The sequence below is a fragment of the Podarcis pityusensis genome (genome assembly GCF_964106645.2).
Source record: "Podarcis pityusensis genome assembly, chromosome: 1".
Lineage (NCBI taxonomy): Eukaryota > Metazoa > Chordata > Lepidosauria > Squamata > Lacertidae > Podarcis > Podarcis pityusensis.
In genome coordinates, this window is record NC_138028.1 from 16,505,755 (window position 1) to 16,649,933 (window position 144,179).

The following is a 144,179-nucleotide window of genomic DNA, read 5'->3' on the forward strand; positions in this document are numbered from 1 at the left end:
CTAAGCTTGTCCCACCACAAGCTGCATGTTCCTTGTGTTCACCCATGTACCCCTATGTCTGCAGGCAAACATGATCTGGAAGAAAGATAGGGACAAAGAAAGGTAGATAGCAGGAAGTCTGGCAAGCAAGTGGACACAGCAGGTTGGCCTTTCCAATGGAGGCAAGTTGGTCAGGTTAAGTAGCCTAGAGCGGGGGTGGGGAAGAGAGTTTGCTGAGTAGGCTGCCATAGAAGAAACAGCCATGATTATAGAACATAACGCGTATTGTTTAGGATACACAATTGTGGTTGCATTTCACATCTTTCCTCTTCAGCCCAAATGTGTCCCTTTGGTTTCAATAGAATGCAAGGTCTAAAAACCTACATCCCACAAACATCTCTGCTGTAAGCATCCATTTTGACATTCTCTGGGTGACAAGGGTAAGGGGCAAAAGAATATTGTGAGGACTTGATTCCTGGCTTAAGCGCAGAAGAGACAACAATATTATCTGTAAAAGAGTTAAGGAAATCATGGGTTATAAATATAATGGGAAATTCAAAGAGATTAAAAGATTTCCTATTATGCAAAGAGCTCACACAGTTAAATCAGCATCCTTTTCTCCACTGCCCTCACCTAACAAATAAATGTTTGGGAGGTTTTTTTAGATCTGGAGAGAAGTTTTAAGGGATTTGCTTTTATTAAAATGTTTAATTTTAGGTGGCTAGGAATAGAATGCCCTGTTGACAGAAATAGCAAGGTTGCAGGAGGTCAAATACTACTTACCTGTTGAATAAAGACAAGCATGTGAAGGTTTTCTGCCAAGAATCCCCTCTAGTTTCTAATGCTTTAGAAAGCTAATCCACAGATCCTTTGTTTTTCTAGTGGGGCCACAGAATGTTAAGATTCTATTACAGGAAAGTTCCAGACCATTGAAGGAAGGCCTTTCATAAAGCTTTTCCTTTGTGTCCTTCTATTTTGGGGTGGGTACTTGCCCCCCCCCCCCAAGTTGGGAATTATATTTCCCAAATGGTTGATAATTAGCTGGAGTCAGAAATAACCTCTCCATTTGTGTTTTGTAGCAATGGCTCAAGTGGTTGAACAGCCTTGGGAAAAGAACAGTCTGCTCACCTCAGTGGAAACAGACAACATTCCCTCATGTTTTACTTCTCTTCGTAGGTACTGTAGCAACCAGGGTCAGTCAACAGAGCTTCGGTGCATGATACTAATGGCCACTCTCCTTAGTGCATATTGGCAGAGTCAGTATGTGAGGGGTTCAGACTTGGTAGCTCTCCAGATGTTGCTGGATGACAGCTTGTTATGTACTGAGTTGAATAGGATTCAGAATGCAGCAGTCTGATTGGTCCTAGAACAATAGGATCCAGAATGCAGCAGTCTGATTGGTCCACAGGAGCCACCCAATCCAGCTCCAGGTGGAAGTGAATCCGCCGTCTGATTGGCCTACAGGTGAATCCCAGAATTAGCTAATCACGTGGGGCCCATTGTGTAAATAATGTATATAAAGCAGACATTCTGGGGGAACTTCCATTCCTCCTCACCACTACGAGCATGAAATCCACTCTCGACTCCAAGTATATTTCACAGCTCCTATCATTTCATACCACTGGACATTCTGAGAAGGTGATGGGAATTGGGATAACATCTGGAGGACCACAGGTTCTCAACCACATCAGTAGACAATCTGTTCACCAAGCAGCAGCCCGTGATTTCTAATGGCTAACTCAAGAGGCAGTGAACCTAGGCAGATGGAATACATATATTATAATTTCCTTTATGTGGGTTTGGGGGCGCATACATATTGATAGAATTCAGCTCTCAGAAAGTCAGACCTCAGACTTGGGAATCAGTCAGATCATGCACTAATAAAATGCAAACTATTATTCCAACTACAACCCAGCGGTGACTTGAGCCTGGTATTCCAGACGTGGTGAGCTCAGCCTGTGAAGCCTACTCCTCTTTGCACTGGCACTTCTTGCATTCTGCGTCTTAGTTACATTACGGCCAAGGTGGGAAGCTATGGATGTTGTTTAATTAAGCTATAACGTCCATCATTACTGACCATTGAGAACCGCAGTGGTGATTTTGGAAGCCATCCAAAATCTGATATAAGCCTAAAGCCTGCAGACAAATACAGTACACAGGTTAAGTTCCCTACCCCATAAGGCCCCTGCTAAGGTAAAGGGACCCCTGACCATTAGGTCCAGTCGTGGCCGACTCTGGGGTTGTGGCGCTCATCTCGCTGTATTGGCCGAGGGAGCCGGCGTACAGCTTCCGGGTCATGTGGCCAGCATGACTAAGCCACTTCTGGCGAACCAGAGCAGTGCACAGAAACGCTGTTTACCTTCCCGCTATTTATCTACTTGTACTCTGACGTGCTACGGATGCCTTTAAAATTGTATGGTGTTTCTAGACCTCTTGGTTAGAGAGCAAGATGGACAGGGTTAATACATTCCTTGACAGCAGCTGGGTGAATGATGCAGTGCTGTCCATCTCTGACTGGTGCTGATCCATGTGAGATAGAGTCAAAAGGTTCGTGCAACATCTCCAGGCTGTTTATCCAAAGTCAGGAGGCCCTATAGCTTAAATGTTTCCAACGTCTAAAGCTGCATCAGTGCCAATCTCTGGTGAAATTTCACTGGAATCTCACAAGATCTTGTGGAGAAATTGGTGCCGTTGTTTCATCACCAGTTGTGGCAGCAGGACAGGCAGAGGGGCAGCAGTGGAAGGGTGGGGCAGCAGCAACTGGGTGGGTTGGATGCAGCAGCCCTGCAAAACAGGCAGAATTGCCCATACCTTCTCTTAGGTAAGTGTGCCTAGGATTGCAGCATGAGTGGACTTCTAGGAGTCTCTGCAAATAATTACCAGTGTTTTTGTCCAGGGGTAAGTAGCAACTCAACACAGGTCTTTCGAATGAGCTAATTTGGGAGATGGGAGTGTGGACAGTTCTCTCCCTCTCTCTCTTTCTTTAAAAAATACATTATCTGTCCATTTAGATCTGCTTGCTTATGAAACTCCTATGGGGCTGGTGAAAGTTCAGCCTGGCTTTGATGCAACTCACATTGGCCTCATTCACAGGTATGAATGCCGGATTGGCTGAGTTCCTTTGCTTTCAGCTCCTAAGTACATAATAAGCTAGTTCACCTCATGACCTTATGTTGAGTTGAGAGTCTTTTTCATTAGCCACAAAGGAGAAACCACTCACAGCTTCACTCTCAACCATGAGAGGAGCTATATTTATTGCTCTCAAGGCTTACAGCCATAATCTGGAGTCTCTTATGTCACTGGGACAATGGGCAGAGAGCTTGCAGAAGACTCAGAGAAAGAGTACTATGCCCTTTCTCTGAACCCACAACTGAAAAACCTTGTGATGCCACCACCCATTGCTTGCAGAGCTGGTGTACAGTCATGGTTACACATAGAATAATAGAATTTCAGAGATGGAAGGGACCCTGAGAGACCTGCAATGCAGGAATATGCAGTTGGCCGATACGGGGATCGAACCAGCAACCTTGGTGTTATCAGCACCACACACTAACCAAGTGAGCTATCGTTCCTTCTGTGATCATGGTGAGTAAATAGAGATTCCCAAGGCCTCACAACAGGGCCCTCCATCACCCAATGTGAACACAGCATCCCAATTCAAGGCCCCTCCACAATGTCAGCCCTTCCTCAAATTGGGGTTTGCGCCTCCAGAAATAAAACCCAGCCCAAAATATCTGGGAGCAGAGAGGGGCTCTTTCTAAATAGCTTTGTCTTCCTTCATTTGAAGCCTGAGGGAGATCAAAAGAATGTTTTGCTAGGCAGATGTCTGCAATGTCAAATATCGAAGCATTGATGGGGAGACATGTTTACATTGGCTTGGATTTCTGCACAACCGGATTACCCAATAGGAACACTAAGCACAGGAAGGATGCATAGGAAGCTGCCTTATACCAGGTCACACTGTTGGTCCATCTATCTCAGTTGTATCTATACTCACTGTCAGCAGCTCTCCAAGATCCCAGGCAGGAATCTGTCCCATTCCTACCTGGAGATGCTAGGGACTGAAACTGGGTGGAGGAGTGGTGTGTGTCTCACCAGACCACTTTTGCCACATGGTCATGTGCCCCACAGAAGAAGAGGAGGAGGAGGACTAGTAGTAGTTTGGATTTGATATCCCACTTTATCACTACCCTAAGGAGTCTCAAAGCGGCTAACATTCTCCTTTCCCTTCCTCCCCCACAGCAAACACACTGTGAGGTGAGTGAGGCTGAGAGACTTCAGAGAAGTGTGACTAGCCCAAGGTCACCCAGCAGCTGCATGTGGAGGAGCGGGGAAGCGAACCCAGTTCACCAGATTACGAGTCTACCACTCTTAACCACTATACCACACTGGCTCAAGGTTGTCCATGAGGGAATGTGGCCGTCTTGTTGAAAAAGTGCCCCCTCCAGCCCTAATGTGTAGGGTTACATTTCTCTCTCTCTCTCTCTCTCTCTCTCTCTCTCTCTCTCTTAGCTTTTCACCGGAATGCATCACCTCTCATTAAGACTCAAAGCCTTGTTTATCAGGTCAGGTTTTTTTTGCAATCTAAATCACTAATCCTTGCCTTTATACCCTTCACCCCTTAGTTTCACTCGCAATTTTATCAATGTGTGGCAAAATTCTAGAACGTGATTCAGATGCTTGCAAAGCACCTGTTTTGGTATACTAACCAAAGGCTGAAAACATGTCACTTCAATTTGTGGGTGTTAGGCACTTGGATGCAGAAGGTGCTCTTTCACTAGAAGAGTATTTATTTATTTACTTCTCCCAAGCTGGGATGCAAGGCAGCTTAAAACATCACTATGGAATACAAAGCAATAAAAACAAAAGCTAGTTTAGAGCAACAAGGGATCTCTCTCTCTCTCGTGTTGCCACCAGCTGTGCTTCTCATGCTGATGGGACTGAGAGACGATGGTCAGTGAAGGACCTTTGCATCCATGCAGGTTTGTACAGGGAGGTACAATCTTTCAGGTATCCTGGGCCTGAGCCAAAAAGGGCTTCATTGGTCATAAGCAGCACTTTGTTTATAGAAGAGTCTTTGAACCAGAGGAGGCTGGAAGAAGAGGAGAAAATTGTAGAATCAGAATTGTAGAGTTGGTCGGGATCGCAAGGGTCAACTAGTTTAACCCCCTTCCTGTAGGAATCTCAACTAAAGCACCCATGTACAATGATTCTGTGTGGTTCCCCCTTCCCTCTGGGAGTCCAGTGCCTCCTCTCCACTGTCCTGTAATGTCCACCAACCTTCTCAAATGTGTTTTTTTGGGGGGAAGAAGCCACAAGGTTGCAGTCAGAGGAGGACAGTCTCTCAATCAGGTCTCCCCAACTGATTTCGACATACTATAAATGGAATTTCCTTTCCCCCTTTCTTCCAGTGGGAGCATCTGGTGAGAACTCCACTCAAGCAATCTCAGGATCCATACCAGTTTACCTGGGTCCAAACCAAATATTTAAAACCTGATACGTTACATTGTTCTGACATTCTCAAAATATCTATGCGCCGGATTCGACTAATGTGTTCTGCCAGTGGAAGCTCACAGAAGGACTTTTGCTAGGGCAACAGGGCTTTCTTCCCTTTCTCCTTACCCCATGTGTTCTTGTGGAACTCCCCCCCCCCCACACCAGGAATTTGAATCAGAGGGATGTCATGAGAACCCCCAGAACAGCACATGGGAAGAGGAGAGGGCAGATAACGCCATCTGGCAAGCCGGAATGCTTGCACTGATGCAGCAATCTCCTTAGCACTATGTTGAATCCCTCCCTATGGCTCTAACCCCAAGGACACTAGGGAGTCAGTCCCATTAAATTCAAGGGGTCGCCCCACTGAATAAACCTGCTTAATATCACATTACACCGGCTGATTTGCTGGCGCTGATTGTGAAAGTATCCTCAGCCTTCTGGTTTCTCTCTTGGCAATGTTAAAACTGCAAATCATCTTACCCATGTGCAGTTTTATTCATAATTGTCAAGAACGCACATGCTAGGGAGTAGAAAACCTTGCTAAGAAATGTAATGACATCGATAAACCATTCAAGAGAGGTAAATGGGAGGCCAAACCGTTTGGGGGAAGTAAGTCATTATAGAGTCCAGATGTAGCATGGGTGAAGGAATGTCCCAGAAGTCATAAACATTGATGCTTAGCACACCCTTGAACCTTATATTCACCATCTGTAGGATTGTGACATAATGGCTGTGGGTCCCTGGTTGAGAGACATGATAAGGTGACAAATGCCTAGCACAGCTCAATATTCTCCTGTGGATATCTGCCGGGAAAAGAGAGAGCCACTTTTACAGAATTGCAAGTGATATGTCTGTCTATTTTCAGCTATGTCAATGTTTACTTTGACTACAGCCTCATGTAGCAGAAAAAGTCCATTAAAATACCAAACTCCATCACTGGAGGCAGAGAAATTCTGCATCTCCTGTGGGTTCTGAAACAGAAGAAAGTGTTACAAGGCACTCCAGATTTCCAGTGCAAGTCGGAAATCCTCAGGGGGATCACAAACAGAGTATCAAGGAATAAGAGCTTACATAATCTATTAAGTGCTTGGATAAAACGGCAGAGTGGGAACGGGGGAGAAGTTTCAACCCCTGTGGGCCATTACAAGATACTCTTGAGGGAGATAAAACAACTCTGTTTTCCTATCCTGTCCCCTGTATTAAATAATGTGCAGTCTGATCCTAAACATGCACATTTGGAATCAGAAGGAAGACTCATTGTTTTCAGTGGGAGTTGCTCCCGAGTATGACCATGCAGGATCACAGCCTTAGTAAAAACCATTAGCTCTTGAGATACCTAACTGAATTTCTCAGCTGCCAATAGGATTTGTTGCAAGTATTTACAGTAATTGGAGGTCAGGTGCTGTCAGAGAGAGTGCAGATTCAAGAAATCCGATATTTGCGAAGTGTACAGGGGTTGTGTTAGGCCATAATCTCCCGACATCTGTGGAACCCAGTGTTTCTCAAATTTGGGCCCCCAGGCTGTTGTCGGACTACAACTCCCACCATCCCTAGTTAGCAAGACCAGTAGTCAGGGATGATGGGAGCTGTAGTCCAACAACAGCTGGAGACCTACGTTTCTCTGTACATTGGTAAGCTGTACAGGCCAATACAGCAACTGCAGCTCCAATGCCACCTCCAGTTCTCAGTACTTCTTTCTTGAAATGTGTCAGGGAGGGACAGCTCAACAGCTCATAGCACAGTAATGAAGTCCCAAATTCAGTTCCTGGCATCTTCAGCTTGATGGAGCAGGGAGCAAGCAACATCAGAATAGAAAAGAGCCTGCTGGATCAGGCCAATGGCCCACTGAGTCCAGCATCCTGCTCTCACAGTGGCCATCCTGTGGGAAACCAACAAACTGGTATTCAGAAGCGTTACAGCCTTACAACCGTAGAGGCAGCACAAAACCATCATGGCTAGTAGCCACTTAGACCTTGGATAGCACTTGCTAGAACATCACAGCCTTCATTTCTGATTCCGTCATGCCTTTTCCCAAGCCAAATCATAGCTGAGGAAGAACGCAGAAAGGCATCCGTAGGCAACCATAACAGGTTCTTCTCTTTCATAGCCTCAACTAGGAAGGGCATTTGAAGTGCAAAGGGTGACTTCCACCATGATGGCCAAGGTAACATCTCAAGGAAGGACAGGGGTCTATGAATCACAGAATCATAGAATTGCATGGTTGGAAGGATTCCCAATGGTCATTTGGTCCAACCTCCTTCAGTGTTGCGGGAGGTTGTGTGCAGGTTTCTCCAAACTCTCTTCTCATTTCAGCTGCGAAAAAGAAAAAGGAAAAGGAATACACACTGGGCTTGGCCAGGGACCCAGCTCTTATTTTGCAAAGGTCCCCCACACTCTGATCAAGATGGGAGCATGAGGAGCAGGGAGTGTGTATCTCTCATCAGCAAAGCAGTGCAATGGTGGCCGTTGACACCCATTTCCAGGAATTGACCAAAGCTTCATTTTCATTTTGTTTTTTGTAGTGAACAGAAGATAAAAAAGCTTTTTTAAAAAATGAAAACAAGTGACATTTCACTAGACACGTCAAAATGGAAAGTGTTTTGAGAATTGCAGAGGTGTTATAGTGCTGCAAAAGTTACATAATTTTCAAAACATCCCCAAGAAGAAACTCTGGGCATGAGAAAGAAGCTCTCCCCCACCCCCGTTTCTGTGTTGTGTAGCAAAAAAGATACAAGAAGGTCCAAGCTTGATGTTTTCCATTAGTTTGGAGGGGGGAGGGGGGAAACAGTGAAAGCTGAAAGATGCCAGATGGCATGAAGAGCTTAAAAATTCTCAAACACATTTGTTGGCCTTTAAAATTTATGGCAGAAGATTTGTGATCTGTAGAAAAGTGCAGTCTTGGTACCTGGGTTGAAGGAAGAGGGAGAATTGGATATTATTTATGGGCATTCTAGACATAGATTTTGACTCTGGAATGGCAGAATGTATGTGGCTGGTTCTGCAGGAATTATCTGCTTTGCCATGACAATAAAAGACTGGATATTGATCAAGTTCACCTTGAGTTAAATAACCCTTAAGCAGCTGGGATCCACCTATCCCCATAGCTTAGGACAGGCATAGGCAAACTCGGCCCTCCATAGGGATGATGGGAATTGTAGTTTCAAAACATATGGAGGGCCGAGTTTGCCTATGCCTGGCTTAGGATCTTACAAGACAGATTCTATATGTATGATCTAGTTGAGATTCCTGCATTGCAGAGGTTGAACAAGATGACCCTCAGGGTCCCTTCCAATTCTACAATTCTTATGATTCTATGTGCTCCTCTGCGGCATTGAAAGGATGGCTGCTCAGCACGCAGCTAACATTTCATAGATCTCGGGACATCACCTTCTCCTCGAGGTTCACAGCACAATATGCCTATCTATCTGCATGAAGCTGGGAGAAGCTGAGAAACATTTCTTCGAAATCGGATAATTATTTCAGCACTTCTTGAGATTAGCTGAGGAGAGAAGCATTCATTCCCAGAGGACGTATCACATGTGGGGAGAGCATTGTTGCACTCAGGTTCTGCTCATAGGCTGCCAATAGGCATCTAGTTGGCCTCTGTGAGGACAGGATGTTGGACAAGATAGGCCTTTGGTTGGATCCAGAAAGGCTCTTTGCAAGTTCTTACGTTCTCGTGCCAACTCAGCAGTGCCATAAAGATCTGGAACAGCACAATAGAACAAGACAGATCCCAGTGATAAGCCAAAGTCATGGAGTTAACCAGGAATCTCTTCTAATACCTGTCAGGGACTGGGCAGGGGAGGAATGGTGGAGACCGCCTCCCCAGCTTGACCCTTCCAGAGAAGAAGACAGTTCAGAATTACAACAGGGGTTTGAGGGACATCATAGCTCAGAGGCAGATGAGGGGGAAAGCTGGGAAATAATGGGAGAGGAGGAGGAAGAAGAAGCACCAGGGGAGATACGCCTGACAAACTTGGTGTCTTTAGAAAGCATTCCAGACCACCACCACCACCCAGAACCCAGCAAGCATTGAAAGTAGGAGAGCAAAGAGCTCAAAGGCAGAGGGCATTTTTCAACACCCATAGCGATGACGCATGAGGAAGTAGGAGAGACAGAGGGGGTGGAGACTCACTCAGGGCAACGCCATTATTCCAAGAGGCTGCATTTACTCTTTGTGAATATTGAATAAAAAGCAGACGGTGAGACTTTTCCTTGTCTTGTCCATTCCTGTCAACCTGCCGTGGGAGTTGGTTCCTCTGTCGAATACCACCTTTTGGAATCTCCCCTTCAGCAAAGACCAGAATTACCAGGAAATTTCAGGTAGGCATTCCAGAAGGTCGCCATGTTCAATGCATCCAGACTAAGGTCCACTGGTGGGAAACTTGTAGGTGTAGCAATGGTCTCAATGACAGAAGGGGGTTAAATTCTCCTTTTCCCTCTTTGTCCCTTCAACAGCTGGTCTAGAGGCTTCAGCAGAGCAGCCAGAGAGTTGACACAAGCGGCTGCCCAGGTAAGGGGAGATTGACCAAAGAACAACAAAAGCCACCCTACCCTTGCCCTCAAGTGGGAGGAGTCTCCTCCCCTGGATCCCAACTCCATTTGTGGATGGCTAATTAGGCTTTAAGTGTTTAGGGTGCAAGAGGAGGGGTAGTACCTCTGATGGATAATGCATTGTCCTCCTTCTGGGGCAGTTTTTCCACCTTTGGTTCCCACCCTGCACTCAGCTCTCAATTGTAGTTACCAGAAGCTGTCAGCATGCAACAGTGGCCACAGCCAGGAAACAGCTTTGACTGGCCAGTGAAACCAGGTGAGAGGAGCTGATGGTTCTCAAAACCTCAGCAAGTTAGGGAATTCCCCTGTATGTGAAGACAGGCTCTGGCGAATTGGGCAGATAAGACTAATACAGGGAAGCAATTGTCAAGAATGCGGTTTCTGTCCATGTTCTAGTGCTATGATAAAGGGTCAAAAATTTCCTTCATCCACTTTCTCCAACTTTATAAACTTCTTTCATGTCATTTTCTCTACGGTCACTGCTTCCGTGTTACCTTTTACTCTCCTTTTCTCCTAACTAAGAAGCACCAAATGCTGCAACCTTTCCACACTGGGGAATCATTCCCCCCTTGATCATGTTGGTTGCCCCAGAGCAGTAAAAAGGTAAAGGACCCTGGATGGTTAAGTCCAGTCAAAGGTGACTATGGGGTTGTGGTGCTCATCTTGCTTTCAGGCTAAGGGAGCCAGCATTTGTCCACAGAAAGCTTTCCGGGTCACGTGGCCAGCATGACTAAACCGCTTTTGAAGCAACAGAACACCATGATGGAAACCAGAGTGCATGGAAACACCATTTACCTTCCGACTGCAGCAGTACCTATTTGTCTACTTGCACTGGCATGCTTTCGAACTGCTAGGTTGGCAGGAGCTGGGACAGAGCAATGGGAGCTCACCCTGTTGCGAGGAGTCGAACCGCCACCTTCTGATTGGCAAGCCCAAGAGGCTCAGTGGTTTAGACCACAGCGCCACCAGAACATTGGGGGCTCATAACCACTGGATCTGTTGGGTAGCCAAGGCAGTCACTGGAGGAGGGGCCCAGGGACACAATCAGTTTATTCCAGTTTGCCCCACCCCAGTCCTCCTCCCTTGCAAAGATACTGTGTGTACCCAAGCAATGCAGTAGTACAGTTACTTAGCATCAAAATGAACTCAGCCCCAGAGTCTACTACATGGACTGGACTGGCAAGAGTGTGCAGAGGTCAACCAAAACATCTATAGCCCAGGCTGTTTTTAAAGCCATGAGTAAAACCAGTATGGATCTGTTAGCTCGTGGGCCTTATTTGTTTCTAACAGAGGTGCTGCAGGGAAAGCAGGTTACCATGGTTTTTAAAACAAAAATAACATACAGACTTTTTAAAAGGTTCTTGCTCTGCAATATTCAAGTCATCGTGAACATACATCATTTTTATTGCAGTGCCTTTCCTGTTGAACACACTTAACTTCATCCACAATAGGAAGGATGCCTTATCCAGAGAGAGAGAGAGAGAGAGAGAGAGAGAGAGAGAGAGAGAGAGAGTGCCAAGGCACTGTTTTGTTTCATTAGAAAATGAGAGAACTCACTCTGCTGGAGGGCAGCCAATTCCAATGCAATTTTATGCTAAATGAAACAGGAGAAAGTTCAGATGAGTTTTGTTTGGAAATCTTGCTGCGGAGATAGGTTGTTGCTATGGTGGCTGCAATACTCCCAAGCTCCCAACTCAGCAGGGGAAATGAGGGTGCAAAGGGGGTGCTGGCCTTGCACTTCTGGAGGCTGAAAAGTCAAATGCACAAGGCAGCTTTGCATGAACAGCCCCATCTCAATCATGCATTTATTTGACCAAGAGCTGAAGCAGCCAGAAACTTTTATTCAAATTAAATTAACAAAGGGGTTCAACTTATATGTCCTGTCAGTGGAAGCCGTGTGCAAGGATTTCCACTTGTGCAACAGGATTTTCTCCCCTTCTCTTTGACCACTCCTCAAAAATTGGCTTGGAAGAATTTGGGAGAACCCCTGGGACAGCAGGCAGGGATAGGAAGGGGGCGTCTGGCAAGACAAAATGGTTGCCGAGACAGAACAATCCTCTTAGCTTTCTCCCAAGGCTATAACCCTTGCAAATGTCTGGCTTTGCACCATCTTCAAGGAGCACAGAAGACTGAGAGCTAATATAATAGCCATCTTCAAATATCTTAAGGGCTGCCACATGGAAGATGGAGCAAGCTTGTTTTTTGCTGCTCTGGAGGGTAGGACCCGAACCAATGGATTCAAATGATGAAAGCGAGACCTTGCTGGGGATGCAAGGTAATTTTGCTGCGGTTTGCTACTTTTTCAGGTCTGTCCCCATCCCAAAGCTTCTCTCTTAAAAAATAAGCAGAACATCTGTTTGGCATGCAGAAGGTCCCAGCTTCCATCTCCAGAGTTTCCCGTTAGGACTTGAAGAGACCCCAACCTGAAAGCCACCATCATTGTAGACTGACTTACCTCAGTTTGAAGTAAGTGAAGCAAGTCCATTGACATCTAGCCCCCACCCCCCCAAAACCCTGGGACCTTCTGCATGCAAAGGAAGTGCTCTGCCACTGTGACTGAACAAAGAACTCTTTTTTTGCATAGACTCCAGCAATATAAGCAAAATAAAATTCCATATAGGCATTTTGACTTTTAGAACTGATATTATCAAAGGGAAGAATCAATTTTCTCAGGAACAAAATACTGCCATTTTGAGTCCTGAGGGGAAATGCAATATAATTTAGTATTTGTAGTGTTGAAAATGCCATGTCTTCACTTCAAAAACTAAACTAAACAACTAAACTATACTAAACTTATCAAAATATGGAAAGGCTCTGTGTTTCTTTATTAATATGGCAGAAATGATGGAGTTGATTTTAGCTGTGAGATGCTTTGATAGGCTACTCATAAATTACATGTTCAAATGCTGCCATCCAGTGGGCATTAGTGGTTAAGAGTTGGCATGAAAAGGCAATTCTCTATAGGTTGAATGTTAACCAATGGACTTCTTTTCACAGAAGTGAAAACAAGGCTGAAGAGTCAGCAGCGGAATGGCAGTTCTAATATAATAGGTGTGCTTGTTGTAGGATGGACCGATAGCTTATCTGCTTGTTCCACTCTTAACTTAAAGCACCTGTTAAATTTCCCCATGGATCATCCCATTCATAGCACCCGGAAGAACTTGCTGAGCGAGTCATCTCTACCATCGCATCGCAAGGCCCCATCTGCACTATACCTTGAAAGCTGCTTCAGACCACTTTAGGCATTCATGGCTCCCCCCATAGAATCCTGGGGGCTGCAGTTTGGTGAGGATGCTGAGAGATGTTAGGAGACCCTTGATCCCCTCACAGAACTACAATTCACAGAGTGGTTTAACAATCAAAAATCCCAGGGAAGTCTGGGAACTGTAGCTCTTTGAGGGGAAGAGGGGTCTCCTAATAACTCCACTTCTCAGGCTTTCCTTCATAATGCATGGATGGAAGGCTTGCTGGGCCAGCAGAAGACCAGAGGCCAGATCTGAGATTGCAGCCCTTCTCTCGCACTCAGGCAACTGGAACGGCATGAGGCATAAAAGAACAGGGTTTGCCCATGTGGTGTTCTCCTGATTTTGGACAATAGTAGCAGAAGATTGGAACCTGGAGGTTCACCATGTTGGCCAACCCTGCTGTGCAATCAAACTTGGCACTCCATATTCAAATCTCACTAAGCAGCGAATTGGATAGGTTCTGGTCCTTGGAGTTCAGCTGTTCATGGCTCTGTTGCTAGCTATGAAGGCTATACTCTGCCTTCATGGTTGGAGGTTTCTTAATACCAGTTGCCAGGCACCTCAGGAGAGCTCCTCTTGCATTCAGATCCTGCCTGGCGATTTCCCACAGGTTTCTAGGTTAAGGTTACCAGGTATCCCTGTTTCCCGGGGACAGTCTCCGGATTTACAAATCAGTCCCCTGACAAAATCCATCTGTTTAGTAGAAAGCTGAAAAGTGTCCCCACATTCATTGAAGAAGAAGAAGAAGAAGAAGAAGAAGAGTTTGGATTTGATATCCCGCTTTATCACTACCCGAAGGAGTCTCAAAGTGGCTAACATTCTTCTTTCCCTTCCTCCCCCACAACAAACACTCTGTGAGGTGAGTGAGGCTGAGAGACTTCAGAGAAGTGTGACTAGCCCAAGGTCACCCAGCAGCTGCATGTGGAGGAGCGGAGAGGCAAACCCGGTTCACCAGATTAGGAGTCTACCACTCTTAACCACTACACCACACTGGCTGAAAAAAATCTGGTAACCTTATTCTACGTGGCCACTGTGAGAACAGGATTCTGGATGAGATAGGTCATTGGCCCAAGCCAGCAGGCTCTTCTTACGTTCCTCTTATGTCTTAACAGGCCAATGCTCCAATATAAGGTCAAGGTAGAAGAAGAAGAAGAGAAGAGTTAGGATTTGATATTCCGCCTTTCACTCCCCTTCAGGAGTCTCAAAGCGGCTAACATTCTCCTTTCCCTTCCTCCCCCACAACAAACACTCTGTGAGGTGAGTGGGGCTGAGCGATATCAAAGAAGTGTGACTGGCCCAGGGCACCCAGCAGCTGCATGTGGAGGAGCGGGGATGCGAACCCGGTTCCCCAGATTACGAGACCACCGCTGTTAACCACTACACCACACTGGTGTAGGCAAAAGGTAAAGGACCCCTGGACAGTTAAGTCCAGTGAAAGGCAACTATGGGGTGCAGCGCTCATCTCGCTTCAGGCCAAGGGAGCCGGCGTTTGTCCACAGACAGCTTCCCAGGTCATGTGGTCAGCAGACTAAACCACTTCTGGTGCAACAGAACACTGTGATGCATGCCAGAGCGTGTGGAAACACAGACTTCCGGGGGCGGCGCGAACGGCAATGGCGGTCCTCTTCTGAACGGGAGAGGAGGCTCCGCAGACAACGGGTCGTCCGCTACGGCGAAGCGGAGACCCACTTTGGAAAACCCCAGGCAGCAAGAGCCTGGGGTCTTGAGGCTCGGTGGGCGCCTTGAGCGACCCTCCAAACGCGAAAGGAACCCCGTAAGGGGCTCCGGAGCGTGGAGGGGGGTTGCGGCGCTGAGAGCTGCTTCACAGTCTGTGGAGCGAAGCCGCGCTGCTGCTGCCGGTGAGCGCTGATCCCTTTTCCTGTCAAATTACGGATTCGGATGAAAAGCAACTTATTCGTGAGTAAAAGACTGAATCACTTGAAATTAGAGATTTTAAACGAAAAATCTTAATTGGCTTGAACTTGGCTGAAAGCGGAGAGACGTGGAAACAGGAAGTCCGTCTTCTGCAGCCATTGAACTTGAAAAAAGCAACTAGCTGGAGGAGTGGAGGCTGAAAGAAAGAGATTTTAAACTTTACAGATCTAAGCATCTACTGAACTTGCAATTTAAAGTAAAGACTTTAAGTTAAAGACTTGGAATTATTACTTGCACTTGACTTTCCTCCTTTTATTGGATTACAAATTAGAAGGTGAAACCCAGAGTCAGGAGCTGCCTGAGCATTGAGAGATTGAGCTGTCAGTACTGCAGATTTGGATACTGTATATTGGAACTTGCAACAATCTGAGGGTATTGAGACCTTTTAAATTTGAAACATTCTTTTTGGAGACAAATAAGCACTGTCTGTAACAAAGTGACCATTTATAAACTCTGCTAAACATTTGTATCTGAAGGTTCTTGGATATTAAATTAGACTCTGAAAGACATTTTAAGCTCCCTCTAGAGGATTGGATTAAAACAGTGACTTTACATGTACATTTACTTTCGATTCCCTTGTTGTTTGCTTGCTCTGGGCCTTTCCATTCCCATGGGAATAACTCAGTGTGACCTTGACTGATAGATAACGTTGGAATGAGTGGCACAAGAAAAAGAGGGAGAGTTAGACAAACAACTTTAACAACTCTAACCTCAGCCTCGCAGACACGTAGATCATCTGTACCTACTTTGCCCTCAGAAGTAGAAGTTGAAGAAGTTGCCTTGTCACAGGCAAAAGAGGGAGAGGGTGAAGCAGAGCAGTTACAATTGGAAGATATGGCCTCAGGAGTATCTGTTTCTGTTCTAGACAAAATCTTTGAAAAATTGGAAGCTTTGGACAAGAAAGTAGATGTGCAATCAGCAAAAATTGACAAAAATACAGAATGTCTAAATAAATTAACCATACAAGTGGTACAGAATACACAAGCAATTGGACAGTTAACGGAGGCCTCAGCAGAAAATCGGAAATTGGCTGAGGACACCAGACAAAAATTGGAAAATTTAGAGCAAGAGGTAAGACCACTCACTAAACAAGTTGGGGAACATCAGATTTATCTTTCTATGATAGAACTGCGAAATCGTGAGAATAATTTGAGGATTAGATCATTACAAGAGGCAGAAGAAGGAAATCTAACTGAGTTTTTGACCAAAGAATTCTCCAAGTTCTGGAATTTGGAAGAAAAGGACTTTAAAATTGTGTCAGCTTTCAGACTTGGAAGATTCATAAAGAAGGAGAGGCCCAGAGACTGTTTGATAACATTGAGATCAAAGGAGGAAAGGGATAAGATTTTGGGCCTACATTACGGAAAGTCACTGGAGGTTTTGGATAGAAGAATTGAAATTTATAAAGATATTCCAAGACAACTGCTGGATCTTAGAGCCGCCTATTCTGAACTTGCTAAACTACTAAGGAGCAACGCAATTCCATTCAGGTGGGAATTTCCCCAAGGAATATCTTTTACCTTTAGAGGGAGAAAGGTCAAAGTTAGAACATTGGAAGAGAGAGACAAATTTTTGGCTACATACGGAGAGGACCTTCAAAAAGGAATTGAATTACCCTCTGGGCCTGGGGCAACGCCAGCATCAACACCAGCACCTGGGGAACCTGAAGATTCAGAGAAGATACCACCCCTGGAGAAATAACCAGATTGATCCAGGATGTCTCTGCAATTGCTGAGTTGGAATATTAATGGTTGTAACATTCCGGAAAAAAGGAAGAAAATATTTCACATATTAAAAAAAGAACAATTGGACATTATCTGTTTACAAGAAACACATGTGACGAGGCTCCACAGAAAAGTGTTAATAAATAAAAGATTGGGCCAGGAATTTGTATCGTCGGACAAAGTTAAGAAGAGAGGCGTGGTGATATATGCAAAAGAGAGCCTGTCACCTAAATTCTTATTTAAAGATGAACATGGAAGAATTTTGGCTATTGAGATACAATATCAAGGAGAGAAACTGTTGATATTAGGAATCTATGCACCTAATGAAGGGAAATCGGAATTTTACAAGAAGCTGCAGGAGACAATGCTGGACTATCTGGATTACAACAACATCATAATGATGGGAGATATGAATGGGGTCGTATCAACTAACATGGACAAGTCACAAAGTCAAAATGTTACAAAAGACGGCAGACTACCTAAAACCTTTTTTGAAATGACTGACAATATGGATTTGATTGACATTTGGAGGACAAAGAACCCACTAGGAAGAGAGGGAACATTCTTTTCTGAAGCCCAACTGACCTGGACAAGAATCGACCAAATATGGATTTCTAGAGGCCTGGCACCTAAGGTTAGAAAAGTGGAAATCTGCCCAAAGACCTGTTCCGACCATAATGCAGTAAAGATGGATATGACACTACTACCAACTGGATCCTTTAGATGGAAGATGAATGACAATTTGTTCAGAGATCAGGAAATTACCAAGAAGGCCCAAAAAGTTTTGAAGGATTACTTTGAGATAAATATGAATACTACGGTGGAAAAAAGAATCGTCTGGGACGCAAGTAAAGCTGTAATGAGGGGATTCTTGATACAACAGAATGCAGTAAAGAAAAGAACACAAAATGAGAAAAAAGATAAGATCTTGGATAAAATAAAAGAATTAGAGAAGAAATTAAGAGTGAATCCGAAGTCACAGCCAACTCTGAGAGAAATTAAACTTTATCAAACACAATATTCTAAATTGATAAATCAGGAAATTGAATGGAAGGTTAAATTAATGAAACAAAAAACGTTTGAGTCGGCGAATAAATGTGGAAAACTGCTAGCTTGGCAGTTGAAGAGAAGACAAAGATTAAATACGGTTACAAACTTAGAGGTTGATGGAAAAAACATTCAGAATCCAGTGGACATTAGAAAGTGTTTCCAGAGATATTTCAAAAAACTAGGACCCAAGGGCCGCAAGACGATGTTGAGATTAAACAATTTTTGGCAAAAAATGGACTATCTAAATTGTCACAAGAAAATAGGACAATCCTGAATTCTAAAATAACACGACAGGAGATTGAACAAGCCATCCAGAACATGCAACTCGGCAAATCTCCAGGGCCAGATGGGCTGACCTCCAAGTACTATAAGACATTAAAAGACTATTTGATACAACCTTTGATGGAGGTCAGCAATGAAATTATGGAGGGGAAGAGGGCACCGGAGTCGTGGAAGGAAGCGTTCATCACATTAATACCAAAGTCGGAAGCTGAAAAGACACAACTTAAGAACTACCGTCCCATCTCCCTTTTAAATGTGGATTACAAAATATTTGCAGACATTTTGGCAAGTAGATTTAAAAAAGTTTTAAATGAAGTAATTCATAAGGACCAGGCCGGCTTTCTCCCAGGTAGACATCTGTTTGCTAATACAAGGAACATTATTGACATTTTGGAACTTTTGCAAACAGATATAAATACAAAAGCAGTTTTAATTTTTATAGACGCGGAGAAGGCCTTTGACAATATCTCCTGGAAATTTATGATGGGAAATTTAAAAGAGATGGGAGTGGGACGGGGTTTTGAGAATGGGATTGAGGCGATATATTCAGAACAGAAAGCTAAATTGATAGTTAATAATGTGGTTACAGAAGAGTTCAAAATTGAAAAAGGGACACGACAAGGTTGCCCTATCTCCCCTTTGTTATTCATTTCGGTTCTGGAAGTGCTATTGAACATGATTAGAGGGGATCGGTTGGTGGAAGGAATTCAGGTCGGTCAGAAACAATATAAATTAAAAGCTTTCGCAGATGACCTGGTTTTGACCCTGCAGAAGCCAGAGCCCAGTACGAAAAGAGTATTACAACTGATTAATGATTTTGGTCGGGTGGCTGGATTTAAATTAAATAAACAGAAAACTAAGGTTTTGGGGAAAAATTTGACTGATACAGAGTCAGAACGGTTTCAGAATGAGACGGAACTTAATGTGGTTAAAAAAGTAAAATACCTAGGGGTAAACATAACAGCAAAAAATCTAAGTCTATTTAAGGACAACTATGAAAAATGCTGGACAGAAATTAAGAGAGACTTAGATAGTTGGTCAAAATTGAAACTTTCTTTGTTAGGCCGAATTGCTGCTATTAAGATGAATGTATTGCCAAGGATGTTGTTTTTATTTCAAACACTTCAGGTTCTGGACAAAACGGAGTGCTTTCAGAAGTGGCAGAGAGACATTTCTAAGTTTGTCTGGCAGGGCAAAAAGCCCAGAATTAAGTTTAAGATATTAACTGATGCAAAACAAAGAGGGGGCTTTGCCCTGCCAGACTTAAGGTTGTATTATGAAGCCGCAGCGTTCTGCTGGCTAAAAGACTGGCTACTTCTTGAAGACACTGATGTGTTAGATCTGGAAGGGTTTAACAATGCTTTTGGATGGCATGCATATTTATGGTATGACAAGGTTAAAGCAAATAAGGCCTTTAAGAACCATATTGTCAGAAAATCACTGTTTAATGTCTGGACAAAATATAAAGACTTGCTGGAAAATAAAACACCAAGGTGGCTTTCACCTCTGGAAGCTAAGGCCCGAAAAAGACCCAATATGGAGGCTAAATGGCCAAAATATTGGGAAATACTAGAAAAGGATGGAGACAATTGGAAATTGCAGAGTTTGGAGAAAATGAAAGACAAAGTGCGAGATTGGTTACATTACGCTCAGATTAAAGAAGTTTTTAAAAATGATAAGAAACTAGGGTTCCAGGTGGAGAAATCGAAACTAGAAACAGAATTGTTAGAACCAAAGATTAAGGTACTTTCAAGGATGTATAACTTGCTGTTGAAATGGAATACACAAGATGAAACGGTTAAATCGGCTATGATAAGGTGGGCACAGGACATTGGGTATAATATCATGTTTGAAGACTGGGAGAGGTTGTGGAGTAATGGATTGAAATTTACTGCATGTAACGCTCTGAAAGAAAATGTAATGAAAATGATTTATAGATGGTATATGACCCCAGTCAAACTTGCAAAAATTTACCACCTGTCTGATAATAAGTGTTGGAAATGTAAAGAGTGTGAGGGAACGTTCTTCCACCTCTGGTGGACTTGCCCTAAAGTGAAGGCGTTCTGGGAAATGATTTATAATGAATTGAAAAAGGTATTTAAATATACCTTCACCAAGAAACCAGAGGCTTTCCTTTTGGGTATTGTCGGCCAAGGGGTGGCAAGGAAGGACCAGACATTTTTTATGTATGCAACAACAGCAGCAAGGATACTTCTCGCAAAACACTGGAAAACTCAAGATCTACCCACACTGGAAGAATGGCAGATGCAACTGATAGACTACATGGAACTGGCTGAAATGACCGGCAGAATTCGTGACCTGGGAGAAGAGAGGACTGAGGAGGATTGGAAGAAATTTAAGAATTATTTACAAAAGCATTGTAATTTGAGTGAATGCTAAATAAGATGCTAGACTAAAATAACTGAGCACCACTAAATTTAGAAGTTTTTAAGAAAATAAGTAAGACTGTGAAAATTTAACTCCTTTCGAGAATTATAAGATTATGAAATATAGAAGGGATATAAGAATTTAAATAAGATGATAAATTGCTGACAAAATGTTATAACGATGAAAGTGGGAGCGGGAGATGTGAGGAAGTCCAAAGAAAATGTGAAACTATGTTAAGACAAATGTTATATTGTTTATTATGTTTACTTCTATTGTAAAACCCAATAAATTGCTATAAAAAAAAAAAAGAGCGTGTGGAAACACAATTTACCTTCCCATTGCACCGGTACCTACTCATCTACTTGCACTGCCATGCTTTCAAACTGCTAAGTTGGCAGGAGCTGGAACAGAGCAACAGGAGCTCACTCCATCGTGTGGATTCAAACCGCCGACCTTCTGATCAGCAAGCCCAAGAGGCCCAGTGGTTTAGACCACAGCACCACCTGCGTTGTCCTACCCCAAATACAACACAGGCACCCAACACAGCAGTGGCCTGTACGAACAGAAACCTGATTCCTGTGATCTTCCAGAAGAACTGTTTCCAAAAGAATCAGTTTGTTTCCAGAAGAATCAGCCGAAATAGGCTCTTGAGCACACCAGCTTGTTGAGTGCCTGTGTTGCATCCTGCGTGATGCACAGATTAGACATTTTCATGGAAGAAGCCGCCTTTTAACAGATGCTTATGAAGGTACTGTCCATGTGCACAACAACTGTTGTCTCATTTCCTGAAGGTTGAAGGCTGGTGCAGCCAAGGGAGTAGGCTATGAGTCATGACGATCCCCAGTTCAATCATCTCACTTCAGCTATAAAACTCACTAGGTACTCTTAGACAAGTCACTGCCTCTCAGCTTCAGTCTTCTCCCTCCCCACCACCCCATCTGCAATATGGGGGAATCATAATTCTGACATTTCACAGGGTTTTTGCATGTATTACAACTACTAAATGCACAAAAAGCTCTTTAAGCATGTGAAAGCATAAGAAGAGCATGCTAGATCAGGCCAATGTGTCAAGAGCCAGTCTGGTGTAGTGGTTAAGAGTGGTAGTCTTGTAATCTGGTGAACTGGGTTCGCTTCCCCGCTCCTCCACATGCGGTTGCTGGGTGACCTTGGGCTAGTCACACTTCTCTGAAGTCTCTCAGCCTCACTCACCTCACAGTGTTTGTTGTGGGGGAGGAAGGGAAAAGAGAATGTTAGCCGCTTGGAGACTTCTTAGGGTAGTTATAAAGCGGGATATCAAATCCAAACTACTCTTCTTCTTCTTCTTCTTCTTCTTCTTCTTCTTCTTCTTCTTCTTCTTCTTCAACGGCCCATCTTGTCCAGCATCCTGTTCTCCCAGGAGTCTAGACACAGGACCTCAGTGAAACACCACTTTCCCCATGTGTAATTCTCAGCAACTGGCATTCAGAGACATTATAGCTAGAAGGTGTTAATAGCTGTATCCTTCATGAATGTATCTAGGGGTTTGTCCATACTTTGATCAAATGTCTACCCCTTGTGTGCCTATTAGCTCCCGCTTGTCCAGACATCCTTCATCAGATACATCTGCTGTCCCACACTTTTTTGGGGGGGGGGGAAAGGTTAAATCCAGAGATACATGGTACTTAGAGAATCCTAAGAGAAATTTTATCTCCCTCTAAAACCACTTTTTGAACTGTTCTATCTCCAGATTTTCTGATGAGGGCTCGGGGCTCAGGAAGCAGAAAAATGACATGACAACATCTTGGGATCAAAATGGCCACAACTTTATTGATTACAGATGTAAGTAGGTTTTGGGTTAGGCACTGGGTATGCATCCTGAATCAACCAGCCTGTTTGCTGGCTGAGTACTACATCAAGGTCAATCTCAGATGCACATCAAATGGAGCGATCCCTCCAGGATGCCGTTTGGGGAGTTCTGTGACCTGTTAGCCCCTATCTGGGTATTCAGAGAGAAGCCTTCCCCTGGACCCCTTTCCAGGGGTACCACAATACTTAATCCTGAAAGGGAAAGGGAGGGTAGGACTTGCTCCCACCACCCTAGTTTAGACTAAGAATCCAAACCAGAGCCTTTTTCCTCCAGCAAGGTGTGACAGTTGCTATGAGGTAGGTAAAATGCCCTTTTGTTGAACCCAATTGAAATGTTCTGGAAGACCTGCAAGCACCATCTTTGTAGTCAAGATAAAGCCCCAAATAATTGGCCGTTGTTGCAAGGATGAACACATATATGTTTCCTTGCTTTGATATGTGCTAATTGGATTGCTTTGATGCTGCACTTATCTGTGGAACTTGGGATCCTGGGCTTTAGGCTTTGGATGGCTGCCACCTATGGCCTCACTGGCCAGGTGAGGTTCTGGGCAAACTGACATTTTCTGCTTTGTGCATGATGGCTATATCAACATTTGCTTGGGGGCGGACAAGCCATGGTGACCTCTTATTGTTGCAGTGTTCGTCCTGTGCCTGCAATGGCAGCGAGACCCAGCAGGCTCGTTTACTGTAAGCTTACACTTTCTTATAGTAAAACACTAGGACTAATCACTCTGGTATTTTTAACTTCCTTCTTTGGTATACCTGCACCAAACCACTCCCATGAGCCAACCTTTGGGCTGGTGGATCAGGACAACCACCTGCCCAGCCCAATTGGTCTGTGGGCAAATTGTTCCCGGGCCCCAAATACAGCTATTGATTAGTTTCATAGCAAGGTCATGCACAGGCGCTGCCCACTTAACTTCAGGTAGTGCCAAAACATGAAGAGGGCAGGTGAGACGTCTGATGGCAAACTGTGCTGCTGCTTCTGAGTGCAGTCAGCATGAATGGATTGTCAGCACACCTGAGTGAAGCCAGTCTTCCCCAGGTCTTCTCACCAGCTTTGCCTTCCAGGTTTGCCAGGGCTGGCATGTTAAAATTTTAATTTCCTGCCAAGTCCCCCATGACCGGCAGTCTCTGCACCATGAGTGATTTTATACACATCTAATCTGCCCTCAGAGATGCAGGTGGTGCTGTGGTCTAAACCACAGAGCCTACGGCTTGCCAAACAGAAGGTCAGAAGGACCCGGAAGCTGTCTGCGGACAAACGCCGGCTCCCTCGGCCTATAGAGTGAGATGAGTGCCACAACCCCAGAGTCATCCGCGACTGGACCTCATGGTCAGGGGTACCTTTACCTTTAATCTGCCCTCCTCTCACTCACCTTTTCTTTGAATGAGAAAGCAACAAACTTCTAATGCAGTCCCACCTTGTGGCAACCTGTCTGTTTTGGTCCTCTATCCTGCCCAGGCAGGGAGGTCATGTCCCCCTTTCAATACACAAACAGAGTAAGGGGTTCCACCTATTTGGGAAGCAGGGGGAGATCTTCAGCAGCAGTAGCTAACTGCAACGGCCCATCTCCTCACTTCAAAAATGTGTTACGCTCCCTTCCTGGACCGACGTGGCTGTGTAAGAGCTACCTGTCAGTCAGAGCCCACGTGTGCGTCAAGAGTCCTTAAAAGATGGATGGCCGCCAACCAACAGCCCTTGTTCCCTGACATCCGTCAGACCATCAGTGCTGCTACATTATGCATGAAGAAACCTGTTAAGTGACTGCAACAGGATAGACACGAAGCGCGATGTTCTTTTGTGGACCTTTCCCCTTCCTGTCTGCTTAAACATTCTTCCAAATAAAACAACTTAAAAATGGCAGGTGGGTTTTTGCATGCCTTCGTGCCAAACTCAAAGTGGTATTTCTCTTCCATGCGCCTGGCCTAGGTGTAGCCGTGGCACCTTCCAGTTTTTGTTGGGACTACAATTCCAAGCTCTGTTGGTTAGAGTGTGGTGCTGTTAATGCCAAAGTTGCAGGTTCGATTCCTGTATGGGACTGCTGAATATTCCTGCATTGCAGGGGGTTGAACTAGATGATCCTCAGGGTCCCTGAAATATGGCCTAGAAGAGCCCCAAGGGCCACATAAGAGAGGCCTGGGGGTCCTGTTAGACCCCAGCATCTGAAATTCTCTGCTACTGAAAGAGAGCACCAGCCTGAACCAGATCAAAGTTAAAAGCCTGCATCAGTGTCAATGAAGCACAGCAAAGACCCTTGAAAAGAGATAAATCAATATAGCCCTTAAATATCCTTTATTAGAAAATAAGCACTGGAAAATGATTTAGAAGTAGCACGATGGCCAGACATGCTATACACAGTACAATAACATCAGTTCTCTTATTTTCCACAAAGTATCACCTGCCTTTTGTTTATTTTTAAAGGAAATAAAGATTCATGGGTTCACCACATATGATTCTGTGTGTGCATGTAGGTGGGAAATCATACTATAATCGGAATGGGAAACTTCTTTAGGTGACAAAAACACAGTCAATTTCTTGTCTGTCAACCGGTCCCAAAGCCAGGAAAAAAGGAAAGAAAATGTAAAGCCAACCACTTGAAACGTCAAGAGCACACATTGCAAAATATAAGGCTTTGGGCACAGCCCAGACGACCATATCTTTTGTCCTTATTCATTAGTCAGTTTGATCTTCTCTGGGAAGATGATATTCACCGAAAGGTTCTCGCCTTCGTTGGCCTTGAGGAAGCAATCCCTCTCCTTGCGTACCAGGTGACTGTACCTGGCATTTGCTAGCCACATTTCAAATCTGGAGAAGAAGATGATCCCGGTTGTACCCAACACAACAAGACACGTCAGCAGGCCAAGGGCCAGGAAGCAGATCACCTGACTCTTACTGAGAAGCTGCTGCCTGTTTTCGATCGTCTCTTTTATGGTCAAGACGTCTGGCTCTTGGGGGTGAACAGGTTTGTGGTGAGCTTTCGGGTGCGGGTGGTGATTCGGCCTGTGTTTAGCCTCTGCACCGACGCTTGTGTTTCTGCTGGAAGAAGCACAGGTGACCCCTGCAAAGGGTGGTTTGCAAATGCATTCAAAGCTCCCGCCAGGGCGTTGGTGACACGTCCCACCATTTTTGCATGGGCCGCTCGTGCAGATCGTGATGGGACTGCTGCACAACACACCTCCGTAACCAGAGGGGCAGATGCAGCGGAAGCCCCTCCCAATATCGGTGCACGTCCCTCCATTTTCACAGGGGTTCGACTCGCAGTCGTCCGTATCTATTTCGCAAAAAATTCCAGTGAAGCCAGGAAGGCACAGGCAGGAGGCGTGAGAAGCAAATCCGTTGTTGTCCACGCAGGTCCCTCCATTCTGGCAGGGAGAACTGGAGTTCAAAACAACAAAGGCAGAAGGGGAAGTCCATGAAAAAACCAGAAATGGTATTTTCCCTCCTGTAGAATGAAATAGCTCTGCCCCCATTTATATATACCTGTTACCTGAAGGAGCATCTCCACCCCCATCATTCAGCGTGGACACTGAGGTCCAGCTCTGAGGGCCTTCTGGAGGTTCCTTGATTACAAGGAGTGAAATTACAGGGAACCAGGCAGAGGGCCTTCTTGGTAGTGGCACCCACCCTGTGGAACACCATCCCATCAGATGTCAAGGAAATAAACAACTACTTGACTTTTAGAAGGCATCTGAATGCAACCCTGTAAAGGGAAGCTTTTAATGTTTGATGTTGTTTCCTGTATTTTTGTTGGAAGCCACCCAGAGTGGCAGGGGCAACCCAGTCAGATGGGCAGGGTGTAAGAAATCATTATTATTATATCTCCAAAGCCAGGAATGAGCTGAGTTGGGGAGACATGTCCTAAGAGAGACGGACAGTGGGGAGGGAAGGTAACTTTGCCCTCCTTCACTCACATGCTCCTCTTGTTGCAGGAATTAGATGCTACCTGCTTGATGGGTGAATGGTAGAGGCATGTGAACGAACAAACCTGGCTGACACGATGATGCCCTGTGCCTGGACTCCTCAACATGGTGCATGTGGGCAACAACACACACTCCTAATCCTTCTTTATCTGAGAGCATTTCGGCACTTTTTTCTTTTGGTGGGGACTGTTGCTCTGCTTGTTTTGCGGTGTGTTTGCCTGCTTGCAAGGTGGTGGTCTGGGCATTGTCAGTTTCTCTTCTGAGAAATGGGCACTTTGTGGTGCCCAAGACAGTTTCCAAGTGTGCCCTGAAAGGTTGGGGACTCCTCCCCTGTATGCAGGGCCGGATTTAGGTTTGATGAGGCCCTAAGCTACTGAAGGTAATGGGGCCCTTTATATGTCCAGCTGTCCACTGTCAACAACAAATTGTCACTGTTTATTGTGTTGAATATATGCTATATAGTAAATTATGAACCTAATAGGTATCTAAAGCCATTTGCACATGCAGAATGTAGGCACCCTATACACTATATAGAAATGAGCAAAGCAGTGATATTTTAGGGAGCAGGCTAGCAGGTGGGGCCCTTTATTTACATCATAGGAGCCTACACAGCACAAAACACTGTTGCTGTATGTAGTTTTATTTTATTCTTTTTTTATCTTATATTTTGGAAATGTACATCCAGTTATTTTTGTTTCTTTAAATTTTGGGGGGGCTCCCAAGAGAGTAGGGCCCTAATCTATAGCTTGTTTAGCTTATACGTAAATCCGACACTGCCTGTATGCAAATGCATGTAGGTGTCAGCCTAATACAGTGGTGCCCCGCAAGACGAATGCCTCGCAAGACGGAAAACCCGCTAGACGAAAGGGTTTTCCGTTTTCAATGCACTTCGCAGGACGAATTTCCCTATGGGCTTGCTTCGCAAGACGAAAATGTCTTGCGAGTCTTGAGATTTTTTTTTCACTCCCCCCCCTTTTTCTAAGCCGCTAAGCCTTTAATAGCCTTTTAGCAGCTAATCCGCTAAGCCTTTAATAGCCGCTAAACCGCTAATAGCGCTAATCCGCTAAGCCGCTAATAGGGTTGCTTCGCAAGACGAAAAAACCGCTAGACGAAGATACTCGCGGAACGGATTAATTTCATCTTGCGAGGCACCACTGTAAAAGACAGCAGTAAGACATTCACAAGTTTTTATCCATATTTACCCGTTCACTATACAAGGGCCCTTTTTCACACGGCAGTTTTCCCCGATATATCCTTGAGCACACAAACAAATATATCCTCCATCGCCAGTTTCAATACAAGTGGTTGAGTTATTTGTACAAGGTTTTGAAGAGCAGGGATGAACATCTATATTAATAATACAAAAAAAATCAATTTAAAAATATCAACGTTATTTTTGTAGGATTACTGCAATCCTATACCCATTTACCTGGGAGTGAATCCCACTCAATGGGACTTATACCCAAGCAGACAGGTATATAATTGCACTGTATGTTTATGAACATATGAATCTTGGGGTGCATGCACACAAATCTGTTTGTAGCACAAAACAAGCAGTTTCCCCTCAATCTGGAATTCTTCATGGTCATCCTCAACATGCCATTTTCAATCTCAATTCATTCTGGATCCTGCCATCCAACAGAGCGGGTGTGGTCACTCAAGATACATGTGAAAACCTTCCCCTTAGTTATGTTATTCCCAACTTAATTATGTTATTCACAGGCACATGCGTCAGGTGAATGAAGAAAGACGTGACGAAGTCAGTGGGCAGATGTGGATGCACCCCCATTACGGAGACCACTTACATCTGTTTGCATCTGTTCTGAAATGGACACACTGTGGGATTTTCAGCTTTTTGAGAAGCAATGAGAAATTTAAATAACCTTAAATTTCCTGCTTTAGTTCTCTCCCAGTGTCAGGAGGACGTTGGTACTTCTAAGATTAAAACTATATACCAGTTTTCCCATTTGACATATAGTTTGGCCTTAAGTAGAACTTGGAGGGTTGCCATATTCTGAAGAGCAGAAAAGAGGATGCTATGATGACTTTCTTTTAAATACCCCTGCTATATGTGGGCTATAGGAGCTGTGATATATTGCTGAGGGGGGCAGGAGAAGAGAAGAGGAAAGCAAGTCTTCAGCCACCAGTTATGTCTATGTCTCATCCAGAAATTATGGCCAGAGACCTTTTGGCAAATTGAAAAAATCCACCCATACACAAATTTTACCCCTGAAAAAGAGGACGTGTCCTGGACAAAGAGGACACAAGGCAACCCTAAGGATCTGCTCATCTGAATAGCTGCAACTCCAAGGTGCCTTCATTGCAAAAATGAGAGAGAGAGAATGCTATTAAAGTAACTGTCTATCTGTAACACCAGGTGGTGCTGTAACCGTATGGATGGATCCATCTGGATCTTGGGCAGAGGAAGCAAAAGAGGTTTGCAAACCTGTGTCACAGAGGCTGCCGATCCATCCTTCTTCGCACATGCATTGCCACGGCTTGGCACAGGTCCCGTGCAAGCAGCCAGGGAAAGGGATGCACTGGTCACAGAGAGGACCCTGCCAACCAGGCTGACACCTAAAGAAAAGACAGTCAAACAAGCCTGGATAGCTCAGCTGGCTAGAGCATGGTGCTGATACCGCCCAAGGTTGCAGGTTTGATCCTCATATGGGACAGCTGCATATTCCTGCATTGCAGGGGGTTGGACATCAGGCATAGGCAAACTCGGCCCTCCGGATGTTTTGAGACTACAACTCCCATCATCCCTAGCTAACAGGACCAGTGGTCAGGGATGATGGGAGCTGTGGTCCCAAAACAGCTGGAGGGTCAAGTTTGTCTATGCCTGGACTTGATGATCCTCGTGGTCCCTTCTAACTCTTAATTCTAAGATATCAAGCCGGGATAAGACCTCCTTTGCAAATACAGTTAAGAGTTTGGAAAGCGTAACAGATAAGCTTCCAAAAATAAGATGGCTTGATTTTACCGATCATGGGCTATTCCTTTAATGGAATCCTATACTCATAGTGCAGCTACATGCACACCTACATGTATTTATGGGACTGCCTCTCCTGGTATGCCCTGCAGAGGAACTTAAGGTCTATGAATAATCATAGTTTAGAGGTCCCGGGCCCTAAGGAAGTCAGATTATCCTCCACCAGGGCCAGGGCCTTCTCAGTGATGGCTCCGACCTGGTGGAATGCTCTGTCCTATGAGACCAGAGCCCTGCAGGATTTAACTTACTTCTGCAGGGCCTGTAAGACAGAGCTATTCCACCTGGCATTCAATCTGAACTTAGCCTTTTATTCCCCTTCCTTCCTTCCCCCTCCCCTTTTTATTACCCTCTCCGGGATCCCACAGCTAATTCTCCCCTGGTCTCCTCACTGGCCCAAATAGGACTAATTTAGCCAGCTAGCCCTGGTGATCATCTAATGTTTATTGGATGGATTTCCCTCCCTAAAATGATTTTTGCATTCTGAATTTATTGTTATTCACATTTTATACTTATTTTATGCTGTTTTTTGTTGCATCAATTAAGTGTTTTAAATTTGTTGTTAGCCGCTCTGCGCCCGGTTTTCTGAACCGGGAAGGGTGGGGTATAAATAAAAATTTATTATTATTATTATTACAAGAGGGGACAAGTTTCAAAACACGTATGCTTGGAGATAATGGGATTTCAAAATCATTTGTGTCTCGCATCTGAGCACCACACATACAGACCCAATTTAAAATAACATGCTTTTTCTTTTCTCTGCAAAGAAAGTTTTTTTTTAGGACTGTTACTATCAATGGCTATTGGCGTTCATCCTTTATGGAGGCAATATGCCTCGGAAGAACAGTTGCTGCGAATCCTAGGCTGCTCTCAGCTTCTGTTTGTGGGCTTCCCATTGTGGCATCTGTTGATCACTGTGAGAACCGGATGCAGATCCAGCAGAGTTCTTCAGGATATCCTGCGATGCTTTAGAGAACTCTTTTCTGGGGACAAACACTTTTAGTGCTTCGTATCTGGATCGTTTAATTGATTATTTTTTTAATGCATTTCATATTTTGCATTGCATAATTGTAAAACACTTTCAGGTGCCTCTGAATGTGTGAAGTGTTATGCAAAGATAATAAATTAGCTAATTAAACAATTACTGTTGTTTCATTGTGCTGGGTAACCTTGTACCTCATAATTTGCATTGGTCTGCTTTTTAAGTGTTGCACAGGCCGTAATAAATATAAATCAGGGGTGGGTGAAATGATGGCACGGTTATTAATTAAAGCATTGGTTACTGAATTACATTTTGCACACAAATATGCTCCTGTTAGTTGAAAACAGAATAGAGTTCAAAAGCATGATTAACTGAAACAAGCGCTTTCTAGCTTGGGCATAAAAATCTTAATTTACCTGCATTCACTTGAAACTTCACAATATCCATTTACAGGATGACAACCAGGCTTACATTCGACACCTAAAATAGTAAGATTCACAACATAATATTGCAGAAGTGCTTCTAAAAAGAGCTCTTCATTCTGTTTTAGAGTGAAGACCCCACTTTGATGATAAGATAAGATAAACTTTATTCGCATTAGCCAATGGCCATAGCAACATAAAACAAGCAATATAAACAAATAAAATATATACAAATAAAAAAGACGGCAATGGGTAAAAAGGGCAATCAAATGGCCAAGATTATCATTCAGATAGTGGCCCTTAATCTCATTGCACCCTCGATAAACCCAGCAACCTTTGCTGTTGTCCGATCATTTTGATTTAAGACCCCACTTTAAAATGACAGTGTTACCCATGCAAATATTTCATTAGCAGCACAGCAGTTGACGAAAACATATGCATAGCTTTAGAACCTATATCTGTTTTCTAAGTTTGAAACTATTTCCTTCTAAATCAGACTCAGACCCTGAGTGTGGTTGCTTATATAGCCAAAACAGTACAATCCATGTGCAGGAGGGAGATGTCAGCAGGCCTGGGAAACCCCAAGGTTTGCAAAAACACAAGGCATCTTTAGGGGAGGGGGGCAGGGAGGAAAACACCTCAGCAGTGTAATGAGGTCTGAGCATGCTTAGTAGGACAGGAGGGGAGGGGCGGGAAACTGGAGATGGGATTTTGAGTGGTTGGAATCCAGAGAAGTAGTACTTCATACTGTAACATTTTGTTGCAACTACTACTTGTGACAAGCCTCAGAGCTGAAAACAAAACGTAATACAAACTTCTAAATAGTATTATAATTGCCACTGATACAATAATGTTTTTATTCATTAAATTTCTATCCTGAACTTCCTCCCCCAAAAGGCCAGGGTGACAAATAAGAAAACAGCAATAGCATAAAATTTGATGTATATTTTAAAAAAGAAAAACCGCAGCGCAGAATTTCCAACACAAGTGATGCCAGTTTCAAGTTGTGTAATAGAACCCATCTGTGACTACTAATCCATTCTCATTTCATATTCATGCCCTTGGATATATTATTCTCCTTGAAACTTTTGTTTCGAAAGAAGTCCCATGGACTTCAAGGGAGCCTAAAGAAGTGCATTTAGGAGCAAATGTTAATTAACAGCTACTCGTGCAAAAGCAGCTCCTGGCTCCAAGATGACATCCAAATATCCCACAACATAAACACTAAATGTGTCCAACAATGATGCTTGATTGGGAAAAACTAATTTGGTTAAACCGCAAAGAAATGCAAAGGTTAATTGAAGCTCATTACATTAATAGTGTTGTGAAATGTATCACCTAAGTAAGACAAAATAAAATCAGGCTTTGCTGCCAGAACCTGTGCGTGTTTACTTGGAACTAAAATCTACAATCCTGTGCACACTTGCTAGGATCATAGAATCATAGAATCATAGAGTTGGAAGAGACCACAAGGGCCATCGAGTCCAACCCCCTGCCAAGCAGGAAACACCATCAGAGCACTCCTGATATATGGTTGTCAAGCCTCTGCTTAAAGACCTCCAAAGAAGGAGACTCCAACACACTCCTTGGCAGCAAATTCCACTGTCAAACAGCTCTTACTGTCAGGAAGTTCTTCCTAATGTTTAGGTGGAATCTTCTTTCTTGTAGTTTGGATCCATTGCTCCGTGTCCGCTTCTCTGGAGCAGCAGAAAACAACCTTTCTCCCTCCTCTATGTGACATCCTTTTATATATTTGAACATGGCTATCATATCACCCCTTAACCTCCTCTTCTCCAGGCTAAACATGCCCAGCTCCCTTAGCCGTTCCTCATAAGGCATTGTTTCCAGGCCTTTGACCATTTTGGTTGCCCTCCTCTGGGCACGTTCCAGTTTGTCAGTGTCCTTCTTGAACTGTGGTGCCCAGAACTGGACACAGTACTCCAGGTGAGGTCTGACCAGAGCAGAATACAGTGGCACTATTACTTAAGGGATCAAGGCTTGCTGAACACAGTGGAGCTTGCATCTGGGTAAATATACACTAGACTGCACTCAAAGGCTACAGTCACATTATATACACTTATCTGGCATTAAATCTTGTTGAACTCAGTGGAACTCAATCCTACGAGCTATAAGACAGTGGAAAATACTATGCCAGATCTTGACACTGCAATATATTTTATAAATGTGATTGTAAAATCATACATAGATCTGGACCATGAACCAAGGTTTCTACTGAAAAATATATGATGCATTTAAGGACAAAGTTATATTTGAACTCATTCTTCTGCTTAGGAGAACAATGATCACATAGGCTGACCACAAACACAGTGAATTCGGAAGTTAACTGATACATGAAACATTTAATAGAACTGGGCATTGTACTACCCCATCTCCCCCCCCCCTTTCATCTTTTGCAAAAATGAACAGGCATACCAACATCAGAACACTGGCAGCACAATCCTATTCATGTCTACTCAGAAGTCCTATTATATCACCTTTGAAGCATTGAAAGTTTAGTTTTTAACTTTCACCGGCAGAATTAAGCATGCAGTTACAACTGCTCCGCTTAAATAAATGGAACTGGAGTTTATCTCCGAACGGATCATGCCCTTAAAACAAATACAATGTGTGAAATTTCTGTGCAACGTAGCTCACACTGAAACATGTTATTACACAAGCTGGATCTTATCAGGTGACACTTTCTCAAACACACTTAACCACCAATGACCTTAAACCAGGAGCAAATTGCATCAGATGGAGAATGCAAATAACTTTCTGTAGTGGTGCAGTAATAAAACTGCTAGCACATTTGCAAAGCGAAGCGGAGTTTCTATGATTCTGTAAACTGAGGGGCTGGGGGAGACGGGACGGGGCACAGAAACGACACTCCCCCTCCAATAGTTGGAAGATATTTACAACAGGAAAGCTTTACAGCGACATTAAAAGCTTTGTTTAAAAATAATACTGAGGATTGGGAGAAAGTTTGCAGTCTTTACAGCTGCTACCTATATAGGGGAGGCAACCTACCCCGCCCGCCCTCCGGCATTGAAGAAAACGGCAGATGGAAAAGTGGGCGTTCATTTTCAAATGAATTTGATAGAACTGTTTTACTAAATATTGAAAATGGGGTTATTAATAGAGATGGGTGCGAGAGAGATAGTACGCTAAACGGCGGCCAGTTTTTGGATCTACAAGCAATGGCATGGATACACAATTCGCTCTCTCGCTCCGCATCCCAATTGAGCGGAAGAGAGAACAAAACTCTTGAGAGCCACACGACCTGCTCCAAGGGAGACAGAAGCACGAGCAAAGAACAACAACAAAAGGACTCGCAAGGGACAGAGTGTGGACCCCACTTGATGCGCCCTGCCTTGGGCGTGCCACGCAAACACTAGAGGGATTCGTTTACTCGCGAGTAAGCATGCACAGCCTTGCGCCGGACGCCGAGGATCGACGCCGTGAGCATGGTAAAACATCCCGTTCCCACCGGGATCTCCTTACCTTGGGCAAGAGGGATGCTAGCAAGCGGCCAAAAGAAGTAACAAATGAATTTGGCAGCCTTGAACCCCATCTCCAAAAAACGCGCCTGGGGAAGGGGGTCATGCCCCACGCCACAGGGGAGGAGACGAAGGCAACGCGCGCCTCGGCTGGCTCGGCTCACGACAGCTGTCCCATCCGCAAACAGATGCGCAGCGTCTCCCGCTAGAGACTCCCTCCTTTCTTTCTTTTCCCAGGAAGGGAAACGAGGGAGGTCCACCCGCGCGTCTTCCGCAGCAGGAGGAGCGGGGAGGGCTCTTCTTGCGGATAAGGGACCCTTCCCACCCCCTCCCAAGCTTGGGCGAGCCTCTTACGTTCTGGGGAAGGAGGCGGAGGGAATGGGCGCATTCTCACGTGCACGCCGCCACCTCGCGGGGAATCCAATATTACCTGCACGTGAGGAAAGGAGAGAAATGGGGGACACCGAGGCGAAGGGGGCGCAATGGAATTAGACAAGCCACCTAGGGACGGGGCTCCGGGGGTTGGTGGGGATGGGTTTAGGGTGGGGTGTTTTTTGGGGGGTGAATCCCCTAATTTGACTCCGCACGACACGTGCACGCGCCCCTCTCCTTTGTTCTCCGCCTGTTGCTTCCAAGCTGGCCAATCGACACACACCGCCGGGGTTGGGGGCAGAAAGGATAGCTTGCGGGGAGTAGAGATAGCTCCGCTTCTTGGAGGCGCGCAGGGTGCGCAGGAAAGGGGCGCGCTCGCTTAACTTGGCCAGGAGGTGGCGCTAGCGAGAAAAGCCCACCTTCCTCTTCGCGAAGCTAAAGCGCTGCAGCGGCTGCGGCTGTCCGCACTGCCCGAGCCCCGGGGAGGTTCCAGCCCTTTGCACCCGCGAAGAGCGGGCAGAGGGAGTTTGCTCCAGCCTTATCGCGGATCTGCTCGCTTTGGCAGCGCGTGGCGGAGCTGCCTGGGGAGGGCGCGCTGCCTGCCCGGTGTTCACTTATCGGGGACCAGCAGAGCCTATGTGCCTTTTTTTTTAGTTTACTTGTGGGTCTACATTTTGATTGATGTTTATTTCAACTTAATATCCTTCCTAGGGTTGCCGCCTTTGTTCTGGCAAAATACAGGACAGAGCTGGGCGGTTGGGGGAGGGGAGGCGATCCTCATCCCCACACCAATCTGGTGCTGAAGTGACTTCAAAACAGTTCCATTACAATCTATTGCAGTTTAACAGGATGGCCCCTCTGGAATTGGTCACACAAATTTTTAAACCATGGACATCAATATGCCAGCCCATAACCCCTCTCCTCATTTAATCCAGTTGCCAATGGCTTGTTTGTAATATCTCCATGACCCATTTACAGTAGAGTGGTACCTCAGGTTACAGACGCTTCAGGTTACAGACTCCACTAACCCAGAAATAGTACCTTGGGTTAAGAACTTTGCTTCAGGATGAGAACAGAAATCACGCGGTGCCAGCAGTGGGAGGCCCCATTAGCTAAAGTGGTACCTCAGGTTAAGAAAAGACCTCCAGAACGAATTAAGTTCTTAAGCTGAAGTACCACTGTATTGAAGCCCCATCTGGTGGAAGCATCCTTTGCCAGGCCATATCATTTCATATTTATTTACAAACTTGCAGAAGACTTCTTCGTACTTGGAGGGTTCCACAAATAGGCAGAAGCCAGGCCCCAAACTGAAAGGCACTCAGTCACCTGAGTTTGCTATTGACGGTATCCCACTCCAGTATCCCTGCCAAGAAAACTGAAGACAGGAGTGCCTGGCGTGCTCTGGTCCATGGGGTCACGAAGAGTCGGACACGACTAAACGACTAAACGACACAAAGTACAGTGTATTGAGCTTTCTTGTATTTTTTTTTTTTAAAGGATGACTGAAATGACGTGTAGGAGATGCTTCTTTTATTTATCGCAGTGTCCAGCAAATAGTAACAGAAATGTGCATTCTCTCACTGGTGGTGCTTTCTGCCCCACACTGATTTAGTGACAACAGAAGAGACTGAGGTAGGGCTGACCCTAATTGTTTGGTTACTATAGCAATGCATTGCCAAGAGGGAGCAAACCGTTGGTTTGGAGCAGCTTTTTCTGTCATGCAATGGAGAGATCTTAACTAAAACAACAATTGAAACACTGCCATTGTAATGGGAGCTAAGCTGTCACTTCCCTCCGTGGTAGGTGTCTGACACCAACCGTGCTTCTAAAACAGCTTTGATATATTTGGCTATGAGTTCAGATGGAGTTGCAGATATATTTGTACGTCGACCATAACACCACAGGCAAACCATGTAGACAATGCAAAATGGAGATTCGGAAACAAAAGGCCTTTCCAGTTCAATATGAGAAAAAATAGTACCGGTAATATCACCGAAGAATTGATGCTTTTGAATTATGGTGCTGGAGGAGACTCTTGAAAGTCCCATGGACTGCAAGAAGATCAAACCTATCCATTCTTAAGGAAATCAGCCCTGAGTGCTCACTGGAAGGACAGATCCTGAAGCTGAGACTCCAATACTTTGGCCACCTCATGAGAAGAGAAGACTCTCTGGAAAAGACCCTGATGTTGTGAAAGATTGAGGGCACAAAGAGAAGGGGACGTCAGAGGACGAGATGGTTGGATACTGTTCTCGAAGCTACCAGCATGAGTTTGACTAAACTGCGGGAGGCAGCGGAAGACAGGAGTGCCTGGCGTGCTCTTGTCCATGGGGTCATGAAGAGTTGGACACGACTAAATGACTAAACAACAACAACAAAGCGGGCATTGAAGCAGATGAAAGATGTACGGTAGTTCAGAACCAGCTTGGAAATGTAGGTGAATATAAGCCTATGAATCATAGTTGATTTCTCCAAGGTTGCACCCCATCTGGTAGTTTTTCATACATGGTCTACAGGCAGGGATATTCAACCTGTGGCCCTCCAGACGTTGGACTTCAGCTCGCATCATCCCTGGCCATTGGCCATGCTTGCTTGGGGCTGATGAGAATTGGAGTTTAAGAGAAAAAAGACAAAATTTTGGAAAAAATAAAGGAAGGGGAGAAGAAATTGAGGGCGAAACCAAAGTCCCAGGAGATTTTTAAAGAGATAAAGTTATATCAAGTTCAATACATGGAAATGACCAATCAGGAAGTAGAATGGAAGATTAAACAGATGAGACAAAAGACATTTGAATTGGCAAATAAGTGTGGTAAATTGTTGGCTTGGCAAATGAAAAAAAGACAAAAACTTAATACTATTACGAATTTGGAAGTAGAAGGAAAGAACATACAAAATCCAGTGGAAATTAGAAAGTGCTTCCAGAGGTATTTTAAACAACTTTATACACAGGAGAAGCAGAAAGAAATGGACATTGACAAATTTTTGAAAATGAATGGACTACAAAAAATTTCTCAAGAAAAAAAATTAATGTTGAACTACAAAATAACGGAACAGGAAGTGGAAGGGGCCATTCAGAATATGCAATTAGGTAAATCTCCAGGACCGGATGGACTGACCTCAAGATATTACAGATCTTTGAAAGAATGGGTAATACAACCTTTAAAGGAAGTCTGTAATGAAATACTGGAAGGGAAAAAGGCACCAGAGTTGTGGAAGGAAGCTTACATCACACTTATACCGAAAACAGAGACTGAAAAGACACAACTTAAGAATTACCGCCCCATATCATTGCTTAATGTGGATTATAAAATTTTTGCAGATATTTTGGCTAAAAGATTAAAAAAGGTGTTAACGGAAGAAATTCATAAAGATCAAGCGGGCTTTCTCCCGGGCAGACACTTATCTGACAACACGAGGAATATAATTAATATTTTAGAAAAACTACAAGTGAAGATTAATACCAAAGCAGTTTTGATATTTGTGGATGCGGAGAAAGCTTTTGACAACATTTCTTGGAGTTTTATGAAGAAGAATTTATTGGGGATGGAGGTGGGTCAAGGTTTTGGAAACGGTATAAGTGCAATTTATTCAGAACAGAAGGCCAAATTAATTGTGAACAATGTAGTGACGGAAGAATTTAAGATTGAGAAAGGAACACGACAAGGTTGCCCAATCTCTCCATTGCTTTTTATATCGGTCTTGGAGGTTTTGCTAAATATGATTAGAAGGGACCAATTGGTAAAAGGTATACAAGTGGGAGCGAAACAGTACAAATTGAAGGCATTTGCTGATGATTTAGTATTGACTTTACAGGAGCCAGAATCTAGTACTAAAAGAGTATTATAATTAATCCAAGAATTTGGTCAGGTGGCAGGTTTTAAGCTGAATAAGATGAAAACTAAGGTATTAGAAAAGAACTTAACAGAGATTGAGAGAGAGAAGTTTCAGAAGGAGACAGGACTGACACTGGTCAAGAAAGTGAAATATTTAGGGGTTAATATGACTGCTAAGAATGGGAATTTATACAAGGATAATTATGAAAAATGTTGGACTGAAGTGAAAAAAGATTTAGAAATATGGTCAAATTTGAAGCTATCACTGTTAGGTCGAATTGCTGTGATAAAAATGAATGTATTGCCAAGAATGCTGTTTTTGTTTCAAACACTGCAAATTTTGGACAAAATGGACTGTTTCAAGAAGTGGCAGAGAGATATCTCCAGATTTGTTTGGCAGGGCAAGAAGCCTCGTATAAAATTTAAGATATTAACTGATGCTAAAGAAAGAGGTGGATTTGCCCTGCCAGACTTAAAACTTTACTATGAATCAGCCGCTTTTTGCTGGCTGAGAGAATGGATGCTTCTTGAAAACACGGACGTTTTGGATTTGGAAGGTTTCAATAATGTATTTGGTTGGCATGCATATTTGTGGTATGATAAGGTTAAAGCACACAAAGCGTTTAAAGACCATATAGTAAGAAAAGCACTGTTTAATGTCTGGATAAGATATAAGGATTTGTTAGAAAATAAAACCCCAAGATGGTTGTCACCAATGGAAGCAAAGGCTCAGAAAAAACTCAATATGGAGGCCAAATGGCCGAAGTATTGGTAAATTTTGGAACAAGAGGGTGACAGATTAAAACTGCAGAGTTTTGAAAAATTAAAAAACAGAGTACGAGATTGGCTCCATTATTATCAAATAATGGAGGTGTACAATTTGGATAAAAAAATTGGCTTCCAGATGGAAAAATCAAAGTTGGAAACAGAATTGTTAGACCCTAAAGTTAAGAATTTGTCAAGAATGTATAACTGGCTGTTGAAATGGAATACTCAAGATGAAATGGTGAAATCTGCTATGATTAAATGGGCACAAGATGTTGGACATAATATTATGATGGCTGACTGGGAACAGCTATGGACCACTGGTATGAAGTTTACGGCATGTAATGCCTTAAAAGAGAATTTAATGAAAATGATCTATAGGTGGTACATAACACCAGTCAAGCTTGCAAAAGTCTATCATTTGCCCGATAATAAATGTTGGAAATGTAATGAAACTGAAGGTACATTCTTTCACCTTTGGTGGACATGCCCAAAGATTAAGGCATTCTGGGAGATGATCTATAATGAAATGAAAAAGGTATATAAATATACCTTTCTGAAGAAACCAGAGGCCTTTCTCCTGGGCATGGTCGGCCCATTGGTGTCAAAGAAAGATAGAACTTTCTTTATGTACGCTACAACAGCAGCAAGAATACTCATTGCGAAATACTGGAAGACACAAGACCTACCTACCAGGGAAGAATGGCAGATGAAGTTGATGGACTATATGGAACTGGCGGAAATGACTGGCAGAATTCGAGACCAGGGAGAAGAGTCGGTGGAAGAAGATTGGAAAAAATTTAAAGTATACTTACAGAAACATTGTAAAATTAATGAGTGTTAGAAGGATGCGGGGATGAATTAACATGGTTTTAGTAGAAATGCAACAAAGAATTAAGTAAAAGTTGATTGATATTGGGTTAAATTGAAAAAAAACTTAAGGTTAGATCGTTAAAACTATAGAATCAAAATTGAGAAAGATGGGAAGAACTTGCTGAAATAGTGAATTGAACTAGAATACAAAAAAAGGGAGGTGTGAGGAGGTCGATGAAATAAGTTAAGGAAAGGCAAAGACATGGAATATTGGATGTGTGTTTTTTAGTTTCTTTTTTGGCTGGTTTTTTTTGCTGTATTATTGTATGGTTTTTATATGTTTTATGTGTTTTGTTATTGTTTTTTTCTACTTTATTGTTATTTCTTCTTTTCTTCTGTAACTTTTAAATTTTTAATAAATATCATTTAAAAAAGAGAGAGAGAGAATTGGAGTTTAAGACTAGCTGGAGGGCCCCATGTTCCTCATTTGTGAGGTACAGAAAAATCACATTAGGAGTTTCTCAATGTTCAATTAATTAACTAGCTAGGATCTAAACACTCAAATAAACAACACTGCAGTCTCAGTTTCAGAGAATGATTTTTAAAACTTCTGCTCTACCAAAAAAAAAGAAAAGAAAGGAAGGTAGGATTTGCAGGCCCCATTGGGTTTAATGAGGGTTACTTCTGAGTAGACATTATAGGTTTGCACTGCTGGGTAAATAAATGTCCATTGAGAAGTAAGTCCCACTGAGTTCAATAGGATTTTGGATGCCCTAAACGTGGAGAGCCACAGCCCCAACACCCTTGACATCCCACAACTGTGAATTCCTTGAAGGAAAAATGGGCTTGAAAACTGAGCTTTATATGGATCACCCTGCCCTTTGGCATAGCACCTGAACAGGAAACATTGTCTTCTGCCTCAAAATAGAATAAAAGTATAAATACCTTTGCGATTGATGAGGACTACCCAAATGTGAATGGCAGGCTAGACTATTCACTCTGCATTGCAGTGTGACTGCTTGACATTTCCGCTCTTGAGGCAACCAACTTTATTTTATTTTGGATAATTAAACGACCTTTAATTAAATGGCACTGAAGCTGAGCAGCCTTGAGTGTTTTAAAATGAAAGGAGTACAACACATGCCCTCTTACTGTCTTTGCAGCAATGCTGGAGAGGAAAAATAGATTAATTATGTTGCTTTGTTTATCTTGTACTGTGTGAGGAAGTTACTTGGTGTGTGGGTGTGTGTGTGTGTGTGTGTGTGTGTGTATGTGTGTATGTGTGTGTGTGTGCATGAGAGAGAAGATATTGAACCAAAACTGTTCAGAGAAATCCAAATTAATGCCACCAACCTTTACTTGTGTGAGATGTTGGCTAGTTAGATCATTATTCATTTCAAAACCCCTTTTAACAAATTCCCATTCATGGGGACACAACCTGAATGGGTATTGGAGATGGGGGTGAAGTTTCATCTCTTTCTTTCAGTGACATCCCCCATTCTCTACCCCAAAAGTAGATAAAAGCAGTTTGCACCTTCCTCCTCCAACCTGGAGTTTTTTTCCAGAAGCCTGACTTCATTTCCTAACTATTGTTCTTGTTAGCAAAGTCTTCCTGATGTTTAAACTAAGTCTTTCCTTTTCAGCCTGAAGCCATTTCCTCTTGGCCACAGAAAACAATCAGCTACTAAGGGCACAAGAAGATGTGACAGCAGCAGATCCCATGCTCAGATCTGCTGGTTTTGTTTTGTTTTGTTTTGTTTTTAAAAAAAGTTTAATAGCAACTAGGACACCATTGTCTGGTCCCACTGGAAATGGGAGCACAGGAGGCACAGACACCAACCATAGGTGCAGCCAGAGGCAATGAGAGACGCCGCCAATTAATTCTAGTTTTGTCCCCATTCGCTTCATTCACACCATCCATGCAAAGTAATATGATACCACTTTAAACAGTCACAGCTTCCCCCAAAGAATTCTGGGAGCTGTCATTAATTAAGGGCACCGAGGGCTATTAGGAGACCTCCTATCCCCACCACAGAGCTACAGTTCCCATAATGGTTTAATCACTGATCCCCTTTAACAGGGGACTGGGATTTAACCCGCACCGCTCTGAATTTTGCAATGCAGTTCTCCAGTTAAGTAACGTGTACAAAAATGTATATACCAGGGTAAAGTGTGTATAAGAATGCGTATGTTAGAATTATAAGGGGGAATTGCTTTGCCAAAATGGGTATATTAGATGTGTACATTTGGCAAGATTGGCACTAAAACGCTGCACAATTGTCATGTGGACTTGTTTTACACACACACACACACACACACACACACACACCCCTGATGTGGGCACTTAACTGAAGACCTAAAAATTAAGGACGTGAATTAAACTGAAATGGACAAGATTTGTTCATTGTTATTCCCAGGTAGAGGGTCAGATTTGGTGTCAGGAAACCACTTTGTATCAAAATAAGTTGAGGAGGAGGCCTTGAAGTCCAACTTGTCCAACCCACTACTCAATGCAGGAAAACTAGACTTAGATTATTCCCAATAGTTGGCTGTCCAGCCCCTGCTTGAATGCCTCCGGTGAAGGAGAGCCTGCTATCCCTCTAATTGGTTCCATTGATGAAGTGTCCTTTCCATGAAGAGGTTTCTTCTGTGCTTAAGCCAAGGTGGTGCCCACCAGAAGTTGTTGGACTCCAGTTCCCATCAGCCCCAGCCAGTATGGCCAATGCTCTTACTGTTAAGTATTGTTGGCAGGGACATCCCAAATGCCTTTAGGAAGGTATTTTTATATGCAACAGCTCGGACTTTGGTGGCAAAGGGGTGGAAGGAAGAAGAAGTCCCGACAATAACGGATTGGCATAACAAGCTACAAGAATTTGCTGAAATGGCGCAGTTGACAAATAGCCTGAGAGGCAATTCAAAACCATTTTGTTTTGGAAAAGTGGGATAGATAGAAGATATATATTCAAAAATACAGTAAAGATTTGCTATCTATGCTAGTATTCGATTGACATTGGAGGGAGACTGAGTTGAGAAATAAGACCAAGGGTACATATTGATATAGGAATGTATTAGATAAAATGTAGGGAAATATACAATAATAAGAGTACATTCATTTGTAAAAAAGGAATATACAACGGGATAGACAGGAAGTCCAAAGTGTTGGTACATATATGATTTTGGAATAGTTTTTTGTCCTTGTTTCTTTTCTTTATGTATATAAACTTTGTATACATGCTGAAAATTATATTATAATAAGACTCTTGAGAGTCCCATAGACTGCAAGAAGATCAAACCTACCCATTCTTCAGGAAATCAGCCCTGAGTGCTCACTGGAAGGACAGATCCTGAAGCTGAGACTCCAATACTTTGGCCACCTGATGAGAAGAGAAGACTCCCTGGAAAAGACCCTGATGTTGGGAAAGATGGAGGGCACAAGGAGAAGGGGACGACAGAGGACGAGATGGTTGGACAGTGTTCTCGAAGCTACCAGCATGAGTTTGACCAAACTGCAGGAGGCAGTGGAAGACAGGAGTGCCTGGCGTGCTCTGGTCCATGGGGTCACGAAGAGTCAGACACGACTAAACGACTAAGCAACAACAAGCCTTGTGATGTAATAAGATAATGTTTACCGATGTAACATAAGAACGTTAATAAATAAATAAATAAAACTAAACCACCCCCCTCAAAAACCAGTATGGCCAATGCTCAGGGAGATGACCTGCAGTCCAAGAACATCTGAAGAGGACCACTTTGGCTACCCTTGGCTTGAACAAAAAATCTTCCCTCCTGTAGCCTCTGCCCCTGAGATCTAGACTTGCCATCTGGGGCAACAAAGAACAAGTCTTTGTCTCATTCTAAGTAACAGCTCATCTGGTATTTGAAGATAATTATTGTTCCTCTCTGCCCCAGTGCTTTCATAGTACACACAAGCATTGCATCCTGCCTCCACAATCAGTGAAATTAGTGCTTCTGACAGTGAATGCTCACATGATGTCTGACTCAGACCTGTCACACACATTGGAACTTTGGGTTTAGCCCATTCCTATTTTACCCGGCGTTAAAGGTGTCATCTTGCTTGCCAGTCATACCCAATTACATCAGTTCTTTATTCTTTCCATGCGGGGGTACAAAGGGCCGATTAGTTAGGTGGGAGAGAACAGATTATCTACAAATAGTGATACATAAACTCCTTTTTAAGGGTGTGTGTGTGTGTTTTGTTAGTCACACTAACATAGAAATTATTCTAGTGATTAGCAGAATACTAATAGTGAACCAGAGAAAGCTGGCGTGAAGTGCTGTTTATGCTTTTATATCCCTTTTCTAGAAAAACAAACAAACAAACCATGTGCTTAACTGTGGGGAAATGTTCACGTCCAAGCCTTAAATAGCCAAGGTTCTTGCTCCTTTCAAAAGTCCATTTCCCCCCAGCTTCGACATATCAAATGGTCACTTAAAATCAAGAAATGAATAAATGGCATTTTACTTTAATATGTACCACCCTCCACCCTCCACACAGACGTTGTAAAACCATTTGCTTTTAGTTCAGAACTGCAGGTAGCAGATGGATCTGGCCAGTATCTTCCCCGTACATTCCTGAGTGCTTTCCAGTGGCTCTCTGCAGACCTTGACATTAATGCGAGCAACTGAATCACTACGACAAGGGAACAAGAGACAAGGACGTTTCCCACTTACCCTGTGTTTCTAAGGCATGCGTTAAAATAGTTACTGTCAGATTTCATTTAACGAAAGGACGGGCCAAGGAGGAAGTTGGCAGCTGATCAAAAGCAAACGGCTGCTCAGAGTTCTGACTTGTCATGTTTAATGAGCAGAGCTGTATATTATTTCTTTTTCTAAAATTAATTTTTATGGAGATTTTTCCACAAAAGATACAGTAAAAACTGAACTCATCTAAAGAAGGGAGATAAGAAGCAAACCAAGAGAAAAATTAAAAAGGAAGGAAAAATACTATACATGTGTATCATACGAAGCCTTCTATCACAATTACATCTTAATCCTTATTCCACACACAGAAGAGTGCATAATTATCTCTGCTGACAGGAGTGCCAGCAGCTGATATCTAGTCTGCCATGTTTTCTTCCTAGAAGTCTATTCTGGCCTTTTCAGCTGCAGGTCCCTGTCTGTGGAATGCTCTCCCCAGCAAGGTCTGCTTGGTGCCTTTGCTCACCTCCTTGTTTCCAGTCATGTGAGGGCATCGGGGCTGATATGGGCCCAATAACACTAATAATAATAATAATAATAATAATAATAATAATAATAATAATAATTTTATTATTAATACCCCACCCCACCCATCTGGCTGGGTTTCCCCAGTCACTCTGGGCAGCTCACAGCATATATCAAAATATACTAAAACATCAGACATTTTCCCGATACAGGGCTGCCTTCAGGGCTGTCTTCTAAAAGTCAGACAGTTGTTTATTTCCTTGACATCTGATGGGAGGGTGTTCCACAAATGCTGTGCCAGCTCCAGACTAGCATAACTATTTGTCTACCCTGTGCTTTCTGCTCAGGTCCATGCTTGCCAAGTGTCAGGGACTGTGCTGAGGGGGGGCTGCACTGAGGAGGAATGGTGGGAGCCCCCCCCAACCCTGACCCTTCCCCAGAGCAGGAGGACAGTATAGATTTAGAACAGTGGTTTGTAGAGGGGCATAGTCCAGAGGGGGAAAGCTGGGAAATACTGGGTGAGGAACAGCTAGAAGAAACACCGGAAGAGAGACAGTTAACAGATTCACTGTCTTTGTGCAGCATTCCAATGCCCCCGTAACCGAAGACAAAGAGAGCCCTGAGAGCGCAGTGGCAACAAACTCAGATTACAAGGCATAGGAGTGACATAGATTAATAGCAACGAAGGGGGTAAGCCTTAATTGCGAGCACCGCCATTTCTAGAGAGATGCATTCTTTTGTCTCTCGCTGTCATTATTAAAGAAACTAACTGGTAAGAATGTTCCTTTCGTTTGATCTGCTTATTTACTGCCACCGGGGGAGGGATCCGATTCACCAAAGCCTGACACCGAGCAAGGCTTGTTGTTGTTGTTTTCGTCCCACCTCTTTCCCCAGGAAAACCTGCTGCTTACCACTGAATCAGAACAAGTGTCCATCCACGGAAAAACCAACTGATATTTCTTCAGATTCAGTGGTAAACCGTGGGTAAACAGGCTCATGCTTGGAAACACAGACCTGTGCTGACAAATCGTGGCACAAACTGAAGTCTGTGTGACACTTTAGGCTGCAGGAATCCAAACATCCTTGTAAGAAATTCCAGTGCAGATGTTCATTTGGCAGAAGGGGGGGGGGGGACAGGCCATTGTGAGGACAAGCTTGGACATACACCATGTCCAAGACTCCTTCACTTCACAGACATGCTGATGGAAGTGGGGCTACCCTATGCCAGCTGTAGGATTGGCATAGCTAACTGCCTCGTATTTTGGTTGGGTGTATCCCAGCATAAGATGGGATGTGGGTGGCGCTGTGGATTAAACCACAGAGCCTAGGGTTTGCCAATCAGAAGGTTGACGGTTTGAATCCCCGTGACTGAGTGAGCACCTGTTGCTCGGTCCCTGCTCCTGCCAACCTAGCAGTTTGAAAGCACGCATTGCAAGTAGATAAATAGGTACCGCTCTGGCGGGAAGGTGAACGGCCTTTCCATGCGCTGCTCTGGTTTGCGAGAAGTGGCTTAGTCATGCTGGCCACATGACCCGGAAGCTGTACGCCAGCTCCCACGGCCAGTAAAGCGAGATGAGCGCCACAACCCCAGAGTCGTCCATGACTGGACCCTAATGGTCAGGGGTCCCAGCATAAATGGATGGTAGGATTACTCTGGAAGGCTGCAGTCTTATATACCAATTACTAGCGAATAAGCCCCCTCACTTGCCTCTGGGTAGACATGCCTTGGGCTGTAGTGGAATTCATTAAACCTTGGACTTGAATTTTCCTAGTGCTCTCCAGATGGAGATGCAATATGCAAATGTATTTGAGAACTAATTAAGGGCCATATTAGTTTCACACTTTTTAATGCCTTAGCCGAGCTGCAATGGCTTATTCAGTTACGCTCCTTGGTTCATTAGGGATGCAGCAAAATCTTCACACTTCTCAGTAAACGCCTCAGTGGATTAGGAATGGTTTAGCATGGTGCAGAGACTCTCCTGTGACTGGATTCAGGCAGTAAGGCTACATGTGATGATCTGACACAAGATCAGGGTGGACCATCCTGTTTCATGGCCTGAGGTGAAATCAGGAAGGTCCCACGCTGTGAGTGGGCCATGCACTCCCCACCCAGCTTCAAAGCCTCTATTTCGGGGTCTAGGGAAGGTTGTGTGAGGCTTCCAGAGGCAACTGCATAATTTCACTGGGCTCTCATGAGATCTCACCAGAAGCTGCTGCAACCACTTCTCCTCGCTTCCCTGGCTGCAGTGGTGGGGTATGTGTGCCAATAGAGGCACCCCTTGGCAGCAGCGGAGCAAGCCGATCGGGTGCCTGGGGCGGTGCGCGTGTCCTATGCCCAGGGGTGGGGCCAGCCGCCCATGGGGCGAGGCGAGGACGCTCCGCGGGGCTTCTGAGGAGTTTGCCTGCCTCCCCCCACTCAGCCAGCTGCCCTACAGCTGGGGGTGGGGTGGGGAAAGGCAGCGGGAGGAGCGTTTGGGGTAGTGCAGAGCCTGTGGGCACCCAAGCCACCGCGTCACTCCCAGGAGAGACATGTGGCTCGGGTGCACTGCAGGCCCTGTGGTGAGTGCTGCCCAGCATTTTGTCACCCCCCCCAGTGGTGACACCGGGGGAGGACCGCCCCCCCTTCCCCCTCCCCTGCCCCTTGGATTCCATTTCCTGAAGTGGCTGCACCAGTCTGCACAACCCTGCAAAAGATGAGAGGGCTTCTCAATTTGACAAAGCACACACATTTTTGCAAGAAGTAATTTTCTGTATTATAAGTATTTTTCTACACCCTTTAATACAGTGGTACCTCGGGTTACATATGCTTCAGGTTACAGACTCCGTTAACCCAGAGATATTACCTCTGGTTAAGAACTTTGCTTCAGGGTGAGAACAGAAATCGTGCTCCGGCAGCGCAGCAGCAGCAGGAGGCCCCATTAGCTAAAGTGGTGCTTCAGTTAAGAACAGTTTCAGGTTAAGTACGGACCTCCAGAACGAATTAAGTTCTTAACCCGAGGTACCACTGTACAGCCTTTCTCAACCTGTGGGTCCCCAGATGTTGTTGAACTACAACTCGCATCAACCCTAGCTAGCAAGGCCACAGCTCAGGGATGATGGGAGTTGTAGTCCAACAACATCTGGGGACCCACAGGTTGAGAACCGCTGCATTAATACATTCAATTCTGTGCCGCCTCCCCGGCCCACATTTTGTACACATTTCTTGGTTAAAGAAATGGAACACAAAATTCAAAGGCGTATGAATTTTGGGGATGGTTGCATTTTGGCTTACATATTGATTCAGGGAGTACCAAATAGGCTGGCTATTAGAAGGCCTTTTCTGGTGGCCAAGTGTGGCCAGCTGCCATGCTTGATTCTCCATTACTCTTGTCCCGATTCCTTGTGATTCCCTCTCTGCCACCAGTGTCTCTTCCCAAGCTGGCAGCAACAAGAAGACACCCAACAAAGAGTCCACTGAAGAAGTAGGGGAACCTCAGACCTGTGGACCAAATCCCGGAATTGTAGCTTTGGAAGTGGCCCTGAGGGTCATCTAGTCCAACCCCCTGCAATGCAGGAATCTCAGCTAAAGCATCCATGACAGATGGCCATCCAACCTCTGCTTCAAAACTTCAAAGGAGCGTCCACATCCTCCCAAGGGAGTCTGTTCCACTGTCGAAGAGCTCTTTCTGTCAGAAAGCTTTTCCAAATGTTTAGTCAGAATCTCCTTTTTTTTGTAACTCGAAGCCATTGGTTCGAGTCCTACCCTCCAAAGCAGAAGAAAGCAAGCTTGTTCCCTCTTCCATGTGACAACACTCAAGATGTTTCATGATGGCTATTGTATCTCCTCTCAGTCCCCACTTCTCCAGGCTAGACATACCCAGCTCCTCCGAATGCTCCTCATAAGGCTTGGTTTCCAGACCCTTGATCATCTTGGCTGCCCTCCTCTGCACACGTTCCAGCTTGTCAACATCCTTCTTAAATTGTGGTGCCCAGAATTGAACACAGGATTCCAGGTGTGGTCTGACCAACGTGGAATAGAGTGGTACTATAACTTCCATTGATCTGGACGCTATATTTCTGTTGATGCAGCCTAAAATAGAATTAGCCCTTTTTGCTGCTGCATCACACTGTTGACTCATGTTAAGCTTGTGGTCCACTGAGTCCCCTAGATCCTTTTCACATGTACTGCTAGTAACCTAGGTGTCCCCCATCTCATATTTGTGCATCTGGTTCTTCCTACCTGAGTGCAGAACCTTACATTTGTCCCTACTGAAATTCATTTTGCTAGCTTGGACCCAGTTCTCCAATCAGTTACAGTCATTTTGACCTCTTGAAGTCCTAAATTATCACATAGAAGTTCTGTGGGCTGATCTGCAGAGCTGTTTTTGAGATGGAGAGTCTGCTCAGTATTCATGTAAGTACAGTGAGTTTGCTGGCTCCAGGTTTGAACAGGCCACCTTTTAAAATTCTCCATAATGCCCTCTTTAAATTTCCCACAATTTCTTAGAATGGTGTGACCTCAGGGGCATTGTAGAGAATGTATAAAGGCAGCTTGCAGGCACAGATGGCTAAGTGCATGGCACCAGAGCAAAAAACAGTGCCTTGCTGGGGCACTGGGGACACACGGCTATTGTAGAAAGGGAAAATTCACATTCATTGGCATGTGGCCCAGGAAAGTGGTGAACTCTCCTTCCTTAGAGCTTTCAGAGTAGAGCCTGAAAGGACATCTATAAAGGATGCTATAATTATGTTATTAATTAATTAAATTTATTATTATCCTGCCTTTCTAATGCCAATAGGAGCCCTGGGCAGCTAATAAGAGCTGTAAACAATTTCACATCTAGGTAAAGGTAAAGGCAAAGGCAAAGGCAAAGGCAAAGGACCCTGGACGGTTAAGTCCAGTCCAAGGCAACTATGGGGTTGCGGAGCTCATGTCACTTTCAGGCTAAGGGAGCTGGCATTTGTCCACAGACAGCTTTCCGAGTCATGTGGCCAGCATGACTAAACCGCTTCTGGCACAACGGGACACCGTGACGAGTGTCAGAGCAGAAGCTTGGGACAGAGCAATAGGAGCTCATCCCCATTACGGTGATTCGAACTGCCTACCTTCTAACTGGGAAGCCCAAGAGGCTCAGTGGTTTAGACCACAACACCAGGTGAAGGTAAAGGGACCCCTGACCATTAGGTCCAGTCGTGGCTGACTCTGGGGTTGCGGCGCTCATCTCGCTTTATTGGCCAAGGGAGCCGGCGTACAGCTTCCAGGTCATGTGGCCAGCATGACTAAACCGCTTTTGGCAAACCAGAACAGCACACGGAAACACTGTTTACCTTCCCGCGAAAGCGGTACCTATTTTTCTACTTGCACTTTCATGTGCTTTCGAACTGCTAGGTTGGCAGGAGCAGGGACCGAGCAACGGGAGCTCACCCCGTTGCAGGGATTTGAACTGCCGACCTTCTGATCGGCAAGTCCTAGGCTCTGTGGTTTAACCCACAGCGCCACCTGCGTCCCTAGTACATGGGTAGATGAGTCTATAAAGCCCAGGACACAAATTTTCACAGCCTTCTAGCACCTATGGTAGCTCATTTACCAAAAGTAATGTACCTATTTAGTGTTAACTCTGGAAGTGTGTACTTGATTCTGATCAAACCAAGGCTTCTAAGGCAAAATATACACCAGGAGACTTATTTTCAGCTCCCCTAACCCACTATTCGATTGATGGTTAAATGGTGTCAAAGAGGGGAAGGCAGGGACTTCCGGGGTGGCGCCATCGGCAATGGCGGTCTCCCTCTGAACTGGAGGGACTAGCTCCGCGGAAAACGGGTCTTTTCCGCTACGGCGAAGCGGGGACCCTTTTAAAAATCGCAGGCGGATGAAGCCTGTGACCACGGGACTCGGCGGGCACCCTTAGCGCCCCCCCAACCCGCAAAGGAACCCACTAACGGGCTCCGAAGCGAAGAGGGGGAAGTGGCGCGGTGCTGTGAGTCAACTGCTATTTCCGTGGAGCGAAGCCACATAGCTGTTGCCGGAGAGCGCTGCCTTTTTCCTGGGACAATTTGGCTTCTAAAATAAGCACCCGTGAGTACTTAAACTTTGAACAATTGGACTTTAAATAAGGACTTGCGAGCAGAAAGGAATTGGATTTAAAAATTTACTTCAATTTGGTACTGAAACGGGAAGGTCTAAACAGGAAGTCAGCCTTCCGTTTCTTTGTAGACAGAACAAAGCAAAGACAACGTAAACTAGAGCTCAGAAAATCACTTCTAAAGGATCGGCTTTCATCATTTAAAATCCTCGAACCCCCCTTCGGCAGCAGGAGAAGAAGGGGGATCTTTTTCAGACTGTTTAAATTTGCAGAAGTGAGTTTAAAGTAAAGTAACTTTCCACCGTCCTGATCCTGGAGCGGGGTGTCAGGACTGACGTTTGAAGCTCATTGACCAGAGACAAACGTTTTTTGACAGATAGCTAAAAGAAGAGAAACATAGTGATTCCACTGTTTCCTTTCGCATTTTAAAGGAACAAATATTGACAAAATATCTCAAAAAAGAAACTTTGTTGCAAGAACAATTAGAAGTTTTCCCCCTAGAGGGAGACTGGGAAACTGTAACTAATTCCAGGGAGCTTGCAGCTGTCACAGATTACAATCGTGGGAAAAGGCTTGTGACCTTGTAGGACAATGTATTCAGAAGCTCTGTTGTGTGCTCTCTGTAAAATAAATACTCTACTGGAACAGTTAACTGAGAAGACGGATTTGATGACTAATGCGGCCAGAATTTTTGAACAGGTAGTGGGAAACTATATGGAGCCCACCCAGGAATTAAATCAGGAGTGTGCCCTGACAGAACAGATGAGAGAAGAGGATGTTGCGGAATCTTGGGCGCCAGAGATGGAGGGAGCTGCGGCCCAGCAGGAACATGAGCTTTTGGATTTGACAAATGAACTTGGAAAAAGCCAGATTAGGAAAGATAAAGTTTGGACTGATTTGGAAATGGGGGGTTGGATAGACCCCCCTATGCAGGGATGTTTGGACCTTCCGAGTCTGGCAATGGGCCGTGAGATGTTTGGAGCTGTGGGGGCTCTCAATTTTGGAGGGATTCTGAAACATGTTTTTAAATACTACATGGAGTTTAGTCTGGACTATGGAAAAGGGGCTGATTTGTTGAAAAGGGTCAAAAACATTACCAAGTTGGAGTTCCCACGAGTGAAAGGTGAATATGAAGAAGAGCTGCGGAAGGGACATGGAAGGGACTTAAGGGCCTCGGATATAAGGTTACCAGGTTAATGAGCTAGATCGATGGGATAAAAAGGACTGACCAGGAGGAAGGGACACTGGATGAAGATTGGATTGTTTCTATTTCTTTTTTTTTATCACTAGGATTGTTTTATAAAATTGATGACTGTTAGAAAAATGTTGGAACGAAACTAGTTGGCTCTAGCAAAAATGTTTAAAGAATTAGGCAAGAATATTATGGTTATGAGAAGTGGGTAAAAATAAGATTTAAGTTTTAAGGTTTTTTATAAGATAAGATGAAAATAGATTAAGGTAATGTAATGACAGAATATTATGAAATATGGAAAGGATTTGCTGCGATAATTATTAACTGGGATACAAAAAAAGGGAGGAGGAGGAGGTCAAAGAAAGAAGGTAATGAAAGTTGAAGATTTGAGAATGTTGGCTTTATTTTTATCTGTTTGTGGTGTATTTTTGTTTTTTGAATTTGTATTGTTGGATGTGGGGTTTTTTTTTTGGTTTTTTTCTCTTTTCCGTTTTTTCTTTTTTCTTTCTCTGCTTTGTCTTTTTCTGTAATTTTAAAAATTTTCAATAAATATCATTTAAAAAACAACAAACAAACAGGGGAAGGCAGTTGGACTGGATGGCCTCTGGGGTGTATTCCTGGTCTTCAGTGGTATGATTCGGCTACTTGATGTACTGCCTCAGGTGTGTGGGCTAAAGCAAAGGGGAAGGAGCTCCCCTGAGATATCAGGTGTGTTGCAATGAGGGGGCCTCCTTCTTTATGGCAAACAAAGGGTGGTTCAAGGAAGAAAGACAGCAAAAAATAAACGATCTAAGAGGCAAGCAACAGGTTGAAGCAATAGAGAAAACTCAAGTTCTTTTTAAAACGATGGTAGAGAGTCACACCCTTCCTTGCACACACACACACATCTCATTTTTTATTTTATTTTTTGTTCTTCTGCATCCTTCCCCTGTGATGACTACCTTGGGTTATGCAAAGAGAAGGATGGGTTTATTTGCATGCAGAAATAAAGTGATAATGAATTAGCTGCCTAAGTCCCTGCTTCTTATTCTAGGGAGAAGATGAGAGAGCTGCTCATTTACATTTCAGGTCCCCTCTGGATAGAGATGGTGTTATTCAGCCTCTTTAGCCATTAACTCTTCCTTGGCCTGATCCTTGGATTTGTGACGTCTTTTGCCCTTTCTTTGGCTCTTGCATGAGTCCTGTCTGTAACTAAGGGTATTTTCAGCAAACGTTGGAAAATATTATACAATAAAGGAGGAGCTTTAAAAACGTAAGCATTTACCTGCAGGGGTGACTCGTCTTCCCCCGAAGGCCTGAGTTCTCAGCACTAAATTTGCTATAGACTTAGCTCATTCTGACCCTTTCCCTTATACGCTCATTAGCGTTCCTTGAATAGCCGGTTTGCGGATAGGAAGTTGCAACTCTGTTGTACCAATAGGAAGAACATTGGCCCAGCAGTAACAAAAGCTTCCTGTCATCTTTCGCCTTCGTGAAATACACTTCCAAGCATTTTTCAAAGCTTGGGGTTAATGCATGTTATAATTATGCTTGTCTTAGCACCATTAAACTTCTGCATAAGTATAGCATAATTACACCTTCATTATAGAGTTCTCAGTTGCAGCCGTTTCTCCCACAGGAGGGCTACCGTGCTGTCATCTCAAAACATTTTTGTAATCAGCCTCTCAAGTGGGAGATTAGCATTGGCAAGTCCTTAAATTCTTGCCTGTTTGAAACCTGTCTCTCTCTCTCTCTCCATGCCCCCACCCCCCACTTCTTATATTCAGTGATGGCACCCACATCCACAAAGCAACATGTCCTTGTCAGTTGAAGTAGATCAAGACGATATAGCACCTAGCAATATTTAATTAGCACAGTAAGTGGGTGTAATAATTCAGGATCTTCTTTTCCTCCCCTGTTGAACCAAGCCTTCAAAGTAGATGTTTTCACTCAAAGCTTAATTTTTCTTATGGGTGACATTTTCCCAGAAGGAAGAGGTTTTTGGAGGAGGAATCAGAAAGCTGAGCAAGGAGAGCGATGATGTGGAACTTACTAGCAAGCTGAATTATTCTGATTCAGATGGAAACAATAGGACTCACTGCAATATTTTATATTTTGTAGAAATTGCCACCCCACCCTTCAAACAAATTTCCAGGGCGGCAGGTGTGGGGCTGTAAGAATTTTATATCCCGTAAAACACCCTGTTGTTTTAACGAACACTAGCAGGGGTGGAGAACCTGCTGATTCTCAGGTCTTGAGAAGCCAGTTTCAGATCACCTTGAAAAGGACTTCAGCTGACTGTTGCTTCTTGAGAAGCCCCTTTTAAAGTGCTCTGCAAGACACCTGACCAGGGGAAAGTCACCCAGTGTCAACTGACTGACAGGTGGCTGGCTCCACCTACCAGACAAACATGGGCGGTGAGGGGTGGGGGAGATAGCAATCTAGGCTGCTGGCCATTACCTGCACTGGAGGCAATAGCATGCCTAGGTACACATCAGGGCTGGGAGATACTGTATATCAATCTATCATCCATAACCAGTTTGAAGTCCTTCTCATCATATCTGTTTCAAAATTTTTGACTTGACAATACATCACAAATCATGATTTGTGTTTGGGCTGGGCGATATATTGTCCAAAACTGGTTTGAAGTCCATATCACGATATTTGTTTCATAATTTTTGACCTGGCAATATATCGTGAATCATTATATATGTGTCTGTGTGTACTATGCAAAAATCACAATGGTGGTGGGGGGGGGGAGTGAAGCAAGCCAATGCATAGTTCCATCCTTATGTCAGACATTGTGATATATCAGTATATCACAATGCTTAGCTGGTGATATATTGCGATGTTGAAAACCAGATAACGCTGTTTCACACCCTCCAACATGTTGAGTCCAAAAACCAGGACATTTGTCTTCCCATCAGTGATCCTGAGTGAGCCACGTGATCTGCGTGAAATCATGGCCCCCAAAACTGCACGCTTTGGGGTGCTGTGTAAGAACTTGCATGAGATCACAGAGCCCGAAAATGGCCTTCATGTCTCTTGCATGTTCTGTGTTTTTTCTGGGACACTTGCAGTGGATGCTAATTTGGCTTGAAATCTGAAGCATTTCATATAAAACCTATGGAAGCCTGCACAGTTTGCAAACTTGAAGATTGCTGGTGGGATTTAAAGTTGGCTGCATCAGATGGAATTGCAATCCATCCTAATTCAGAGACGGTATCTTCACCTTTCAAAAGGCATGAGATGAGATGTTTTCATGGGTGACCTGCTTGTCTCAAACTCCTTGATGGGCCAACTCTGTTCATGCAGTTCCAAGGTCTAGACTTCAATATTTTGTCTGAAAGAACCTGGTAGCAGGGGGTAGAGATCTAGGATCATGGTTTGGTGTCTCATCCACATCTGTATTTATTAATTTTATCGATCTGTTATGGGGGGCGGGATGTATAGCCCACCCTATCAGCTGCTCACCCTTCATTGGGATGCTGGGAACCTAATGGAAACCTAAAGCAGTAATTATGGGAGGCAGTTCAAAGCCACTCTCCATTCAGCAAAGCAATTCTACTGCTATCCTACAGACACCCAGGGGGCAAGCTCAATTTTCGCTGCCTGTTAAAGGAGGTGGCTGAATGGACATTTATAAATAGCGGAGGCATGAAGATCCATACTTGGTTTTTCCTTTTCATCCTGAAGCAGGTGAGATTTCTCCCCCTTTGTCTCGCGGTTCTCTCCTCTGAGCAGTGCAGATTCAATAAGAAATTAAAAACAGGATTTCTGAAGTCTCTACCAAGGAGGCTTTTGAAATGAGGACTCTGAGTACCAGCACTGCCCACTTTCATCTCGTGGAAGCTTCTTCCCATTTCAGCAAGCGACTAAATCTCTGGTAGGAAATCTTAGCAGCTCGGATCATCAAAAGAAAAGAGGCCAGAGAGTGCCAAACAGGAACTGTGTATTCTCAAACTCCTCTTTGCCTGTCGCAAAGCTCCAAGCCCTCGACCAACATTCTTCAAGCTGGTGCCCTCATGTTGTTGTAAGAAGGCAACAATATGGTCATTGCTGTCAGGGATGATTTATTAATAATGCTATTTATTCAATTTATATCCTGCTTTCCCCCGGGGCAGCAAACACAGCCATAATAAATGTTATGTACTGAAGTTCTCACCCTGGGCCAGCAGGGGGATACTGTAGATAGTTATGCAAATGTAGGATCGAAAGTGACGTTCAGTGATTGGATAGCTTTTATGCAAATGAAGGATCGAAAGTGACGTTCAGTGATTGGATAGTTTTAGAAAGTTGCTACAGTAACGTTGTACTGGAGCTCTATATAAGCAGGCTGACTGAGCCCTTCAGTTCAGTTCTGTCTGGCCTCTGAATAAAAAAGAGCTGTTTGAAGAATCGCTGTGTCGTCTGATATGTTCACCCACAACTTAACAATAAAGCAAATTTATGAGGAAGACTTATGAGGAACAGTTGAGGGAGCCGGGTTGGTCAGACCACACCTGGAATCCTGTGTCCAATTCTGGGCACCACAATTTAAGAAGGATATTGACAAGCTGGAACGTGTGCGGAGGAGGGCAACCAAGATGGTCAAGGGTCTGGAAACCAAGCCTTATGAGGAGCATTTGAAGGAGCTGGGTATGTTTTGCCTGGAAAAGAGGAGCTTGAGAGGAGATATGATAGCCATCTTCAAATATTTCAAGGGCTGTCACATGGAAGATGGAGCAAGCTTGTTTTTTCCTGCTCTGGACGGCAGGGCTGGAACCAATGGCTTCAAGTTACAAGAAAGGAGATTCCAGTTCAACCTCACGAAGAACTTTCTGACAGTAAGAGCTGTTCAGCAGTGGAGTGGTCTCCCTCAGGAGGTGGTGGAAGTTCCTCAGCAGATTGTGCTTTGCTCTACGTACTTTGTAAAGCACCATGCACATTAATGTGTAAAATAAAATTATGTGCAAAGTTGAGCATGTCCCAGATTCATCCACCCATACCTTGTTTAATTTAGCCATTAGAATTTGACCAATTAATATAAAGACGGCAGTTCATGTTGTCAGCTGAAAAATGAGGCACAGCTACTTTGGTATGAGTACAGAGCAAGACAGGAATTGAAGGACAAATGACACAAAAGGCTGGTGATTGCTTTTAATGGCTTGATCTCATTTCATGTTCTGGGGCAGTCAGGGATGTGCCAGGCCTCACTGTCTCATTCTAAATGGTATCATTTAGCCCTATAACATTTTTGCTTGCAAAAATTAAGATAAAATAAAAAGAATGTGTCATTCATTTCTTGTCTATGGTTCACAAATAATTTAAGGTTAAGCGCTTGCATTTAATCCTGTTTTAGCCTTTAAAGGTAATCAAGGGTAGAGAAACCAGATTAGGGATGGGTAAATCTGTCACTTTCAGTGTCTCTCAGTTTTTCATTTCTCCAGTCTGGAATTCACTTCTCCACATTTTCACAGCGGGGTGGCGTTCTTTTTTAAAGTCTTCATGAAAATTTGCCAGCATTTTAATGCATATTTCTGCTAGCACACGTGTTACTGTGTGCAATTTCCCCTGATATATATATTTCCAAGCAATCACCCCAATACAGTCATACGTTGGGTTACAGACGCTTTGGGTTGCGCGATTTCAGGTTGTGCACTGCGCCAAACCCGGAAGTACTGGAACTTGTTACTTTCAGGTTTTGGCGCATGCGCATGCACGCTGAATGGCACTTTGCGCATGCACAGAAGTGCCGGACTGTGACCCACGCATGCGCAGATGCACAGGTCGTGAACGCTGCAGCTTGCGAACGTGCCTCCTGCACAGATCACGTTCGCAACCCGAGCATCCACTGTACCATACATTTATGTGTGTTATTTTCACTAATATACACATTTATGCATGCTTTCACTTAGTGCATGCACTTTTGTATCGTAGAATCATAGAACTGTAGAATTGGAAGAGGCCTTGAGGGTCATCCAGTCCAACCCTGCTGCAATGCAGGAATTTCATCTAAAGCATCCATAACAGATGGCCATCAAAACTTTGCTTAAAAACCTCCAAGGAAGGAGAGTCCTCCACCTCAAGATCTCACCAGAACCTGCTGCCACCGCTTAACAGACTCTGCCACACAACCCAGGCAAGGGAGGCTTTGGCAGGGGCCGGGCAGCGCCTTCTTATTTCACCTCAGGCAGCAAAACGGGATGCGCCACTCCTGCAGCCCCTGAGACAAGTGGACCAGGCAGCCATCAGTGTCATCTCAATTCAGCCACCACACCGGAAGCAAAAATAATAACACACCATCTAAGGCTGACAGTGAAAGCCAATGCCAGTTGGATGAAAATATTGAATCAGCCTGCCTAGGGAGGAAAAAAGAAAGAAAGAAGCAAATACATTTCTCCCTCCCACACTCAAATATGTGAATACAAATGACCAGCCCTGGCTATAGATAACATTTGAGTCACGTATTTCTCCCGCAGTGCAGCATCTAAAGCCCAGCAAGTGTTGCCTAAGGCAAAAGAATTTTGCAAGAAGATGCCAACAGCCTATATTCCTCTTGGGTTTACAAAACTGAAACACATCACAGCACACGTTGCTGAGGAAGGTGTGCAGAACATCATATCCAACAAAGGTTGAGCTCCCACCCTGCCATCATATTGATCCATAGATTTATTACTTTTTCAAAGCTGCCCTTCCCTGCAGTGGTGATGATGTTCTCTGCAGAGGCTCAGATACTGCAAAACAGGAAAGCAGGGAAGGAGAGCCTGTGGTCCTCCAGGTGTGGTTGGACTCCAAATCCCATCAGCCCCAGCCAGTGTGTCGCCAAGGGCGGGGTTTATGGGAGTTGTAGTCAACAACATTTGGAAGGCCCCAGGACGGTTCCCATCCTTGCAACAGACAATGCAAAGGATAAGAGAAACATCTCCAGTGGTGCTCTAAGAAACCAGTCTCGTCTTGTTGCGGAAGAACAGATTTTTTAAAAAAAGCAAAGGTAAAAAAAGAACTCCATATCTGTGTCATGTTTCATGTACATTTATGAAAGATTTATACCTCAGTAGTGAGGCATCCGCTCTGCATGCAGAAGACGCCAGCTTCATCCCTAATTGCAAAGCTTCCAATTTGAGCACTTGATTTAAAATGTTTGTACAGTGCATATTCTATTTTGGACACTTTCATGTGAAGAAAGATACAGTGGATGCTCGGGTTGCGAACGTGATCTGTGCGGGATGCACATCCGCAACCCGAAGCGTTCACAACCCGTGTCTGCGCGTCTGCGCACGCACGGGTTGCGATTCGGCTCTTCTGCGCATGCGCAAAGCACGATTTAGCGCTTCTGCGCATGCGCGACCGCCGAAACCCAAAAGTAACCCATTCCAGTACTTCCGGGTTTCGGCAGTCCACAACCCGAAAAAACGCAACCTGAAGCGTCTGTAACCCGAGGTATGACTGTATTACGGTAACGAATGAGTCTAATAATCCTGGAGGGTCACTATCAGTTGGAGTACACAGTAGGAATGGGGGAACGTGCCCTCAGATCCATTCAGAATCACAGACTTGTACAGCTGGAAGGGACCACGAGGGTCATCTAGTCCAACCCCCTGCAATATGGGAATCTTTCACCCAATGTGGGGCTCAAACTCACAACCCTGAGATTAAGAGTCTCATGCTCTACCAACTGAGCTATCTGGCTGCATACACACCGGATGTTCACACTCTGCACCCTAAAAATTCCTGGGAACTGAAGTTCTGTGTAAATTGAACTGAACACTGCTGTGAAATGATCACTAGTCAAGGAGCGAGCAGTGCAGGCACTGGCAAAAAAGGGGGGAAAGACCCACCCCAGAATGCCCCCAACTTTCACAGACTTTGAAAGAAGCCATGAAATAGGGGTGGGGTGGAATTTTTCAGTGTTAAACCCTTTCACCATTTCAGTGACAATTAAATCAATTATACTTAAATCAATTATGCTTAACATACCATAGTTTTAGAAGGCATCTGAAGGCAGCCCTGTTTAGGGAAGCTTTTAATGTTTGACAGACTACTGTATTTTAATATTTTGTTGGAAGCCACCCAGAGTGGCTGGGAAAACCCAGCCAGATGGGTGGGGTATAAATTATTATTATTATTATTATTATTATTAATAATAATAATAATAATAATACACACCATCCATTTAAAACACACACCCCTTCCAAAGAATCCTAGGAGCTGTATTTTAACCCTGACGGAGCTACATTATGTTGTTTTTAACAGAAGGCTCCATGGACAGATGCTGATCGTGACATTCCTGGTGTCTTTCGGAGGGGTATTCTGAGGAAAGCAAAATGGCAGCCACCAGTGAAAAGGCAAGGAGAGCTTTGGTGAGTTTTGCCCCATGTCTACAATTTCTTCCAATCAGCCCCCCGGGAAACATGATCAAGAGAAGCCAGTTTAGCTCTCCCCAATATTGACTGAAAACTGCCACTTTTGAAGTTTCAGCCTGTCTCTAAAGAGAACCTAGGGCAGAGCAATGCATATATGTCTTGGCTTGATTTTCACTGCCATTGAGCTTTAAAAGGCAAAGTCGATGGATGGCAAATTGGTTTCTAGTTCACAAAATTGCATCTCATTTACTCACTTACTCAGCATTGACTCAAGAGGGATTAGTGGCCTGTTTACTTATTTAGGTTACTTTTAGCTCATCCCCCCCCCTCCATCCTAAAGTGCGGGAAAACGAAATAAATGTTGCCAAAACTAGTACAATTAAAACCAAGTCCACAGCCGGAATCGATGCTCAGCTTAATCACTGTGGCTGTCGTCTGCCTTCCAGAGCCAGCTGTCCAGCCCAACAGCCCCAAATGGAACTTGCCAGTCGGGGTGAGGAAAATGTCTGGGCTGTGCAGGGGTGGGGAATACTTTTCTGCCTAAGGGCCACATTCCAACATTTTTGTACATTTAACCCCTTGGCTTATTTCCAGCTTGTAGCTATCAATGTTCTTGCTGCATTTGAGATCCCTCCTTCTCAACTGGCTCTTAGTTTCAGGCTCAAAGTCCTGCCCTGATATGACTGCAACCTTAGAGTCTTTCAAAATGCTGCCGCTTTTGAGGAAGTGCTTATGTTAATATTAACAAACAAACAAAAAAACATTTGCGCAAATCTATTGGAGAAGAGCAGGTATACAGTATAGACTGGCAAGAAAACAGTAATAAATCTTGTGAGACTGTTTCTTCCCTTTTAACAGCTTTTTTCAGAGTCCCACAGCTGCTGTTTGGCTGTGTTTGTCAGTGATTGCCATTTCATTGAGTCATGCACTTTTAGTACCTGGGATGGTTTATTGGCATTCTAAAACTTACTTTATGGTCCAAGTCAGTGATAATAATAGAAAAGTTGTGGAAACGGAAGATAGGGTAGTCCACAGGGAAATGTCATATGTCCTACTTTATACTTGTCCTCTGTTTGAAGGGCTGTCAGAGGACAGTCCTTTATCTGAAGGAATCTCTTCTTTGAAGAGCTACCTGGTCCAAGTCATAAGAACATAAGAAGAACGTGCTGCATCAGACCAATAGCCCGTCTAGTCCAGCATCCTGTTCTCACATTGGCCACAAATGCATGGGAGAATCCTGTGAGTAGGACCTGAGCACAACAACACCTTTGAAGGTGACCCAGAAACTACAACTAATCCGGAATGCGGCAGCTAGACTGGTGACTGGGAGTGGCCACCAAAACCACATAACACTGGTCTTGAAAGACCTACATTGGCTCCCAGTACGTTTCCAAGCACAATTCAAAGTGTTGGCGCTGACCTTTAAAGCTCTAAACGGCCTCGGTCCAGTATACCTGAAGGAGCGTCTCCACCCCCAGCGTTTTGCCCAGACACTGAGGTCCAGTGCCGAGGGCCTTCCAGTGGTTCCCTCACTGTGAGAAGCGAAGTTAAAGGGAACCAGGCAGAGGGCCTTCTCAGTAATGGCGCCAACCCTATGGAACACCCTCCCATCAGATGTCAAGGGAATAAACAACTATCTGACTTTTAGAAGACATCTGAAGGCAGCCCTGTTTAGGGAAGTTTTCAATGTCTGACGTTGGAGTCCAACAACATCTGCTATATACCTGCTATATAAATAGCAAGGGCCCACGAGCTTTAGAAACGACACTCTTTATATTACCAGCAGATATAACGAAGTCTGTCTCTCTTTCTCTCCATACTTTTAAAAAAGCTTTTTTGAATGCATTGTACCGTATTTTTTGCTATCATCCACTGATGACTGGCTGGCATATGCTCAGTTGCTTCATTATCCGCATAGGACGGTATACATTTGATTGGGGTCAGGGACATGAATGTTAATTATGTTTAACAGTAAACAGAAGAAAGCAATATGGTCTCCTTAGATTCTTCTGAACTGGAATTTGAGGAAAAGATTAAACATAAGTGCCTGAAAAGAAGAAGAAGAAGAAGAAGAAGAAGAAGAAGAAGAAGAAGAAGAAGAAGAAGAAGAAGAAGAAGGAACGCAGTGTTTCATCTGGTGGTTTGATGAAAAAGAAATTGCCTGCTGACAGAGATCACTAGGCAGGAGAACGTCTTATGAATCAGGCTGTTCCACAATCAAAAGAAGCGAGGTGGCTTGGCATAATCTGGGCACTGGTGGCAGACAATTGGCAACTCATTCTTCCAAGGATCTGGAATGTGAGTCACACTCATTGGCCCAGGTTGGTTGCAAAACCCAGATTTCTCTGTGCCTGGAGTTACATGTGTATGTGCATCGACTGGGTGGGAGGGCAGGCAAGCAGGTAGGAGAGATCAATGCAACTCATTAACAGCTGCTGAACATCCCCCCCCCCCAAAAAAAATTTTTTTGGGCTGCCACACATACAAAATTTATCACTTCATTACGTATAGTCTCTTGACTCCCCCTTTGAAAAAAGACCTCAGCCTTTTGCAAAGCTGATGTTTGAGGTGGTATTGTTGTTGTTGTTGTTTAGTCATTTAGTCGTGTCCGACTCTTCGTGACCCCATGAACCAGAGCACGCCAGGCACTCCTATCTTCCACTGCCTCCCGCAGTTTGGTCAAACTCATGTAGGTAGCTTCGAGAACACTGTACAACCACCTCATCCTCTGTCGTCCCCTTCTCCTTGTGCCCTCCATCTTTCCCAACACCAGGCTCTTTTCCAGGGAGTCTTCTCTTCTCATGAGGTGGCCAAAGGACTGGAGCCTCAGCTTCACGATCTGTGCTTCCAGTGAGCACTCAGGGCTGATTTCCTTCAGAATGGATAGGTTTGATCTTCTTGCAGTCCATGGGGCTCTCAAGAGTCTCCTCCAACACCATAATTCAAAAGCAGAGGTGATATTAGTCTTTACATAAATTTAGTCTTTACATAAAAAGTAACAGACAGGTTGAGGACCCTCCACCAAATCTTATTTCACCGTACTTTGTTAAGTTTAAGGCTTCCCAGCCCAGGCTGGAGAGCAACAGAGCACAATGTTGTTAAAGTGACAGAGTCTAGTGCGGGAAGGCAAGTGAAAGATGGATTTTGCTCTCTTCCATCACATCCTTCTTTTCACTTAAAGACAAGAACTCTCTCCGTTTTTTTGGCAGACTGCACAGACATAGGAATAAAAAAGGGCATGGCTTTCCTATTGTAATTTTGCTGGTATTTGTCACCCATATGATCTCTCCACCCTCATCTCCAGGCCAGCATATCTCTCCCACCCACTGCTGCATCAGCTCAGATTCCCTTGAAAAGCTGTTGTCAGCTGAGAAAAGAATTGGCTAGCACAGTCACTAAAATTTATGGCAGAGACAAATAAGACAGGGGTGGCAATGAGTCTCCCAATGGCAGATTGCATTGTATCAACAATGTGCTCTTGGCTTGCATCCTTCCTTCCTTTTTCACTGAAAAAGAAGAGGTATCATTCTGCATGTCCCCAGCCAAGTGGGGCCCCATATAATTCTCTGTGCTTCACAGTCCAGCCACAATTTATCATGCTACTGGAGCCAGCTAACTTTCCATCCTGACAAATCTGACACTACATTTTTTATTCTTTTTTGTGAGTAGCCTATTCCATCTCCAGTTTTTTTTCAGCTAGGGATGTTTATTTGACTACAGTGGTACCTCGGGTTAAGTACTTAATTCATTCCGGAGGTCTGTTCTTAACCTGAAACTGTTCTTAACCTGAAGCACCACTTTAGCTAATCGGGCCTCCTGCTGCTGCCGCACCACCGGAGCACAATTTCTGTTCTCATCCTGAAGCAAAGTTCCTAACCTGAAGCACTATTTCTGGGTTAGCGGAGTCTGTAACCTGAAGCGTATGTAACCCGAGGTACCACTGTACTAGCAAGCAAGCAAGCAGATAAAGAAAGAAATAAAGAAATAAAGAAATAAAGAAATAAAGAAATAGGCACTTATAGAGTGGTGATTAAAAAAAAAATTGGCTGGGTATCTGGATTCATTTTTTTTTTAATATATATAATATTTATTAGAGTTTACAATAGGAATGCATGTAACAGACAATATAGCAAATATCTTAACATAGTTTCACATTTTTTTGGACTTCCTCACATCTCCCGCTCCCACTTTCATCGTTATAACTTTTTAGCAGCAATTTGTTATCTTATTTGCATTCTTATATCCCTTCTATATTTCATAGTCTTCTAGTTCTCAAAGAAAAAAAAAAGAGTTATATTTTCTTAATCTCTCTTATTTTCTTAAATCATCTAAATTAGTGGTGCTCAATTATTTATGATCTTGCATCCTGCTTAGCATTCACTCAAATTGCAATGTTTTTGTAAATAGTTCTTAAATTTCTTCCAATCCTCCTCCATCCTCTCTTCTCCCAGGTCACGGATTCTGCCAGTCATCTCGGCTAGTTCCATATAGTCTATCAGTTGCATCTGCCATTCTTCCAGTGTGGGTAGATCTTGAGTTTTCCAGTACTTTGCGAGAAGTATCCTTGCCGCTGTTGTTGCATACATAAAAAATGTCCAATCCTTCTTTACCACCCCTTGGCCGACAATACCCAAAAGAAAGGCCTCTGGTTTCTTAGTGAAGGTATACTTAAATACCTTTTTCAGTTCATTATAAATCATTTCCCAGAACGCCTTCACTTTAGGGCAAGTCCACCAGAGGTGGAAGAATGTTCCTTCGCTCTCTTTACATTTCCAACACTTATTATCAGACAGGTGGTAAATTTTTGCAAGTTTGACTGGGGTCATGTACCATCTATATATCATTTTCATTACATTTTCTTTCAAAGCATTACATGCAGTAAATTTCAATCCAGTACTCCACAACCTTTCCCAGTCCTCAAACATAATATTATACCCAGTGTCCTGTGCCCACCTTATCATAGCCGATTTAACCATTTCATCTTGTGTATTCCATTTTAACAGCAAGTTATACATTCTGGATTCAAAACATGGGGCTAAACTCACCCTTCAGCAGGAGAGAGCCCCCAGTAGCAGAATTTAAACTCATAAAAGTCAAGCAACAGTATAGCGTTAGAAATATAGACCCTTTTTTTTCCAGTTTAGTCCATGTTCAAACCACGCTCTTCTCTTGTTACCCCACTTGCAATGAACAGACCACACACTGTTAAGTAAGTTTTAAATTATTTACTTACAAAATATTCTGAAGGTCAGATTCATGCATTTATCCAAGCAGCAGCAAGAAGAACACAGGCAGAATACTTGTGCAGAAAATACAGAAAGATAACTTAAAACACTTGCTCCAAGCTTGGATAAAAGCTTAGACATGTCCTCCCTTGTAGTTTACATGGTACAGAGAGAGGGAACAGGAAGAGAAGGCTTCGCTTGCTCCTCAGTGGAGAAAGAGGAAGTGTGACCTGAGTCTCAGAACACAACTCTATTATCTTAACCCCTTCGTGCACAAACTAGCACTTATGCACAGTTATGTTTGACTGCAATTCCCCACACTCTGCATGTATCTTGTATGTGCAAACCCGTCTCTCAGATCTAACATGGGGACTCAAGGATTGGGTCCAGCATTTGAGATCATAGAATGATAGAACTGTAGAGTTGGAAGGGACCATGATGGTCATCTGGGCCAAGCCACATAAGACCATAAAAGTGACATGTTGGATTGAACCAGGAGTGGCTATTCTGTGGAACTCCAGGCTTGTTGTCTGAATGTGTGCATGTGTGCAGAGTGTGGTGTGTGCTGTATGTGTGTTGAGTGAGAGTATGTGTGCACATCCTTTCACCAAAGAAAAGGTAAAGGTAAAGGGACCCCTGATCATTAGGTCCAGTCGTGACCAACTCTGGGGTTGCGGCGCTCATCTCACTTTATTGGCCAAGAGAGCCAGTGTACAGCTTCCGGGTCATGTGGCCAGCAGGGCTAAGCCGCTTCTGGAGAACCAGAGCAGCGCACGGAAACGCCGTTCACCTTCCCGCCGGAGCGGTACCTATTTATCTACTTGCACTTTGACGTGCTTTCAAACTGCTAGGTTGGCAGGAGCTGGGACCGAGCAACAGGAGCTCACCCCATCACGGGGATTCAAACCGCTGATCTTCTGATCGGCAAGTCCTAGACTCTGTGGTTTAACCCACAGCGCCACCCGCGTCCCAGATAAGAAAAGGTTAGCTACCCATAAATGAATAATCCTTAGTGCCAAAAATGTTGTACAAAAAAAGCTGACCCCCAACACGTAGTCATCCCCAAAACCATGGGATCCTTTTTGAAAACTCCAATGTGGATGAAAACTATTGGATACACATACCCCACACTTATCTGAAAGCAACCCACATAATTCCCTATGGCATGACATGAATGCAACTACAAAATCTCGTGCATAGTTCTGCTTTGGGGCTTATTATGATGAGCAGAGTGCAACTTTGCACATTAATTTCAAATCTACAGTGGTACCTCGGGTTACATACACTTCAGGTTACAGACTACGCTAACCGAGATATAGTGCTTCAGGTTAAGAACTTTGCTTCACAATAAGAACAGAAATCAGGCTTCGGTGGCGCGGCGGCAGCAGGAGGCCCCATTAGTTAAAGTGGTGCTTCAGGTTAAGAACAGTTTCAGGTTAAGAACGGACCTCTGGAACGAATTACCGTATTTTTCGCTCTATAAGACGCACCAGACCACAAGACGCACCTAGTTTTTGGAGGAGGAAAACAAGAAAAAAAATATTCTGAATCTCAGAAGCCAGAACAGCAAGAGGGATCGCTGCGCAGTGAAAGCAGCAATCCCTCTTGCTGTTCTGGCTTCTGGGATAGCTGCTCAGCCTGCATTCGCTCCATAAGACGCACACACATTTCCCCTTACTTTTTAGGAGGGAAAAAGTGAGTCTTATAGAGCAAAAAATACGGTAAGTACTTAACCCAAGGTACCACTGTATTAGCAAAGTTTTTGGAGGGCAATAGTTGTAGCTGCAGTGAGTGCACGTTTTAAAAAACATAATCTTCATTCTTATTAGCTAGTAATTCTTAGTCCATTGTTAAACTTCTTTGAATAAGAGCAACTCTACCTCATATAGTCACCTTTTCTTATTTTTATAATCTAGTGTGGAAATGGGGGGAAAGGGCATTTCTCATACTTTTGTCTTTTGGGAGATTTCTTTCTTGCTCCCATCAGTTCAGACACTGAACACAATGTGCAGTGCTCTTAATAAATGTTTCAATAGCTAAGGGAAGGTGTTTTATTACCTGTTGCCTTCCATTTCTAGCCAAACATTATGTAGGGGGAATGCATTGTATCATCTGCTTTATTGTATTTTTCTTTTCTTTTCTTTTTGCAGCACATTGAGCACCAGCTCCAGAGAGCATGGAAATCAATGGGAGGTTTTTCATTGACTTTAATGAGACCAGGTAAAAGTACTAAAGAGTCCAATCCATGGCAATTAAATAAAATAGCATGATATTACATATCAGGGGGGAAATTGAGAACATAATTCATTAGATGACGCAGCTGTGGGAAAAGAGGTTCAGGAAATTGGTAACTAATGACAGCATAAATCAAAACTTCTTTGGCACCGCACACTGAAGTGTGGTGCTATTATATTGCCAGGCTATTGAGACCTTCCCCCAGTGAGCACAATCACTGTTCTCTTGCATTTCGCAAAGCTTCTTGTCTTAGATATGGTAAAACAAAACTTTAAAAAAACACACCCATAATTCTATATATTCTTCATTTAAATCATTTGCTGCTCGATTAAACTTCATGGGTTCCTCGTGGAGTGGCAATCATCTGTCACAGCCATCAGGATATAAAAAATTGAGGGTCTGCAATTCATACGCGGCATCGTATTTTGAAAGAAAGACGCTGAGTGAGATTTAAGAGCCATAACCGAGAAAAGCTGGTAGGATAGAAGAAAGGAAGAGTGTACTGAATTGCTAGGGGAAATCTAAAACATTTGTAAGTAGTACAGAACCAGGTTTATTGAAAAAGCAGCAGTACTTTCAGCCCAACCCAGGTTCGTGAAGAGGGGTTACCATCCATTGAAGTAAATGGAATTATTATTATTATTATTATTATTATTATTATTATTATTATTATTTATTACTTATACTCCACCCATCTGGACAGGCCTCCCCAGCCACTCTGGGTGGCTCCCAACAGAATATTAGAAAAATGAAAAAACATCAAACATTAAAAGCTTCCCTAAACAGGGCTGCCTTCAGATGTCTTCTAAAAGTCAGCTAGTTGTTTATTTCCTTGACATCTGATGGGAGGGCGTTCCACAGGGCAGGCGCCACTACCGAGAAGGCCCTCTGCCTGGTTCCCTGTAACCTCACTTCTCGCAGTGAGGGAACCGCCAGAAGGCCCTTGAAGCTGAACCTCAGTGTCCGGGCTGAACGATGGGGGTGGAGACACTCCACCACAATGGGATCATCCAACACAGCACAGTTGGAGTCAACCTTTATTTCTGGGATGGAGAACCTGTAGCCTCCCATATATTTCTGGATTACAGTTCCCATCATTCCAAAACGTTTTGCCATGATGGAAGGGGCTGGTGGGAACTGTAGTTCCAATATTTTCTAGAGTGGCATAGGTTCCCCCATCCTGATGTAGCTGGTCATGCCTAGACAACCCTGGTTATAGATGCCTTCCCATCAGAATTAGAAGGTGCTTGATGAAAGCTAGTTTTGATTCAGTTATATTTATCCCTCTCTCACACACACCCCTTGAACCTCAGCACATTTAATTAGACTGAACACAAATATACTGAGAGGTAAAGGAAATGTGCCAAGCATTTCCCCTATATATCACTTCCTGCTGAGAGTTCTTTGCTTCCATTTTTTCCTATTAGTTGCATGGATAATATTTTTTTTAAAAAGGCAACTTGCTGGTCAACAGACGCTTAGCAAATCATTCTTAAACTGCACAAGTCCCGTTGTTTTAAACTCTATTTACCCTCATGGCTTATGCATCCACAGAAACCCCCCCCCCCCAGCTGAGGGGAAAAATATTCTGTGATTGTTCTTTTTCTCGCACCCTCCACCCCAGTAAAAGAACACTGCAAAATATTATCCAGCTGTCTTCCGCCATTTTATTTCCTGCTGCCTGCTGTTTCTATCTTATCGTGCCCCAAAACACCACTAGGTCTGAGGAATTGTGGAGGTTCCAAAATGGCTGCCAGGCTGCCAACGCAGTTGTTGCTACCACTTGCAGTGACAGCCAAAAGCAACAGCAAAAGCTCTTTTTTGTGGGGCTTGGCATAATGTGTGAAATTGGGGCTCATGGTTTCTCTGTCTCTCAAGAGGGAGGGAGGGAGGGAGGGAGGGAGGGAGCTGTAACTAAGATTTGCTCTTGTGGTTTCATTTGGGGGAAACAAACCATGACCTTGGGTTTGTACATAAGCCAAACCACAACTTAGCTCTGGGTGGTGCCTCACCAGCAGGACTGGGAGAAAAGAGAAGGACCAGAGGTTTTCTCTCTGGGAAACACTTGCATGGTCTTGCTAAGCCATGATTTGGGTTAGCAATACATGTGAGCAAAGACATTGTCTTTATGCAATATTGAGCACAGAGGACTAATATTGTTCTCATTGTGGTTCTCTCTCTCTTTTATTCTTCTTTTTTGCAAAGAAAAAGCCATCTGAGCAGAAATAACTCCTCAGCATCAATTCTGATTCATTATAGCTGGAAGCTGTGATTCTGTTTCTTGGAAGAGACCTTCTTATGTCTCAATTATCTTTTCCTTCACAATGGTAACTTCAGGCAACCACATTTCACAAGGCTGTCAGAAATATTCACAGACTCGCCAAATGAATCTCTCTCTCTTGCTCTCTGTTCAGAAGCTCAAAAAGGATATGAAAAGAGAAGCAAGGAATTGGAGACTCATAGGAAGTGTATTTCAACTGAGTGTGCCCAGCATGCTGTGAAGGGAGAGAGAAGGAACTACCAATTTAGAGCACATATACACAAAACTGGTAAACCAATATCAAGTTCTGTTGGTCTTCCCAGGGAATTCTGGGAAATAAATGGCAGATGACACAAGAAAAGTTTATTTATTTTAATTTTATTTCATAAAATTTATATATCTCTTGATTCTAAAAAAAGCCCAACACCTCAAAGCTGTTTACAAAAAAAATAAAACAATAAACTTATCAGTAAAACAGTTTAAAAAAAAACCTATTTAAGATATTCAGAAATAATTTAAATCAACAATAAGCTAAAAACCTGATTAAAACATATATCAACCTTCTATGTATTGGGGTAAGCTTGCCAAATGTTTTTAGCAGGTGCAGAAAAAAAAGATAGTAGTGAATGGGCCTTCCTGATACATACATACATACATACATACATACATACATACATACATACATAATTTTATCTGTATGCCGCCTTTCCACAGTTCAAACCATGCTAAAGGAGGCTTACAACATGAAAAAATTCTTAGCTACAACATAACAAAAGTAGTCATAAACAAGAAATAAAACTTTAAAAAATACACAACCAAACTGAATAATTTCCACCTCAAGATCTAAAATAAAGATACAAAAAACCAAGAGCAACAGCAGCAACAACTCCCCCAACAAAAACCCCCAAATAATGCCCCAAAAGTCTGTTCAGTCAATGGCAGACCTACATTTTTGGTACTGCCATGGGGGCCCCTTCACAATCAGCAATGAGGTCTAGGTAACCACTGTTATCTTCTTCAATGTTATCTTCTTCATGGCAGATCACCACCTCTTCACAATTTCTGTGCAACCGACTCTCAAACTTGTTGAAATATATACCCCCCCCAAAAAAAAAATCAAAGTGAATAGTCTGACCCAAATTGGGTCTACTAGACCCAAAATTTTAAAGCAATGTGGACTAAAGTCACTTCTGGGGCTCCTCTGGGATTAGGAGCCCTGAAGTTTGAGCTTCATTAGTTTCATAGTAGATCCGCTCCTGTGTTCAGTAGCCTCAGCTTTTGTAGCTGGAGTCAGTCCAGGCCCTGCCCTCCCAACCAGGTGGGAAAAGGCCAGCAAGGCAGGGAGCAGGTCTTCCAGGACTCACAGCCTAGGTAGTCTCAACAGGCAGGGATGTTAATAGGCAGGAAGTTCCAAAGTGGGGGTGCTGCCACACTAAAAGATTGATTTGTGTAGCTATTGTAACAGGGGCAGTTCCGCCAACCTCCCACTGCCTCCGCCTCTCTTTCCCAGTAAGTACAAGTGACTGAGCTGCTATTGGTTATAGCCCCCTAGCCCCCACATGTCAAAATCCTGATCAAGCCCACTGCACCTGCAATTTGCTTTTAGAACATCATTTCAGATGGAGTGAATCTAGTCCACATCTAGTTTAGCCCCAATTCCACAGCATGCAGAATATGCTTCCAGTTTCAATGACGAGGGAATAACTCAGTGGCAACATTCCAGACGCGTCCTGCTGTCCTGACGTCCTTCTTTTCCCAATGGCACATTATTCTCAGTTTGATTGCTGAATTTTATACAACAAATCAACAAATCACAGTCAACAAATCACTGTGCCAAGGAGCTGGGCAGGAGGATTTGACGGATGTTGAGTCAATGGCAGCAGCCCGAATGGAAACTCCAGTGGGCTCCTCTGTTGCCAGCCCTAATCTATGGCATGCAGAGAGCTAAAGGCACCCCTGCCAGTCTGGCCTTTTTCAATCATCCTTGCAGACTGCTGTGAAAAAGAGGCTAACAAAGGAGAGACTGGCTTTCTGGCTTTCCTGGCCAATGTAAATGGCCACTTTCGACAATGAACCCCTTTTATCATTGCCTGCTTATTTGCTGCTCCCACTTCCCCTTTCTCTCTGTTTGGCCATTCACTACTTGGGGAGAGTATTTATTTATGATACATCATTTGTCCATAAATTCCAGTCTCCTCCTACAGCTTTTACTGTTTTTCCACTCCCTGGTGATACATTTCCCCACTGTGATCTCTGAGCCTCAGCATCAAGTCTCCTTCAGCTGAGTGGCCACCAGCATTCTTAAAGACATTTAAGCAGTGTGTGTGTGTGTGTGTGTGTGTGTGTGTGTGTGTGTGTGTGTTGCATGGAAGGCCTCTCAATCTTTTTGTCCTGTCCCCACCAACATCGTTAAACCTGTGAGCTGTGACTCAAGAAATCCCTGGGTTAAATCTCGCTGCAGTGATGGTCTGAGTCCTCTTAGGCAAGTCATTATCAAGCTCAACAGCCCGCCTCCGCACCTGCGTTACGGAGATAATAAAGCAGTTTGCTGCAATGACGACTGTGATCATGACCCAGTTCATTCATACATAAAGGCGTACCTGGGATGCTGTGCTGGAAGAGGAGAGCAAGTCATCCCACAGATAATTTTAGTGAAATTAATGCTGTTGTTTCACTTAGAGAGACACCCACCAGCATAAGGAGAAGGAAGACCATTTTTAACAATCTCCCTTGCAGATTAATGCAGAAAGAAGATAGAATAGACCACATATGAAAGTGACATGGACTGAAATGTACTAATTTGCTTATTATTATTATTATTATTATTATTATTATTATTATTATTACTACTACTATTTATTTGTACCTAACCCATCTGACTGGGTTGCCCCAGGCCATAGGTTTGCAGACTCCTGGGGAGGAGATCATGCTCACTCACTTCTAGTCATTTGGGTGCTGTTTTGAGCTGAGCTGAACTAACACATGGCTTGACTTAGGATATCATTCAAATCCAGGTTTTAGCTCTCTCCAGACTAAACAAGGGCACACCCTCACTTTTGTATGTGCTGCAACTTCTAGGCACAGGTTTGTGATTTGTAGGCATGGGTATGAGTGGGGATTTCTTTTGACCCCTTGCTTTCCCCAGGGGAACTTGCTGTTTACCACTGAGCTGGAGAAACAGTCAATTGGGTTTTCAGTGGATTGAGGTTTGTTCTGATCCAGTGGTAAACAGCAGGTTTCCCCAGAGAAAGTGGTGAAACAAAAAACAAAAAAGGGGAAGGGGATGTAAAACCAACCATTTGGTTCTGTGCCTACAAATCACGGACCTGTGCATCTCAAAACTGAACAAAACTATGGTTTGGCTTAGCATGACATGCAAATGTTTCAATCAAAAGTTGTTGTTGTTGTTTACTCGTTTAGTCATGTCCGACTCTTTGTGACCCCATGGACCAGAGCACGCAAGGCACTCCTGTTTTCCATTGCCTCCCGCAGTTTGGTCAAACTCATGCTGGTAGCTTTGAGAACACTGTCCAACCATTTCATCATCTGTCGTCTCCTTCTATTTGTGCCCTCAATCTTTCCCAACATCAGGGTCTTTTCCAGGGAGTCTTCTCTTCTCATGAGGTGGCCAAAGTATTGGAGCCTCAGCTTCACGATCTGTCCTTCCAGTGAGCACTCAGGGCTGATTTCCTTCAGAATGGATACGTTTGATCTTCTTGCAGTCCATGGGACTCTCAAGAGTCTCCTCCAGCACCATAATTCAAAAGCACCAATTCTTCGGCGATCAGCCTTCTTTATGGTCCAGCTCTCACTTCCATACATCACTACTGGGAAGAATACAATCTGGTAATTTTAGATACGAAACTGAACGAATCAAAAGAGAAGGGAAAGGTTATTTCGATGGTAATTCCCATTACTTCATAATGTGGTGAGGCAATCCTCTTATGTTTAGGTTGAAGTTCATACTGCTGATGGGTTTCTGGGCTTCTGCCCCAAAGCTCTATCCTTGTAGCATCACTGGTTACAGTCATAAAGGTCTGAACTCCTTAGAGCGCTGTGAGTCCAGAAGTGAATTCTTCCCTTGGATTTATAGTTATGGGCTGGTTAATATGCAGCAGTTGTTGGACAATGGGTGTCATTACTTCATCCATTTTTCTCTGACTCAATGAAAATAAATGGGGCCGTCTATAAAAACCTGGCATGAGAGTAATTGCACCAAAGATCTGTACATGATGAAAAGCTTCACATGCACCCACCCCAGTGTCTAAGGTATTCAGGTTCCTTGTGCATTAAAGCTCTCGGAATGGTATTCTTAATTTTAACATCGCAAAGCATAACAGGTTGACAGAGAGAGGCCCTGAAGAACAGCAGTAAAGAATAATAATTAAATAAAAAATACTGGTAGCAGCAAAGGAGCAGGACGGGGAGGAGAGAGGGGGAAAACAATCCCTCTGCAGGACACCGTAAGTAATCATCTTGGTTCTTGTAATAAAGGCAATTGAGTCGTGGAATGAAGAAAAGAGATGAGGCAATGAATTCTGTCATGGGAATTCTACCCCTAAATAGCCATCTGTCTGCCTCATAATGCAACCAGGTAAAATAAGGCTTGGAATAAGAAAGAGAAAGAGAGGAAATTTTGGGTAGTCTGAGCACACAGTTCAGGAGAATTGAGTCCAGAAATTGAACACAAGGGCATACAAAGTGCCTGCTGAATTAGGTCAAAGGCCCATCTATTTCATGATCTTGTTCTCAGTGTGGCCAACCTGATACCCACAGGAGGAGATTTAAAAAAAATAAAAAGTGTTTATTGTTTTATTATGCTTTTATATATGTTGGAAGCCACCCAGAGAGGCTAGGACAACCTAGTGAGATGGGCAGGGCATAAATAATAAAATTATTATTGTCATTATTATGGAATAGGATGTCCATATTTTCATTAGAGAAATATTAAAGGGTATGAAATAGATTAAACAGGTCATGGAAAGTAATATACAAGGTTGTTTGTGCATCTGTCTAGATGAGAGCAAATACTGTGGTTTCTGAGTTATTGCAAAGGGGGAACAATTGTGTAACCATAGCAACGTACTAGTGCAGTGTAAAAGATGCAAAAGACCACACTCCAGACTATGGAATGGCAACTCTTAAAGCTGTGGAAAGCACAATAGTGTGGGCCCAGTTGTCAATTATTTGCATTTGTTGTTGTTTAGTCGTTTAGTCGTGTCCGACTCTTCGTGACCCCATGGACCAGAGCACGCCAGGCACTCCTGTCTTCCACTGCCTCCCGCAGTTTGGTGAAACTCATGCTGGTAGCTTCGAGAACACCGTCCAACCATCTCGCCCTCTGTTGTCCCCTTCTCCTTGCGCCCTCCATCTTTCTCAACATTAGGGTCTTTTCCAGTGAGTCTTCTCTTCTCATGAGGTGGCCAAAGTATTGGAGTCTCAGCTTCACGATCTGTCCTTCCAGTGAGCACTCAGGGCTGATTTCCTTCAGAATGGATAGGTTTGATCTTCTTGCAGTCCATGGGACTCTCAAGAGTCTCCTCCAGCACCATAATTCAAAAGCATCAATTCTTCGGCGATCAGCCTTCTTTATGGTCCAGCTCTCACTTCCATACATCACTACTGGGAAAACCATAGCTTTAGCTATATGGACCTTTGTTGGCAAGGTACTATTTGTGTTACAACACTTCAAAAAGATGTTTTCTCCTCACTTCTTCTCTCTCCCTGTACACATCTCTGTCTTCCGTTTCTACATGCTTAAATGGAGTAAATGTGACTGGAAAGAACATAAGAGGAGTCCTAGTGAAACAGGTCAAAGGTCCACATGGTCCCACATCCTGTTTACAGTGGTAGGTTGACTGGATGGTTCTGCAAAACCCATAAGCAAGCCCTGAAGGAGACATTCATCCCAGCAGAACCAGCTCATTACATTTGGCTGTCTAAGACATGGAGGGAGGGGAATATGGTACCCACTCACACTTCATCAGGACCAGCTCAAGACATTTTGCTGCCTGAGGCTGCCTGGTCCCTCCCTTCATTATATCTTGAGAAGCTGACTTGACTTGAGCAATTGAATTGCACTTGGTGGCTTTCTCTACAGCAAACAATAATAATTTTATTATTTATACCCCGCCCATTTGGCTGGGTTTCCCCAGCCACTGTGGGCAGCTTCCAGCACATATAAAAACATAATAAAATGTCAATCATTAAAAACTTCCTGGTACAGGGCTGCCTTCAGGTGTCTTCCGAAAATTGTGTAGTTCTTTATCTCCTTGGCATCTGCTGGGGGGGGCGTTTCACAGGGAGGACACCAATGCCGAGAAGGCCCTCTGCCTGGTTCCCTGCAACCTCACTTCTTGCAGTGAGGGAACCACCAGAAGGCCATTGGAGGTGATTTGTTTGTTTATTCATATAAATATTGCCTCATGTGTACTGATATGGGTGGGGAAAGGGGGGGCACACCATAAACTCAGGTATTTGACCTTCCACTATCTGTCTTTGAAGAAAAAGATGGAATGGACATTATAGGTAGATGTCTTTTGGAAAAAACAACAACACACATTTATTTAGAAATATACGCTGGCTTGCACTTCATTGTTTTCACATGGGTGGGGGAGAGGAGCCTTGGGAAAGCCTTGCTGGCTTCAGGCAGCCTTATGGTCCTTGTTGTGTCATTCCTGCCCACCCCCTGCCTCTGTTGTGCAATGCTCTGGCACTCCCGTGTTCCAAAATTTCACTCTTAACAAAGTGTACAGCTCCGTGCTGGGTTTTTGATGGGTAAAGAATGTCTGGAGGGCCCCAGATTCCACCTCCCTGTCTTAAAGAAGGTTCAGTTTCACTATGACAGCTGATAGCCCGTGATGGATCTATCCTCCTACAGCAAAGACTACATGCTGCATGATTTGAAAAGCCATTAGGCTTTCCTTCCGAACAAAACCTGTGTTGGTTGAGTAAAGATAACACGTCGAAGAAGCCCAATACGTACAACACTTACTTCACCGTCAGAGATAGTATCGATTTGACAAAAAGTGACAGAAAACGTTCAATAGACTCAAAACCTTTCTCAATAAGCCTGTTGCTCCCTTTAGAGAATTAGAGTGACAGTCTTCTTCGATTAACATTTTCCCGCATGATTGCAGGAAACTGATTTAACAGGGTGACTCAGGTTTTCCTCATGTCAAGTGCTGTGCAATGGTCTCTCACGAGTTAGGAAGGCAAAATGAATGTGTCACGCAATTTGAAGGACTGGGGGGGGGGGGCAAGGTGACGTCTCTCTAGCACTAAGGTGTGTATTCAGGTCCTTTTGCAGTGGACCTCCCTGAAGCCATGCTGATTTTGATAGCAAAAAGGTAGCAGGAAACATGCTGTAACCATACCATAAAGACACTCCGGGCATGTTTTTCTATACAGTGTTAGCAGCGAGCAGTGGGAATGTTTGCCAAGACTGCAGCAAGGGGATCACAGGGAGAGAGGAAGGCAGGAGTTGAGGCAGATGTGGCCATTTGCGGTTGTAGCCAATAGAATATTGCCCACACCTGCACCATGCATTTAAAGCACTATGGTGCCCCTTTAAATCTTGCCTTCCCCCAAAGAATCCAGGGAACTGTAGTTCGTTAAGGGTGCTAAGGCTTGGTTATTTTTGTTGTTTAGTCGTTTAGTAATGTCCGACTCTTCATGACCCCATGGACCAGAGCATGCCAGGCACCCCTGTCTTCCACTGCCTCCCACAGTTTGGTCAGACTCATGTTTGTAGCTTCGAGAACACTGTCCAACCATCTTGTCCTCTGTCGTCCCCTTCTCCTTGCGCCCTCCATCTTTCCCAACATCAGGGTCTTTTCCAGGGAGACTTCTCTTCTCATGAGGTGGCCAAAGTATTGGAGTCTCAGCTTCACGATCTGTCCTTCCAGTGAGCACTCAGGGCTGATTTCCTTAAGAATGGATAGGTTTGATCTTCTTGCAGTCCATGGGACTCTCAAGGGTCTCCTCCAGCACCATAATTCAAAAGCATCAATTCTTTGGCGATCAGCCTTCTTTATGGTCCAGCTCTCACTTCCATACATCACTACTGGGAAAACCATAGCTTTAACTATACGGACCTTTGTTGGCAAGGTGATGTCTCTGCTTTTTAAGATGCTGTCTAGGTTTGTCATTGCTTTTCTCCCAAGACTTGGTAGGAGACCTGTATTCCCCTCACAGAGCTACAGTTCCCAGAGTTCCCTGTACAGAGGGATTGACTGTTATGCAATGCTGAGAATGTATGTAGTTCTAGGAGGGCAATGGGATCTTCTAGCAACTCTCCTTTCTGCAGTGTGTTTCTGCTTGCAATTAACTAGCTTTTAGTCACTGTTGTCTAAGCTTTGAAGTTTCCACTTTCATCTATTTTGGTCTTGTCACCTTCCCTTCCTAGTCCTTACAGAGCTATGATGAAACAAATTGTGGCACTTCAGTCTCTCACCTGACATTTGTTTCCCTCTCCCGCTCCCTTTCCACGATCAGCATCTGCTTTCTTGTTACCTGAGATCATCTGCTGAACCTTTCATATGCACCATTAACTTTGCTTTGAAGAAGGCAAAAAATATTTATGTGCATTATAAGCAGATGCTCCAATCCATATGCTCATGGGGCCTCCCTTGTCAATCAGGCAGATAGCAGAGAACTGCTTGAAGTGGAGGCCATGGCTATAATAATAATAATAATAATAATAATAATAATAATAATAATAAATTTATTTATACCCCGCCCTCCCCAGCCAAGGCCGGGCTCAGGGCGGCTAACAAGCAATAATAAAAACAAGTTGAATGCATACAACTTAAAAACAAAATTAAAATACAACATTAAAATATTGAAACATTAAAATATTAAAATGTAGCCTCATCGCAGGAGGAGAAAGGAAAAGAAAAAAGAGAGAGGGGGAGGGAATCAAATTGACTCCAAGCCAAAGGCCAGGCGGAATAACTCTGTCTTACAGGCCCTGCGGAAAGAAATCAGATCCTGCAGGGCCCTGGTCTCATGAGACAGAGCGTTCCACTAGGCTGGAGCCAGAGTTGAAAAGGCCCTGGCTCTGGTTGAAGCTAATCTAACTTCCTTAGGACCCGGGACCACTAGGGTGTTGCTAGACCTTGAGGCTCTCCGTGGGGCATACCGGAAGAGGCGGTCCCGTAGGTACGAGGTTGATATGGTGGAAACTTTGCTGAAGTCGGACCCATAGAAGATTCCTCCTGCTGAGAACCAACATTGTCATATTGGCAGGATCCCCACAGTGGCGTAGCGTGGGTTGTCAGCACCCGGGGCAAGGCAAGTAATTTGCACCCCCTAGCCCGTGGATTTGCGCCCCGTGGATTTGCGCCCCCTAACCCTAACCCCCAGATGTTGCGCCCGGTGCGGCCAGCCCCCCCTGCACCCCCCACGCTACGCCACTGGATCCCCAAGGACGTGCTCTATGGGGAGCTGGCCTCTGACACCAGGCCCATTGACAGACCAACTCTGCGTTACAAAGATGTCTGCCAGCTTGACATGAAGGTTGACAACATTAACTCTGCCCTGTGGGAATCCCTTGCAGATGACCGCAGTGCCTGGAGACAATCAGTCAGGTCGTGCATGCATAGCAGTGACCAGAGGAGGAATGACGTCTGGGAGGAGCACAGAGAGAAGAAACGCCATGGTGCATCTGCAGCAGCACAGCCTGACGCCTTCATTTGCCCCAACTGCAACAAAACATGTCTCTCCTGAATCAGTCTCTACGGCCCCAGCAGGTGCTGCAACCTTCCAACAGTTTGACTTTACACCCAATGGCACACTCCTCCATTGTCTTTCAAGACAGACGGATGCCGACCAACCCCATGTATGTACAATGCCCTTCTGCAGAGTCTCCTTCCGTAGGATGCCGCAGGTCTTCAGCATCCTAGAGCAAACCATTTATCATGGAAAGGAAACTTTCTCAGAACTCAGAAATCTTCTCATCCCTTGTGCTGACTGAAGTCGATCAGAGTGAAGCTGTCTCCTGAGACAGACGGATGCCAACAGGATTGATGAAATATTCTTATTGTTCATGTGAGCTGTTGTTTCTTTTTCATTTCTGTTATTTTGCAATATTATATATTGGAATAAAATGAGCCAGATGTTCAAGATGTTGCCTAGTGTGGCTGGATTATGTCCCCACCCAACTCTCTCTCTCTCTCTCTCTCTCTCTCTCTCTCTCTCTCTCTCTCTCTCGTTTCATCCTGCCAAAGAGCTGATAGATTGTCAAGGGGAACATTAGTCAGAATGCTACTAATAGTATTGCTATTCTTCATCTCTCAGCAAGTATGCAGCCCCTGGCTGGCACTATGCACACAGCAGGGGCTACTTGTAAGCTGAATCAACAACTATATGAAAATCCGCTATTATCTCAGAGGCCTTTCAGAACCAGAAAAATCAAGGATAACATTTTAAAAAAAGAATATATATATATATATATATATATATATATATATATATATATTTAGCTGCATAAATAGATGGTGTCAAACAAACAAGAAGAGTCATTCCGGTGTGATTTACAAGATTCTCATGCCTGTGAGCTGTGCTACTTTACTTTCTGCATATTTATCAGTTCCCCCTGTTAGTCCACTGGCAGTAAAGTGTGATCCCCCATATATGAAAAGACTGCTTTGGAAGAAGAGAATGGAATAAATTAGCCCCATCAAGGAACCTGATGAGCAATTGCAGGCTTCTAATAAATAAGTTAGGACTTCGGGGCTGTTAATTTATTTCCGTGAACAAATCTCTTCTGCCTTGATGTCACATTAATTCTGTATCCATGCAGGTGAGAGCTGGGAAAGCTGAACAAAATGCATAAGCAGAAATGTCACACGTCTCAAAGAGCATCCCGATTGCAGATAAAATGCAAATGAGTGCAGGTTTATTTTCCTGGTGTGTCATTAGCTGCTTGCCTGGGAGCGGAGGAGAAACTACCCTATCCCCATTTCTCCAGCAATGTTTTGGCAATGGAATTATTAGTATCACATCAGCCAAAAACTCAGTGGGTGATGGTAAGGCACAACTACATAGGAACACAGGGAGAGCAGTAGGCCAGCTCAATTTATTTGTACATTTCTAGCCCACCGGGCTGCGGGAGGCAGTGGAGGACAGGAGTGCCTGGCGTTGTCTGGTCCATGGGGTCATGAAGAGTCGGACACGACTAAACAACTAAACAACAACAAGCCCACCTTTCTTTTAAGGAGCTGAAAGTGGCACACATGGTTCTTCCTGTCCACATGCTATCGTCACAACAACCCTGTGAGGTAGGTTAAGCTGAGGGCCATCCTGAGCTTTGTGGCTCAATAGGGATTTGAACCCTGGTTTCTTAGGTCCTAGGGACGTGGGTGGCGCTGTGGGTTAAACCACAGAGCCTAGGACTTGCCGATCAGAAGGTCGGCTGTTTGAATCCCCATGACAGGGTGAGTTCCCGTTGATCGGTCCCTGCTCCTGCCAACCTAGCAGTTCGAAAGCAAAATACAAGTAGATAAATAGGTACCGCTCTGGCGGGAAGGTAAACGGCGTTTCCGTGAACTGCTCTGGTTCGCCAGAAGCGGCTTAGTCATGCTGGCCACATGACCCAGAAGCTGTACACTGGCTCCCTCGGCCAATAAAGCGAGATGAGCGCCGCAACCCCAGAGTCGGTCACGACTGGACCTAATGGTTAGGGGTCCCTTTACCTTTACCTTCTTAGATCCTAGCTCAAAACTCTAATCCTTACAACACACTGTCTCTGTGTTCTGGCACAGAGTGAATTGTGTGGCTCAGAAAGACCTGTCTGCTCCCTGCCCCATGACACCTGCCGCCTGAGGCATCTGATTCACTCTCTCTAATGATAGGGCCAGCCCTGCCAAAACATAACCCAAGTGTGGCTGTACGCTTTAAAAAGCCATTTGACTTGGTATCCAATGACATCTTTCGGTCAGAGGAATTTGTTTCAACCTGACCTCGTTTGCAGTGTTCACGATGGGTTCGTGTGGCTGCAGGGGAATTGGGAGCTTACAATTAATGGAAATCAATAAGGCCAAGAACCTTAATAACTAGATGCACTGTCTAAAGCTCCCTGGTTGGGTGCTCAATTCATCCTTGTACCCCACTGTTGGAGTTTCTAATATAAAAATTATTGTTCACTGTTGTTGTAGTGTATTCATTATTTTCAAATTATATATCTCCAGTTGTTTCTATGGAAACGCTTGTCTCCTTGTGCCTGGGAAACTATAAAAATAAGAAAAGGGTTTTTTTTGTGTGTGTGTATGTGTGTAATCTTGTTTATTCTAAGTAGAGTGCTTAGCTGTGCCTCAAAAGGGCACGATTATTTAGCTTAACAGCAATACTGGACAAAATTCAAATACTATGATTGGGTATGAGAGAAGGCATAACTGTATTTATCCAATTGACTCAAGAATAGCCATAATATTGCGATAATTGGATTCCGACAGCATGAGAATATATCATGGCTGTTTATGTGAGCATTACTTCAGAGTTGGCTCAATCAAAGGCCGGACAGCAGGACAGGTCCTCCCCCCCCCAGATAAAGTTTAGGAACCATGTCACTGTCCCATTGGATCAGAGATGGGGGCGCTTTGACTCTCCAGATGTTGCAGGACTACAACTCCCATTATCCCTGATCATTGGCCATGATGAATGGGGCTGATGGGACTTGGAGTCCAACAACCCATGGAGTGCCACAGGTTTCCTACCTCTGGAGTAGACCTTTCTTCCATCCACCTCACTAAGAACCTGAATTCCATTTTAAAAAGATTTTGGCAGCATATGGGTCATGTTGAATTTGAGTGTTAAAAATTCAATTCAGTTTAAAAGTGACCTTATCTAACTTGCACCTTCAAAACTAAAACACAAATTGAAAGACAGCTATCCTTCAAAATTTGTACTTCTCCGAATTCTGTGATGCAATTTTGCAGCCAATAAATTTGTACAAGGAGTGTGCAATAGGGGAAAGTGTGAATAAACATTTGTGCAAACATGTAAATAACAAAGAAGAGAGGGGTTGCTTTGCAAAACTGTGTGTACTAGGCAAAACTGCAGACAAAATATGTACATTAGGAGAAATTTGCACTAAAATGCTGGTGAATTTTCACGAGGGCTTACCAAACAAAATCACAAATGAATGTGGAAATGTTAAGAACTAAACTTCCCTAGTCACCATAAGCCAAATTTGGGAATGTGTTGTATTCTGACATGGGGCATTTGCTCCACATTATCTCCTTAGAAACAATCCTCTCTTCCCATCGATCAAGAGGAAGCCAAGTGAGTTGTATAGGACCCTGTTACCATGTTATATTACTATTGCGTCTTTGGAGTTGGAATTAGCAAACAAGGTTCAGCAGACAACATATAGGGAAATGAAAAAGGCATTGTGGGGATGGGGCTGAAATGCCCCAGCTGATTTCCCTGCCCTATTTGCAAGCAATGAAATTGGGGGTTGGGGGGATAAGGTGCAAAGGGACCTTTAAAGTATGCTTAATAATAATAATAATAATAATAATAATAATAATAATTTATTTATACTCCGCCCATCTGGCTAGGTTTCCCCAGCCACTCTGGGCGGCTTCCAACAAAACTTTAATTAGTTTAATGTTAAGTAAACGTCCAGTGCGCTTCCAACGCCATAAATCTTATCTCAGCAGAGAATTTCGTGCAGCGGTTGAAGAAGGCAGGAGAGTCAGTACCTTTCAATGAAGAATCCTGGAGCAAGCACTTTGGAACTCAGGAAAAAAACTTTATTTACAAAAGAAAAACCCTGGCGATAAAGCACACATGCTTTTATCTCCGGCATAAAGAAAACTTTACTCTAAACTCAACTCATATTAGCAAACACGCCCATGGCCACAAACTGAGTCTGCGAGTCAGGTCGGGGGGGGGGGGGAGAGAGAAAACACACGGGTGAACTGACTATTTATACAAACTAACTCACATTCCTGGATGCTTAATGACTTCCAGCTGCTCAGTGATTAGAGCGACTTGTTACCTCTTAACCCTTTAGTACCAACACACTAAAATACAATAACCTATTAAACATTAAAAGCTTCCCTAAACAGGGCTGCCTTCAGATGTCTTCTAAAAGTTTGGTAGTTATTTTTCTCTTTGACATCTGGTGGGAGGGCGTTCCACAGGGCAGGTGCCACTACCAAGAAGGCCCTCTGCCTGGTTCCCTGTAACTTGGCTTCTCGCAGCGAGGGAACCGCCAGAAGGCTCTCGGCGCTGGACCTCAGTGTCTGGGCAGAACGACGGAGGTGGAGACGCTCCTTCAGGTGTACTGGACTGAGGCCACTTAGGGCTTTAAAGGTCAGCACCAACACTCTGAATTGTGCTCGGAAATGTACTGGGAGCCAATGTAGGTCTTTCAAGACCGGTGTTATATGGTCTCGGTGGCCGCTCCCAGTCACCAGTCTAGCTGCCGCATTCTGGATTAGTTGTAGTTTCCGGGTCACCTTCAAAGGTGGCCCCACATAGAGTGCATTGCAGTAGTCCAGGTGAGAGATAACTAGAGAATGCACCACTCTGGTGAGACAGTCTGTGGGCAGGTAGGGTCTCAGCCCGCGTACCAGATGGAGCTGATGAAGAGCTGCCCTGGACACAGAATTGACCTGCGCCTCCATGGACAGCTGTGAGTCCAGAATGACTTCCAGGCTGCGCACCTGGTCCTTTAGGGGCACAGTTGCCCCATTCAGGACCAGGGAGCCCTCCACACCTGCCCGTCTCCTGTCCCCCCAAAACAGTACTTCTGTCTTGTCAGGATTCAACCTCAATCTGTTAGCCGCCATCCATCCTCCAACCGCCTCCAGACACTCACACAGGACCTTCAAGTGTTACTTGGCCCGCAGTCACAACTAACTTCAAGACCTATTGATTTCAATGGTCTTCCTTGTGGCCAAGTGATATTTTGCACAAAAGCATCTTTGAGCTTATTTGCTCTTTTTATAATTCAGGAGAGAGTGGAAACAAACAGCAGCAAAGAGAGGTCAACTTGGCCTTCCTGCCATTCTAAATCACGGTTTACTCTGCTGCATCATGCCTACCCTTACAGTAAGTGCAATTATTTAGTTCTGGAATAGGTGACTGTCTTCCTGTTGCATCACTTTTCTATAAAGCTGCAGGACTGTGCAGAAGTTATAATCAATTTCCCATCAAGGAAGGAAAGGGAAGTGTGGCTTTAAACCGTGGCTTCTGCAAAACTAAACACTGCAATATTCCTCAAATATCATGCTCAAAAGGCAAACACTTAAGGAAAGCAAGCACAAAGAACCTCTTAATAGGAATAAAACTAATTTACTGTGAAATTAAAGTGGTTATTCAATGTTTCCTCTGGTGTTTCTACCATTTAACCAATTAGTCTCTCTTTCTTGTTCCTGTCAGATGCTAAGACATTCTTTGTTGCAGCTAGGGAAAATGAAGATGTCCAACACAACTGGACGCCTTGATCTGCCCCAGCTGCAACAAAACATGTCTCTCCCATATTGGTCTCTACAATACAGCTGTAACTCTCTAGTGGTTTGACTTCACCCCCGAAAGGTGCACTCCTCCATTGTCTCCCGAGACAGATGGATGCTAACAACTAAATGGAGGGTCCACTGATGATGTTCCAAGGAGAACCTTGGAATAAATGAATAGTTGGTCATGAGAACGTAAGAACCTGTGAATGATGCTAACCATAAGAACAAAATGGATGACAAATTCATTCAAGACAAGTCTGATAGGGTTGAGATCAAGTATTTGGAAGCTGTCATTTCAATAGCATTTCCAAAAATTAGTCAAGGAACAGTCACATCCTGAAGAACATGAGAAAAACCCTGATGGGTCAGGTCAAAACTCATTGTACTCCAGCATCATGTTCTCTGCCTCCATGCCGTTAAGGATATCAAAGAATTCCATCGAAAATGGGAGCAGAAGTTCCCACAATCCATGTTCATCAGAGGTCAGGAATTGCATTATTTTCTGCATTTCCCCCTGCCCGAAATATTTTTTATTTGTTTTCAATATACCAAAATACAAAGTCAACCAGCATTGTATAAACAACGGGTAAAGAAGGGATGCATATTTTACAGTATCAAGTAATATAATATATGTAATTTCACATTTTTACTACTTTTCTTTTAAATGTTTTTATTTTTCACTGTAGTTCTGCTATGATATTAATAAACTGGTATTATGCTGTGTTCATCAGGAGTACAAATGCTATAAACAAGGTTAAAGTAAAAAGACAGTGGAATAAGGTAGTATATTTAATTCACGAAAAGGACAGCGACACTTTATATTCTCACAACAGTGAAACATCCTTATTTGCTTCTGGAATGAAGTCACTTAAACTGCTTATATTAGCATATTGTATAAAATCCTAACACGCTGCACAAAACCCCAAAGGATGTGCCTTGCCTTAAATTAATTTTAAACTAAATGTATTTTTCTTCCTGAAATTGCAGCGTTCCACATGTTTTCAAAACGCAGTTGTACAGTTAGCCCAAGCTTTCCAGTGTTGGATGACAGACTGCCTTGGTGCAATCAACTAGAAGGTGATAAGTTGACTGTTAAATTTTGTTTGTACTTTGGAACATTGTTAAAATAAAAAGTACTGGAGGGATTTTAATGGCGTTCTTTATTATTGCTGTTAGTTCAGTGTAAACCAGGGACCAAAAAGTTCTTATAAGGCGACAGGTCCACTACAGTTATACCTTGGAAGTCGAACGGAATCCGTTCCGGAAGTCCATTCGACTTCCAAAATGTTTGGAAACTAAAGTATGGCTTCTGAGAGCCAGTGTGGTGTAGTGGTTAAGAGCAGTAGTCTCGTAATCTGGGGAACCGGGTTCGCGTCTCCGCTCCTCCACATGCAGGTGCTGGGTGACCTTGGGCCAGTCACACTTCTCTGAAGTCTCTCAGCCCCACTCACCTCACAGAGTGTTTGTTGTGGGGGAGGAAGGGAAGAGAAAAGAGATTGTTAGCCACTTTGAGACTCCTTCGGGTAGTGATAAAGCGGGATATCAAATCCAAACTCTTCTTCTTCTTCTTCTTCTGATCGGAAACAGAACTGATTGCAACAAACCCAGGACAGGGCGGGAATCATTGCCTCCTTACAACCCAACATACTGCCTCCGGCAGTGGAGGTAAAATGCAGCCATCATAGCTAGTAGCCTTTGATAACTTTGTCCTCCATGAATTTGTCTAATTGTTCTTTAAAGCCGTCCAAATTGTCAGCCATCACCACTGGCAGAGGAAGAGGAGTGCGGGGGAAGCACACCGTCCCCGGCAGTGCGATCCTGGTGGGGTGCCATTGCAGCTGCCCCGCCCACCCGCACTGGGCGCCATGCCCTCGCAGGCAGCGTGCCACACCTCTACAGGCAGCGCCCCCGGGACGTGCGCCACACCCTTGCGGACGGCATGCCACACCCCCAGGATGCGCGCCAGCCCCGCCCCCACCTGCTCTCCGCCCCCCCCCCGGTGCCAGAGCAAGAAGCTCCACCACTGGCCATCACTATACAGTGGTACCTCAGGTTACAGACGCTTCAGGTTACAGACGCTTCAGGTTACAGACTCCGCTAACCCAGAAATAGTACCTCAGGTTAAGAACTTTGCTTCAGGATGAGAACAGAAATCGCGCAGCGGCAGTGCGGCAGCAGTGGGAGCCCCCATTAGCTAAAGTGGTGATTCAGGTTAAGAACAGTTTCAGGTTAAGAACGGACCTCCAGAACAAATTAAGTTCTTAACCCGAGGTACCACTGTACCTTGTGGAAGCAAATTCCATAGTCTAACTATACAGTGGTACCTCAGGTTACATACGCTTGAGGTAACAGACGATTCAGGTTACAGACTCCGCTAACCCAGAAATAGTACCTCGGGTTAAGAACTTTGCTTCAGGATGAGAACAGGAATCGTGCTCCGGCAGCGTGGCAGCAGCGGGAGGCCCCATTAGCTAAAGTGGTGCTTCAGGTTAGGAACAGTTTCAGGTTAAGAACAGACCTCCGGAACAGTTTCAGGTTAAGAACAGACCTCCGGAACGAATTAAGTACTCAGCCCGAGGTACTACTGTACACTGTCTGCAGAAGTACCTTGTTTTGTCTGTCCTGAATCTTCCAACATTCAGATTCATTAGATGGCCCTGACTTCTCGTATTATGAGAGAGGAAGGAAAATCTCTCCCCGTCCACTTCCCCCACACCATGCTGTATTTTAGCCACCTCTGTCATGTCTATCCACCCCAACCAGCTTTTTCCTACACAAATTGGTCTCAGCTAGTCTTTCCTGCTGAATGAGGATCTCTTGCATCTAATAAGCCTATGGGGGTCTGTGTGTCATGTTGCTTCTGTGCTCTGGACAGCAGCTGGTGCTTGGATGCTTCACACCAAATAGAAAGGAAGGCAGAGAATGAAATAAAATTGTGGAGTGAGGCTTCTCTTTTATAAGCACCTCTCCCATGAAGCCTTTGGCACTATCCCTTAATCCTCACCTTCAATGGTAATGGAGCAAGCCAATCACACTCTGCCCATGAGATGGCACATTCCTTTAAAAAAAAATAATTTTTAAATAAAGTAATAATACAAATAAGAATGTGCACTGCACCTATTTACCATAATTATTATCCAACTTTCCAAAAACGTAACACTTCTCAAGATAGTTTGACCCCTTTCTGTTTTAGCAATACGAATTCCACAAATATTATCCATATTTCCTCAAAATCATTTCTCTTCCAATTTTCCCCTTCTTACTTTAATAGCACATATTAATTTATCATTAATTGTTATATACCACACGTCTTTCTACCATTCTTCTGTTTGATATCCACCTTGCTTTTTTCCCCCAATTCCTGGCTATGATAATTCTTGCCGCTGTCAACAAATTTGTGAGTATATCCTTCATAGCTTGCGTACATTTAACCTTAGCAGTGCTATTTCTGGACATTCATTCTGTGTTAACTCTGTTAATTCTCTTATCTCACTAAACACCCTTTGCTCAAAGTTTACTGCATATTTGTACATGTAAATAGGTGATGGTTCACTCTAAGGGTGAGGAGTGGACACAGAGCTGAAGTGCCTGGGATCCAATGGATCCCAGTCTGGTCTCACTACCATTGCCCAACAACATGGAGTGCAGTCCAGACCTAGTTGTTGTACTGGCCTGGAAATAAGAAAGGTACAGTGGCACCTTGGTTCTCAAACTTAATCCGTTCTGGAAGTCTGTTCCAAAACCAAAGCGTTCCAAAACCAAGGTGTGCTTTCCCATAGAAAGTAATGCAAAACGGATTAATCCGTTCCTGACTTTTTAAAAAACCACACATAATAATAATAATAATTTATTATTTATACCCCACCCATCTGGCTGGGCTTCCCCAGCCACTCTGGGCGGCTTCCAAAAGAATATTAAAATACATCAAAACAGCAATTTAACATGAATTTTAAACACACACCTAAAACAGCAATTTAACATGAATTTTACTATCTAACGAGACCATTGATCCATAAAATGAAAGCAGTAAACAATGTACGGCAGTCACACAATCAATCAATCAGTAGCTCAACTGGGTTCCACATATTCACAACAACAACAAAAAGAACCACAAAAACAAAAACACAAAATAAATAGCAAAAACAGACAGACCTCAGCATAACTCTCAAAACGGAAGTGTGGCACTCAGATCAGAAGCGTAACGCTCAAAATGGAGCACGTTCAGCTTCCAAAAAAAGTTTGCAAACCAGAACAATTACTTCTGGGTTTGCAGTGTTTGGGTTCCACGTTGTTTGAGTACCAAGGTGTTTGAGGACCGAGGTACCACTGTATTGGGCAAAATCATCCTCTCCACCCACCCAGTGGAAGGAGCGAGGGGGGTTAAAGCCAAGCAAGCCCAGCTCAGAGTGAGGCCTAGCAGCCCAGCAGAGGCTGTGCCGTCTTCCTCCCTTGCCCCGCCATTCTGAAGCTCAGACAGCCAGTCTCAGGGCACGGTAGGCAGAGCTGCCCGGGCTGGCGCCAGCGCTGAAAGGAGCTCACCAGGAGATGATGGCAGGTCCAGCCCATGCGCTGCCCCCTTCTTTCCCTGCCCAGATGCCAGCAGGCAGTGACTAAGTCCCCTCTGAAGTGTAGGTGGGTTCAGGCATGACCCAAGACCGAGATTCAGTTAAAAAAAGGACTTATTGGCACATCAGGAACAAGAAGAACAAGAATGACAAACAGGGGCACTTGGCCCAGTATATATACCTTAAGCTGGCCTGTGATAGGTCACCTTAAGGCTGCAATTAGCGAATCACAACACTGGCCCTATCTCAGCAGGGATTTGCTGCCTACCAGCTACTAGCAATGTCATTGGAGGATTTAAGAATCTTCTCTGTCTTTTGTGATGCAGATGAAACTCCTGAACTCCAGGAGACTTGAAGGCCTGGGACTGCTTTGCATGCATGCAACCTGGCTTTGGTCTACAATACCTGCATAAATAACACCCTCCATGGTCTAGGGACTCATGGGGGACTGGATCTAGTCTGAAGCCACCGGAGGAGAGATGGGGAGGGAAAGCACCCTGGGAGAGAGGGAGGTGGGTGGGTGATGAGGTGTGATAACTGTGTTAACTGAGCCAGTGTGGTGTAGTGGTTAAGAACAGTGGGCTCGTAATCTGGTGAACAGGGTTTGATTCCCTGTTCCTCCACATGCAGCTGCTGGGTGACCTTGGGCTAGTCACACTTCTTTGAAGTCTCTCAGCCCCACTCACCTCACAGAGTGTTTGTTGTGGGGGAGGAAGGGAAAGGAGATTGTGAGCCGCTTTGAGACTCCTTAAGGGGAGTGAAAGGCGGGATATCCAAACTCTTCTTCTTCTTCTTCATGCGGCTACGGTGGAGAAGGAGGCTGAGACAGCTTTATACAGTCAATTGAGGGGGCAGCCCCCAAATATTTTGTGGGAAACCTGAAGGGGTCTGGGCCCCTTAGAGTTGGCGCTTATGCTCCCGCCTTCTGCTACGCCTCACACAGCTTGGGTGTGGATGTGCTGGTGGCGCTGCCATCTTGTGAGGCCTCACTGGATGGGGTGCTACCAGAGTGCACCTCAAAATAGCCATGTACCCAGCAATGGGTCACATTCCCTTGCTATCTCCTCCCTTCTGCTAAGGAACATGGAAGCCCCCTGTCCCAGAGTCAGACCATTGGGCCATCTAGCTCAGTAAATGAACTAACTGGCAGCTGCCCTCCAGGACCTTAGACAGGGATCCTTCCTCCCCCTCAATGCCAATTTATTCTTACATTTCTTATTTTTTTATTATAAATAGAGTTTAGTGCAGCACATTAAATGATAGATAACATAGACACTAAGCACAACAGCAAATGCCTCTTCTTTCACCTTGCCTATGACAAGCCAGCTTATATAGACAATTCAGAAACGCAATAAACACAAAAAGATACATAATCTCTTGAAGTATTACATCGTCAGTGTGTTTTATAGCACATTCCCCCACAAACAGATTTGCGCTCAAATCGGTTTAAGGAGAAGAAGCACTCCAAGTAGAACAGTACAATAACCATAAGAAGGTGTAATTAAAAAACCGATATCACTACAACACCAGGGACTGAGCAACCCAAACTCTTGATCTGTCAAGGTGGAGGTGGGGTCTACTCTGAGTAGGGCTAACATTGGATTCAACCCTCAGTCACATGATCAAGTTATCTCATATCTCAAGTTATTGTAGTAGCACTGACAATTTACCGTATTTTTCGTTCCATAGGACGCTCCGTCCGATAGGACGCACCTACTTTTTTGGGGGGGAAATAAAGGAAAAAAATTTTTCCTTTATTTCCCCCTCAAAACCAGGTCGGGGAACAGTGGGATGGCGGTGCTGCGCCTCCCCGCTGTCCCCCGAGCTTGTGGGGCTGGCCAATGTCTGCCCGGCGCGAGGGACGCTCTGCTTCAGGGCACCCTGCGCGTCGGGCGGCAGGCTGCGGACACCTGCGCGAAGCATGGGGCGTCCTCCGAAGGGCGCCCCGTGCTCTGCACTGCAGGCTGCCGCCCGCAAGCCTTGCGCGCCCGGGGGGAGTTCCCCTGGGCCCGCAAGGCTTGCGGACACCTGCGTGAAGCACAGGGCATCCTCCAGAGGGCGCCCCGTGCTCCACGCTGCAGGCTGCCGCCTGCAAGCCTTGTGCGCCCAGGGGAACTCCCTCCAGGTGCGCAAGGCTTGCAGATAGCTTCCTGGAGCCTGGAGAGCGAGAGGTGTCGGTGCGCACCGACGCCTCTCGCTCTCCAGGCTTCAGCGAAAGCCTGCATTCGCCCCATAGGACGTGCACACATTTCCCCTTCATTTTTGGAGGGAAAAAGTGCGTCCTATAGGGCGAAAAATACGGCACAAATCAATCTTCGTCACAATTAAATCTACAGCACAGGGTCTTCCCATCTTGAAAAAAAATCTGTATGAAATTTTCTTTTACCTGTACTATAAAATGCTAAACTAAGGAAAACAAGCAAACAAACGGATTTTGGGGTTGTTTCAGGGAATTTTTTGCCTGTGAAATGGTGAAATGCCGATTGTAATAATGCCGATACTAATAATATCTCTTCTCGCAGTTTGCTTATGTCTGGCAGTTTATACAGAGAGTGTGTGGAAACTCAATAAACCACATCTCCACAAACATTCCAAAACATGAATTTCTTTTGTATTACCTGGGATGGGTGGAATGTGTGTGTGAGAGAGACTGAAAAAGACCTATAGCACTTTAAAGTGCACTCGGCTATGATTTGCAAGCTGTTTTATTACTTTGAATTTGCACCAGCAGAGGCCGCTACACACCTTGTGAACCACGCATGAGAAAAGCAATGTAATTAATTATGAGTAATAAATTCATATCCTCCACCACCCTCGAGAAATTGGGTGTGATGCGTAAATTTGATACCCTGCCAGCTAACCTAATGGAGCAGCAACAGAAATTGCACAAAGATTTCCATGCAGATTATTCATGTTTACTGACGCAGGCTAAAGATAGCTAGGCTTCTCCCAAATAAAACACACTGCCTGGCACTCAGCAATAAAAACAGATAAGCTGGGTGCTCTAATGCAAAACACCGCACGAGTTATTTACATGGGCTGCTCTGTAAGACAACGTTCTCCACGCATGGCCTGTAGATGTTGTTGGGCTATGGCTTCCAACATTTCTGAACTTGTAGCCATTCTGACTGGAGATGATGTGAGTTGTAGTCACCCTGCTGAACCAGACAAGAGGCCTATTTGGGCCACATCCACACCACACATTTAAACAGCAATGGTTTTCCCCAAAGGATTCTGGGAGCTGGGGGGGCAGGGGTGCCATGGTCCCAGGCGCACAACCAGGCACTCCTGCACAGGCCAGCAAGGGAAGCAAGCCGGAGGCAAGTAAGACAAGAGGCAGCACTGATGGTATCAAACACTGAAGTAAACTGGCAAAAATGTATAAATTTAAATCAAATAATGTAATACTTGGAAATATAAAAAAGAAAGAAGGTTCTTTTTATCATATGTGGTGAATACAGCTCAAGATATTATGGGCTGTCCCGTGAATACGCTGGATGAAAAATCGGAAGAATGTTGCCTCAGGAGAGTGAGGAAAATTCTCAGGGATGATTCACACCCTGGCCGGCACTTTCTTGATCTCCTGCCCTCAGGCAGAAGATATAGAAGAAGCATGATTAGTCGCACCAACAGGGTAAAGAACAGCTTCTATCCGTGGGCTGTTAGGCTGGTTTGGTGGGTGTGCGTCAGTAAATGAGGGGAATTAATTTTGACTAAGAGAACTTGACTAAGAGACCCTGAGGTTGGGAAAGATTGAGGGCACAAGGAGAAGGGGACGACAGAGGACGAGATGGTTGGACAGTGTTCTCGAAGCTACAAACATGAGTCTGACCAAACTGTGGGAGGCAGTGGAAGACAGGAGTGCCTGGCGTGCTCTGGTCCATGGGGTCACGAAGAGTCGGACACGACTAAACAACAACAAGAAGAAGAGAGCTGAGTGGGAGGTGCTCGTGTAATCTCACTGTATACAAGTTGTACAATAAAGCATTTCAATATGTGGTGGTCTTGTAAATAAAAAAACAAAACAATTGTCCAGTAGCACCTTAGAGACCAACTAAGTAAGACCAACTAGAGACCAACTAAGTTTGTTTGCACACGAAAGCTTATACCCAGAACAAACTTAGTTGGTCTCTAAGGTGCTACTGGACATTTATTTATTTATTTATTTATTTATTTATTTAGACTGCGTCAGACCAACATGGCTACTTACCTGAATCTAGAATCATGGAAGGCACCACATTGAGCCGCATGAAATGGAAGTCCATCAGCCTCACAAAGAAACTTGCACAGATACAGACTGATATCTCCTTTCTGACTAACTGCAAGAACCTGGACGTTATACCTAAGGGTCTTAGAATTAAGAACCCTCTACAATCAACCTATCCTACTGAATATCCAAATAAACTATGCCACACTTTCTCCACGAAGCTGCTCAAACATCTGATCAGCGTTCTGTACTCTAAACAGAAGCAAATAAAGGAGGAACTCTCTGTACTGGACAACTCTACAAGGAATCACCCAGCTTGGCAAAAGTTCCACAAGGAAAGACAAACTATTTACGACTCTCAACTGGAGTTACTGAAAAAACAAAAAACTCTCTAACCTTTCCAACCCACAGGCTACCAATCAAAACAACATGATCAACAACATTGTCAATCTCTCACAGCAAACACTCAGCCCAGCTGAGGAATCAGTCCTTTCAAGTGGTCTTGGAGTAAGCTTAAGACTTACTGGGAAATGATATACAATGAAATGAAAAAGATGTTTAAAATAACATTTGTAAAACAAACAAACAAACAAACAAACAAAAAGCCAGAAGCCTTTCTCTTGGGAATTATAGGGCCAGAGCTACCTAAATTGTATAGAAACATATTCATGCGGCTACAGTGGCAGGAATGTTACTTGCCCAAAAATGGAAAGAAGTCCCAGCAAATGAAGAATGGATACAAAAACTTATGGAATATGCAGAAATGGCAAAACTTACCAGAACAATAAGAAATCAAGATAACAAACTTTTTTATAAAAGAATGGGTTAGGGTTAGGGTTATTTACAGATAAATTGTAAACTGATAAAAACACTGGCAGAATTATTATAATAACCTGCAGTTACATAAGAGTATATATTTAAAGAAGATAAATAAATGAGTAAGTTAAGTTGGATATGCAGAAGACATTAAAAATAAATTTAAGGAACTGCAGAAAGAAGATGAAGAAAGTCAAGTTTTAAAACGTCAAAATGATTGTAAAAGCAGTGAAATGTATATATCTGAAATGTATAAATAAAATTTTTAAAAGAGAGAGAGAGAAGAGGCAGCAGCCCTTGCAGTGAGATAGCAGGGATGTCCGAAGAGTGCCGTCCCTTTTCTACTCGAGACACAGGTTTAGGAAACCAAAGAGAATATAAAGGAGCATGGGCTGAGCTGATAGTTTCCCGGTGCCAGTTTTTTTGTTCTTTTCACCTCAGGTGACAGGCACCCTCCTTGCCACCTGTTTTTACTTTCGCCTTCATCAAAATTAAGGCACGCAATCTCAGTCAAAGTGGCATTTGTGGTGACATGGGCAACCCATGAGACCACTGCAGCTTGGTTGCTCCAGTGGCATCGACGTTTAGGGCTGGGCTGGTGTGACAGGCTATGTTCACCATCAGTGTCCTGCCCCCCGTCATGCCCCCACAGTGCCCTAGACCCCAGCAACCCATGCTATGCTGCTGGCTGTAGAAGTGTGCTGGGAGAAGAAGACGAAGACGAAGACGAAGACGAAGACGAAAAAGAAGAAGAAGAAGAAGAAGAAGAAGAAGAAGAAGAAGAAGAAGAAGAAGAAGAAGAATAGTAGTAGTAGTTGTTTGGATTTGATATCCCACTTTATCACTACCCGAAGGAGTCTCAAAGCGGCTAACATTCTCCTTTCCCTTCCTCCCCCACAACAAACACTCTGTGAGGTGAGTGGGGCTGTGAGACTTCAGAAAAGTGTGACTAGCCCAAGGTCACCCAGCAGCTGCATGTGGAGGAGCAGAGACACGAACCCGGTTCACCAGATTACGAGTCTACCGCTCTTAACCACTACACCACACTGGCTTGTTAGGAGAGTTGTTAGGAGACCCCTATTTCCCTTCCAGATCTACATTTCCCAGATGTCAGGGAACTGCCATCGGAAGGAAGGGAAGTGAAAGGGCTCACACAGGTTGGGAGAGACTCAGCAGCTGAAGAGGGAACCAGTAGGGGGAGAGGAGCTGAGCTGAGGGAAAGGGAGCTGGAGGGATGGCTCAGAGACACTTCCAGCGAAAACAGTGGGGAGGTTTCAGGACCTCCTGTAGGGACACCCACTCCTCGCCGGAAACTGTCACGCAGAGAGTCCAGAAGACGTGTTTCCGTTAAGGAGCTTTTATGTTGGAAGCGATTCCGAAAGCAACCACTGTCGGAATCTGCCAGCGACTGACGGAGCCATGTTTAAGGGGCTCCGTTACAGACAGAGGTTTGCAAACTTGACCAAACTCTGAGGGACTAGGATTTTACACACAAGCAGCTCATCGTCCCATCACACCAGAGCAGCTCCAACGATCATTCCCTCTTCACATGGAACTCTGAAAATTATGAACTCTGTGGAGGGAATGGTAACTCTCAGCACCGTTAACAAACTACAGCTCCCAGAATTCTTGGGGGGAAAGCCATGAGTGTTTAAAATAGTATCATAGTGATTTAAATGTACGGCACCAGTGTGGCCCTAGGCAAGTGATCTGTCATGCCAGCCAGATGCTTATGGGAAGCCAAGGTTGTCCACCACCACCTAAGGACCAATGTTAGGGAAGGCTTCTGCAAGGGTGGGAGAGGAGCTGTCAACTGAGTTTCCAGCAGGAGTGCCAGAGCCACTCCTGCCAATCAGGCAAAGGAATTGGCATCATGGCCATAACAGGACTCGGCACCTCCTCAAGCCCTGGGATCACCCTTGGAAGCCACAAGCAATCATTGGGGAAATGTGAGATTCTTCTTCTCTTGAGTTGTTTCACAAAACCAGCATAAACCAAGAAAGGTAAGGGTAGGCAAGGGGACCCTGGGGGAGTTGACACACTACTCCAATACCCTTCAGGACATAGCACCAAGCCTGGTCAGAATCCTCTCACCTAGAAGCTCTATGTAGCCCACCCGTTTGCCCTCAGATCTGCAACAGCCATCAGTGACTGGTTCTCACTGATGTATGGAAGGCACTGGGTCCAGCAGTAGGTGGACAAACACGATGTCAGGGACCGTGCTGAGGAGGAATGGTGGGAGCCACCCCCTCCCCCTGCTCCTGCTCCTGAATCTTGTCAAGAGCAGGAGGACAGTATAGATTTGGAACAGTGGTTTGCAGAGGGGCATAGTTCAGAAGGCAGAAGCTGAGAAATAATGGATGGGGAACACCTAGGAGAAGAAACATTGGAAGAGAGAGGGTTAGTAGATTCACAGTCGTTGGACAGCATCCCTCCGCTCTCCCCAAGGTCGAGAAGAGCTCAGAAAGTCTCAGAACAGAAAGCACAGAGGGTACAAACTCAGATTACAAGACATAGGAGTGACGTAGATTAATAGGGATGGAGGGGGTGTAAGCCTTAATTGGGAGCACCGCCATTTCTGGGAGACAGGTTCTTTGTTCTCTCACTGTGAATATTAAAGATTCTAACTGGTAATAAGCTCCTTTCATTTGATCTTTGTTTTACTGCCACAGAGGAAGGAAGCTGATTCCTCGAAGCCTGACACCCAATGACAGACAGGACCAACTAATTCTACTTTTGTCCCCCATCCTCCCCCCTGCTGAGGCCAACTGAGACTGAGTCTATGGAGGAGGAAGGGGACAGCCAGTGCCACTTGGTGTACTGGAGGCAGGCAGATGGGAGCTGGCTGAGGGCAGATGGAACAAGGTGGATTGGTGGAACAGGGTCCCATTCCCTCAAATGGATCAGCTTCCACTGAACTGTAGAGTGGTATTGATGAAGAGAAGCAAGCAGGCCACCTGCTTCCCCTTAGCAACACAGTCTTCTACCCAGGCCAGAAATTCCCATATGAATGCAGTAATACATGGAGGATGCCTGGAGATGCCATTAGACAGATTAGTTTTCTGTTACACAGGAACCCACAATCATTGCTGCATGATCTCAGGATCTGTACAGAGTCTCTGTCATTTGCGTCACATGACACCGTCCTTCCCTCTTAGCATGATGCGCAAAGTATTTCTAAGAGATATTGTTGCTGTGGAGAAATAGCAGCAAGATACAATTCCATTATCATGTCCACCTACCCTGGGGAGATGTTTGAACAAACATCTTTGAGTCTAGTTAGGTCTATTAGCATTTTAATTATTTACTCCCTGTGGGAAGGCTTCTTCAATTATCCCTCCCTCTCTCCCCTCACAGTGGTACTCTACTCTTGTTTCTTTCAGCTCCAAAATTTAAACTCAAGCAACCACCTTTATGTACAGGCATCTCACGTAGACAAGATGGCCAACTGTTTGCCATGGTGAAGAAGACACTCACTCATAACAGGCAGGCGTCATGAGGTATCCTGGAGTGATTGCTAATGTCCCAGTTTTGCAGGCCTGTGGGAGTAGCCATATCTACCCTCAGCATTGCTCCTGGGAATGACACTGGTCCACACAGCATGCTGAACCATGGCTTAGTGTGACTGCACAAGCATGCAAACTCCTGAAGAAGAGATCCCTGCTGCTTTGTTTCTCCTTGGCCATACTGCTGCTGTGCCTTAAGCTATGGCTTAGCATGTCATCCAAACTGGGCTCATGGTTTCGCTCTCCAAGATAAACCATGAGCAGTAAACCGTAGGACAAACCCTTGGTTACATCCAATGGTTTGTCTGGGGGAAGCTAAACCATGAGCTTGGTTGGAAGGATGCACTAAGCCAAGCCATGGCTTAGTTCAGAGCAGCACAGCACAGCAACAGACTGGCTAGGAAGGAACAAAGTGACTGCGATCTCCTTTCCTCGAGCTTGCAAACTCCACATTCACACTAAACCATGGTTAGCATAATGTACAAACCGGGCCATTGCCATGATGTAGCATTATCCCAGTTGCAGCAGCTTACAAATATTCTGATAGACTGTTTGATGCAGCTCCAGCACCACTTGAAGCTTTCTCTAAAGAGAGAATTCTACAGCCCTCTGTTGACACATGTTAGTGGCAAGTCTCACCCCAATGGAAATTGCTAGAGTTATGAACATAAGAGCCTGCTGGATGAGACCAATAGCCCATCTAGTCCAGTATCCTGTTCACATAGCAGCCAACCAGATAGCTGTGGGAAGCCTGCAGGCAGGATTCTTTTTTTTTTTTTTTAAGTAATTTTTATTAAAGTTTTAAACAACAAAGAAATAAAAGAAAAACATACACAATACATATAACAAAAACACAAAGAACAAAAAAACAAAAGCAAAATTCAACAATAAAAATACAAGAAATATAACAATTTAAAAACAATATCTCTGTTTCATTTCCGTTTTTTAGTTGCTTATTTTCTGGACTTCCTCATACCTCCCTCTTTTGTATTCCAATCCAAATTATTTGTCCAGCAGTTTCTTTTCCACTTTTTTAATCCCAATCTTTAATTTAATAAGATATTAAAATATATAACTTCAACTTCTTTAAACCTTTTTTTTTTAAAAATGATATTTATTAAGATTTTCAAAAATACAGAAAGTAAAGATTAAAGTACGTTCAAAGCCTTATTTTCATACATCCACTTTCCGGGACTCCCCCCTTCCCCCACCCCTACCATATTCCCCTTTCATATTGTTGGCTCCACAAGCTCTCAGTTCTAATTGAAACTTAATTTGTTTAGACCATTATTCGAATTTAAAATTTATACACTCCTCATCAATACCCTTAATAAAAGACAAAAGTTCTCTCCCCAGGGCCCACCCCATTTTCATTCCACAATTTCCCTTTTTTTAATGATAAGGACACCCCACACAATAGAAATATAAGAAATAAAAAATAAAAAGTATAATAGATGAAAAAGAGCCAATTCAGAAAAAAAAGTTGACAAGCCTTTGGATTTTAGTTCTCCCCCCCCTGTCCCCGGTTTAATTTCCCCCTGACCACCAAACCATGTTATCTGCCTGGAATTCTTAAAGTCCATAAATCACCTATTTCCCCCAACTCCTTGCTGGCTTTTTCTTTTTATAGTTATTTTTTAAGACATTTAACTTCAAATCTTTAATAAAACTCCCCCCATTGTTCTTTCCAAGTTGTAGTCCAATTTCCTCTTGTTCCGCTGCTGAAACGTTCTAATTCAGAAGTTTAGTAACTCTGCAGGGATTATTGTTATTCAGGAACAAAAACTTGCGTTCAGTCCCTTCCTTTCTTCAATAGAAAATTCTATTGTCTCCTTTAGCTGAACACCCTGTAGACAAAATATTATTTCCGTTTTGCAGCTTTCCCAGAAGATAACCAGTCCTGTAAAATTCCAATGGTATTTTTCCACTTACGACCATCTTTGTAATGTCCCGAAACTCCTCTAGGGGGATTGTTGTAACTTTGTTTTCTCTAGTCCAAAAGTCCGATTGTTATGTTTTCGCCATTTTGTATCCAAGTTTTAACGGGTTATAGCAAATTGTAACAAATTTAACCAGCAAAGTTCTCATAATAAAATCCTCTCTGCTTTCCGACTTTGACAGCTACTTTGACAGCTGTCAAAATCTCCGACTCTTTTCACCAGGCTCTCTCTTCAATCACCCCGGTTCCCAGGGGGGGGGGTAACGTTTCCCTTCTCCCTCAATTCTTCCTCCAGCACAGTTCTTGTAGTTCCCCATCGTAGAATTCTTAGTTTTTATCAGCAATACAAATCTTTTTGGACCTTGGTTTCCCCATCCTTGTTTTGGAAGGTTTACAGTAGGGAGGGGGACTGACTTCCTTTTTGGATCCCCCCCGCTCGTGTCCAATCCGAAAAAAAATTCTTTTTTTTCTCCTTTTGAACCCGGTTTCCAAATTACTCACGGGTTGTTGTTAAGAAGTCCGAATTTTCAATGGAAGAAGTCAGCGCTCTCCGCCGGATGGCATGCGGCTTCGCTCGGCAGGGATAGCAGAGGACTCAAAGCACCACGCTTCTCCCCGGCACCCGATCCGTAGCCTTTAAAAAGGCTCCTTCACGAGTCGGGAGGGCGCTAGCGGTGCCAGCCGAGTCTCCATGTCCACGGCCTCCGTGGCCGTGGTTTTTAAGGGTCCCCGCATCGCCGGTGCGGTAGGACCCAGCCCCTGCCGAGCAGGCTCCCTCCGGAGCTCGGAGGGAGTCCGCCATTCGGCGATGGCGCCAACCCGGACAACTTCTTTAAACCTAATCCTTGGTCTTAATATCATATAACATTAAAATTTTCCCTCTTAATATCAAATTTCCATTTCTTTAAACATCTTTAATCTTAATCTTAATCTTAGTCTATCATTAACTTTAACCTGTACAGCTGGAAACCACTTATTTTCAATCCAACATCGCTCTAACATTCTTTAATTTTGCAGTGTTTCTGAAGATAGTCTTTGAATTTCTTCCAATCTTCCTCCATCGACTCTTCTCCCTGGTCACGGATTCTACCAGTCATTTCCGCCAATTCCATATAGTCCATAAGTTTCATCTGCCATTCCTCCAGCGTGGGAAGTTCTTGTGTCTTCCAATACTTTGCGATGAGTATTCTTGCTGCTGTTGTTGCATACATAAAGAAAGTTCTATCCTTTTTTAACACCATTTGGCCGACCATGCCCAGGAGAAAGGCCTCTGGTTTCTTAGGGAAGGTATACTTAAATACCTTTTTTAATTCATTATATATCATTTCCCAGAAAGCCTTAATCTTTGGGCACGTCCACCAAAGGTGGAAAAATGTACCTTCAGTTTCTTTACATTTCCAACATTTGTTATCGGGCAAATGATAGATTTTCGCAAGCTTGACTGGGGTTATGTCAAGAGCTTGCAGGGCAGCAGCTGAAGAAGGTGCAAAAAGGGTTTTCTTGTGTGTGTGTTTCTTTGTGGCTGATTAGCTGCTCTCCCTGTGCAGTTTGATCCATCTTTTAGATTTAGGGGAGCTAGTCTCAAACGTTTGTTGGGGGAGACCTAGGTTTTTTTGTGGGGGGAGTTATTTTTCCTGTCTTCATGCTTTTTATGATGGAGGACCGCTGTAGCCACCCCCAACGACACGTTCTCAAGATGGAGGGGGAGGGAACAGCTGCAGTCGCCTGCGGTTCCTGCGCAATGTTTGCCATCTTGCCAAAGGTTGCAGGCAGCTTTACCTGCAGCAATTGCATGTTGATTGCCCTCTTAAAAGACAAAGTCCAGCAACTGGAGGAACGTGTAGCTACGCTCCAAAGAATTAGAGAGCTGGAGCTCTTCTTGGAAGCAACAGAGCACACCGTCTCCACCAAGGAGGAGACAGGGGACTCCCCTGAGAAGGACGCTAGTTCACCAACACAGGAGCCAGATATATGGAGAAACGTGACTCAAAGAAGTAGGAGGCCCAGGGTTCACTCTGATTGTTTAGAAATACACAATCGCTTTGAGGTCCTCTCCCCTAGCATGGAAGACGAAGAGCAGACTCCATTTGAGGATCTCTCCCTCATTACAGTCGATCAGGTATATGAAGACGAGCAGCAAAGTCAGTCCTCAGGGAATGTGCAGGCGACCTTGGAGCGGACAGCTCACGGAAGAACCCCGACCAAACCTAAGAGGAGGCGTGTAGTGGTGATAGGGGATTCCCTACTGAGGGGAACAGAAGCAGTGATCTGTGGGCCTGACAAGATGTCTCGGGAAGTGTGCTGTCTCCCCGGGGCTAAGATCCAAGATGTAACTGAACAACTGCAAGGAATCATAAAACCCACTGAGAAATACCCCTTCCTCTTGGTTCATGTGGGAACCAATGACACTGCAAGCAATAGCCTCCAGAAGATCAAAAGAGACTACGAGGCTCTGGGCAGGAAATTGAAGCAATTAAATGCACAAATTGTGATCTCATCTGTCCTCCCAGTTGAACGACGTGGCCCAGGGAGAGAGGGGAAAATAGTGGAAGTGAACAGCTGGCTTCGCAAATGGTGTAAACAGGAACAGTTTGGATTCTTAGATCATGGACTGCAGTTTCTTGAAGATGGACTTCTGGCAAGCGATCGGCTGCACCTCACAACGGTTGGGAGAAATGTTTTTGCCAAAAATCTCAGAAACCTCATCAGGAGGGCTTTAAACTGACTAATGTGGGGGAGGGAGACAGTGCTCCTGAAGGTAGGAGTCTATCAATTGATGAAGATGATCATCCAAATGTCATAGACCAAATGGAGCAAACAGCACACAGACCTAGTGGTGGGAGGAAAAAATCCTTAAATAAGAGTCACGGGGGAATGATTAATGGACTTCAATGTCTGTACACTAATGCGCAAAGCATGGGAAATAAACAAGATGAGCTTGAGCTCTTGGTACAGCAAACTAAATATGACATAATAGGCATCACTGAAACCTGGTGGGATAAGTCCCACGATTGGAATGTAATAATGGGGGGATACAATCTATTTCAGAGAAACAGACCAGACAAGAAAGGAGGAGGAGTGGCGTTATATGTCAGGGATGTGTATACCTGTGAAGAGATCCAAGATTTAGAACCTCAAAGCCAAAGTGAGAGCATTTGGGTCAAAATTAAGGGAGAGAAGAATAACAGTGACCTCATTGTGGGAGTTTACTATAGATCCCCAAGCCAAACGGAGGACATAGATGATGCCTTCCTGGAACAGATGGCCAAGCATGCAAAAGGAAGGGAGATAGTAGTAATGGGGGACTTCAATTACCCGGATATTTGTTGGATGTCAAACTCAGCCAAGAGCATAAGGTCAAACAGATTCCTCACTGGCCTTGCAGACAACTTCATTGTCCAGAAAGTGGGAGAAGCAACAAGAGGAACAGCCATTTTAGATCTGGTCCTAACCAATGTTGATGACCTGGTTAGTGGGGTAGAAGTGGAAGGATCATTAGGCGCGAGTGATCATGCTCTTCTGAACTTTACTATACAGCAGAAAGGAGCAGCCAAGCATACTAGGACTCAATTTCTTGACTTTAAGAAAGCTGACTTCATAAAACTTAGGGAAGTGCTGGGTGAGATCCCATGGACAGTAATACTAAAAGGAAAGGGAGTTCATGATGGCTGGGAGTTTGTTAAGAGGGAGATACTAAAAGCACAACGTCAGGCAATACCAATGAGACAGAAACATGGAAGGTGCCTAAAGAAGACAGGGTGGCTATCTAAAGAACTTTTAACCGAGTTAAGATTTAAAAAGGATGTGTACAAAAAATGGAAAAGGGGGGAAATCACCAAAGAGGAATTCAAACAAATAGCCAGCACGTGTAGACACAAAGTCAGAAAAGCTAAAGCACAGAATGAACTCAGGCTTGCTAGAGAGGTTAAAAGCAACAAAAAAGGCTTTTATGGGTATGTCCGTAGCAAAAGGAAGAACAAAGAAACAGTGGGGACACTCAGAGGAGAAGATGGTGAAATGCAAACAGGGGACACAGAAAGAGCTGAACTCCTCAATGCCTTCTTTGCCTCAGTCTTCTCCGATAAAGAAAACAATGCCCGACCTGAAGAATTTGGAGCAAATGATTCAGCAAAGGAAACACAGCCCAGAATAACTAAGGAGATAGTACAAGAATACTTGGCTAGTTTAGATGTATTCAAGTCTCCAGGGCCAGATGAACTGCATCCAAGAGTATTAAAAGAACTGGCAGATGTGATCTCAGAACCACTGGCAGTCATCTTTGAGAATTCCTGGAGAACAGGCGAAGTCCCGGCAGACTGGAGGAGGGCAAATGTTGTCCCTATTTTCAAAAAGGGGAAAAGAGAGGACCCAAATAATTACCGCCCAGTCAGTCTGACATCAATACCAGGGAAGATTCTGGAGCAGATCATTAAGCAAACAGTCTGTGAGCACCTAGAAAGGAATGCTGTGATCACCAATAGTCAGCATGGATTTCTGAAAAATAAGTCATGTCAGACTAACCTGATCTTGTTTCGGGAAGCTTTTAATGTTTGATGTATTATAGTATTTTAATATTCTTTTGGAAGCCGCCCAGAGTGGCCGGGGAAGCCCAGCCAGATGGGCGGGGTATAAATAATAAATAATAATAATAATAATAATAATAATTATTATTATTATTATTATTATTATTATTATTATTATTATTATTATTTTGACAGAATTACAAGCCTGGTAGATGAAGGGAACGCAGTGGATGTAGCCTACCTTGATTTCAGCAAGGCATTTGACAAGGTGCCTCATGATATTCTTGTAAAGAAGCTGGTAAAATGTGGTCTTCACTATGCTACCACTCAGTGGATTTGTAACTGGCTGACTGACCGAACCCAAAGGGTGCTCATCAATGGTTCCTCTTCATCCTGGAGAAGAGTGACTAGTGGGGTGCCACAGGGTTCTGTCTTGGGCCCGGTCTTATTCAACATCTTTATCAACGACTTGGATGATGGACTCAAGGGCATCCTGATCAAATTTGCAGATGACACCAAATTGGGAGGGGTGGCTAACACCCCAGAGGACAGGATCACACTTCAAAACGACCTTGACAGATTAGAGAACTGGGCCAAAACAAACAAGATGAATTTTAACAGGGAGAAATGTAAAGTATTGCACTTGGGCAAAAAAAATGAGAGGCACAAATACAAGATGGGGGACACCTGGCTTGAGAGCAGTACATGTGAAAAGGATCTAGGAGTCTTGGTTGACCACAAACTTGACATGAGCCAACAGTGTGACGCGGCAGCTAAAAAAGCCAATGCAATTCTGGGCTGCATCAATAGGAGTATAGCATCTAGATCAAGGGAAGTAATAGTGCCACTGTATTCTGCTCTGGTCAGACCTCACCTGGAGTACTGTGTCCAGTTCTGGGCACCACAGTTCAAGAAGGACACTGACAAACTGGAACGTGTCCAGAGGAGGGCAACCAAAATGGTCAAAGGCCTGGAAACGATGCCTTATCAGGAACGGCTAAGGGAGCTGGGCATGTTTAGCCTGGAGAAGAGGAGGTTAAGGGGTGATATGATAGCCATGTTCAAATATATAAAAGGATGTCACATAGAGGAGGGAGAAAGGTTGTTTTCTGCTGCTCCAGAGAAGCGGACACGGAGCAATGGATCCAAACTACAAGAAAGAAGATTCCACCTAAAGATTAGGAAGAACTTCCTGACAGTAAGAGCTGTTCGACAGTGGAATTTGCTGCCAAGGAGTGTGGTGGAGTCTCCTTCTTTGGAGGTCTTTAAGCAGAGGCTTGACAACCATATGTCAGGAGTGCTCTGATGGTGTTTCCTGCTTGGCAGGGGGTTGGACTCGATGGCCCTTGTGGTCTCTTCCAACTCTATGATTCTATGATTCTATGATTCTATGTACCACCTGTATATCATTTTCATAATATTCTCTCTTAAGGCATTACATGCCGTAAATTTCATACCTGTGGTCCATAACTGTTCCCAGTCAGCAAACATAATATTATGACCAACGTCCTGTGCCCATTTAATCATAGCCGATTTTACCGTTTCATCCTGAGTATTCCATTTCAGCAGCAAGTTATACATTCTTGACAAATTCTTAGTTTTGGGTTCTAACAATTCTGTTTCCAATTTGGATCTTTCCACCTGGAAGCCTGCAGGCAGGATTCTGCCCACCTGCCAATGGTTAGGGACAATGGGAGCAACAGTTCAGCTATATCAGGAGGACTTGAGATATGCATTTACCATCTCAGTGCTGGTGGTGGGAGGAATGGGACCCCAAGGTTCTAAATTTATCCACTATACTTCACTGCCACATTGCCTTCTGCTAGGATCTTTATTTTCGATTTTGACATATTCAGGGACGGTAATTAGCAGTTACAATGCAATATAACCCAGTTCCATCACATACCTGAGAAGCGAGGTGTCATGTTTTAATGAGAACACTATTATAAAACTCATAATTTGCTTCTACTTCAACAGGTTTGGGAGGCGATGCTTTTTTCAAACAAACTGTTTGCATTATCAGTGTTGCCAAAAACATAAAAGTCACTGGGGAAATGATGCAACTGTATAGATATCAGCATATTCCACCGACTATTTCTTCCACACATCAATCACCCACAATATTCATTGATATGTGCCTTTTGGAGTACAGTGGTACCTCGGGTTACAGATGCTTCACGTTACAGATGCTGCTAACCCAGAAATAGTACCTCGGGTTAAGAACTTTGCTTCAGGATAAAAACAGAAATCGCACGGCGGCGGGGCAGCGGCAGTGGGAGGCCCCATTAGCTAAAGTGGTACCTCAGGTTAAGAACAGTTTCAGGTTAAGGACGGACCTCCAGAACGAATTAAGTTCTTAAACCAAGGTACCACTGTACTGACACTTGCCTGATTGCTTCCAAAATGTACAGAGTTAAACCATGTACGGTTCCAAAAAGAAATCTAGAGATTAAATGTATTGTAAAGTCAACTTTTGTTTTTAAAATTAAGAATAACAAACACATCATTTCAATGTCATTTAAAAAATAAATAAATTGCGATCCTTCCCCAGGATCTGCTCTTAGATAAACATTCATAAGCATAAGCAGAGTGTTTCTTTTATTAACCATATATATTTTGCAAAGTTGTTTATTGGTGTGTTCTCCATACATTTGGACTCCTCCTAAGATGTTGTATCCAAATTTTGCAGGATGGTTCCTGAGATCAAGGAGTGGGTTTTCTTGTATGGTTGAATACAATCGAACATTGTTTTGAATCAAGATGACAGACTTAACCTGTCAAAATTACACTGAATTTAACCATTAGAATTCAAAACAACACTGACTCTTTGCTTTCTTGCAATTCCTGAGCAATGCCAATGTTGTTGTTTAGTCATTTAGTCGTGTCCGACTCTTCATGACCCCATGAACCAGAGCACGCCAGGCACTCCTGTCTTCCACTGCCTCCCACAGTTTGGTCAAACTCATGCTGGGAGCTTTGAGAACACTGTCCAACCATCTCGTCCTCTGTTGTCCCCTTCTCCTTGTGCCCTCAATCTTTCTCAGCATCAGGGTCTTTTCCAGGGAGTCTTCTCTTCTCATGAGGTGGCCAAAGTATTGGAGCCTCAGTTTCACGATCTGTCCTTCCAGTGAGCACTCAGGGCTGATTTCCTTAAGAATGGATACGTCTGATCTTCTTGCAGTCCATGGGACTCTCAAGAGTCTCCTCCAGCACCATAATTCAAAAGCATCAATTCTTCGGCGATCAGCCTTCTTTATGGTCCAGCTCTCACTTCCATACATCACTACTGGGAAAACCATAGCTTGAACTATATGGACCTTTGTTGGCAAGGTGGTGTCTCTGCTTTTTAAGATGCTGTCTAGGTTTGTCATTGCTTTTCTCCCAAGAAGCAGGCGTCTTTTAATTTCATGACTGCTGTCACCATCTGCAGTGATCATGGAGTCCAATAAAGTAAATTCTCTCACTGCCTCCATTTCTTCCCCTTCTATTTGCCAGGAGGTGATGGGCCCAGTGGCCATGATCTTCGTTTTTTTGATGTTGAGCTTCAGACCATATTTTGCGCTCTCCTCTTTCACCCTCATTAAAAGGTTCTTTAATTCCTCCTCACTTTCTGCCATCAAGGTTGTGTCATCTGCATATCTGAGGTTGTTGATATTTCTTCCGGCAATCTTAATTCCGTCTTGGGATTCATCCAGCCCAGCCTTTCTCATGATGAATTCTGCATATATGTTAAATAAGCAGGGAGACAATATACAGCCTTGTCATACTCCTTTCCCAATTTTGAACCAATCAGTTGTTCCATATCCAGCAATGCCAATAGCACAGGCCTAATCTTCCCTCAGGGATGCAGGTGGCGCTGTGGGTTAAACCACAGAGCCTAGGACTTGCTGATCAGAAGGTCAGCGGTTCGAATCCCCGCGACGGGGTGAGCTCCCATTGCTCAGTCCCTGCTCCTGCCAACCTAGCAGTTCGAAAGCATGTCAAAGTACAAGTAGATAAATAGGTACCGCTCCAGCGGGAAGGTAAACGTTTCCGTGCGCTGCTCAGGCTCGCCAGAGGTGGCTTAGTCATGCTGGCCACATGACCCGGAAGCTGTACACTGGCTCCCTCGGCCAGTAAAGCGAGATGAGCGCCGCAATCCCAGAGTCATCCGCAACTGGACCTAATGGTCAGGGGTTCCTTTACCTTTAATCTTCCCTCTGCCATGGAAGGTGGAGCAGGGTGGTGATGTTTGGATTGGACCAAATGCTTGTTGCATGATGGCAGCAGGAGCAGCTCAGGATCCAACAGAATCCAGACCAGCTCAGTCCTTCCCCACCTCCAGAGCGGCCATTTGGAGACCATTTGGAGACCCATTTGGCACTCACACACATAAATGGTGGGTGGATGCGAGAGTGTCACACCAACAGTGATGCTCACACCACTTCATAGGTGCCAGCAGATGGGAGGCTGGTTTAGCCAGCAGAGCTAGGCCCAGGAACATCTCATCCTACCCCAAACTCACCTACCCCAAATCCAGAATACTGTGTTGGGAGAGAGTTGGGTTTTTCTGTAGCTTTGTTTCTTCCCAACCCTCTATAATCTGCTATACTTTTGTATATTGCTTTTCCCCCTTATTATTAAAACAGTTTACATTCCTCCCTCATCAGTAAAAATGCAACCATCCTCCTCTTTCTTTCCAAAGGGATGAATTCCAGATCACAGTTTTCAGCCTTCCAGATCAAGCTGTGCAAGAGAATATTTACGGGATCCACAGAGAGGTCATAATCTGCATAATCTTTGATAAACTATATTATTGCCTGCCAATGTATCTGAGTCCTGGGGCCATGCCACCAGACGCAAACCAAATCTGCTGATGAGTTTTACATTGCCATCTGGCTTCCTTCTTAATTGTTTGAAGCTTAAAAGTGGTCAAATATTGAGTTCCGGGGGGGGGGGGGGAGAGAAAAAAATCATTCATGTTTAATGCACGTTGATTTAGAAGAAAGGTTGCGCCAGATTGGAATCTTCGGGGGACTCATTTAATCTTTTCATACATATACCCGTTTCATCTTGCCATCTTGGCACAGGGATGGGGCAGAAGGGATGCCACTGGAAATGAAGTACTCAAGGACTCTCGACTAAATGTTACAACAGGGCTGGGGAATCCCTTTTCAACCCAAGGTCCGCATTTCCTCTCCAGAGAGCCGCATGCTAGTGCTGCGAGGAGCCGGAGGCAGACGTTGGCAGGGCCAGAGGCAAAACGTGGTGGAGCAAAGATCTGAGTCTCTCTCTCTGTTATGTACTGAGTTGAATAGGATCCAAAATGCAGCAGTCTGATTGGTCCTAGAACAATAGGATTCAGAATGCAGCAGTCTGATTGGTCCTAGAACAATGCAGCAGTAGGATTGGTCCGCAGGAGCCACCCAATCCAGCTCCAGGTGGAAGTGAATCCACAACCTGATTGGCCTACAGGAGAATCCTGGAATTAGCCAATCACGTGCAGCCCATTGTGTAAATAATGTATATAAAGCAGATATTGTGGGGGAACTTCCATTCCTCCTCACCACTATGAGCTGAATAAAGAGCATGAATCCACTTCTCTCTCTCTCTCTCTCTCCTCACCAAGCCCTGATGAGCTGTAGCAGGCAGCAGTAAAGTTGAGAGAAAGCCAGATTGGACACCCACACATATAGCTGGAGAGACATTCTGCTCGAAATACCACTTTGCATTTTGCAGAAAAAGAGCTTGAAAAACTGTCTGAACTGAAACACAGGCACCGATCAAAATTCGCACTTCCCTGATGTAGAAATGTGGAGAAGAGAACTTATGATGGGGGGGGGGGGGGACAAAAGGAGAAACTGATAAGAAACCAAAATGGACAGATTCACCCATCCCCCTTTTTTCCAGCAGCTTGTGTTTTAATAAAGATTCTTTGTTTAAAATGGGCAGTCCACTTTGAGCTTCCTACCTATGGTGGGAACATTAATAAAAAGTCTCCTAAAACCTAAATAATAAATGACTACATAAATGACTAAATAATAAATACTAGAGAGGAGTTTGAAGACTGCAGCCAAAGAGCTAAGTTTTAATACCTCATAAGAGCAGATTACTGTCTGCAATTTAAAAGAGTGAGAGTATAACTGTTCCCCTAGTATCTATTTATCTCCACAAGCAGATCCAAATGAACTAATGGCACCTTTAACACAACACTATTGGACCACCTTCCAATGTATCACCCATTAAGATTTGCTCACAGTTGTTATTGCCTTAACAAGTCATTGTCCTTTCCCATGTAGCAGAGCTCTGATGCTCATGCCTAGCTCTGCTGAATGCAAAGTCTAAGAAGGTAAGGAAAGTCCTGATGGTTCAGCCAATCCCATCTAGTCAAGCTTCCTTTATTCATTGTGGCCACCCAGAGACCACTTGGTGAAATCCAGAAACTGGTATTATTCAGAGGCTTACCGTCTTGACTAGGCCTGGGCGAGGTATCGATACATTGCCCAGGTGTCAGACTTCAGGGAATCAGATCCCTCCCCTGGTGGCAGTAAATAAGCAGATCAAATGAAAGGAGTGTTCATACCAGATAAGTTTTTGAATGACCAAAGCAAGAGACAAAGGAATGCATATATCTCTAAAAATGGTGTTGCTCCCAGTAAAGGTTTACCCCCTCCGTCCCCATTAATCTACATCACTCCTACATCGGGTAGTCTGAGCTTCTTGCCGTTGCGCTTTCTGTTCTAACACTTTCCAAGCCCTTCTAGTATTAGGCGAAGGGGTGTGTGTCAGGAATGCTGTGCAATGACACTGAATCTGCCAGCTGTCTCTCTCTTGGCCTTTCCTCTTCTAGCTGTTCCTCACCCAGTATTTTCCAGCTTTTCCCCTCTGGACTATGCCCTTCTGCAAACCACTGTTCTCAATCAATACTGTCCTCCTGCCCTTGGGAAGGTTCAGAAAAAGGAGGGGGGGCTCCCACCATTCCTCCTCAGTCCAGTCCCTGGCACCAGGACTGGTATGATTGACAGACTGTGATGGCAGCTTCACCCAGAGGTGTATCACAGGTGAAACTGCCACCACTCCTGAGTCCCTCTACAACCAACACTGCTTTCAACTTCGGGCCGCTGGTAGCAGAGGGACTCAGGAGCAGCGGCGGTTTCACCTGTGATATACTGCCGGGCAAAACCGCCATCATACCGCAGAGGAAGGAGCAAGCTGTATCGCCGAGCTGATACACCTTAGTCCTCCCTTGGCTTCTTTAAACTGAAACCACCTCGGCTCCTGCGGTGAGGGCTGTGGCAGTTTCAGCCGGCGCCGCTCAGGCTGAGGCCAATGCAGCTTGTTTTTTTTATTAAAAAAAAATTAAACAATGATTTTTATTCGTTTTCAGTTACAATAATCCAATGTGTCAGGGAACTGACATCAGAGCGGGAGGCGAAGGGGAGGCTCCTAGATGATGCTGGAGAAGGACCCAGCAGCAGGGGGAGAAGCAACTCAGTGGAGGGGGAAGCATTTAAGCGCAACACCAGGAACAAAAGTGGGCAGATGGGGAAATCGGAGAGAGGGCTCACGGACTCTTCACTGGAACTCAGTGAGGAGGGGACAGGTCCCCCGCTACCTACGCCCACCCTGCGCAGAAGGCTCCCGCGCAGTGAGAGGCGGAGGAGACTGGGTGTCAAACAACTCTTATGTTGGAAGAGATTCAAGAAACGCCCACTGACGGATTCTGCTAGTGACTGAGACAGTCATGATGAGAAAGGGCTGTGCAGTCAGAAAGGTTTAACAAGGCAAATTAGCCTAGAGAGGCACCAGTTTACGCACGAGTAACTCATACTCATCACAGCAATCCGTCAGTCCCTGAAAAGTTGCTCGTGCGCAGCAGCAGGCAGGCAGCATCATGAGCAAGCCCGGAGAAGCAGGCACCCAGGGGGGAGCAGCTGGAGGGCAAACGCTGGTGGAGAGGAACCGAGAGTTGGAGCAGCATGCGGCCATTCTGACGGCGCGGCTGGACGAAAGGCGGTCTCAAGATGCACAGGCCAGACCCACCCCCATAGCAAGGAAGGTACCGGGACTGGTGCACAAGTTTGGGGGGAAGCCGCAAGAATACAGTGCGTTTCGAACGGAAATAGAGTACGCATTGGAATTGCAGCATAACGATTTTGAAGACGACGCGGCGCGGGTGGCATATGTTGTGGGTCACCTGCAGGACGGGGCCAGGGAATGGGTCAGGCCCCTTATGGCGACGCAGAATGCCGCCATGCAGGACCTGAGGAAATTCTTCCAAGCAATGGACGCGATGTTTTCCACTGATGTTCAAAAAAGTGTGACAAAGCGGGAATTGATGAACTGTAAACAGGGGAGCCAGTCAGTTAGGGACTACTGGTCGCGCTTTGCCATGATAGTTCACCACCTCGGGTGGGAACTGGGCTCCGAACCCATACAGATGTTATTCGAGGAGGGGTTGTCCCCAACAGTTAAGGATGAACTTTCCCGCGCACCCCGCCCACAGGGGATGGATCAGCTGACCAAGGCTGTGCTTGCGATTGGCGTGCGCCAGGAAGCGCGGGCCCAGGAGAGGCGGGAAGGGAGAGAGCAACGTTGCCATGACTACCGCATTCCTGAAATACCAAGGCAGCCCTCCCCGCCAGCAGAGCCAATGGAAATAGATGGGGCGCGCGCGGGAAGTTTCAAGCACCAGCGAAGGGCGCAAGAAGGAGGGAAAGGATTGGAAAACCTCCAAGAAGTGTTACCTTTGCCAGCGGCCAGGCCATTTTGCCAGAGCCTGCCCTCAAAGAAAGGCTTGGCAAGGAATGGTGGGAACCGCAGGGGGTGAGGAGGAGGTGGTAAAGGAACAGGAACAGGGAAACGGGAACGCTTGGCTGCCAATCAAGGGGCACAACAGCCAGGCCAGCCACCAGTAAAAGTGCCCCAACCAGACCCCCCCAAGGCGGCAATAGCCATCAAAGTGGTGCTAGAACTCCCGAACGGGCACCCAGTCAAGGTGAAAGGGATGCTGGATTCAGGCAGCTCATGTAATTTCTTCAGCAAAGACTTTGCATTAGAGCACCAGCTCCACTTACTGCCTTTGGATTTTCCCTTGCAAGTGACCACCATTGATGGCAGGGAGCTTCTAGGAGGGGAAGTGACACACCAGACCCCGCCAATGAGAATGAGGGTGTCCAGGCACTCGGAGACCATCGCCTTTCACGTCGCCTCGCTAGCAGGACCCCCAATAATATTAGGGATGAGCTGGCTAGCACAACATGATCCAGTGGTGGCGTGGCATCAGAGGACAGTCACCTTTGGGTCAGCTTACTGCCTGGAACACTGTCTAGGGGGGGAAGCCCCAAGAATGACCGTGGCCAGGGTGGCTGGGATGGCGGTGGAGCGGAAAGGGGAGGTGCCGCCACAATACGCAGATCTGCGGGAGGTCTTCAGCGAGAAAGAGGCAGATAGACTGCCACCCCATAGGCCCTTTGACTGCCAGATCAACTTGCTTCCGGGGGCTCAGCTGCCAGTGGGTAAGCTGTACGCCATGTCAGACAGGGAGATGAAGGAGTTGCGAGAATTTATTGACAAGAACCTGAAAAGAGGCTTCATAAGAGAATCAAAGGCAGTAGGGGGCAGTCCAGTGTTCTTTGTGGACAAAAAGGACACAAATAAACCTAGGCTCGTAGTGGACTATAGAGCTGTCAATTTGGTGTCAGAACCCGTGACCTTCCCAATGCCCAGGATTGACGACATTTTAACGCGAGTGAGGAAAGGCAAAATTTTTACCAAGCTGGACCTCAGGGGCGCATACAATTTGATCAGGATGAGGGAGGGGGACGAATGGAAGACCACAATGTTCACACCCCTAGGTGCCTTTGAGTACTTAGTTATGCCTTTTGGATTACAGTCAGGCTCCGCCTGTTTTCAAGCTTTCATGCACCACGTGTTGGGGTCTCTGCTGTACAAGAACTGCGTAGCCTTCTTGGACGACGTCTTAATTTATTCGGACAATGAGGAACAACATGTTAGAGACGTCAGGGAAGTGTTACAACGACTGCAGAAGCACCAGTTGTGGGTCAAGCTGGAAAAATGTCAGTTTCACGCCAGAGAAGTCGAGTTTCTGGGGTACAAGTTGTCTGACAAAGGCTTAGCGATGGACCCAAGCAAGGTGCAGGCAGTGCTGGAGTGGAAGGCTCCCAAAACACGGAAGGACGTACAGAGGTTCCTAGGGTTCAGCAACTTCTACAGGAAGTTCATCAAGAACTTCGTCCACTTGACAGCGCCCATCACGGATTGTCTCAGTAGCAAAAAGAAGTTTGTGTGGACAGAAGAGGCCCAGCAATCCTTCGAAAAACTGAAGAAGGCGTTCGCATCGGAAGAGCAACTCCTGCACGTAGATCTGGAGAAACCCCTGAGGCTAGAGACCGACGCGTCCGACAGAGCCGTAGGGGCGGTCCTTTTGCAGCCGGGGAAGGGCAAGCAGGAATGGAAACCGTGTGCCTTTTTCTCGAGAAAACTGAGCAAGTCGGAGCAAAACTATACAGTGTATGACCGCGAACTGCTGGCAATCTACGCGGCCTTTCGTCGTTGGCGTCATCTACTGATAGGGGCGCAACAACAGATCCAGGTTTGCACAGATCACAAGAACTTGGAGTACTGGAGAACCGCACGAGTACTCAACCAGAGACAGATTCGATGGGCACAGGAGTTCTCCAAGTTTTTCTTTGAAATTCGCTACGTGCCCGGAGAGGAAAACGTAAGAGCAGACGCTCTCTCGCGTAAACCGGAGTACCTGGAAGGAGAGGGGCCTCCGGAGAAACGACACGTGATCCCCGAGGACCGATGGGTGTGTGGGGGAACTTTGGTGGGGAAACGAGAACTAGCCGGGCTGACCAGAAACGACGTGTTCGCGCAAACTAAAATCCGGGAACTACGAGACGGAAGAGGGACCCAAGAAGGGTTTGAGGAGAAGAAAGGGGTACTGTACTATAGGGGAGCGCTGTACGTACCGGGGGAGACCCTGAGGGGAAAGGTACTCAAACAACTCCACAACAACCCCACAGCAGGGCACTTTGGACAGCACAAAACCATGATGCTTGTGACCAGGCAGTTCTGGTGGCCCAGGGTGAGGGAGGATGTACGGGAATATGTACGGGGGTGCGACCGCTGCCAAAGGGCAAAGGGGGAGCGGGCTGCCCCCACAGGATTACTGGAACCCTTACCCACGCCGGGGAAACCCTGGGAGGTGGTATCCATTGATTTTATGACAGATTTGCCCAAGTCCCGGGGAAAGACAGCAGTCATGGTAGTGGTCGACCTACTGACAAAAATGTGCCATTTTATAGCTTGCTCACATGCTGTAACGGCAGAGGAAACAGCCCGGTTGTTTGTGGAGCACATATTCCGGCTGCATGGCGCCCCCTTGAGGGTTATCTCCGACCGCGGAAAACAATTTACTTCCCGGTTCTGGAGGAAGCTCATGAGCTTACTGCAGGTGGAGGTGGGTTTCTCAACGGCGAGACACCCAGAGACCAACGGGCAAGCAGAAAGAGCGAACAGTATACTCCAGCAATACCTACGCTGCTATGTCAGCGAGAGGCAGAACGATTGGGTAGAAAAATTAGCGCTGGCTGAATTCGCGTACAACAACGCGGAACACGTGTCCACGGGAATGAGCCCATTCATGGCCAACCATGGGTGTCATCCCAGGGCCTTCCCGGGGAGTGGGGAGGAAAGCTGGAGCGTACCCGCTGCAGAGCAGTTTGTGGAAGAAATGGAGGCCCTACACCAGCAACTTAAGATGAACTTGGAGCGGGCCAAGGAAACTTACAAGAGGCAGGCAGACAAGCACCGCAGGGAAGGGGAGACCATACGGGTGGGGGACAGGGTGTGGTTGTCCACCCAAGGGCTACCTTTCAAAGGGGGGTGCAAGAAGTTGCAGCCCAGACGGCTGGGACCTTTTGAGGTAACACAGCAAGTTAATCCCGTGGCATTTAAGCTCAGGTTGCCTGATAGCATGAAAATACACCCGGTTTTCCATAGGTCCCTGCTCTCACCGCATAGGGAAGGGCGGGAATTCCAGGGGCAAGAGGGAGAAGTCACCACACACCCGCAGGTAGAAGAAAGGGAACACCACCACAGGGCCACGGAAATACTGGACTCAAGGTGGCAAGGGCGCCGGGTGGAGTATTTGGTAGCGTGGGAAGGGGAACCCAGGTCCGAAAACACGTGGGTCCCCACGGAAGCCGTCGAGGACAGGTATCTGGTGGAGGTATTCCACCGCCGGTTCCCGGACAAACCCAAACCCCTGGAGAGATTCTGGGAGGAGCAATTTGGAACCACAGATGAGGAAGAGGTTTTTGAGGGATTTTCTGACTCCGAGGAGGAGGGAGGAGAGGTTTCGGAGGAAGAAGCATCAGACGGGGAAGACCACCCCGTTGGTAGGTGGAAGAGCGATTGGGAAGTGGGTTTCGAATCCACAGAAGATGGTGACAGTTCCTTCCGGGGTTTCCCCGCCTCCTCGGCCGACGAAGGGGACGAAGTTGGTCCCACAGGTCGGTCCAGGGGTGGAGGGGATTATGGGGGGAGGTGGATGTCAGGGAACTGACATCAGAGCGGGAGGCGAAGGGGAGGCTCCTAGATGATGCTGGAGAAGGACCCAGCAGCAGGGGGAGAAGCAACTCAGTGGAGGGGGAAGCATTTAAGCGCAACACCAGGAACAAAAGTGGGCAGATGGGGAAATCGGAGAGAGGGCTCACGGACTCTTCACTGGAACTCAGTGAGGAGGGAGCAGGTCCCCCGCTACCTACGCCCACCCTGCGCAGAAGGCTCCCGCGCAGTGAGAGGCGGAGGAGACTGGGTGTCAAACAACTCTTATGTTGGAAGAGATTCAAGAAACGCCCACTGACGGATTCTGCTAGTGACTGAGACAGTCATGATGAGAAAGGGCTGTGCAGTCAGAAAGGTTTAACAAGGCAAATTAGCCTAGAGAGGCACCAGTTTACGCACGAGTAACTCATACTCATCACACAATGGTTGGGAGAAAAGCAATGACAAACCTAGACAGCATCTTAGATGGATAGCTTTGAAAGATAGGTTCGTCGAAAAGTCTATTGATGGCTATTATGTTCTGCCTCCACTGTCAAGACTAGTGCTGGGCGATATCAGCTTTCCAACATCTCAGTTATATCACCAGCCAAGCACTGCGGTCTGGTGATATACCACAACGTTGAAAAAACAAGCAGCAACGGCTAGGAAAAGATAGCCATAACATTTTACAAGGACAGGAAGGAACACCCTGGGCAGAATAATCGTCACACACAGGAGGAATAAGGATATAGTTTGAAACGCTTCACCTGCAGCTTTATAAATCATTTAATGTGTCAAGTCGAATGGATGTCGTTAATATTGCAGTTGTTGTATAAGGGGTTGTTATTTTGAATGGAATATAATTGAAATGAATAAGATGATGGAACGCAGAAACAAAGCAAATCATCAAACCATCAATTCTAGGATGCGGGAGGCCACCTAAATTATATAATTTGGCATCTGAATGATTGGGATTAGTAATTGTATTATAATTTGGCATTGTTATAATGAGGCTACTATTGGATTGTTGTTGTTTAGTCATGTCCGACTCTTCGTGACCCCATGGACCAAAGCATGCCAGGCACTCCTGTCTTCCACTGCCTCCCGCAGTTTGGTCAGAATCATGCTGGTAGCTTTGACAACACTGTCCAACCATCTCATCCTCTGTCATCCCCTTCTCCTTGTGCCCTTCATCTTTCCCAACATCAGGGTCTTTTCCAGGGAGTTTTCTCTTCTCATAAGGTGGCCAAAGTATTGGAGTCTCAGCTTCAGGATCTGTCCTTCCAGTGAGCACTCAGGGCTGATTTCCTTCAGAATGGATAGGTTTGATCTTCTTGCAGTCCATGGGACTCTCAAGAGTCTACTCCAGCACCATAATTCAAAAGCATCAATTCTTTGGCGATCAGCCTTCTTTATGGTCCAGCTCTCACTTCCATACATCACTACTGGGAAAACCATAGCTTTAACTATACGGACCCTGAGGGTCTACAGGTGCATAAATGTGTAGCTTGTCAATTATTCTTCAATTAATTGACCCAATTAATAGACCCAAGTTAATCAGGCCCACTATTTTCAGCAGGTCTGCTCTGTGTGTAGCGTTGGCAACAGCTCTTAAACTGCAAATGGATCCTGTGCATCTGCAAACTCTCATTTTCAGTGGCAGAACTTCTCAGGGACACGGCATTCAATTCACAGTGCATGCAAGGAATACAAGCTAGGCAAATTCATATTCTGAGCCAGGACATTAGAGACTTCCATTGCATCACTGAATCAGGCCAGTTTTCCCACCTTTGCCCCAACACACACACACACACACACACACACACACACACACTCTGTCTGGAGGATCCCAAAAATTCCTCTGAACAGGCACAACAAAAGCTTATCAAAGTGGTGGTGTTTTTAATGAGTATAGACGGCCCATTTAACTACTGCCTTCATTTAAGATAACCAACGTTGCTGACGGAGCTTTGATTCCATTTATTTTTGTCAGTCGAATCAGTGGCACAGATAAAGTATATTTTCTTCTTCTGTGCTCCTGTAATCTTCAATCTGTATAATGCACTTGGTACTACAGTTTCCTGTTCTCCCTTAATAAAAACGAAAAAGCCTCACAATAATAGAGTTTTCCACAGAACAACTTCCAGGGATGATCTTAAGAGAGTGTAATACACTGCAGTTACTGTATAGTGTAAATAGCCAGTAGCTTCTTATTACCTTCAAATCACTCCTTTCAGGCTCCTTAAATTGGCCTGGAGGCCTCTTTTGTCGAACCAGCTCCACTCTCTATCTTTCCCCTCCCCTTTCTGGCCATTTGACAAAATAGATTTCAAGCTTATCTTTAAGTTATCAAAGTACATCATCTCACTGTGGCATAACACTACTCAGGCAGCTTCGATTGTCAAATAGCCATCTGAAAAATGACCTACTTCTTAAGCAGAGAGAGAATACAAATGGATGCAGAAAGATGCAGAAACACATGTAAAAAAAGGGCAGGGACAGCCCTACCATTAGGCAGAAGGAAGCAATGGCCCCTGAGAGCAGTGGGGGCACAAACACACACACTCCAGCCATTCCTCCTGAATCCTCCAGCCACTTCCCTCTGCTGGAGAACACAGTTGTGGGAACACTTGCCAATCAGAGGCACATGCAATGTTCTGTGCGCAGAGTTTTGCAAGCATCAACAGTCTGCAGATCTTTGGGGTTTGCATAGCACAGTGCCCAGGAGCTCAGATGATCAGCTGATTGTTGGAGCTTCTGGGTAGAGTGCCCTGCAAAACTGGGTAGCCTGATGCATATGCTCCAAAATTTCTTCGATGAAAATAGGGACGTCCTTTTCCTCCATCATCATCATCATCATCATCATCATCATCATTTTATCCTTTATGTGCCACCTATTAAACACTAAAAAGTGGCTGCTTTCGGGTGCCTTCTAATGGTTGTGCAACTTCTTCTTCTTCTTCTTCTTCGTCTTCTTCTTCTTCTTCTTCTTCTTCATTGAATTTATATATCGCCCTATACCCGGAGGCCTCAGGGTGGCTCACAGAAAGGTCACAATATATAAAATCAAAATAAGAACAATAACACCCCCCCAAAGGAGGAGTCACATTTTAAAAGGGTATAGGATGTCCATCAGGTCAACCAAAGGCCTGGTTAGAAAGGAAGGTGCCAAGCAAACTTCCCTGGAGAGAGCATTCCACAGACGGGGAGCCACTGCAGAGAAGGCCCATTCTCGTGTTGCCACCCTCTGGACCTCTCAAGGAGGAGGCACATGAAGGAGGACCTCAGGGTCCTGGTAGGTTCATCTCCTTGGCTCAGGGGATACATAACTCCATACCCTCCAACATTTCTCTGATGAAAATAGGGATGTCCTAAGGAAAAGCGGGACATTCCATGATTAAATAAGAAACCAGGGGGGGCTTCTGTAAATACAGGACTGCCCCTGGAAAATAGGGCCACTTGGAGGGTCTGCTAATGTTATTGTGATGTTAACCTGAAGGAGCGTCTCCACCCCCATCATTCTGCCCGGACACTGAGGTCCAGCTCCGAGGGCCTTCTGGCGGTTCCCTCACTGCAAGAAGCCAAGTTACAGGGAACCAGGCAGAGGGCCTTCTCGGTAGTGGCACCCGCCCTGTGGAACACCCTCCCACCAGGTGTCAAAGAGAAGAACAACTACCAGACTTTATTATTATTATTATTATTATTATTATTATTATTATTATTATGTGATCGACAGATGGGCATTCCTACTTACCTATCACACTGTGAGGATGCAGGGGATTGAGATAAGAATCCAGTCCACTGGTTGGATCCGGTTCCTCACTCCCTTCTGTATAGCATCTTCAGCTGATAAAAGTAAGACCTCTTTAGGCACTGTATTGCCAAATTCAGTACACACAGAAGAGGAAGGCATGAGGATGGCCATCATAGCTCCACCATTGCAACTGCTCCGATTCCCCTACAAGAAATTGAGGTTTGTGGGATTTTGGAGCAGTATTTTGTATATTGTGGGTACCATATATAAAAGAATATAAGTTTCACCACCCCACCCCCTCTCTTCTTCCCCAACCTTATACTGTACACAACACTAATGTCTCCTATCAAATATAACTCATCTGTAGAAAAGACATAACAACCTGAAAAAAGGAGACAATGCACACATTTTTATAAACCAAGGATTTGTCCTCCAAATCCTAGAAAGCCTCTCCTCCTTACAGAGTGGAGGAGTTGTGAGCAGGAGTCGTTTCCCGCGTTGGCAGGGGGCGTTCCAGCCCCCTGCCCAGCTGGCCTGGCTGCCTCGCCACGCCCCCAGGTAGCCAACCAACCAGGTGGAGGCTTGGGGGCGGGGTTTTGCTGCTCAAACATGGCCGCGGCAGCACTTCCCTTTCATTCTGCTTCTGGTTTTCGTTGGATCACCCACCCACCCACCCTCCCTTTAGTTCACTGCTTGGTTCTTGACATTGCTATGGACCTGTGGTTGGTCGCCTTGGTTGTCCAAGGGGCCTGGTAGGAATTTTTATCCAACTGGCAAATTGGCACCGGCCACTTGGTTTTTCACCTACCTCATAGCAAATCGTCACAACTTTTAGGTATTGGTGGTTAGGCATTGGAATATGTTTGTGTATTGGAGGGCAGGGTGTGGCCATCGCCTACCCCTCCACTTTATGGGTATTCCGGTAAAGGAATCCGGCGGTCATGGATCCTGTCCAACACCCTTTCTGGTGGCTAGGGCCATGGCACGACCCCTAGTGACATCAGGGAGAGCTTTCAGTTGTATTTGCATCAACAGGCTCCTTCCACTGGTGGTTAACCCTTGTTAGACTCACCCCTCCCTGAGGGGGTGGAGTCATACTCTGTTGTTTTATCCAGTGCCTAAGCCAATACCTCTCACATGCTTTATTCAATAAAGTTGTGGCCTTTTTTAGCCCATTAACCTAATATACTGTGTCCATGTGTCTTTCTTATCCCCAAGCGGGTGGCGGGTCCTTGAGTCACAAAGTGATAAGAACAGCTAAAGTGCTCATCCTCATATCTTTCCCCCTGAATGTTTAGCCTATATACATAGCGGATACCTGAAGAAGGCTATTGATAGCCTCTTGTTTGCTGTTTGGATACGTTGATTGCCGTGCCTGGCATCAGAGAGTGAAAAGTGCACAGAATGTCTGGCCATATAAATATGGCTCCAGAATAGAGTTAAATTCTATAACTCGGCATCATGAAACGAGATGCATATTAGACAGATAATCCATAGCTGCCTGTACAGTAATCTCTATAAGCCTGCTTTTAATTCTCTTCCATAAGGAATCGACTGGGGCAGCATTCAGTTCATCAGCATTCATGACCTCACTGCCGCCTTCTGCCTTCGGAAATCTCTTGCAGGAGTTTTTTGTTGCAGGCAATTTATCGCTCCTTTGCTGCCACGTCAACCAATAAGAACAGGAATGCCGCGCACCTGAGATTTGGCAGCCCTTGTACTTATGGTTACAGATAGGTAGCCGTGTTGGTCTGCCATAGTCAAAACAAAAAAATTAAAAAAATTAGGTGCTACTTAATTATTACTATTATTACTTAATAATAGGTGCTACTGGAAGGAATTTTTTTGTTTTGCTTGTACTTATGGTTAGGAATGCAAAAAGGTGTCAATTTTGTCCATATGTGTATTAATTAAAGAAAAGCTTCATTGTTTTTTCACTCTGCACAACGAAAACTTAATTTAATCTGCCTTTCCCCCCCAATGGCAGGTCTTTACATAAATAATGTTGCCGTGTTTTCCTTTTACATTGGCTCTAGAGGCAGATTCTCCATCTGTCTCAATCCTAGCCAGGCTTACTCAGAGGTGCTCCATTGAATTCAGTGAGCCTTACTCCCAGATGAGCCTTTGTACATATAGCCCCCCTGTGGATAGCTATTGTATATGGCATGTGTAACCTTACTGCACATTCCTAACCATGGCTGGATCTACACTAATCTGGAAAACGCTATTTTTAAAAAGCTATAAAAAAATATAGCTCCCAATGCAATTTTACCATTGCCGACAGACCGCTGCTCTACAGCGCCCTCTGGTGTCACGGTTTTATAATGCATTTTAACATTATAACTTACCAGTGTAGATTAACTCCTTGTTTACTTGGAGATAAGCCCTGTTGAAGCAATCGGTCTTACTCCCAGGTGAGTTTATGACTGCAGCCTTAGTCTATGTAAGTTTACTCAAAAGTAAGTCACAACCTTGGGTGTGTTTTGGACAGCACAATGTCCTTGCAATGTAGCAAAGGCAGCAATCCCAATTACGTCTACTCGGAAGTAGTTGATATTGAATTAATGGGGCTTGCACCCAGATAAGAAGGTTCAGGATTGCAGCCTTAGTCTATGTAGATAAGATAAGATAAACTTTATTCACATTAGCCAACGGCCATGGCGACATAAAAAACGCAATATATACAAGTAAAAAACCAGCAATGGGTAAAAAGGGCAGTCAAATGACCAAGCTTAGTCTATGTATCTTGTGCTGTGTTGTCTGCACTGGCCGTCAGTAGCTCTCCAGAGTTTTGAATGAGCCTGTGGCTTTTGGCATAGAAGCACTGAAAGCTACAGCTCTAGCCTCCTTGGTAAGGCATTATATATTTACAGTGGACGCTCGGGTTGCAAATGTGATCCGTGCGGGATGCACGTTCGCAACTCGCAGCATTCGCAACCCGCGTTTTGACCCGCATGGGTTGCGATTCGGCGCTTCTGCACATGCGCAAAGTGCAATTTAGAGCTTCTGCGCATGCGCAACCATCGAAACCCGGAAGTAACCTGCTCCGGTACTTCTGGGTTTCGGCGGTCCGCAACCTGAAAAAACACAACCTGAAGTGGCTGTAACCCGAGGTATGACTGTATTACTAAAAACAAAACAATGCAACAATTCCTTCACATCCCTAGCACTCACAAAACAATTAGTGGATGGGGGCGAGGGTGAACAGCCAAGAACTGAAAAATGAAGCTGCTGATGAAAGAAAGGAAAATAATTGCATTATCTTCTGTTTCTCAATTCAGAACACCAACCAATTTAATTGACATTTATTCATTATCTTGAACTTTGTTAGCTTGAGATTAATTTATTAAACCTGCTTAAATATGCAATACAGAAACAAAATTAACTGGAAACCTTTTTTTAATACGCCACGATAAAAGGCATTAGTCGCTGATTACCCAACACATCTCGGAATGAAGATGCAGAACAGTTATGGGATTAGCCACAAGTTTTATTACATTGCAGGGATCTGCTATGAGTAATGACTTAATAAACTTCCTTAACTCAGGCACAGATTGGGAAGACACACTTTCTGCTGTTTACCTTCCATGGGCACGTAATGCGGCCTAGCTGTTGTGGTGCCATAAACTTCAAGATATGTACCTCCTTCCCTTAGAAAGGCAACTCCTCTCTGGATCCAGACTGTGCTGGTCCTGGGGGGTTTCTGTGTAGCATGGTCCAAGTCCAGTCCAAGGTCGAGGGTGTGGTATGGAGGCTGTCCATCAAGGCTGAAGCGGGGTTCAAGGCAAGGAGTTGGGTGAGATCAAGAACTCTGGCAGAAGAGCAGAACAGAGTGCCAGCAGGAACAGGTTACCAACAATGTTGCTCCTGCAACCTGGGACTGGGCTGGCTGGCTTTTATCTGCCCCGAGGCATAGGGCGGCCCCAGTCCACAGGTCACTTGCCTCTCCTGGCCTGGAGGCGAGCACTCCTCCTGCAGGAACTTAGTTCCCTCTGCCTCTCTGCCCTGAGCCTCTGCAGCTCAGGAGAGGCTGGAGGGTGACTGGACCCAGAGGCAACCTCCTCTTCCCCTGACGGGGCTGAGAGTGGATCACCTGCAGGCAATGGGTCCTCGATCACCTCCGGAGCCAGAGCAGACTCAGCTGGTGTCTGCTCCTGAGGATCCGGCACAGGTGAGGACCCTTCAGGTTCAAGCCCCAGCCCCGGCTCAGCTGGTCCTGGAGGCGGGGACTCCTGTGCAGGCTCTCAGGTTCAGCCTCTGAATCCGATTCCCAGGCCATTACACAGACTCTGTAGTAGCCCATGAACTGAATAATACTCATCCCTGGCCAACTTTAAGGCAGGGATGGAGAGACCTCAGGCCCAGATCTGGCACAGCCATGTGGCAGGTGAGGCCTCTGCTTCATGGAACAGAAGCCCTCAGGTGGCACACCCATGGGTGCCCTGTCTGCCCCTCTGCCTCCACTAGCAGAGGAGAAACACCACTGGTACCAATGCCAATTTGGGGCAGGATCACAGCCATATTGGGCAAAATCCCGCCCAAAATTGGCAACGATGGAGGGGCCACTTCTCCAGCAGTGGTGAATAGGGCAGGATGCGCAGCAGGGGCAGAGCAGGTGGCGGCAGCAGGAGCAAGTAGGTGGTGGCAGGAGCAGAGGCAGCGGCAGCAGCAAGGAAGACGAAATTTGATGCACAGACCCTGTTGAGGCCTGTAGGCTGAAAACATCACTCTGGGTCTTTTTCTAGGCCATGCTTTTTCTTCTTTGGTACAACCAGGTGTCCTAGTCTCACATACAAGCAGGAGCTGCTACATTGTGCTCTCTTGACACAACTACAGACAACATGTAGTGGCTGTAAAAAGCAGACTCAACACACCATTGCTCCATATCTAACACATGCACAAGTGGCTATACAGTAATGTTAAGCGAATGTTAAATCATATTTCTGCTTCTTGTTATGTAGCCAGTTATCAATCTGACCTCTCTCCTATGATTACTATGTTTCACACAGCAGTCAAGTCTAATAGACTTTATCAAAAGCTTTTTGGAGGTCTAAGCACAATTCATATAGGTCACACCAATCTATTTCTTTCCTAACACATTCAATGAATCCCAAAATGGCGGGAGAGGGTTCGCCTTGTTGATCTCCCTCTGCAAGGGTTGTTATTCTATATGCTTAATCGTTTTAGGTTTGAGGGTGGATCTGTTAAGATAACTATAGATTGAACTATGTCAAACTCTGTAAACATTCAGATAATGTTTACTACCTTATCGACCTTAACTCATGCAATGAAAACACTTAGGGACAAGGGGAGGAGAGGGTCTGATGGAAAGGTGTACTAATATCATTTTTGATTACCGGTATTTATTTGTTGCATTTATATTCTCCTAGGAACCCAAGGTGACGGACATCGTTTCCCTCCTTCCCACCTTATTCTCACAGCAACCCAGTGAGGTAGGATTCTTTGTGTGATTTGTGCTATTGAAATTAAATCAATAAATACATTTTTAAAAATAACTCAAGGTTAGTCATGCTTTCTGCTGATATACCAGGGACAAAATTATGATGGAAAGTGGTGGTTGGTAGCCAGTGGAACAGCTTGATTTCTACTACCACTGCAAAATTGGCAGCAGTGGTAGGGGATAAAAGGTAAGTTGGGATGGCTTTGCCTACCACAAACCCTCTGAAAAATGCCCAGAATTTCTCACTAAATAACTTTTCACCCATTCTTACACCAGAGTTTATAAGAAGTCCACCACAAGGGTTCTGCTCCTGTGAAATGCTTACCTTAGCAGGTGCGGACAATGTCACATTTAGATAATTTCACAGTGGCTAAATCTGTGCTTAATTTTAAACATTTTCTGCCCTTTGATCTCCCAAGAAACAGAGCTAAACCTTGTGCTACTGCTTAGCTAAATCTTGACTTCAAGAAGTATAGCTTAGTGGGAAGTTCAGAGTTAGTAAAATCCCAATAAATGTAGGGCAATTGTCAAGGGGGCTCCTTTCATTGTAAAAATAAAAACCATAAGCATAATACAGGTATAGAGGTTTACAGACTCACCTCATGTCCGTTATCCATGTGCATTATGAACTTATAATGATGTGACGAATAGCAACAAGACATAACTAACCTATTTGTTATTGCTCATGTTGTTGTTGGATATTGAAACTGCATTTTAAAAATAGGAATAAAAATTGAGCATAAAGAACAAAACATGCTTGTCAGCGTCTGTGAAGATGCTTCTTCCAAAGTTCCCTATCAAGCAGATGGGTATTTGTGCATATATATATTTTTCCAACTCCCAGGGGCCTTCATTCAAACTGGCTGATATAATTTTATTTGAATGGCTTCATCAAGGTGTTTTTGTCCACCTGTCAGCTTTTATATGGATTACCTGTCCACAGCGTTTTCATTATTTATCCACCTGTAGTGAGGAGTAAGAAAGGCAGGCACTTATTCTGGGCACCACACCATTATCTATCTGCTCTCCGCTCCATTTGGCTGTGCAGGAAGAATTCCCCGGACTGGTGCTTTAGTCGCTGTATGGGTTTGCACACCACAAAGAAGATTTTCCGAAGTTGGAGGCAATTTTCCTACCAGCGTAATTCAAAGTGTGTTTCCTTTGCCCCGAATAATTGCAGCGAGTGTCCTTCATACTACAGTGGTACCTCTGGATGCAGACAGGATCCGTTCCGGAGCAGCGTTCGCATCCTGAAGCGAACACAACCTGCGTCTGCGCGTGCGCAGGTCACGATTCGACGCTTCTGCGCATGCGCGTGACGTCATTTTGAGCATCTGTGCATGCGGGAGCGGCAAAACCTGGAAGTAACGCATTCCGTTACTTCCGGGTCACCACAGAGCACAACCTGAAAACGCTCAACCTGAAGCAACTTTAACCCGAGGTATGACTGTACTTCCTAGGACCAAGTCAAAATTTCTCAGAAGAGGTATTTCTGGTTTTTGTTTTTTTAAAAAAACATTTCCAAGCTCCTCATAAGCTGTTAGAGCAGGCATCCCCAAACTCGGCCCTCCAGATGTTTTGGGACTACAACTCCCATCATCCCTAAAAGGACCAGTGGTCAGGGATGATGGGAGTTGTAGTCCCAACACATCTGGAGGGCCGGGTTTGGGGATGCCTGTGTTAGAGAATTTCCTTTGTCCTCTTGAGAATATTTGGCAAAATGGCCTCCCTGCTTTCACCACCCGTGAATCTTGGGCCCAACTGTGCATCCAGTTCATTAAAATATTTTGTAAATATTATTTTGATATTGTGATGGGTTTGGTCTTACTATCGCAAAGACAGATTCATAAAAGCTATTGACACCTTTGGCCAAGGCCCTCAAAGACTTCAGTTTTTGTTTTCTTAAGAGTAATCTACTTTCCTTTATGTTATGGACAGACAAGATTATATGGCATCACCGTGATCAAACATTGACTTGCTAAATGCCCCTGAAGGCTAGATTTGTTTCAGAACAAATTAATGAGCTGAAAAGGCAACATCTCACACAGAATTGAATCGGGATAGGCAAAGTTGAAAATAAGGACTGACACTGGCTGAATAATTCAGCCAATGTCTGTCCTTAATTTCTTTACAATGTACATTGGTTGACTGCACTGCTTCCTGTGCGCCTCCTTGGTAATATATGTCTACTCCAGTGGCTTCCATTGCCCTGTAAAATGGCTTGACAGTGTGTATGTGCATTTGCTCTTCTAAATAATGTTGATCATTTTTAATTAGCTTAACTAGAGTCCAATTAAAAAGACAGCCTATTTTCAAATCTGAATATGTAATATGCTCATATATACCCATTACATTTCCACCCCCTCTGGAACTGCACCAGAAAATTGTGCTCAAATGGAAGAAGGCAATCATAGAATTGTAGAGTTGGAAGGGACCATAAGGATCAGCTAGCGCAACCCTCTGCAATGCAGGAATCTTTGGCCCAGTGCGGGGCTCAAACTTGACTGAGCTGGGCTGCAGCATCTGCTTTGCATGCAGAAGGTCCCAAGTTCAATCCCCGGCATGCTGGGCAGGGACTGACTCTTGTCTGAAACCTTGGAGAGCTGCTGACAGATGGACCAATGGCGTGACTCAGTATAAAGCAACTTCCTGTACTATAGTTTCTTCCCCCAGCCTTTTTGCAGCAGTTTACTATAGCATAGCGGGTGGCGCTGTGGTCTAAACCACTGAGCCTCTTGAGCTTGCTGATCAGAAGTTTGGCAGTTCGAATCCCTGTGATGGAGTGAGCTCCCGTTGCCCTGTCCCAGCTCCTGCCAACCTAGCAGTTCGAAAGCACACCAGTGCGAGTAGATAAATAGGTACCGCTGCAGCAGGAAGGTAAACAGTGGTTCCGTGCACTCTGGTTTCCGTCATGGTGTTTCATTGCACCAGAAGCGGTTTAGTCATGCTGGCCACATGACCCAGAAAGCTGTCTGTGGACAAACGTCGGCCACCTTGGTCTGAAAGCGAGATGAGCGCCACAACTCCATAGTTGCCTTTGACTGGATTTAACTGTCCAGGGGTCCTTTACCTTTACCTTTCTTTCTTTTTTACTAGCATGTATAAATATATGTCACCCCGTCGTGGGGATTCGAACTGCTGACCTTCTGATCGGCAAGTCCTAGAGTCGGTCACGACTGGACCTAATGGTCAGGGGTCCCTTTACCTTTTTTATAAATATATGTCGTGTATAAGATACACCTAAAAGAAGGAAAGTACGCTAAGAAAACAAAGCAACTAAGTTTGCCAGATTCAGGGCCAGGGTCCAAGATCAACATCATTGGGCTTTGATTGAGGTCCATCATCCCAGCAAGATGGCTCACTGCTAATCCTTGGGCTCATCTGCTTCCTTTCCTTTGGTGTTCGTGCTCATTTACCTGCCCACCATGAAACTGTGTTCACATGTTACATACAACAAGTGTGCAATCAGATTCCTTATTCTAATTTTGTTTGTAGAGACTTTATTATTACACTCAAGCGGTATATAAATTTTATATGGTGATGAATGATAACAACAACAAAGTCTTTCCATTAATATTTAAAATAAATATTTCCACCCGTATTTCTGCAGCAGCAGCAACAACAAAGAGACTTCACTTAAAAAAGAAGAAAGGAATAGGTGTCAGGTACATGGCAGGCAAGCTCTGCACCTTCTGGTGTTCCCAGGATAGCCCACCTGAGGATGTCATGGTGTTGTCAGGAAACACAAGCACTGAGAAACACTGCACAGTGCAGACCATTGGAAAGATGATTTGCAGAATGAAGGAAAAGACAGTGGCAGGCATCCCTTGACCACCTTTGAAAGTGAGGTAGGTGCAACGAAAAGCTTGCCGCAGCCCTGATCTCCCCTTTGATAATCTTCAGGTGTGCAGTGTCTTTTTCTCATCAAGTGATGGAGAATGAGAAGGACCAAGCACAGACATTTTTTGGCACACCACTATCTGGGACACGGCCTACCCAGGTGGACATAGCAGAGCCACTCAGAGATCATGAGGGACAGGTAATGCGCACGGGGAGGGGGCTGTTATTGGCTTCAAAGAACGTACAAGCCCATTGGTGAACAGAAACATCTGGCTGTATGCTAACAAGCACAACGAACGGCAAGCTGTGAGCCTGATAATAGGGAGAACAGATGGAGACATCTAACGACATCCACTTATATGGAAGATGTTCGTCCTTGGTTTTCACAGCGGTGGGAGACAACAGAAAAAGGATGTTGTCAGGGGTTCAGGGACAGAGGCACAGGGTAGGCAGGAGATGGAGAGCGATGGGGATGAATCCCAGGACAGCGAGGAAGAGGATGACAATGACTCTAGAGATTCCATGAGTCTTTCCAGCGAATCAGAGGATTCCCAGAAGGGGGCGCCGGTGGTCAAGGCCAGGGGAGCCCCAGGGGGGACTTGTCAGGAGCAGGGGGCCAGCGGGGGATCCCAAAGTGGCAGCTGGGCGTCAGGACCAGCCTCCCCGCCAGAGTGCAGCGAAGGGGGTGGAGGTTCCAGTGTATCAGGGGAGGCGGCTCCGGCAGTAGAGAAAGGAGGGAGGTCGGAGCAAGCCACCCTCCCGGAAGGGGAGGGGAGTAGTGAAGGGAGTAGCGTAGCTGTCAAAAGGAAAGTTAGAGGTTGGGGGCGCGCGCCAAGTTCAAATGTAGAGGCGCGCGGAAGTACAGGGAGCCCGGAGGAGGGGCCAGGTCCCAAAGCCCGCAGGAGGGGGCAAGAGCAGTCTGATTCCGCGTCGGAGGAATCCAGGAGGGGCGAAACCCCAGCGGGCAGAAAGACCCTGCGGAAAAGGAAAGAGAGAAAGAGGTGGAGCAGCGCAAGCCTCTTAAACTGGTGCAGGGCGGGGACAGATTCAGAAGGGACTTCAGCGGTCTAAGCCTAGCAGACGTAGGGCTGCGCGCCTCGGATCTGAAGCAAACAATGAACTGCAATAAACACTTTTGTATATAAGAAAAGAAAGGCGTTGGTCTTTTGTGAGCTGAGACTTGAGGCAGCCCTGACAGTAAGTCCCTTCTCCAAAAAAAAACTGCAAAAAAAAAATTTTTTTGCAAAGCTCACGAAGTTTGGCAGACATGACTACTGAGGAGCAGATAACGACCCTGCAAAACGCAGTCGCTGAACTCTCCGTTGCAGTACGGGTCTCTCAGAAGACAGTTGCCGAAGCAGAAGCGCGATGCCAGGATCTGCAAGCCAGGTGGGATCAGGCGTGCAAACAGGGGTTCCCGGGGTCCAGATCAGAGGGAATCGCTCTTGGACGAAGGGGGGGCAATTTAGTAGCCCACTTCGATGGGAACCTGAAGCATTATCCCAATTTCAGAGCAGACGTCCTATACGCGCTGCATTTGCTTCGAAAAGACTTCAAAGATGAGGAGGAGAAAGTAGGCTTTATTGTGTCACATTTGCATGGGGAAGCTAGAACCTGGTTACGCAATTTGTGGCGCGAAGATGGTCTTGCCCGCAGGGACTCTGACGAATTTATCAAAGCCATGGACGCTTGCTTCCAATCTACCGTTGACGTTGATGTGGCGCGCCAGGAGATGCATGGATTGCGGCAGGGCAAGGCTACAGTGCGTCAGTACCATTCTCGCTTTTTTGCATTGCTGAATGTGCTGGGCTGGGAAAAAGACTCCCTGGCAGTGAGAGACTTGTTTTGGGAGGGGCTTCATGGCTCAGTAAAAGATGAGCTGGCTAGGGGAGACAGACCTCAAACCCTAGCAGACGTCGTCCAGAGGGCACTCACGATAGGGGTGCGCCACGAAGAACGCCCTTGGCACAGTGAGGAGGGGCGTCACGTCCGCCCACCAGCTAGAGCGCCTCCTTTTCTTCTTCCCAGGGACCTGGGACGTACAAATCCCTCGCCTATGCTGAAGGGAGGGGAGGAGCCAATGGAGCTGGGTCGTGCAAAGGCTCAGTCAGCTGCCGGAGCCTCAGCGTCCGGAGCAGTCAAGGCGAAGCCTCCTAGAGGGACCAGGAAGTGTTACATCTGTGACAGCCCACAGCACATGGCTAAAGAGTGTCCCCAGAGGCTCCAGAAGCACACTGCAGCCTTAGCAACAGTAACAGGGGAAGAGTTCCAAGGAGAACAGTTTCAGGGAAACGAGAATGCCTGGATGGAAGCAGAGACGCTGGGGCTCCACCAGGCAAGTCAGTGAAGCAGTCCCCAGCGCTTTTGCAGCCTACAGACCCTTTACCACCCAAGCCAGTGGTGCAGCTCACTGCTACTCTCCAGCTACCTAATGGACTCACCCTGGAAGTCCCCATTACGATTGACTCAGGGAGCAACGCAGACTTCGTGGGGATGCAGTTCATCAAGCAGCATCGCATAGCGCTACTACCAGCCACGCTGCCTCTGAACGTCGTCACGGTAGATGGCAGAAAGTTGCTGGGTGGGCAAGTGGTACAACAGACGCCACCCATGCTGCTGAAAATTGGGAATCATCGCGAGGTCATCAGTTTCAATGTCACCCAACTGTCAGACACGCCTATAGTGTTAGGCATGAGTTGGCTGGATAGACACAGCCCATCATTAGCGTGGTACCAGCGGCAGCTCACCTTTGGCTCGTCCTACTGCGCACAACATTGCATCCAGACAGGCCAGGAGGAGGAGGGCCAGGAGGAAGGGCAGCAGTTGCATCTAGGCATGGTGCAGGCAGTGCCCCACAAGTACAAGGGGTTTTTGGAGGTCTTCTGTGAAAAGGAAGCTGACCAATTACCACCCCACCGGCCCTATGACTGTGCAATTGACCTCTTACCAGGGGCGACGCTGCCGACTGCGAAGCTGTATTCCATGTCTGAAGATGAAATGCAGGAACTCCGGGAGTTCATAGATCACAATTTGAAGCGGGGATTCATCCGAGAATCCAAGGCCGTGGGGGGCAGTCCTGTGTTTTTCGTGAAGAAGAAGGACACGCCCCAAAAAAGGCTCATTGTGGACTATAGGGCCATCAACTCGATGACAAAGCCCAAGGCCTTCCCCATGCCCAAGATTGACGACCTGCTCGCGACGGTGAGGAAGGGGAGGATCTTCACCAAGTTGGATCTACGCGGAGCATACAATCTAATACGCATGAAGGAAGGTGACGAGTGGAAGACGGCCATGTTCACGCCGCTGGGCACCTATGAATACAGAGTTATGCCGTTTGGTCTCCAAAATGGCTCCCACTGTTTCCAAGCATTCATGCACCACGTGCTAGCAGGACTCCTCTACAAGAAGTGCGTATGCTTCCTCGACGACATTCTGATCTTCTCAGAATCGCAGGAGACTCACGAGAGAGACGTAAAGGAGGTCCTGCAGAGGCTACGGGAGCACAGGCTCTACGCCAAACTGGAGAAGTGCCAGTTCGACGTGACGGAGGTGGATTTCCTGGGCTACCGGCTGTCCGACAAGGGACTAGCCATGGACAGCGCCAAAGTCCGCGCGGTGTTGGACTGGAATAGTCCGCGCAATCGGAAGGAGGTCCAGAGGTTCGTCGGTTTCGCCAACTTTTACCGCAAGTTCATCAGGGGTTTCGCGAAAGAGACGGCAGCTATCACGGACACCCTCAGTTCCAAGAAGAAAAAGTTCACCTGGACGGACCAGGCGGAGCAGTCCTTCAGGAGACTTAAGAGTCTCTTCGCGTCCGAAGACCAGCTGCTACACGTGAATCCCGGCAGGCCCATGCGGGTTGAGACTGACGCCTCTGACAGAGCAGTGGGGGCCGTCCTCTTGCAGGAAGATCCGCAAGGGAACTGGAGGCCCTGCGCTTTCTATTCCCGGAAGCTCAGCAAGTCGGAACAGAACTACACCATCTGGGACAGGGAGTTGTTGGCCATCCACGCGGCTTTCAAGGCGTGGCGGCACTTCCTTATCGGAGCCAAGCACACCGTGCAGGTCCGCACGGACCACAAGAACCTAGAGTATTGGCGCACGGCGAAGCTCCAGAGCCAGAGGCACATGAGATGGGCGGAGTTCTTTGCGGATTTCGATTTCCGGATAGAGTATATCCCGGGAGACAACAACGTCATAGCGGATGCGCTCTCCAGGAAACCGCAGTATCTCGAGGAAGCGGCACCAGTGGCAGCCAGGCACATTTTCGCACCGCAAGCGTGGGCGTGCGCTTCCGCCGCCGTGGACCTGGACGCGGTACGACGCGCGCTACAGACGGATCCGTTCGCACAATCCAAGATGGAGGAGGTGCGAAGGGGGACAGCAAAGGACGGCGAATTCCAGATACGCGACGGTCTGCTGACCCGCAAAGGTGCTCTCTACGTGCCCGGAGACGATCTCCGCGCGAAGGTTTTACAGCAGTTACACGACGCACCCAGCGCGGGTCACTTCGGCAAAGAAAAGACGGCGGACTTAGTAGCCAGAGACTTTTGGTGGCCCCAGATGCGGGGAGAGGTCGCGGATTACGTCGCCAGGTGTGACATTTGTCAGAGGTCCAAGCCAGTGCACAAGAAGCCAGCGGGATTGCTGGAACCGCTGGAGACGCCACTACAGCCGTGGGAACGGGTGGCGCTGGACTTTGTTACTGATCTGCCCAGTTCGCGGGGCAAGACGGCGGTGCTTGTGGTTGTAGACCTGTTCACCAAGATGGCGCACTTCATTCCTTGCGCGAAGGTGGCAACAGCGGAACAGACCGCCAAGCTGTTCATAGACCACGTGTTCCGGGTGCACGGCTTACCGCGGTCCATCCTGTCCGACCGGGGTCGCCAATTCATTTCCAGTTTCTGGCAGAAGCTCCTGGGCATCCTGAATGTCAAGATCAACTTAGCGTCGGCGAGACACCCGCAAACCAACGGCCAAGCGGAGAGGGTCAACGCCATCATGCAGCAGTACCTGCGATGTTACGCCAATCAAAAGCCTGCAACTTGGGTGGACTACTTACCGATGGCCGAGTTTGCCTACAACAACACGAAGCACGCGTCAACGGGGGTGACACCGTTCTTCGCCAACAATGGGCGACATCCCAGAACCTTCCCGGCGTTGGAGACAACGACGCAGGGGGAGTCGCAGGGAGCTGAGCATTTAGCAGCAGAATTGCAGGAGGTCCACGAGGAGCTACGACGGCACTTGGAACTAGCTAAACACGCCTACAAAGTGCAGGCAGACAGGCACAGGAGGGCAGGAGAAGACATCCAGGTGGGGGACTGGGTATGGTTAGCAGCCCAGGCGGTGCCGGCCAAGTCGTTAGCTAAGAAGAAGCTAGGACACAAACAGCTAGGGCCATACCAAGTTGAGGGCAGGATCAATCCCGTAGCTTTTCGGTTGACCCTCCCAGAAGGTTCCCGAATGCACCCGGTCTTTCATAGGTCGGTGCTTACACCCTACAAGGCCCCACACAGATTTCAGGAGCCAGGGACGGCACCAGACCCACGTAGAGAATCACCAGGGGGGGGGGGAGTCACCGAGGACCCCGACACTCAACGAGGTCACGGAAATTCTGGACTCGAGATGGGGGGAGGAGGGAGTGGAATACCTCCTCGCCAGGGAAGGTACCCCGGCCAGCGCCAACAGTTGGGTGCCAGATTATGCTCTGGAGGAACCTCTTCTTAAAGACGAGTTCCATGCACTCTTCCCACACAGGCCCATGCCAGAGGAGTATTTTGATGACTGGCTTTTTACGCCCACACTTTCAGGCAGCACCTTCCGGGGGTTCTCCTCCGCAGAGGAGACCACGCCGGAATCGAGCCCTCCAAGGGGATCGTGCTCGGGGGTGGACACGGACCGCTCTTATTGGTGGGACGATCAACCAGAAGTGGGGTGGCGAAGGGGGCCTTGGCAAGCAGCATCGCCTGAAGTAACAGGGGGAGGGAAGGGTTTGGATGTGTTGGGGGAGGACCCCGGTTTCGAGCACGCATACACTGAACTGGAAGCAGAGGAGATCGACGTCGACGGACGGTATCCAGCATCTACCCCCGCTACAACGGAGCTCCCGGAACCTGCGCCCGAGCAGCGGGAGGGGGGAAGGGGGGGCTTCAAGGGGGGGATGGATGTCAGGGGTTCAGGGACAGAGGCACAGGGTAGGCAGGAGATGGAGAGCGATGGGGATGAATCCCAGGACAGCGAGGAAGAGGATGACAATGACTCTAGAGATTCCATGAGTCTTTCCAGCGAATCAGAGGATTCCCAGAAGGGGGCGCCGGTGGTCAAGGCCAGGGGAGCCCCAGGGGGGACTTGTCAGGAGCAGGGGGCCAGCGGGGGATCCCAAAGTGGCAGCTGGGCGTCAGGACCAGCCTCCCCGCCAGAGTGCAGCGAAGGGGGTGGAGGTTCCAGTGTATCAGGGGAGGCGGCTCCGGCAGTAGAGAAAGGAGGGAGGTCGGAGCAAGCCACCCTCCCGGAAGGGGAGGGGAGTAGTGAAGGGAGTAGCGTAGCTGTCAAAAGGAAAGTTAGAGGTTGGGGGCGCGCGCCAAGTTCAAATGTAGAGGCGCGCGGAAGTACAGGGAGCCCGGAGGAGGGGCCAGGTCCCAAAGCCCGCAGGAGGGGGCAAGAGCAGTCTGATTCCGCGTCGGAGGAATCCAGGAGGGGCGAAACCCCAGCGGGCAGAAAGACCCTGCGGAAAAGGAAAGAGAGAAAGAGGTGGAGCAGCGCAAGCCTCTTAAACTGGTGCAGGGCGGGGACAGATTCAGAAGGGACTTCAGCGGTCTAAGCCTAGCAGACGTAGGGCTGCGCGCCTCGGATCTGAAGCAAACAATGAACTGCAATAAACACTTTTGTATATAAGAAAAGAAAGGCGTTGGTCTTTTGTGAGCTGAGACTTGAGGCAGCCCTGACAGATGTGATGTGACCTTCAGAAACAATGGAACACCATTATAACTCCAGGAAGAGCATTGTTTATGCTTGAGTTGGACTGGGGGGAGAATTGCGCTCAGTGACATACAATGAAAATGGGGGTGTTCGTTTTCCTTTCTGGTTTTTCTTTTTTAGATGGGAAAATGCAGTTATTTTAAAGCTTGTAAATATCAACCTGGAACTAAATTTGTGAGGTTATGTGCTCAGAGGAATGGGATCTCAGATGATTAATTGGAGTATTTTGTTTCATAGGGCTCTGGGTCCAGCAGGGTTGCTCAGCTGTTATCAATCAAGGCTGATCGCTAACAACCCCAGCGAGCTCTCCGGACATGGCGTTTTATCAGACCAATTAGCGCCTAAGTGCTGTTTAGCTGATAAACGAGGAATCAGAGCAGTGTGGAGCACAACAAGGGAAATAACTGTATATGTGCATTTTACAATAAAGGAGAATCAACAGCCTGCTTTCGTGGTCAGTGGGAAGACTTTATTTGAAGCTTGGGAACGTGACCTCAATGACATCAATTGAAGTCGCATCCTTTGAGCGTCAGAAAGAGCTGCCACCGTTTCATGCCTATTTCAAGAGCTGCAGATTTTGCTGCCAATATTTAAAGTTTACCTTTCGCTTAATCCTATGCATTTTTACTCTCATGCAAATATAGGTGAATCTGGTGAAGTGTGGATAACATTGCAGATTCTGGGGAATACTTTAAAAATAGAAACAACCATGAGGCATAATCCAGCCACTATTAAGTGCATAACAGTGCAATCTTAGGTTCATGCTTTAAAGGTTTGTCTTCAAGTGTTGGGAGGTTTTTTTTGACCCACTGTTTTCTCCAGGAAAACACACTCTTCAACGCTGAATCGGAACGAATGGCAATTCAGGTGTTTTCTGCAGATTGCTGTTTGCTCCAATTCAATGACAAGGAGTGCCAGGCAAAAATCTTGGATACGATGCTTTAAAGTGTGGACCTGTGCTTAGAAACATGGTACAAAAGGAAGCCTGGATGAGCCCTTAGAGAACTGCATCACAAAAATCAGAGAAGTGGGAATTTGGAAAGATAATTGTGTTCTGTTTTGCGTATTGTTTCAAGATATACATACAGTGGTACCTCTGGATGTGAACGGGATCCGTTCTGGAGCCCCGTCCACATCCAGAAACGAATGCAACCTGTGTCCACATGTGTGCGCGTGTGCGGGTCGCGATTCACCACTTCCGCGCATGTGTGTGACGTCATTTTGACCGTCTGTGTATGCGCGAGCGGCGAAACCTGGAAGTAACATGCTCTGTTACTTCCGGGTCACCACAGAGCACAACCCGAAAATACTTATCCTAAAGCTACTTCAACCTGAGGTATGACTGTATTGCGTAGTTCTTCATTAAAATGCCAACAAAATCAAATTTCCCCCAGTCTATAGCTTGAGCACCCTGATTTTTTAAATAATAATAATAATAATAATAATAATAATAATAAAGCAAATATTTTAGAATAATAAGAAGTTAGCACCCTCCAACTTCAATAATTATAACAGTATTTTTTTCCCAGGGATTGTGAATGAAATCACCAAAATTTGTATTTTCGTGTGTTTGTGTAATTTTCATTATTATTTTTTTGTATTTTTATATTTCTTGATATAAATTTTGTAATTGTATTATATGTGCTTGAATTATCTGTTTCTCTCACTTTCCTAGCTACAACTTCTATCATCCCTAACCATTGGCAATGCTGGCTGGGACTTGAAAACCTAAGCATCTGAAAGGCACCAGTTTGGAAAAGGTTGTGTTAAGTGAACATTCAACCCAAACTACCATTTATGTGGCTGAAAGGTGACGTATGCCTACAGTTCCTTGGAGGAAAAGTAGTTTATAAAAGTTTGAAATGACTGTCGTTCTTTCCCATTTTGGTTCATTTAAAGCACAAACAGAAGCAAGAGCTCCTGTGGCTTTTTTAAACAATGTACCATTATTCTGCTCTCTATTGTCAGCTTCAGGCAGAAGCCTAAGGGGCAGACTGCAATGAATTCATGTATTTTCTTCTCCAGCATGCATTAAGAGTTTTGAACTTTGGGTGAATGGAAGCTTCTGCCTCCCTTGATGATTAAAGCAATGTTCTGGGTCTAGTCACAGTGACAGATTACATATTTCCCCTGCAGGCAAGAGCAGGGATAAACCAAACCGCATACTCCCTGCTCCAAAATTTGCCCTGTGTGATCTTACTCAAAAAAAGCACACTACTCAGCCCTCTTGAAGTGTGTATGTTCCATAGTTCAAAATCTTTTCTGTTGTTGGGATTGTTATCACAATACTCCATGTGAAGCCACCATTCATTCTGAATCCTTATATAGAATTTTTGTTGTTTTATCTGTATAACCCAAACAACAAAATAGAACTTCATGAAACATACCCATAAAAGCTAAAACCCAACCAAAGCAAGATTGGCATGGGATGTTACATTCACAAGAAGAAATGATAGAGCTGGTTATCGGGATGTTTGCAATAAGGTATCAACAGGTAAGTGGAGAGTTGTTGGCATCTGTCTGTCTCAAGAGACAACAGAGGGGGCCTTCAGGGGTAAAGTCAAACTGCTGTGTCAGCAGCACTGAAGTAACCTCCCCAGGGCGCAAGCCTGGGTAGTTTGTATGGAGGTCCTAGGCTGCCCAGACAACAAGACACGCCCCCCCCCATCTTCACTGATGTGGTCCAAAGGGAAGCAGAGCAATACATTTGGCACCAGCTTGGCTGCAGGAGTTGCCGGAAGGGAGCATTCAAGGCACCATCCAACCATCTTAAGGACTCCCCTCTGGATCTGTGTAGAGCTTACTCCTTAGTCTCAGTTTTTCCTTGGTAGAACTCAGTACAGTGGTACCTCGGGTTACATACGCTTCAGGTTACAGACTCCGCTAACCCAGAAATAGTGCTTCAGGTTAAGAATTTTGCTTCAGGATGAGAACAGAAATTGCAAGGCAGCAGCGGGAGGCCCCATTAGCTAAAGTGGTGCTTCAGGTTAAGAACAGTTTCAGGTTAAGAACGGACCTCCGGAACGAATTAAGTATGTAACCAGAGGTACTACTGTATGGAGGAATAGGGGAACAAAATTAAACTTAGTTGACACTCCCCATTGTTTGTTCTGGCTCCACCTACTTTTGGCCTCCATGCATTACAGCCTACCAGTTCCAATGGGCACCAGCCCCCACAGGATACTGTTTATATCCAGTGAAGGTTGGTCTATTAAAATGAAGGGTGTGTGGCTCCCACCAACGCCGCTCTGCACTCAGCCAGCCCCCAGCTGCCTTCTTTCTTACACCCAGTCCAGGCAGGGGGTGACATGATCAGTCAGCTTCTTCCTCCTTAGTCTCCTTTTGTTCCTGTGGAACTCAGCAGGGAGGTGGATGGGGCCAAAATAGAATTAGTTGGCTCTGGCTGTAATTTGCTCTGGCTCCCCCTACTGTTGACCTCCATGACTTCCACCCTACCAGTCCCAGAGACACCATTCACCGCTGATTATCTCATTGGGCTAATTTGGGCTAATTTGATTCAAACCTTCTTCATCCTGTTGAGTATTTGTGTACTCATTTGGTTTGCATGCTTGTTGGAACTGGATCCTATTTATGCCCTTTAATTTGCACATCAGTGTGACTTTTGAAGGGGAAAAAAGACACACTCTGTCTCCAAGGGATACTTCTCATCTGATTATAGAATAATTGCAATTATTTTAATGGATTGCTACAAAGCAAGATCATTATAGAAAGCATGATAACTGGGCATGATGACTACAAACTCATTCATGGTTCAGGCATTTGCTCGGCATAATGGGGGGCGGGGGTGGGGAGAACATCACCATTGACAAAGGAAGCAAAAAGACCTTCCAAGAAACACTGATTTATTCCAATATGTTCCCCTGCTTTAGGCACCGCTGCATCAGATTTCATATTGCAACCTTTATTAGGATAACGGCTGCAATTTTAAGATGCATGAGTTTAAAATGATTCTCGACATCACAAAAAAGTCCACCTTTAGGAGCGGTCACCAGAAAACTCTAGGTCCTGAGCGGCTAAAAAGGGAACAGTAATTACTAACCAAAAGAGGAACGTAATGGAGGTCAATTTGGCAGAGAGGGTTCGTGTGCGTCATACATCGTAAGAGTCCTGCTGGATCCCACACAAGGCCTATCACTTGTGATTGCCAGCAATTGGTATTCAGAGGCATAGTGCCTTTGAAAGTGAAGACAGAACAATAACCATTGTGGCTAGAAGTCACTGATGGCATTGCCCTCTGTGAGTAAGGTAGCTCTTTACCTGTCCCTACCATACGCTTTCAATACCCAAATGAGGAACTGAGCTGCGGAAACGACATCTGCTTCGTTTCTGTTTAATTTGATTTCCGTTCACCAGGCTGCATTTGAAGGCACAGTAGCAAGGTAATCCTAACTAGCGTTGACATACTTTGTGGCATGGCTTTAAGCGATACTTAGTGGCAGTGGTATTAAGCGACCTTTTCTTCTGTCTTTGGTTCAGCTCAGGAATGGGGAGCCTTTGGCCCTCCATATATTGTTGGGTGTAGCCAGCAATGGCCACAGAGGAGTTGTACATCAGCAGCATCAGTAACAGGTTTCCCCATCGCTGCTTTAGGTAAAATTCAACTCAGTGTGTGGGCCTGGAAGACCTGCCAGTCCCTGCCCTGTAGGCCTTTCCATCCCCTGACTGAGAGGGTGGGTTCCAGACTGAGGCTTCTGAAGAGACGAGAGACCATCTTGGCAGTGCATCCTGGAATACCTCTCCCCTGCCTTGCAGGCCTTTCCCCACCTGGTCTGGGAGGGTAGGGCCCGGACTGACTCCAGCTACAAAAGCTGAGACTGCTGAACAGACTCTGAGCTGAGGTATTGTTTAAGGAGGGTTGTTGCTGTTATTGTAACCAGGCAGAGGGCCTTCTCGGTAGTGGCACCTGCCCTGTGGAACGCCCTCCCATCAGATATCAAAGAAATAAACAACTATCAGACTTTTAGAAGACATCTGTTTAGGGAAGCTTTTAATACTAGATGAATCATTGTATTTCAATATTCTGCTGGAAGCTGCCCAGAGTGGCTGGGGAAACCCAGCCAGATGGGCGGAGTATAAATAAATAAATTATTATTATTATTATTATTATTAATGTTAATTTTTGTATCTTTATTTTAGATTTTATTAGGATTTAGGTGGAAATTGTTTAATTTGGTTGTGTACTTTTGATGTTTTATTTATTGTTTACGACTTTTATTATGTTTGTGATTAGGGTGTTTTTTTTCATGTTGTAAGCCGCCTTGAGCATGGTTTGAACTATGGAAAGGAGGCATACAAATAAAACCATGGCTGGTCGGCTGGGTGGACACCTACAAGCCCTGTAACGATGGGCGTTAGTCTGGCCTTTTTTAACCAGGTCTATGTCTATGGATCATGGCACCAGTACAGCTGGCACAAGGTTTAATATAAAAAATTCTCCTTATGGATTATCTGTGACCCTATCTGTGACCTGAGAAGAAATGTTAACATCTTGACCCTAATAGCTGCAGAAAAGATCAGAGCACACCAATCCTTGTATTTGCCAGGAAGGTCTGTCTACTCTTTAACAGCCTCCTGCAAGCAGGAACTAGACTCCAAACAGAAACTGAAGATTTTTTTAAAGGTAAATTTATGATTCAGGAACTACAGAGATAAAGATGTGGTCTTTCCAAAATGAAGGTCATGTCCTCTTCACTTCGAACCTATCTTATAAACACACAAAAGTACATTAGAAGGAAGAAACAGCAGTTCAAATAACTTGTTCTGTAATCCACTCACAAAGGAAAACCCCTGGCTTCTCCACAGACATTAGTTAAGAGTCAAAGGTGCAGAAGAGAGACCTCTGTTGCCTTGCTGACATAGGATTTTGAAGGGGAGAGCTTAATGCCTGCAGAACACACATCTGCTTGTTCTGCTTGCTCCAAGGTCATATATACTCCTCCCTTTATTTTTCTTTATTTTAAG

General features: G+C 45.2%; 1 protein-coding gene and 1 long non-coding RNA gene across 2 annotated transcripts; one reads left to right on the plus strand and one right to left on the minus strand.

Moving 5' to 3' along the window:
* Nucleotides 1-24,774: 24,774 nt before the first annotated feature.
* On the minus strand, nucleotides 24,775-34,657 carry DLK1 (delta like non-canonical Notch ligand 1). The gene is made up of 5 exons (XM_080991915.1): nucleotides 34,320-34,657; nucleotides 30,813-30,876; nucleotides 28,872-29,002; nucleotides 27,628-27,772; nucleotides 24,775-25,880 (listed from the first exon to the last, which is right to left on the minus strand). Exons 1-5 carry the CDS (start codon nucleotides 34,387-34,389, stop codon nucleotides 25,172-25,174), a joined length of 1,119 nt encoding a protein of 372 aa, XP_080848041.1. The 5' UTR covers nucleotides 34,390-34,657; the 3' UTR covers nucleotides 24,775-25,171.
* LOC308470445 lies at nucleotides 32,404-80,630 on the plus strand. Its single transcript, XR_013982426.1, has 4 exons — nucleotides 32,404-34,285; nucleotides 60,751-60,857; nucleotides 68,236-68,305; nucleotides 80,140-80,630. It is a non-coding gene; the product is annotated as an uncharacterized lncRNA (long non-coding RNA).
* The last annotated feature ends 63,549 nt before the right edge of the window (nucleotides 80,631-144,179 follow it).

Bases quoted from the DNA above. Each gene is read 5' to 3' on its own strand.
- DLK1 (XM_080991915.1), bottom strand. From the start codon at position 34,389: ATGGGGTTCAAGGCTGCCAAATTCATTTGTTACTTCTTTTGGCCGCTT. The intron at 30,877-34,319 runs GTAAGGAGATCC...TTACTATTTTAG, and splicing joins TAGCATCCCTCTTGCCCAAG to GTGTCGAATGTAAGCCTGGT. The intron at 29,003-30,812 runs GTAAATTAAGAT...TCTTTTCTTTAG, and splicing joins GAAGTTTCAAGTGAATGCAG to GTGTCAGCCTGGTTGGCAGG.